The sequence below is a fragment of the Catharus ustulatus genome, chromosome 13 (assembly GCF_009819885.2).
Source record: "Catharus ustulatus isolate bCatUst1 chromosome 13, bCatUst1.pri.v2, whole genome shotgun sequence".
In the NCBI taxonomy this organism is placed as follows: domain Eukaryota; kingdom Metazoa; phylum Chordata; class Aves; order Passeriformes; family Turdidae; genus Catharus; species Catharus ustulatus.
This window is the reverse complement of record NC_046233.1, coordinates 16,861,288-16,989,240: the sequence shown is the minus strand read 5'-3', so window position 1 is coordinate 16,989,240 and position 127,953 is coordinate 16,861,288. Positions and strand designations below refer to the sequence as shown.

The 127,953-nt window shown below is 46.3% G+C and overlaps 4 protein-coding genes across 6 annotated transcripts; 2 read left to right on the top strand and 2 right to left on the bottom strand.

The window, feature by feature from the left end:
* Nucleotides 1-2,814: 2,814 nt before the first annotated feature.
* On the top strand, nucleotides 2,815-11,856 carry CISH (cytokine inducible SH2 containing protein). The gene is made up of 3 exons (XM_033071443.1): nucleotides 2,815-3,719; nucleotides 8,222-8,445; nucleotides 8,909-11,856. The coding sequence occupies exons 1-3, from the start codon at nucleotides 3,673-3,675 to the stop codon at nucleotides 9,409-9,411; spliced, it is 774 nt and encodes a 257-aa protein (XP_032927334.1). The 5' UTR covers nucleotides 2,815-3,672; the 3' UTR covers nucleotides 9,412-11,856.
* Nucleotides 11,857-55,816: 43,960 nt separating this feature from the next.
* On the bottom strand, nucleotides 55,817-86,752 carry HEMK1 (HemK methyltransferase family member 1). 2 transcript variants are annotated; one of them, XM_033071441.1, is made up of 11 exons: nucleotides 86,623-86,752; nucleotides 83,825-84,240; nucleotides 83,264-83,355; nucleotides 82,220-82,313; nucleotides 70,995-71,144; nucleotides 68,920-68,984; nucleotides 67,097-67,146; nucleotides 65,814-65,919; nucleotides 65,027-65,122; nucleotides 63,202-63,315; nucleotides 55,817-62,868 (listed from the first exon to the last, which is right to left on the bottom strand). In XM_033071441.1, exons 2-11 carry the CDS (start codon nucleotides 84,083-84,085, stop codon nucleotides 62,832-62,834), a joined length of 1,065 nt encoding a protein of 354 aa, XP_032927332.1. In that variant the 5' UTR covers nucleotides 84,086-84,240; nucleotides 86,623-86,752; the 3' UTR covers nucleotides 55,817-62,831. The 2 variants fall into 2 exon arrangements, with proteins under 2 accessions (XP_032927332.1, XP_032927333.1); XM_033071442.2 differs by lacking the exon at nucleotides 86,623-86,752 and adding an exon at nucleotides 86,336-86,578.
* Nucleotides 86,753-86,971: 219 nt separating this feature from the next.
* On the top strand, nucleotides 86,972-97,364 carry C13H3orf18 (chromosome 13 C3orf18 homolog). 2 transcript variants are annotated; one of them, XM_033071444.1, is made up of 5 exons: nucleotides 86,972-87,034; nucleotides 90,277-90,672; nucleotides 92,020-92,045; nucleotides 93,535-93,664; nucleotides 94,859-97,364. In XM_033071444.1, exons 2-5 carry the CDS (start codon nucleotides 90,439-90,441, stop codon nucleotides 94,937-94,939), a joined length of 471 nt encoding a protein of 156 aa, XP_032927335.1. In that variant the 5' UTR covers nucleotides 86,972-87,034; nucleotides 90,277-90,438; the 3' UTR covers nucleotides 94,940-97,364. The 2 variants fall into 2 exon arrangements, with proteins under 2 accessions (XP_032927335.1, XP_032927336.1); XM_033071445.1 differs by lacking the exon at nucleotides 86,972-87,034 and adding an exon at nucleotides 87,684-87,791.
* Nucleotides 97,365-100,846: 3,482 nt separating this feature from the next.
* Nucleotides 100,847-114,301, bottom strand: LOC117002284 (high mobility group protein HMGI-C-like). The gene is made up of 6 exons (XM_033071203.1): nucleotides 114,219-114,301; nucleotides 106,973-107,175; nucleotides 106,290-106,406; nucleotides 105,795-105,842; nucleotides 103,933-104,020; nucleotides 100,847-100,969 (listed from the first exon to the last, which is right to left on the bottom strand). Exons 2-6 carry the CDS (start codon nucleotides 107,060-107,062, stop codon nucleotides 100,905-100,907), a joined length of 408 nt encoding a protein of 135 aa, XP_032927094.1. The 5' UTR covers nucleotides 107,063-107,175; nucleotides 114,219-114,301; the 3' UTR covers nucleotides 100,847-100,904.
* Nucleotides 114,302-127,953: the final 13,652 nt, after the last annotated feature.

Below are 127,953 nucleotides of genomic sequence, written 5' to 3'. Positions count from 1 at the left end.
CTAACAGATGCCACACTGCCATCACCTTCTAGGTCACCATGTGCCACAAGCCTTGGGACAACAAATATGCTGAGTTCCTTATAATAATCCAGGGTATTTTTTCACAGCTTGAAATTAAACCCATTCTTTTCTCACACCCTACTTCTCATGGAGCCAGCTCAGCTGTCCCTGTATCCATGGTACAGCTCACCCACACCCTGGAGACTCCTCCATTGTTACTCACACGGTTGGGAAATCAAACCCACAACATTAAATGCACCACCTGTTGTTGATTGCAGGAACTGGTGTGTCCTACTCGAATAACGAGCTGGCCCCTCTGAACAAGGAACAGCTGCTTGTTGTTGGTAACGTTGGGTGACTCAGTGTGGTTCCTTCAACTACAGCTCAGGGTAAGGGCCAGGCAGTAACCAAAGGTGTGACTTTCAGTCTTTCTAGCTCCTGGTGAAGGTAAATCCAGTCCCCAGGCACACAGACCCCTCTCAAGAGTTACGATTCTGGATGGCACTTTTCATTTACACCAACTCTACAAGACCACAGGAATGTCCAAACGCCCAGCAGAAGCCGTGTAACACTTGCAAGAAGGAAGAGACACTGGTTTTCCCAAGCACACATTTAGCAGCAGATGGTGCTGTTGTGTCAGTGAACTTTCCTGAGGGACTGCCTCACTATTTCTGGATTTTCCTCCCTGACTACTGGGAGCTTTGAGCTTTCTTTGATAGCTTTAGTAACTAAAGCTTAGCAATCGATATACCTCAACAGTATTTCTTGCTATTGCCTCTTTAATGTCCTTATTAGTCAAGAGAGGTTTTGGAAAGTCGTTTATATGAATATAAACTGGGTTTAAACAACTAATTTGTGTGAATGGCAGCAATTTATATTGACTGTGAAGGGACATTGGCACATCGGGCCCACCGTGCTGTTCCCCTCTTGGGTCACTGCCCTGTGCCCGAGGAGTGCCAAGGAGCACAACGTTCGTGTCAGTGCTGAAGCACTGCTGAGCGCTCCTGGCTTCAAACCCATCACTGACTTTTTAGATAAATCAGCCCAGGCGTTAGCCTGAATATTTTCAAAAGAAGTTTCCAAAGAAATGCAAGCTCCTGTGGTTGATGCACATCCATCTCCACTTGGAGATGCCCATCGCTCCGGGTCCTGCAGCACCGTGGGCAGAGCGGCTGGGCTCCGGGGAGCGCGGCTGGGAACAGTGGGCAGAGCGAGACGGGCGCTGGGAGCAGCCGCTGCCCCACAGCGCAGCAGAGCTGCTTTGCGGGGATGCTTCCTCGCACAGTTCTGAGCGTGAATTGCCGGAGATACAAATGGCTGCTAGCTCCCCGCACAGAGCCTGCACAAAAAGCCTCCTCCAGGCGAGGATCGCTAGATGGAGCCCGATTCTAAGTAGAAAAGAGATGCAGACAGCTTCTCGTTGCCGGCGCCGGGCTGCAGCGCTCCCACCGGCACACCAAGCTGGGATCTCAGAAGAATTAAATACCTTCTGAATGTGCAGGCTCACCGTGGCTTGCCGGAGACAAGAGCTGCTCCCACCTCTGTAGTCTAGATCTGTTCAAACCCATCGTGCTGCTGCACCACGGACAGAAGGGATTTAGATGTGAAGGGTCGCAGGTACACAGGTGTACCCTGAGCCAGGGCTGCAAAGGAGCCTCCCAATGATTCTGAATGTTCTGCTTGCTGTTCACAGGAGAGGTGAGGATTGCAATTCCTCTGCCAGCCCCTCACCTCCCCTGGGAATTTACACGCATTCAGAGAAAGAGTGAGCTGAAGTAGGAGGCTCAGAAGCAAACTGGTCAAGGAGTGTCCACAGGCTGACATTCCCACTCCCCTGAGGCCCTCAGATGGATGGCTCAGGATACTCAATGGCCCTCAGCACCTCTCTCTTTGCATAGCTGGGTATTATTAGCAGGCTCGTTACTGCACTGCCCCTGATTCAGAACACAAAACGGATGGAAGTGAGCAGGAGGTTGAGCAGCTGCCAAATGAAACTGCAGGGAGTGAAAGGCTGAGTCAGGAGCCGAACACAGCCTGCCTGCTCTCAGGCTCATGTCCATGAGGTTAGAAGGGAACACCCTTCCAACCTCACCCTTATCAGCATCCTGCCTTCCCCTCTGCTCCCGGCCCCATCCGCTTCTGAATGTTCTGAATGGCAAAATGATTACTAATATTTTTAGGTATTCAACCTACTCCGGTGGGGGTGGCAGACAGACCACTCTCATTCTCTCCTATCTGTAATACGCAAAGAGGTGGCAACTCGTGGAAGGAAAGACAAAAGCAATAGAGCTTTTATTATAAAGGTTCGATAACCCAAAAAGAAACCAAAATATTTCTTCGTAGGTCGCCAGATTTTAACTCGACAATATTCTATAAACGCAGGACAAAACGGGGGTGGTGTAGCCTTTTCCAGGAGACTTTCCTGATTCCCAGGAGACCCCCAGGTAACCAAGAGAACCCTTTGAAGACAACCTGTGCAGCATGACAACCGCACAGTCGCTGCCCAGAGCAGCAGAGCCTGCAGCACACCCTCCTCCTGCTCCCCAGATTTCACTGGAAATTGCCCCAGTCCCTGTTTGCCCCTCCCCGCTGCACCGGTGCTCAAGCGACCCGGAGAGGCGCCGCCAGCTCGGGGAGGATGCCGAACCGCCAGGGAGGGGAGGCATAAAATGACACCAAAACTACAAATGCTTAAAAAGCAATGGAAGGAAAAGGAGGCAGCGGCGCGAGTAAAGGCGAGGGAGGCGCGGGCAGCGGCGCTGGGCGCTGCGGGCCCGCCCCGGGCCGGCCCCGCGCATGCGGCAGCGGCGCCCATTGGCAGCGCCCGGCGCGCCGGCCCCGCGTTCCTGGAAAGTTCTTGGAAATGGATCAGAGGCGTTTCCACGAACACGCGCGGCGGTGGCCCCACACGGCTCCCCCTCCCCTCCTCTCCTCTCCTGTCCCCTCCCTGCCTGCCCTGGCTGCCCGCCGGGAGGGCTCCGCTCCCCTCCCTCGCTCCCTCCCGGGCCATGGCAGCATGGACGCGGCCGTGCTGGACACAGCTATTTTTACCTTCTCTCTTTTTTTCCCCCCCCTCCCCTCGTGGCTGATATAGGAAGAGTGATGCGAACACAATACGATTCCAGGAATCCCTCACTTCCTGGAACAGATTAAAAGGGACACACAAAAGATTACTAAGGAGGTTTGTCTTTTTTTTTTTTTTTTTTTTCACGGAGCTTCATTTCTCCGGAGCCAGCGCTGAGACAGGTCGCTGCTCCGGCTCTTCCCGCACCACTCGGGGAGATCTTATTTATTGGTACCTATTTATTACTGTTTCAGAGTGCTCTGAAGGAAGATCACTTCCTCTTTAAATATATGTAATTTCCTATTTCTCTGGTTATTTTTAATTTTCTTTTGGCTGCTGTTTTCTGGAAAGCAGAACAAGAATATATTATTTTTCTCTAAAGCACTGAGAGTGCACTCATTTTCTTGGCCAAAGTTGCTGAAGTCTTTGTCGGACAGCTTGTCTTCTGCTTGGCTTTCCCTGTGTCTGAAACAACCTGCAGAAGGGGTTTGCTGGGACTCGCCAGCCTTCCCTCACCGTGAACCCCAGCTGGAGGCTGAACTCGCTGCTTCGGGGAAGCAAAGAAGGCAAGAAGAGGAGAAATCATTTCCCATCTTCTTGAAGACCTAATGCTTTTCCCTTGGTCCGGGAGTGACATGATCCTCTGTGTTCAGGGGTAAGATACTTTGTGCCTTCCGTGAAAAGCTGTGCTTTGTTAATTGTAATTAGGAAGGTTCTCTGGGACAGCTTTTCAGCTCGTGTGTATTGCCATGTGTGACTATAATGGAATGGGAATGACTTTGGCCGGCCGAATGCTGAGTTCTATGTGTCTGTCCTGTGTGTCTGTGTTTTAGATTCCAAGGCCAAAATCACAGAACCATAAAGTATTCCTGATTTCCATGCTTTCTACTGCTGAAAAACGACATGGTATTCAAAGTCTTTGTGAGAGTGAGAATAACTTGGAGTGTGTTGTTCAGTGTGGTGGATGCAGCACCAGTGTGGACACCGTAGGTGCTCTCTGAAGTCCTCTTGGAATCAAACTGCTTACAGGGAAAAGCTCCCCTGGAGTTTAGGTGCTTTGGTCTATTTCTAAGGAGATATATATGATATATTAATGTCAATTTTGTGAAAGTTTAAGTGTATGTACATATAGACAGCTTTCTGTAGAGTGAGAGCTACAAGGGATACACGGATAGTTCACATCTTCCTTCAGGAGAATAGGTGACATTCAAATGCCTTCTTGGAACTTCAGTGTCCCTGTGACCAGCTCGGTTCATCAGCAAAGGAATACCTGGTGTGCAGGAATCACCTGATATTTTTACACATGCTGCACACTTGGAAATTGTGAGCATTTGTTTCAGTCTGAGCCACCATGTCAGATTTTCCTACCGCTCCGGTGTATGGTAGATTTTCCTCAGAGTAAAATCTTCCTTTTCTGCTTGCAATGAGCGAGGCATGGGGATTTTTCTGCCATTTCCACCCCCAGAATCTGTTCCACAGGCAAGGAGAGCTCGTGCTTACCACCAATTTCCTACTACGCAAGGGGGTTTGTTTTCACTCTTATTTTCAGTCTGCAGCTTCAGTTCCTACAGCCATGGCAAAGGGAATTCAGTTTTCAGCTTGGTCTTTAGGAAACTCTTATTTGAAGCTTTTCTCCAGGGTCAACATACCAGAGCTACTGCTTCCCTTACCCACCAAGAACTTATTATGAGGTCAGATGTGTAGATATTTTGATTTTAATGCCTGTTTTGAAGACCATTTATTGCTCCATTTTCATTATCCTCTAGGATCTCATATATCCTGGACTCCTTACTCTCTGTCCTATTCAGACCAAGCTCCCACTGGAGTGTTGGGATGCAGCTGATGGAAGGGAAAGCAGCTCCACACTTTTTCTTGTAGTGTTTATACTGTGTTACCAAGTTTAGCTTATCAGCACAGTAACTACAAAGCCAACACTAAATGCTATCAGACATATCTGATTCTCCTGAACTTTCTTGCCATTCCAAGGCTTTCTGAAACGCTAACTGCCAAAGCACACGCAAGTTCATTTGCTGTTTCTTTGGAGAGTGCACCCAGACTCCCAGCTAGACATGCCAAATTTCATATGGTTGTTTGCTTCCTCCTCACAGCTGTTGTACGAACACTTTGCTCTATTCAGTCCTGATTCTCCATGTCTTTCCTCTGCTTTCTCTCTTACAAGAACTATTAGCAAATCCTTTCTTTGTCCCACCAAAGGGCTGACTTTTTCATGTCAGCAAACCTTTTTCAATCTGTCCTTATCCCAGCAGACTCCTCTTAGCCCTCCTGCAAATGTTCTTGCATTAAAAGCAGTAGTCTGCCATTACTTGCTGATTCCTGTGCTTGGAGCTGCTCTGTTCCCAGCAGCAGCTCTTCTTTCTTCAATCTACATACAAAGTTAAATAGGACTCCAGCACCTCCCAGTCTGTCAAAATTTCTAATCCTTCTCTCTTCCACCATGATCCTTTGAGCCTAGGGCTGCCCTGGGATGTTTTGTAGGGGCACAAGGCTGGTATAGAAGGCAAAGGTGTGAGCCCAGCCTTTCTCTGGCTGCAGTGGAAGGATCCCCACAGTGCCCGCACGGGGTCTGGGCTCCTCCAGCCTCATGTGGCACCAAGTGTAAGGCAGCAGAGCATGAGTACAGTGGGAAAACTCATCTCAAGCACATGGGCTCTGTAAAAGAAACCTACTGACAAATTCACACAGCTGATGTGATTTTTGGAGCACTGAACTGTGAACTGGTACAGCCCTTGAAAGTAACAACTTTCCTCCCACTTTATGGCAGACGTTTCCCTGTGTAGCTTTGCTATCTCTCCCTTCCTTCCTCACCTCTCAGCCAATTCCTAATTTCCTCTCTGAAGCTGGTATATAAAAAGAAAAAACAGTTCCATGCTACGAAAAGTTTTCTTTATATTCCAAACCTTTTTGGAAGGGTAGGCCAGAAAAATCATCCAGGAGAAAATAAGTTCAGAGAGATTTGGCACTTGGACTGCAGTATTGGAGTTCCAGGGAGTGAATGGTGCAGGACTGATTTTCCTTAGTATCAGTCACAGTCATTTTCAGTTCAGGGAACAGCTGGTATGAGAGACACTGCTCTGCCAGCAGGCCCCAGACACCCTCTTTGCACAGCACCACTTGGTAATTAGGTTCAGCACAGGCAAGGATCAGAATCACAGAATGTTCTGAGTTGAAAGGGACCCACAAGGATGATCGAGTCCAACTGAATGACGTGTGTGGAGATCAAATCCATGACCTTGGTGTTATCTGCACCATGCTGCAAGCAGCTCAGCTGGTTTATGGTCCCGCTTGTGCAAAAAGGGGGTAATGGAGAATTGGGAATCTCCTTTCCCCAAGGAGACAGGTAGCTAGGCATTTGTGAAGACCATGACATTAAGAGGGAGACATGCAAATATCTTGAAAAGTGGAGCCCTCAACACCTATAAATGTATCTCCAGGAGGATTTAAAAGAGAACTCAGAGCTTTCCCAACAATGATCTCCAGGTATAGAAATACATCCAGTTGTGCAAAAGCCCCTGAAAATGCAGCTCCTGTGACCAAGGGTCCCTGGTGAGGACAAGGGCCAGTAATCACTTTTATTCAGCCTGGCTTCCTACCCATTAATAGAAATTAAGAAACACAGATTAGATACCATCAAAGCCAAGTAGTTATCCTGCTTCTGAAATGTGATTTGACACATGGAGAAAGAAAGAATGTTCTTCCCTAAATACCAACAGAATAGCAGCAGGGGGTGTGCTATGTATTGCAAGGGCAAGGAGTCTGTAGATTTAAATTTACCAGTGGTTTTACAAAACCTACTCCAAATCTCCATGGTTTAATTAAAAATGCAGAGGTGTGGAACTGATCATGGTTCTCACAAGATGTGAAGGTGCTTTCAGGTTCTCTCTAATCTACTTTCCTCCCACATCCCTTCTTGTTCACTGTCCCCTACTAGAGTCTCAGCAGTCTGAGGTGGTGGAGTGCAGCTATGATCAGGTGCAGATCAGTTTATGAACATTTATTTATGTACCTGAAGTGTCCCTGTTCACAGAGAGCACAGGGAAGGAGGAAGATCCAAAGGGAAGCACTTATGACTTCAGAGTCTCCTTCTGCCTCTGATCAGTGATGTGGGGAGGTGACTGCACCTTGTGCCACCACTGTCAGCTCCAGTGGTGCTGTGGGTGTCACACTGAGGACTGAGTGTATTTCTCTCTGCCATTTTTTCTTAAAACTGTCTGAAAGAACATCTCAGGTGTGTTGGGGATGATGGGGGGATGTAACACAGGACATGCAGCAGCACAGGGGACACAGAGGCAAAGAGCCTACACACACTGGGACAGAAACTAATTTTTGCTCAGGAGCTTGCCTTGGAATGAAGACTTTCCTGGCCTCTGACATCCATCCTCCTCCTGGAGCTCTGCTTTGCTTTAAGAATCTCCATGCTGCAGAGGAGGAGCACCCATGACCTATGAGAACTCTAGGCTCTGTGAAAATGCATTTAGATGCTGAATAGCTACACCACTTTAGGCCACAGAGGAATACATGTTCTGGCAGCCTGGCCATGGCAGAGCCTCCTCCTGCAAGGATTGCAGCCACACTGACTGCTCCATCCAGCTGCTGAATGGCGGGGTGGGTATAGTGCACAGGCTTGGCTAAAACAAGAATTCCCACTGTTCTCCTACACCATCAGCTCACTCTGAGTTCTAACAGATTCATTTAGGATCAGGTCATCCTTGAACAGAAAGTGGGTAGGACAAAATCCAAGCTATTCCCAATTCTGCTTCTAATTATATTGTAGTAAATGACAATCCCACAGGCAGAAACAGAAATGCTCCAATAACTGTAATCATGTAAGTGAAGCTGCAATGTTGCTATAAACCTTACTGCCCCTGAAACTATGCATTAAAAGGCAACATCTAAAAACAGCAGGTTCAAATCATCCTAAATGGTAAGACTGACCACTTTTATAAGAGGCCAAATCTCTGTTTCTAAGGACTTGTCTTTAGCTGTGTTTCTTCCTCCTCCCTTGCCTCTCACAAACAGTGGTGCTGAGGACCTGTTTATAAAACATAACATGGTGTAGTACAACGTAGCCTGCACTGAACAGACCCTGCAGCTGATCTGGAGGCAAAGGGAAATAGCAGAGTGTGCTTTTTGTTTCAGACCTCATCCTTTGCTGGCAGAGGAAAAGCTCAGGAGACTGTCACTCAGGGGCATTGAGGAGTTGTCAGAGCCCATCATGCAGCCTCTCCCAGTTATGGCCTTCCAGGAGGAGTCTGCACCTGCCCTTGCAGCTCCAGTTCCAGACAGTAACCCACCTCAGACACGGGACCCTGAAGAAGACCTTCTCTGCATTGCAAAAACCTTCTCCTACCTGCGAGAATCTGGTAAGACTCAATTGCAAAGTCACAGGATCAAAGGGTGCAGGGACCCAACTCCACAATCTGAGCACCAGCAAGAATCTCCTGATCCCATTTCAGACAGGAGCCAGGTTCTGTCACAGCCATGGCTAGCTCTGGTGCACACCGCAAGTGTATCTGTAGTCTCTACAAACTTATATAATAAACTAATTTATTGCTTTATCTTTTGTACCTGAATTGGGAGAAGGAATTGCAAAAAGCAAATTGTACTTTCTCCTGTAAACTGCAGCTGTTGCAGCAGCCGCCAGCCTCATCCCAAGCCCCAGCACAGCAATGGCAAGCATAGGCAGGAAACCCTCAGAACTTGGTCTTAATTAATGAAGGTCTTGCCAACTCTGGCTCTGGTTGCTTCCCAGGCCCAGAATGTGTTTGTCTTCAAGGGCTGCCAGTCCTATAGTATGTTCTTTCCCTAACAACTTCCTTTCTCCAGGTTGGTACTGGGGTTCCATCACTGCCAGCGAGGCCAAGCAGCACCTGCAGAAGATGCCCGAGGGCACGTTCCTGGTGCGGGACAGCACCCACCCCAGCTACCTGTTCACCCTGTCCGTCAAGACCAACCGAGGGCCCACCAACGTGCGCATCGAGTACACTGACAGCAGGTTCCGCCTGGACTCCAACTACCTGTCCAAGCCCCGCATCCTGGCCTTCCCCGACGTGCTCAGTCTCATCCAGCACTACGTCACGTCCTGCAGCACGGAGAGCAAGAGCGAGGCTCCCTACCCGCCCCCGGCCCCCCTCCCTCCCCTGCAGAAGGAGATGGCAGCAGCTGCAGTGCACCTGAAGCTGATCCGGCCGCTGTGCCGCAAGGACAGCATTCCCAGCCTGCAGCACCTGTGCCGCCTGCGCATCAACAAGTGCACGGCTGACGTGGAGCAGCTGCCCCTGCCCCGGCGCATGGCGGAGTACCTGAAGCAATATCCTTTCCAGCTCTGAAGTGTGGCTGCTCTCTCTCAGGCACAAATGACAGAGACACAACCACGAGAACTTTGTGTCTCCGTCCTGCTAAAGGTGGGCCCGGCCAAGGCCTGATTGTCAGCAGAGACTGCATCCATCTTTCCTCTCCCTTGTCTTCACATCCATTCCAGCCCCAGGGAGGAGTGGGTTGTTTCAGTGAGCGGCGGGGCAGCAGCTGAGCTCTGACCCTCAGGCCGTGCTGGCAGTGGCTGTGAGAAGCGCTGTGGGCATGGCCACACTACTTGAATGTCAGAGCTGCTGTGACACCGGACACGTTAACGTTGTTATTTTTGCTATTTATTTCCATGGCAGTTTCTCTCCTCATGGTATTTTTAAAGCACCTTTTACTTTATTGGGGTTTTTTTGTTTCTTTTGTGGAATTAGAGATAGATAAAGGCTCCCAGCCAACTGGCAGCCGAAGCTCTGTGGGAATTTGGATTTGGATTCACAGGCAAACAGCTTCTGTTTGAGCCTGTCCCTGTGACAGGTTACAGGAGTCCACATCCAAGCTCTCCTAGGCTTCTGGGGTATGTGAGACTCAGATGGCTGTATCCAGACCCACCTCCACAGAGGTAAAGACTATTTGTTTTTTCTTCTTTAGCTACAGAGGGTATCAACCTCAGAGCACAGTGGGAACTCCCAGAGATGGGTGCTGCATCACACGTGGACAGGAGACTTCTTTGAGAGGAAGCTCTTCTTCCTTGAGAGCTCTAAGCAGAGATCTGGATAGTGAGGTTGGGCCAGGGAGCACTCATCCCATTTTTTTCCATCTTCTCCATCTCCAAAGGAAGTTTGTGACAAAACATTTCCAAACAAGTAATTAGAAACAAAATTTTCTCATATGCAGGCAGAAAGATTTAATTTCAGAGCACCCTGTGTTTGGCTTGTGTTTTCAAAGTGCTGTTCCCTGACCCTGCCCTTGCCTGAGACACAGGGCAAGAGCGGGGGCTCCTTGAGCAGGGGCTCAGACAGCTCTGCTGGGCTGTACCAGCGACACGCACAGCTTCAGGATATTTATTTATTTATTTCTGGGGTAACACTTAGAGGATCTCAGCCCCCAGAGCTGTCCTTGCTCCCTGCTCCCACGGTGCCAGACTGCAGCTTGCTCTGCTCCCGCCAGCATTAGTCACCGGCCACATGGCTTCTGCCAGCTCCAGGCTGGAGCACACACTGGAAACCACAACCAACATCTCTGTTTGCCAAGGTCCAGACCTCTCCTCCCCCCTGCTCTGACTTGCATGCTTGTTATCCAGAATTAGGCTTTTGCCTCTGGGGTTCCTTCTCACACCCCATCCCTTTCACCCCCTGCAGATGAGTCTCTTCCCCTGCTCTTTTACACACAGGAGGGACAGAGAGCAGATGAGATCTGCCCCAAACCAGCACAGACAAGTTCCCCCTTCCTGTTCATTTGCTGAATCTCATCATCTTCCCAGCAAATTATTATGTGGCTTATTTTGCCCCTAAGACCCTCTGAGTTGTTCTAGCATGAATGAAGGATTCCTTGTTCATCCCTCCCTGGGACTCTCTCTAAGGCTCTGTAAAGCAGAATGGACAAACCCCCAGCTGTAGCTGAGTGTTAGAAGAGAAGATGGAAAAAGATGGCATGGTGACCCAGGAGACAAGCTCAAAAAATGGATTTCTTCCACCCTATCTTAAAGCTGCCAAAAGGGACAAGATGGCCTGATGTGCTTAGTCAGTGTCCTTTTTTTTCTCTCCAGATTTATACAAGTTTGTGCTGTTGCAAGCTTTGTTTTTGATACTTTGATGATAGACAGTGTGCACGTGTGATGTCAGGTTTGCTTTTTTGGTATATCCTTCCCCCTTCCCCTCTATGGCAGCAACCATGGGAAGGTACTGAATGAGAATGAAAATACAGAAGGCAAAAAGGAAAACTTAAAAAAAAAAATATAAATGATAAACCACTGAAAAGGCTTCCTTTTATCTGAACACCTCTGTCTGCCTGAGGACACTGGGAACAAGGAAACCACGGCTCTCCAAGGAGCAGCAGTGATCTCAGGAAGCCCACACAGCTCAGCCACAGGCCTGCTAACTACAGCTTGGGAAAGATCAGTTGGAGAAATGCACAGCAGGAAAGGGCAGGTTGTTCAGCTCTCTGAAACTTGCCTCCTACTCAGTCTGTTCTCTGGTGGGGGTGATGGGGAGGGCAAGCTGTGGGTTTGACTCACTGCCCCAGGAGAGCCCAGGAGCTCCTGGCTGACCTAAACTAAAGGCTGTGAGCTCCCACGGGCAGGGACCAGCTCTGTTCTGTGTTTGTTCTGCATTTAGCACAATAGGGATCTCTAGGTGCTACTGCAATACAACAAATAAACAATACAGTTACTCCAAAAAGTCAGTTTCTTCTATCTTGAGACAGTTTGTTAAAAATCGTTTGACTCTGGATTTTAAATAAACATTTGAAATATACTTTAAAGCCACTCAATGTAAAAGTCTTTGGCAAAATCCAAATGGATGAATTAATACAGGGAAAACTCTTGACCATTTTTTTTCAAACAAGACAAAAAGCCTTTTAACAACAAAAAGGCCCTTCAGATACTGGGAGAATAAACACCAAAATCCTCAGTGTGGGCCTGGTTCCTACTGCACACAGATGAGCAGTGGCAGATCCCAAGTCCCAAACTAATAAGGACTGAAGGCACATTTTTTAATGATGTGGAAGAACACAGGAATGATTCTGGTACAAATACAATGCAAGGGAAAGAAGATAGAACATAAATGGGCAGACAGTGCTGTGGGTGGGAGATCCAGGGCAGATCCGTTTCCCCTCAGCAGAAGCCACTGGGCTGCAGTGTCCTGTGGCCTGGCCCTGCAGCCTTTGCCCTCACATCACCTGAGACACCAGGCAGCAGGTGGGGAACCACAGGGATGTGGATCTGCCCTATAGTGTCAGAGGGACACAGAGGACACCCCATGTGTCCAGCTTCTGAAACACACTGAGGCAATGCCACTACCGGGAGGTGACTCCACTGTGGTCCCTCCGTGCTCCTCTTCCAGAAGAGATGCCCAAGAGATGTCTCCCCATCCTGCCCAAAGCAAGCACAATGTGCTCCCAACCACAGGAAACTGGAAAATGCTCAGAAACCAACAACAAACTGAACTGTTCTTCTCCCATCCTTCTCCCTCTGTGAATCCACTGGCTTCTAAGTTCCAAATACTGCTTTAAAATATTCCCGAAGCACATGCTGTGCCTCCTATGGCATTCCCTAGCAAATATTGTTTCCACAATCTCATCAACAGGAGTCCATGGGTAGATTTCCACTGTACACCACACCAGGAAACATTAGCAATGCCATAAACAGATCCAGATGAAGTTGTTAAAAAAAAACCAATCACATCCCTCTTGGTTTAACAGGAAATATGGAAAGAGAATGACACAGGCTACAAACAAAACACAAAATAAGTGGAAACACGAAAACAAAATATGGAAAAGCTGCATCCATCTTTAAAAATAAACTTTACAAACTCTGGAAAAACCTGGAAAGAAAAATGCTGCATTTCTGACACATTATTGATTTCTTACCTGGGCTAAACTCTTTGTCTGAGTACACACAGGAAACCCTGCTGCTCCCTTTCCAGGCTGAAGGTGATGATTGGCATGAGCCAGGCTGGTCCAGAGCTGCAGTCACACAGTTTTACCTCATCATCTGCTACTTTAACAACTCCCACTCCTGCACCTCCAGCACATTTCATTAAAGAAAATAGGATCATGTTCTGAAAACTCCTGTGCCAAACCTCTGTGCAGCCTGAGCTGATTTTTACCCTTGAGTTCCACATCTCTGGAACCAGGAGCATTTGTGTCAATGCATACTGGCCTTTACCAGTACAGTAGTACAAGCTGCAACTTCTCTCCCACTTACACCTGCACGGTTTGTTGAGCCAGTGCACAACAATTTGGATTCTCTCTTGGTTTACAGTTTCTGTCTATAGATAGAAACATGGGTGTGGAGTCCTCACAGAGTCTGAAAAGCAGACTGATATAATTGGGAATAGAAATCCCAGTCCATGAGTGAAACCACATTCCCATGGCCCACTGCCACAGCAGAACTTCCCTGCAGTTTGTCAGGCACATATGGCACCATTTTCTGTCTTAAATCATCAGCCTTCTGAAAAAGCAACACATGCAAGGGTAAAATAACGAGTTCACATGCACATATCCCTATCCTTTCTAACTTACTGAAATCTTAGTCCTTTCCCCACATCCTCTCAGGTGCCCAACATTCCCTAATCCAAGGCAGGAGAACCAGCATCAGATTAAGTGAAACAGCAGAGTGTATTTACTTCTCTTAGGACAGACATGGTCAGGTGTTTCCAGTTACTGACCTATTACATGTCATTTCTAGTCCAAATTCCATTGTCAGTCTTACCTGCTATCTATGAAATAAAGAGAATTAAAACCAAAATTAACTGGACACTGTGTGGTGGGTCACCGTTTGGCTGTTCTGCCAAACATGTTCTCATGTTCAAATCTGTCAAAGCCAACATCACAGCCCTCTCCTACTGAGACCCTTGCAATCCTGATGGAATTACAGTATCCTCTTCCCCAGGCAAGAAATCATCATCAGCCCAAAGGTCTGGAGTGGAGGGTAAAGCAATATCCAGTGAAGATGTGCCATAACAATTTTGGATGCCAAGTAACATCCTCCAGCTGCCCCAGTTCCAGGCAGCATTGTCACAACATTCACGCCTGTTGTTCATGGGAGAAATGGGAGAAAAAACCCATCAGTCTGGGCAGCTCCTTACAAGAAAAAAAAAAACAACAAACAGTCAAAGATAAAAATAAGGTATTACTTAGAGATCTGCCCTGTCCTTGGGCAGAAATGCTCATCCTGTGTTCACAGCTAGCTTTGAGTTTGGGAGTCCAAGGGAAGGCAGTGGTGCCAGCATTGCCCAACGCTCGGCAGCGAGGAGGCCCTGGCACTGCCCTGGCTGTGATAACATGTGCAGACTCAGACATGTCTGCTCCCTGCCCACACCCAGGCCTGCCTCTCTGGGGTTTTTATAATGCCAGGTGCCAGAGAGCAGGGAACAGGAACACGTGGAGGCATGGCTTTATCTGCAGGCTAATGCTGCCTGGAATGAACCTCGTGTTGATCTCCATTTCCTGGGAAACTCAACCATCATGTGGCTCCTGCTGCTCACCGCACACACAAGGGCAGCAAGAGGCCTTGGGGGCAGGCACGACCCTGCAGCATCCATCAGACATCTGTCACCACCTCTGCTGCACTGTGAAAAACAAGCTCAGGGAAAAATGACAAAGCAATTGCCCTAGCAATAAAATTAGAGTATTTCAGTGTTCCATTATGGGGACTAAGGAGTCTACACAAACGCAGTCTTCCAAACTTTAGCAAGAACTAGCCATTTTTGATACTTGAAAAATAATGTGTTGTTCAGAAGAAAAGGTTACTGGTAGGCAACATGTCAACCAGAGAGAAGAAAAGTAATTTTACTGGTTTTGCTGTTAGCCTGGGCATTAAATTTCAAAAGAAAACTATGGAAATTAAAATACAATTTGGACTTAACATCATAACAATCTTAACAAAATAATTTCGAGTGGTTTTTTTGGATTTGGAAAGGGGAGGGAAAACAACAAAGATTCAGAACTCCAGCTTATATTCACTACAGATACGACAACAAAAGAGGAAGTTTTACTGCAAACCACTGCTGGCTTAGTCCTTCAATTCCCCTGTAACCAGTTGTGGCAGTGGTCAAGGCTGGAGACAGGCTGTTGGCCCATTGATCCCCTGTTGCAAAATCCTCATTTGATTAATTTAAATATAGGAAAGAACAGACCCAGAGGAAGCAGCCTGACCCAGCAGAGGAAAGGGTTCAGTCAGAACTGTTCCAGCCTGACATACCAACCTAGATTTGCAGAGAAGGGTTTCCTTTCATGAACAAGAACTACCTTCCTCCTTTTGATCCTCTTCCTCAGACCTCACTGTCAGGGTTTTCCCCTCAATGCCATTGCTTCCTAAATGCAGTGTAAATGCACTTTGCAGCAGCTCAGATTTGAGTTGCAAAAACCAAATACAATGCTGGCTTTTGTCAAAATAGCTATTTTAAGAGAACACTCTATCCAGCCAGGAAAGACATTTGTTTTAACTACCCCATGGTACTACAGTGACAATAAATCTTGAAATAATACTGGTTACTGCAGCATTAGATTGCCCAAACAGATCATCAGAGACTTGGTATTTCTCAAAAACCAGACATAAATATACCAAATGGAAGGACAAAGGAAGAGCTGGTCAATCAAAACTCAGTGGCAGAGCTCAGCCAGGACTGGAGTTCCTTGGACTCTGGCCTGGCCAGTAACTCCACCATGTGACTGCCTTGGTCTGGAAGAGACGCTGCAACTTTCCCAGCTGTGGCTCCTGGAGAAATGCTGCCCTTGCTGAAACAGCCCTGCCATGGAAACCTGTAAAACACAATGGGCTAAATCCCAACGAGTGGGATGGGAATGCTTTTACTTCAGGGCTGAATTTGGTCCACTTCATATTCCTAGTTTTACAGACAAAAATTTTATCCCCAGTGAAATTCTGACATGAATTTCTCTTCAAGGGAAATTGTAACACTGAAGTGCTGTTGATTGAAGACAAGAAAACCCTTCCCTCACACACTGTCTCCAGCATGCACAAACACAGCATGGAGGTTTTTCTTTCAAAAGCAGAGGGAAAGCCCATGGTGCAGTTTACAATTAAGTTCTGGCTTTCTTAAATTCACCTATAAATATTCCAGTCAGAACATGTGCAATGCCACTTTGGGACGTAAACATCAGCCTGGGGAAAACTGAGCAGCCAAGCCTTAATTGATCTCAGCAAGCTTGTTTCACCTTGGCTAGGACAGAGCTTTCTGTGATGGCAACTCCTAAAAACAACAGATCTGGGTTATATTTGGGACAGAGACAGCAAGACCCACTGCTCATCTCCTGGGATGCCCTTCCCTGCCAGCTGCCCCTCACTGCCTGTTCCTTGCAGGCTCACCCAGTGCAAAGGAGCAGAGATTTAATAGCTAATCACAGACTATAGAGTCTTTAATCTCAGAGCTGTTTCCTCCCTAGAACAGCAACATGGTTTGAAATCTAGCTTACAGAAGGCAGAGCTGTGTTTATACTTGTCAGAAGTTACCCAATTTGGCAAGGATTCTTCCCATCATGCAAGTGTCACCACAGTCATTGCCAAACGCTGTAGAGGCAGAGTTCAAAACACTACCTCCAAGCCTAGAAATATGATGAAGAAATATGTTGCCCAGTGCACATGCTATATGCTTGCACTTGTCTGAAAGTGCTCAGCACTAATAAAAGGTGTTGTTATAATTAAAACATAAATCTGAAATAGCCTAAAGCATTAGGCTAATGTTATTTACTATTTCCAGGGAACTCTTCGGAAAATCTCGCTAACTTTTCAAAAATACCTCCCTCTCTTTTAAGCCCTTGGTTTAGGAATACTTCTTACATTCTTTTAAGATTATTTGTAATTCACCTCTTCCAGTGCTGTTCTCTCCAGTCGTGTGCCATGGAAATCACCTTGGCCAAGAGGCACCAGGCAGCATTTTGGGAAGAACAGGGACAAAACAGCACTGAAGGCTGGGGATGGATCACAGGGGCAGAACAATCTGGGTGTGGGCCAACACGGAGACTCCCCATTACTCTTTTTTTCCCAAGAACACAGGAGAATGAAGGCTTCCCTGTGCAGGCAGAACCTTTTGCTGCTGCTGCAAGCCTTTGGAGCGGGGTTAGCGTGACCTGCCAGGCAGCTGACTCAGGACTATCCACAAACAGCAGCTCCAAGGCAGAGCTTGCAGCTGCTGTACTGCCCTCTGTGCCCTGGGACACTGCAAACCAGCTGGGAGGGCCAGTCTGCCCCAGAGCTTGCTTGGGTGCAGAAGGTGTGCACTGTGTTAAGTGGGGAATATCTGCACTCTCCCCTCCCAGTGGGGATGGCACAAACCAGACTGGTCCCCACTACTCCTTCAGTCATCTCTCTTCACCCACAGCAGCCTCCACCTGACACACTCATGCACCCCAGGCTGCACACAGCCTGCACACAGCCTGCTAGCTCGGCTCTGGGTTAAGGGAGGAATTTCCCGTGCCTTGGTAACCCAGGGCAGGGGGGAGGAGGCCTGGTCCACACCCACCCCAGTGCTGGGCCCCTCCTGTTCAGAAATGTCCCATGAAGAAGGCACCTGAAGGCAGGTTTGGCATCCCTTAGCTCTCTCCTGCCTGGCTGGGAGCACAGCCTGAAAGAGGAAACTTCACTACATAAGCCAGAACAAATCAGGCACGCAGCTGAAAACAAAATAACTTGTGCCAGTGTCAAGTGACAGTGTGACACTGACTGGTGCAGTAAGTGAAGATGTCACATGCTGGCTTCTGTTTCCTAACATAGAAGTGAATTGACATTAACAGAAAATATGCATTGATCATCATGCTGGTATCAGTGCTTATACAAACCATCATTCCAAAGGGATGGTTCAGCACAGCTACTGGAAATGGAAATATTTCTCCCATCTTGAATGAGAGAGGTGAGTTCAGAAAAGTCCACTCTATAACACAACCAGACAACCCCATCACATATTATCAATCCAGACCTACTTGACCAATAAACAATAAAAATACTTCATTGCCCTGCTTATGCTTCTCTACCCAGTTTCTAGGAGGCAACAAGCAGGGTTTTGCATGTTAATTTTGCAGTTCATTTTGTATTTGCCTTTTGGCCTATAATTACTCCAATAATCACCTCCTTAGTCTCAGCTCTTAGAGGAATTAGCTGATGGAAGAACAACACTCCTGTCAAAGAACTTCTTAAACCAAGGACAATCTTTGTCCTATGAGTCAAAAGAAACATTCTCTCCTTATGCTTAAGTGAAATAGGAAACTGTCAAAGAAGCTGTTTTTTCTCTCCTCCCATTTCCCACCAGCAGCATCGCTCTTCAGCCTATTACTTACATGAGTTAAAACCCAAAAGGCTTACAGGAAATACTGTATATCCTACAGTGATCCCTAGAACTAGCATCACTGATTCTTATGGGAACATGTTACTGGTGGTCCCACATAACCCTGGATGCTATGGAACAACCCAACAAACACCCTGTGACACAGCCATCTGAGGTAGCACTCCTCACAGGGTTTACCATGCTCAGCTCCAGGGATATAAATATAAATATAAATATAAATATAAATATAAATATAAATATAAATATAAATATAAATATAAATATAAATATAAATATAAATATAAATATAAATATAAATATAAATACTCCCAGTGCTTGGATCTTCCAAGGTGTTTGCTTTCCAAGACAGGTACTTCAAATGATGATGTCACAGAAACCAAAGTATAAAGGAATTATTTTTTTACCCTTTCCCTCAAGCCTTCCTGAGGCTGATATAATCAGTGCAGCAGTGCTTGTTTGGAGGTAGCTGATGACTAAAGTCTAAAAAGGAAGCACTTCAAGTTCTGTCAGGGAACACAGACTTTTCATGTCTCCTTTGCCTTGTAGAGACTCCTTTTTGATGCAAAGGGAAATAAGCCAAATAAGGTTTATATGTTATGCTGCCAGGCAAAGGAAAAGGGGAAAACCCAGGCCCTTTAGCCTCTCTGCCATCAGGTATTCATGCCAGCTAGAATTACTGCCAAAGAAAGAACCCAACTCATGACTGGGGAAGACACCCCCAGAACTCCACCTGTGTGAAGAATGCAGGAGAGCAAAGATGGTTCCCACAGACTCTCTTCAGCTGCACCTCCCAGCCCCAGTTTTAAACCTTGGGACCAGTACATATGCCAAGATGACCACGTTAAAAATCAACATGAAACGTGTTCTGAAGTCCTGCCCCATGGACATAAACCCCTTAACTTTACCCTTATCCTGAAAGAACCATGGCTGGGATACCTCCCAACAGCAACAAGGAGAAGGAAGGTGGTACAAGGACAGAAGAAAACCTGTAAATAAAGATATGACTAACACGAAATGTCAGACACTTGACAATCTGCACTGAAAAGTCTCTGGATTTTTAAATTTTTTGATTCTTTAGATCCATGAACCTCAGCATAGGTTATGAACTTACGAACTTAAATATGTTCATATTCAAGAAAAATAAGGAAAATTAGCAAATAGAGGAAGTTTCCTCTTTGGTTCCTCTTTTTATTTTGCAGAGATGTTGGGCCTTTGTGTGTCCTCCCCACGACCTCCAGTGGGGAGGCAGGAACTAAAAGGCTGAGGACACCAGGACTCTTTACATCTCCTGGTACTTGACAGAAGAGCCTCAATGGGTGGAGTTCTCATGCTATTCTTCACTTCTGCTCCCTGTGCTGGTGATCTTCTTCCACATCATCAGAAAATACCTGAGTGATACAACATTATCAGTGGTGACCAGCCTGACCTTGAGACACACAAAGGCAACCACAAGGCTCAGCAGCTGAGGATAAACAGGGATGCTAAAGGCACTTCAAACCCTACACAGTTACCAAGTAACAGCTCTGTTTTCAAAGGCCAGCTGTCCCTGCTGAAAGTAGGTCATTCCTTCTACATCAAAGCAGCCCTACCGCAGCCGTGTTCACTCAAACCAGTTATTCTGCCTGTACCAGGCAGCTCCTACTGCTATCTTACACTCCAAGCAATCCTGTGCACCTGGTCAAAAGCCCTCTGAGCACCCAAGAACAGAGTTGGAATCACTCCTTCACCCCCAGGATGACGTGAATGCTTCACGTTGGGTCGGTGGATTTACAGACAGTGGCATGGACAGAGGGGCTGCTCATGGGCAGCCTGGGGAGGACCCTGGCTGAGGGGCCAGGGGACCAAGCTGTGCTCAAGTCCCCCCCGTGCCTCCTGTGACCCAGGACCTCGTTGGCGCCCGGCTGGCAGCGCCGCAGCAGGAACGGCCTTTACGGACAGTGGGCAAAGCGCCCGGCGCCACAACAGGCAGGGCTCGACCCAGGCCTGAAGAGTCTCACCAGGGCAGCCTGCAAACACCCAGGGCAGCCTGCAAACAACACCCAGGGCAGCCTGCAAACAGCCCGGCAGCAATCGCACAGAAATGCTTATGGCAGCACGCAAAGGGGGTGGTTCTCCGCGCCACCGCCCCGCTGAGCTCAGCCCCACACCAGCAACCTCGACACAAAGCAAGTCAGGCCCAAAGTTACTCTGTGCAAAGGTGGCTCTTTCTTACCCTTGCAATGCTGCCTCAAATCTGAGCAAGAGCAATTTGTAAGGGACCCGAGCTCCCTTCTGCCCTGCACTGCCGGAGGAGACAAATGCATCGGAGGGGTAGGACCATCAAGGAAAGCACCTCCATGGTGGCTTCTCTTGTCCCCACAGCAACCAACACCACATTTCTGATCTTGGCTTTATACACTTGGCAAGAAAAGCTGTTCCTTGAGTTTTCACCATATAAAGTCTTCTCTTGGTCCTTTCCCTCCCAAACTGCAAAGTCTGGCTTGACCTCTGATCCCAGAGCTCGCACCCTGTGCTCTGCTGCTCTTGCACAAAGCCCAGCGCTGGGCTCAGCACTGCCCAACCCTTCCTCCCCACCGTGTGGAGGCAGCTCTGCCCACCAAGGAATTGCTGCTGCTCCCTGGGAGCTCACCCTGATGGAGCAAGGGCAGGGGAGTACCTGAACAGGTCTGACTCCTCACTAATGAGCTTTTCATGGAAAGTTGGATTCTGTTACTAATTACATCCAGTTACACCCTTCTCGTGACAAACATCTTTTCACCCTGTGTTTACTTGATAGAAGAGAGTTAAGAGGATTTGCCTGGAAAGGAACCAACTACAAACCAGCATTTCCTCATGCTGTCTTCATACAATGTGTCTGATTAGTTTCACTTCCCTGTGCTGTTAAATGTCAAGTCCTTTTGTTATGAGTACTAGACTTATTTATCTATATATATGAAAATTTATACACACAGATATATACACAAGCACTACCCTTATTTTTTTTTGAGTCTCCAATGCTGATCAAAGAAGCTCGGAAAAATAAAATTTTCATTGTACTTAACCCCCTCTGCTTGGAAAAGTACTTCTTGCCTTTTCTATATGATGCACTAATACTTTGTAATGTATGAAGAATTCCTTCCATATTGTGGAAAATGTGGTGCAGCTCCCAGCTAAGTCACCCAAGTGCATGGAAAAGGGCAGGTCACAACCACTCTGTGCAGCAGTGGCTGCAGACAGCCCAACAAAAGGCTTTGATGTGGGAATGGAGGAGCCAGTGGGGGAAACTTAAGATCCTGGGGCAGAAAGCAAAAGCAGAGTCCTTTCTGATTTTCTCTAGGTGAGAAGCAGGGTTATATTTGCTGCTGTTTGAGCATGATCCATGCATCAAGAGGGACATCAATAGCAGCAACTCTTTCTTCTGCTTAAACTTTGAACCTGTGCAGGCAAGAAAACTTTAAATCTTAGTGCCAGTGGCACCTGAAGTCTGAGGTGAGGCTCACCCCACACTACAGGAGTGGGAATCAACCCTGAGTGGTCATTTCTCAGAGCAATAGTCTGTGCTGCTGAGAGCTCAGCAGACCCTGCAGGAGGTGGCAAAGAGCACCCCAGATGCCCTGTGTTCTGGTCTCAGTTTCACACACAAGGTAGTTAAGTCATTTCAGTGAGTTACATAAAATCGACCTCTTGGAAGACACCAAGAACACAGAGTTTGTACAAGCACTTCAAATCCAGGCTCTGCCTTAGTTCACTCTGACTTCTGACAAAGACAAGCTCCTGAGCTCAGGGCACCTGAAGCCATAGGCTCCAAAGCAGCCTTCAGGAATGCTCTCACACCAAGCAGCATTTTCCTCCATGGCAGGTTCAGTCTGAGAGCACTAAGGCAGCAGCCCCTTCCCTGCTCACACCCTGCACCCACAGGACACTGCACCCAAAGCAAGCTGGCATGGGAAGAACCCTCCAGACCTTTCCACTGCTGTCTTATTTCCAGATTGTGCCACAGCCAATTTTTTCATTTAATGTGACCTCCCTTAGGCCCCTGCCATAAGGACTGAGGTGGTATTTTTCCCTCTATCCCTGGCTTCCCCCAAGCATGAGGCAACAGGTATTTAGTCCAAATAAAAGAAGATACCAGTGATTCTGTAAATATCAAAAGATCTGTGGGATGACTGATCCAAAAAGATCAGTCCAAGCCCTATCACCAGCCCAACCCAGAAGTGCAAATGAGGAAAAAGGTTAAATCACCGCTACGAAATTTGCAATTCATGTTTGTCCCTTTAAAAGCAGAGAGGCAGGAACAGTACAAATAAAATAGTGAAAGGTGAAGGAAAACATCATACAAAAAGGAATATGATGTAGAATTACAAATCTCTAGTGTAAGGAAGGAGTGGAAAAATTTATCTACTGAGCCTTTGGGTCTCTGGAGATGAGCAGCATGCTGACAGCACCCACAGGTGCCCGAGGGCACAGAAACACCAAAGGGTGGCCTGATGTCTTTACTGAGCAGGATGCTGCATTAACACCCCACTGATGTGACTGAAGCTGTGTGCAACACTGGCACTCCCTCCCTTTCCCTATCAGGCTGCAGAAAGGAAAAATAAATGAGCTCTTGAAAGCCATCGAGGCTCAGGCAGCCCTTCCCCCATCAGGTTTCTGTGGAAAGCCCATTGCTCCCTGGGGTCATTTCCATTGCGCTTCAGCTCTTCCAGGAACTGAGCCATGCTGACTGCAGTCCCTCCTCTGCCACACACCCAATCAGTGCACTGAGGGAGAGATTTCTAAGGAAAATAATTGAACAGCTTTATCACAAAGAAAAAAAATAAAAAGGAAAAAACTCCACCCAACTGAAATCTACTGCTTTGCTCTAAGAGCAAATTCTATGAAACACAGAAAACATAGAAAGGAAGATAGATTAGCTAGAAATATTGCCTAGGGAAGCACACAAAGCTGAAAATGAACTTTCCCTGGAAGGAACCACACCTGGCCTGCACCTTACACTGACAAGGCGGGGGTCTCAGTTTGGGAAGCAGTGCCCAGAAAGGAGGTAAGATGGAAGCCTCACACACACTTTTAATGAGAGCTGTGGGGCAAAAATCCACTCAGAATTCACCCTGTGACTGAAATTGCTGATCACTGTGCAAACCCATCTCTGGTGATCACACAGTGAAGTGGGGGAGGTAAGGCCAAGGACACCGAGCACATGGCCTGTATTTGTGCAGCTCCAGTGGTGTGTGTGTGCTCTCCTGTTCAGGGCTGCTGAGCAGGTGGCTCTGAGTTGTGGCACTGCAGCACCTCCTGCCAAACTGGAACAGGCAAACACCCCCCACTGCAGCCTGGCAGCTCCAGGGGCTCAAGTGTTTCCGGCTGTGGGGTCAGGGAGGGCTGTGCCAGCGGGGCATCGGCCCCTGCACTGCCCTTTACTGTTATCACAGATGGTTTGTACAGCCTTTGGGCTGCTTAAACATCCCCTTGGGACTAAGAAGCATCGATAAAGACAACTACTAATGCCTTATTCCAGGAAATCGTGCTGTTTCTAAACGTTTCATCTGCCTCTGCTCCCTCCAGCCTTCTCCCAGACAGTCTGGTGCAACAGGAGAATAAACTAACAAACAAGAAGGCAAACAAAGAGGGAGAGATACACAGTCTCAGGAGGGAATTAAGACACTGGCACTACAACATGTTGCAGCCATATGGTGCTGTGAATACCTTTGGAAGCTTTCTATCCACTGCTGAGCAAGAAATCTGCACAGGCCTTCCCCAAACCCCACCCAGGAGCCAGTTCACAGGGAAAACCCTCTTCCAAGGACAGCACTCATTTCAGGTTGGACAGATGTCTCCCCTGGATAATGAGGTAGGCAGGGAGTGTCATGCCTTCTGCACCTTCTTTAGGACACCACAAAGAGACCAGGACAGTCTTTAAACATTACCTTGTAGCTATTCCCACTTGTGTCCAGCTGCTCCACATTCCTTGCTGTGCCAGCCCCAGCTGTCAGCAGCAGTTCCATGGAGCCCAGCAAGTGGGATTTTCCATTGCTAATCCTGCCATGACAATGTGGCACAGAGAACACCCCAGAGGAGGAAGGGTAAGAGCTGCCTTACTCTAGGAGCCAAAACAGCCCATGGCACAACCCAGTTAGCCAAAGAGCCATGGGCAGACAGTCCAGTCTGCAGGGGACACAGCCATGCTCAGTGCCACAACCCCAGGCATTGCCCATAACTCACAAGGAAACTTGCTCAGGCAGGAACTGCCTCTGCATTTAATATCTGAAAGAAAGGGGGTTTTCTTACAGGGCAAAGTAAGTATTACAGTAATAAATTGTATGTATAAACATAAATAATATGTTTAGGGAGGGGAAGCTTTGCTTTAGGACTCCAGTTTCCCATAGGAAAAGTAAGCTGAACATCTTCCTTATCCTTCAGATTAGGTAACAAATTCATTAAAAAAGAACTCCTTGACAGCTCCTTTGAGGAATCATTGCACAGCTTGTTTGAAAGCGAGCAGCCAGAAAAGTTGAGACTTGTTTCACCCTTTGCAGACGCACGTAACAAACGAGTTACGAGCAAACTTCAAAGCAAACCTTTGCTAGAAGCAAAGCCAATAGAAAATGCAACAATGCATGGATCAAAAATCCCTCAAGACTTCACAAACAAACAAGATAATTGCTCAGCTTCTCTGCCACTGATCTACAACAACAGCAAGAAGTTTCTGTCATCAAAGCACCCCTCTTTCGTGGCAGTCAGCAACAGCTGAAACGCAGGGTCTATCCACATAAGCAGCAGCTGATAACTGAGAGAACAATGACATGGAGCACCTACATCAGTTGCAGCGAGGGAAAAGGAGAGAAGAAAGAAAATCTCTTCTTTTTTTCCCCCCCCATCTCCATATAGAATTTTCTGGATTCCCCTCAGCTTCATCCTGTCTCTTTGCTGCAGCAAATCAACAAGTCACAAAGCCAAGGAGTCCTGTGTATTTTAAACACATGCCTGTGCCCAAAAGGAGAATAATTGGTGAGCAAGGGAAAAACATGAAAGAAAAAACTAATTCTGCTGTCTTCTGCTGTTTTAGCTACATTAGGCTCAGTGGAGATGCTCTGAAAGACCTGGGAATCACTCCCTTAGAGCAGAGCATCTACAAACAAAGCAAATATAATTGATCTCCCAGCTCCTCCAGGACTTTGCACAGAAAGGTAACAAAAAGGGAACTGAACCTGCATGGGGCAAAAGGAAGACTCCAGCTGAAGAGTCCAGAGGCAATCTTTTCTTCAACAGCTTTATTCACTAGTACCTACATCAACTACACACCAGCAAAACTTGGTGAGACCAGGAAGAAGCTGTGCCAAGGCATCACCCGCTCCCCAGCACCCACCTTTGTGGTATAAAAGCACAACAGGGAGAGGGGTTGAGGGAGGGAGGACTGGAGGGGCTGAGTTCAGGATTTCAGGTGTGTCCAGGTGAGTAAGAAGTGAGAGAACCCCATGCAGACCATGGGCAGGAAGGATGCTCTGAGTGCAGCTGGCAGAGCTGCTCCTGCCTGTGGCACCTGCAGACCCCAGAATGTGGTGAACACCCCACTCTGTCCTCCTGCCACGTGCCCACCTCCCTGCAGAGCACGTGAAGTTCTTAGAAAGACATGATCCTAGCACTGCAACTCTTTTGTTCTCTTTCTAGGAAAGAGCTAAGCCTTTTGATCTCCTACCAAAAACTGAAAAGCAAATTAAATGTTAATAAAACCTTAATAAAGAGCTACTCTTCTGCATTTTAATTAGTTGTTCATAGAAACCAAACACATATAATAGACTAAGAAAATGAAAGGCAATAAGGAAGTTGCCATGGCTTTGATGAAACAGCTACTCCAGCAGCATAATCCTGTGAATGCATTAAGGTCTTTTACATGAAGAGCAAGAACAGCTGCCTCTCCCACAAACATGAGCATATGCTTCTTCCCAAACCCAGGGCATATGTGAGCTGAAAAGACTTTGTTGGCTATCATTTTATGGAATTTTCTCCACAGTGGAAAAACACAGAGGAAATAACAGAGAATGAAGAAAAGACTCAAAAGCAGAATCAGAAAATCTGATCAAACATCAGAAGCAGAATCCAAATAAATAAATGGGGAGAAAGAGGTTTGGGGGCTAACTGGTACCTGAGAAAGGCATTAAATGAGAAAGTAAAGAAACAATCTGCACTAAAGTGTAGGGGAAAACTGATGGCATTAAACAAACAGAGGACAACACACTTACTGGCTGGAGCACAATGTCACAGAGCTCTGGCTGTCCGCCCAAGTCAAAAAAGAGCAGCAAAATTCAGGGGCAGAGTTGTAACAGAGCTCACAGGTCTTCAAAGAGTAGGACTATACTGGAAACTGTGCAAAATGATAACATCCCAATGAAATTCACAGCACTGATGAAGTCAAGGCCCAGGGGACTCATCTGTTCTGGCCAGAAAATGTGAGTCCTTTCCTCCTGTCTTGGAGCAACTCGAGGTAGGTTAGCCCACCTCTCCAGGACAGAGACCCCTTCACATGTGCCCTACCCAAAAACTGAGCAGGCAGGCAGTGTCTGCAGCATTGCTACACTGCCTGAGAAAAGTGCCTTGGAAACCAATATCCAACTTACCAACTTCCTCAATTCCCTGCTAATTTGAAGTCAACCCAGAGCAACTCAGTAACTGCATGTAAAACATGTGTTTAAAGCCAAGTGCTGTGAGAAATTCACTCCTCCCAGGCTGCCAGCAGCATGTGAAATAATTTTAACTTCTAAGTGGGCAGTAGGAATAACATTAATTTGTCAGTGTCATGCTGAGTATTTTCCTTAGAAGCACTGCAGGTCTTGAGAGAATAGTTGCCATCATCTCCTGCTTTGGAAGGAGGGAACAGGCAGCAGAGGCTGAAGCCGGGACAGGCCAAGGACTGAAGGATGCCAAGGCACTGGGAAGCAGAGAGTGTGGGACAGCAGCACCAGGCAGTGCTACTCCATCTGTCTTGCTTCACTTATTCAGGGTTATGTGGTTGTGGGACGTTTCAGGGTCCCAAAATCTCTGTCTGAGCTCCTGGCACCCTCTCAGATTCCTACCATGGAGATGATGACTGATGGCAGGAAATTTTGACCTTTTAACTCCATATCCCTTTTCTAAATTCCTGTGGTCACTACTGCTGTCTCTTATGTAGCAAATTCCTTCTCTCGATCCCTCAAGAAGCCAAACAACATTCTGTAGTAAAGAGCTGAGTGGGGCATAAATCTCCAGCCCCTCCAGTCTCTGGTAACCTTCCCAGTCCCGTGGCCTAACGCCAAAGTTTTTCCCCCGGCCCCGGGGGAGCCTCAGGTCACTGGAGGAGCTCTTTTGCCATGCTTGGAATGGCAGCGAGAATTCCCTGAAGCGTCCCGCAGGGCCCGGGGCCGCGGTTCCCGGAACCGGCGCTGCCGCCCGGGCCGAGCTGTTCCTAGAACCGCCGGGGCTGCGTCCCCCGGGAAGGGGCACGGCGGCCAGGGCACAGCACAGCACCACACAGAGCCTCCAGCTCTCCAGACAGCCCCTTCTCCTTCTGTCAGAGCCACGAGGATTGCCGTGACCTGCATTTGGCGGTGCTGCAGTGCGGGTGAGCCCAGCTGCGGGCACGGCTGCAGCAGCAGCTCCCACCTCACCCAGCTCCCCTGCCCGGCGCTGCCTTCCCCGCCACATCCCTGCTTTGCTGGCAGCAATTTCAGCCCCTGCAATTGAAAACGACTCTGCCAAAGGCAACAGCCACGCCTAGGTATCACACTGAAAATCCTTTCTAGCGTCAGCACACATTATACCAGGAAACTTCAGCGATAATAAATAGCACCAAGATGGAAATCTGCCATACAACAGGGAGGTCTGAACTAAGCTGAGCCTAACACAGGCAATCGGGGCTGGGCATAATCTCCAGTACCAACTGGAGTTGTGCACAATGACTGCACACCAGGGCAGTCCTGGGCTCTCATTTTATAGAGCACCTTTTCTACCTCAGGCTTTTTCAGGAGCCACCTTGGCTCCTAACTCTGCTCCACTCATCTGCGTACACAGACGAGCACACACCTAGCTATAAAATTTATTTCTAGACAAATAGATGTTTATAGCATGAACCAGACCTAGCTGGGACCAAGTTCTTAGCTAATTCCATGCAATTTTTCTGGTTCAAGAAAACTCTGCCAAGCCGATGGAGAAGGAACCTGGCCACAAGTCTGGGTTTTCCCAGCACAGCGTTTAGCTGCAGACAGATTTAGGGTTTACAGAAGGAAACCTCTCTGAGCACCTGGCTGACAAGTAACAGCCAGAAAATCCCAGAACATGGTGGATGAAAATCAGGAGCTGAAGGAAAGTAAATAAACTAAATGGATTTCCCTGCTGTTGACAGCACATACTTTTCCTTCAATAATCTGCACTGCCATGAAAGGTGATGATATTGTTCCATTTACTGTGTTTTTCCTGGCCTGTCCCCAAGGCCACAATACTGTGTGTTTATTTCGTTTTTCATAACGTCAAAGAAGCGTATTTGGGTAAAACAGAAGGTTCACTATGGACTTTCACCTTTGGGATTTAAACCAAGTGTGACAACTGCAATGAAAAATATTTACAGCTGTCTACACATATTGGGGAGGGGGGGGCTTTTGGAAGAAAGAGGGCTTTCAATCCCACATCCCTCTCAACAGCTTCCTTAAATATTATTTATTACACACACAAGAGGAAAAAGAAGAAAATGTCAAGATTTAACTGTACAATGATCCCAGAACACAGTACTCATCTTTCAAGCCATGAATCACAGACAAGTGAGGCGCTGGTCTGTGTGGAAGAATTCCAGCAATAAGCACTGTTGTTAGAGAGGAGGCACCTGGGGCCTCTGTGCTCACGTCAGTTTAAATGGGTGAGCTGAAACTGCAATAAGCAAGTGATGTGCAATACTGCCTTTTCCATGGCATCCAAAGAAACACTGGCTTTGCTTATCAGTTTATTTTCCTTGGAAACCTCAACAGGCCGGAACTTCACACAGAGCACACCTTGAGATGTGGTTTGTAAAATCAGGCCACTGAGAACACACAGTGCTCAAAAGGCACTCTGGCCTGCTCTTCACAGCCCCATGGTCTATGTGGTGGACAGACCTTTTCCTGCTTGTAGTGGCCAAGGAAACAGCCAGAAATCAAGAGGAATGTAAGCCTCACACCAGCCCACTACTTGGTCTCACTTCTCCAGAAGGAACAACTGCAAAGGAAACCATCCCTTGCTACATAAGTGGAGAACAAAAAGCAAAAACCCACATTCCTTGACACCTTGTGACAAGGTTTGAAAGACCTTGTCTGCTAGAGAAGGCAGGAATGGAGAATGGAGAATGTAAACTCTCAACACCTTGAGAGATCAGAACATGCCAAATAGGGAAGGCCAGGAGTTCTTGCTGAAAAACCCACCCACAATGACTCTGGACAAACCTGCACTGGCTTTGACCCAGCAGCACAATGTCTACAGTGAACCCATGGGAATGCAGAGCCTGACTTCCCTCAGATCCCAGCCTCTTTGTGGCACAGAAAGAAAAGAGGACAAGACATAAAATACACAAACATCACAAGAGGCACCTGTCTTAAGCAGTGGTTTTAAAGCCTGTTAAGCTGTCTTAACCAGTGGTTTTTAAGCTGCAGGCCTTGGGACAGGGGGGCTTCCACGGATTACTGCTGCCATCCACAAAAAGATGACTAACCAGAGGATGCCTACTGTCAGGAGAACTTTCTGGTGGCAAGTCTTGACTTACTCATGTTGAATGTGTTGACAACCAGTCCCTTAGTGATGAGTGGCAAACAGTTTCCCTGAGTCTTTGAATGCCTTGGGTGGGAGCTGACAGGTGATGCTTCTCTTCCTCCACCCATACACTGAGTTATATTCACTCCTTCTTAATTTAGCTCCTCTTAAATTCCAAGCAGCTTCCTCAAGTAGTCATCTCTAAAACTGAGACTAAACTACAGCAGGTCCAGGATTGTAACCACAAACAGGTTACAGATTCATCCCAGATGTGTGATAAGGTTAACCATGTCTGTACCAATGTCACGTAAAGCAGAACCCCCTTTTTGAATGGCAGAATGAGATGAGCTGGGCAACAGCTTTAAGGAAAATTCTTTGGAGGTGGGAGCTGGGCCTCATCAGCTCTACTATGAGGATCCTAGGCAAAACCCAAGTATTAGGTATTAATGTATGGCATATGTGGGATAAACATGTAATAGACAGTTACATAGAAAATATCTTCAATCTATTTAAGTTACAGCTGCTGTAACTCAAACTGCTGTTAAGTTACAGACAATACAGAAAATAGTCTCACTCAGGCACAGCACACGAGGTGATTTTACTGATATGAGAGGAGAAAGATGCAGGAAGTGCTCCAAAACATAAATCCACCATCCTTTCTTCTTTCTATTTACAAACCCAGCCATTATTTTTCCTTACTCTTCACTCCAATTCTGCTAGCCAAAACAGTGAAATTTTGAATCCCAGAAAAACAATCCCTTATGCAATTCCACCCTTCAAGCAATGTAAAACTGCACAAATTGAGTACATAACCCTGCCTTTACATATTAGCTTCTTAATACAGTGTGTACCATCACTGCTGCCAATTTGCACACATAATGTTCTCAAGCCTGATAAATCATTGCTCTTATTTCTTTTTCCACAACTTTGTGCTGCTGCTTTGTCTTGCCTTTGACAGAACATCAGAGCTTCCACCTTTTCTCAGAAAATAAATGAATCAGCTGAACAAGATATTCCTTCTTTACTTCTTCATTCTGGATGTATTCTTTCTGAAGCCATCAAGGCACAACTATAAATAATATTCACCCCTCAAGATGGTGACTGAAGTTGCTCATCACTGCTACAGCATCAGACACCTGCCTTTTACCCTAGGTCCCATGGGATGGGAGTATAAGAAGCATCTAGGAGAGAAGAGCTGTTCTCCACAGCCCTATTCACTCCTTTTGGATTCTCAGAGTTTAAGCATGATACCAACTCTAAGTCTGCCCAAACAGCCATAGGCCATTTCTGAGAGAACTCCTTCAGCCTGCACTCAGGTAACTGCTGGATTTTCCCAGCAAACCATTGGTGTCCCAGGCTTGCCTCACAGGACTTTAATTCTATACACATCCCCAGCAGGTCTTTCTGCCCAGACAGCATAAAATGTAGAGTCATTCCCCACAGAGCTGGTTTCCAAACAGGGTTTGGATTGCCAGGATTTGACCTTATCAATACTTGGAAATTCTCCACTGTTCACCCCCCAACTACACCTATCACAGCTGGGCAGCCATGAGATTTATCACACCAGTTTATCACCTCTCCTGTAATGAACTGCAGTTCCTTGCTGGGGTTGCTGGAACCAAGACTTGGGCAAAAAACCTTGAAAGCTTGATCCAAGCAAATTGCATCAATGCTCAGTGATGGCAGTGTGCCAGTGCTAATTACTTCAGTGCCAATCAGTTTATCAGGAGCACCCAGCCAGTGTGCTCATCTCTCCAGTCCTCTCCTGTGTCTCCAAGTGCTCCACCTTTCCTTCCTCCCCTGCTGAAACATCTGGGTGGCACCCAGAGAAACACCTTCTCTTCTCACAGGGCAGTTTATAGAGACAACAAGGGCTCTAAGATCCAGGCTGTAATTAAATGCAGTGGGGAACAGAATGAGAAACCACAGCATAAACGTTAAGATGCTTTAGGTCCAGACTGGAGCATCTTCTCTGTTGCTTAACACAGAAACATGGAGCTAGTGCATGTATGGAAGGGCAGGAGGCAGCTGGAACAGTGCAGCATGGGAGAGATGCATTCATTCTCCTCCCTTTCCTAGGAAGGCTAAGGAAACTAAATCAGGTCCAAGAACTCTTTCTTCTCCATTAACACTTATCCATCACCACCTTTTTTGCAAGACAGTACCTCCCATCCTCCCTGCTGTGGTCACTTCAGCCAGGCTTTTCCAGGAAATAGGGGAAGAGCAGAATCCCTCATCTGCCAACCACCCAATCAGACAGCAAGATTGCAAGAGGAAACACTGTTTAAAAAAGAAACTCTTTACTGTTTCTTGGGATCTGGCTTCTGTGTAGAATGACACACAAATAAACTCTTACAACATACACAGTGAGAAATTCAGATTAGGGAAGTACAGAGAGAAGCAGAGACAGCTCTGACTCAAGCTTGAAAACTTGCAGATCCTCAACAGGCATGTGCTAGGAACTAGAAGGGAAAAACAACCTCTGTTAAATGTTCCTACTGGAGGAGCTGCTGAAACCTTGGTTTAAACTGTTGGGGATTTTTTGACACAGACAATCTCCATGCCTGAATTTGAGGTGGGAGGAGGAAGTAAATGTCCACCAACACAGCAAAGCAAGTCAGATCACACCAGGGACAATCCTGAGTAACTGATCCTGAATGGAAAAAATGAACTCATCTTCTAAAGGGGTGACTTTAATTAAAAAAAATCTCAAAACCAGACAGAGCTCTAAACTCTAACGCTATTAATGTCTTGTCTTATTTTCAATACTTCTCATCCATATGATATGTGTACATAAAGAGAGGGGCAATGCACTTTTGTGAGCTTAAATCTTGGAAGGGTTAAACAAGAGCTGGTGATAAAGTCTCTAATTCTATAGTCTGGGTACTGCCTTGGGCAGCAGAGGGAATGCTTCTTTACAGGCTGATCCCTGCAGCCAACCCAAAGAACAAGTGATCAGGGATTACAGCTCACAGGACTCTGGCAAACTTGATTCAATTTATTCAGTAAAGCTTTCCAAAGCTGGTCATAAAATTCCCTTTCATCTCCCCCTGGATCCTATGCAGGGAAATTCAGCTACACCTGAGAATGCCTTTGCCATCCTGTCCAGAGGCTGGGACTCAGCTCCTAAACTTTCAGAGGCACAGTGGTCCCAAGGGCACAGGGGGCTAACACACACTGACCTGAGCAGCAGGGAAAGATGAATAAAACAGAAAATATGAAACAGTTTACTATAGGTTTGATCCATGAGTCAACACTTTGTACAGTCTGCCCAGGAAAGGCTGGCAACCTGAAACTGATGTAAAAATAGAGCCTTTTTTAATAATTTCAGAAACAACCAAACCCCTATACCAAATCCAGTGAACTTCAGGTTGTCACCACAGTGTGTTGCAACATTTTAGAACTTCCCAGAACAAAGGCTCTGTCCCAACGACACAGCCATTTGCACACACACACAGCCACTGCTGTCACACAGTGAATCCTGCACACACACAGCCACTGCTGTCACACAGTGAATCCTGCACACACACACACACAGCCACTGCTGTCACACAGTGAATCCTGCACACACACAGACACAGCCACTGCTGTCACACAGTCAGTCCCTGACACAGAGACAGCAAAAAGAGAGCAAACTGCATGTACAGGTATTTATTGAATTGTACCAGCAAAAGCTTAAGTAAGAGATATTTGCTGCCATGAGCTCAGCAAAGTAAAGAAATAAAATAAATATGCAGTATTGACGTATCCCTCTTCAGGGAGACGGTTTGGAGAACAGGGAGTCTGCTGATTCAATTTTTCCTGGGCTCTTATGACTCTGTGGTACAGACAGGTGAAGTGAAACCTGAGTAGGGTAACTCTAGCCAGAGAGTGAGATAGAAATAAACAATATTATTCCTGGAAAGAAGGGATAGTAGCTGTCCCTCTGCCAAGGTGCACTCCAGTCCAGAGCCTATTAGCTGCAGATTCTTTTCTGGACTCCACCTCCCAGTGTCAGGGCAACAGTCCCAGGTCTTGACGTCAAAGCTGCCTTTTGTTTGCTGCACAGACTTTCCCCTTGTGCAGGTTTAGCAGACTGAGGCACTGGAGCAGACAGGCAGAGAGCTCCACTCTGACCATATCTGCAAACTGAACACAAGCCTCCAAGGAAAGCACCCTCCCCACATCACTAATGTCAACCATTCCAGTGGAAAAAAAAATAAAAATAGTTCAGTATGCCAAATTTATTTTACGTCTGAGCTGCCTTTTTGCTAACCTTTCTTTCAATTTGTGCCCTGGGTTTTATCAGCTGTGGTTTGATTTTGCATTATTTAGACTGCAAGTGCTGCCAATCAAGGACTCTCAGTGTAAGTATAAGACAAGGCTGTGAAACTACTTCCTTACCTATCAGATATAGAAGGAGACAATCTTTACAGACATGTGGGATCAACTCCCAGTGCTCCAGAGAATGCCCAGGGATGTCAGAGGGGGAACAAAGAATGAGACCAGGTTTTATTACAAAATCCTTCCACCTCTCCCAGCTTAGGCCAGCTAGAGCCAAATTGGTTGTTTTCCAAAGCTAGAAGAGAAGTCTGTCCTCCTTTCTCCTGCAGGGTGAAAACTATGCCTTGTCCTTGCCATCCACCTAACTCCCTGCCCCCAAACACAAACCACCCAGTGGGAGCACAGGGGAACAGGGACCTGCAGTAGAACTTGCTGTGTCAGGTCAGGCTTTTCCCTGTAAGATACACCTATAGCAGTCACTGTAGGATTACACCATTCCTAATACAAATTTGACACTCTATTAGAACCTATAGTTTTTTTCAAAAGGTCAATAAACAGGAGACCAAAAAAAAAAAAAAAAAAGAGAAGTCACCACATAATGCACATAGAAATAAATGGGCAAATAAACATCTGCTACAGATTTCCAAGAGCCACCTCACATGCTCACAGTTAAGATCTGACCATGTGTGTAATCCCTCCTTTTGACAGCAATTTGACATTGGTTGGGACATTGCACAACACAGCTCTTCTATTCCCCTGCCACTGAGCATCACCAGACCATCTCCCTCCACCTAAAGCAGAGGCCAAAGCTCCTAATTCTGTTCCCCAAACACAGATGGCTCAGAGGCTCTCCTTGTTCCCATTCTGAAAGCTGGGAAACCTTTGGTATGTCTCAATCTTGCGAGACACTCCAGCTGGTACTTTGCGATTCTTGCAGGAGTGCTGTTGCTGGCTTTGTACACCTGTAATTGAGTGAAAAACATGACTATTATCTCTGGCTCAGGCACGGGGCCAGCACTGCTGAGATGCAGCATTCCTGGGCTATTAGTAGCTAACAAGATGAGCAGCATTTTCTCCTGCTAATGAATACAAAAACAAAACAAAACCCAACCAACAGAAAAACAAAAACAAACTCTCTGTCTGATCTCTGCTGTCAGAACAACACAAAATTCTATGCCCAACCCAGGCCCAAGTGTTTCACCCCTTGTAGAGGGTTGTTTTGGGAGGCAGAATGCAAGTTCCTGGTGTTTCAATGGAGTCTGGTTGTCCATGTTCTCCTTCTGACCTGCACAGAAAGCCAAACTTCCCAAAGAACTAACCCACATCCAGTTTCCTGGGACAAGCTATTCACTTACTGGTGTGAGTAAATCTTCATTCAACAAGACACATCCTGGGTAGGAGGAGGGAGTCCTCACACAGTCACACTTCCCTCCCCTGTCTCTCCCCTCTCTTGCCAAGCACACAAATAAACACAGGAATCCACTGTCACATTTATCCTCTCTTCAGCTCCTTCCAGTGTTTTCAGACAAGTCATCAGACACAGAATGGAAAGGTCTGCTCATTCCCACTTGCCCTCTACCAGCAGGGAAACACAAGCTGGAGGTCAGGAGGGTGATTTCCTACTACTGACACACAGGCAGTATTAGGGACACATGTCACAAGTCCAGCAGCAGCTACAGCCTGATCCAGAGCTCTGCAGGGCAGTGCTACACCAAACCAGGCTCTGACTTTCTATCAGCATGTCCTGGAAACTGCCAGCCAGGTCACAGTGGAGATAAGCAGGACTTCTTAACCTCATATGGATCCTTTGCCTTATCATAAAGGCTTGACAAAATTGAGCCCTGGGGATGACTGGCAACCTGAACTTATTCATGTCTCAAAGAATGCTCTAGAACTAGGCTGTGATGCAGAGAGAGAATATTTCCAGGTACTGAAGAGGCAGCTATTTCAGTAACTCAGCAATCCCCTCCCACTCCACTGAAGTAGGTGAGCAAGTGCACAAGGCTTATTCCAAGTGCTCTCAATGCAGGAGTCAGCTCTCAAGAACACAATAGAACAAATGCTCATAGCTGGAGTGTCAGGGTGGAACAGCTGCATGGGACTGGTTACTGGCCTTCAGGCTGCTTATCCCTCACAGAGTTGTATTTTCCAAGCTCTCCCTGGCACTAACAAGGTCTGAGAATATGCTACAAAAAAAAAAAAAAGGAATAATACCCTAGAGTGTCTCATTACAAGAAAGACTTAGACATCCAGAGGTTTGAAGAAAAACAGCAGCTATGCAGAGAGAATCCCCTGGTGCTGGAGACTGAGAGCAGCTCCTACCCCTTCTCTCCATTCCACACTCAGATGATGCAAGGACAAACTGCCAGTCACAGAAGGATGGTCACTGGGGCACTGAGTTTGTAGACACATGATGGGGTGTTGCCAAATGAAATAACAGAAAGCAGCCATGTAACTGAAAGTGCTCAGCTACATCCCAGCTGTGTCAGGCAGCCAAACAAAACCCTTTCCACCTCCTGAGCAGTGGGTGGCTCTCCACACCCTGTCTGCTGAGCACAACTGCCTTCCCAGCCCAGCTCAGAACAGACATGGAGCTCAGGGCAGGCACTGCTATGGCTCAGAGGCAATGGCTGCCTTGACTTCCCTTTCTCTGTCACTTTTCTTTTTTTCTTGTGATATTGGTGAAATGACCTAAGGAAACAGAAGCCCTGGGAGGAAGTGAGTCAGGAAACCTGTACCATGTTTCAGGGGAAGTGTGACTCAGAGTGCTAGGAGCAGAGCTCGCCTCTCCCTGGTGCCCTGGAGGAGGTGATAAGATTGTGTAATCCCCAAGATAACTTTCTGCACATCCTAATTCTACTGATCCTCCCAGGGGAGGGGTGCTTCTGCCGAGTACTGTACATTAGCTGATTTCTTAGAATAAACTGTGACAGCTCCCTGTGAGCTCATCATGTGGGAGGGGGTACTGGGCCTGTGCTCTTGAAAGAACCAGGAGCAACAGAAACACCAAATTTATTTTAAGAGCACAGCAAGGACCTGGCAAACCTTGTTTGGTCTGTTTGTTCTTCTTCAACACATGGTGTGAGGACAAGAGTACTTGACAGCCACAGAGGAACCAGTTATAAAGTGGAGGGAAGGATAAGAAAGACAGAATTTAAGAAAAGGACAAATGTGGTGGACACAAGAAGGGAGGAGGCAGACTGCTGCTCATGACTGGGGAGGGGACAGTCAGGAGCACAAGATACTGAAGGAAAGAAGCCAAGAGTGCAGGCCAAGCAAAGGAAAAGAGAAGGGCAGGAAGGATGAAGATAAGATCACAGGGAGAGTCCCTTAGGAGTGATGAGGAAAGTGCAGCCGTAACAAAATGCCACTGGGATGGAGACAGCAAAAAAACTTCACACAGAGGGAAAGAGGCCTCTGTCCCTTCTGAGTTCTCAGTATACACCAGAGGCAGAGCTCGTGTTTCTTGGTCTCTGCTCATCTCTAAGTGCCATTCCTGAAAAACAGCTGAAGCCTTGAAGCCAGAGGATGCAACAAGATACAAAGCATTGCCCTTTTCCAGCCACACAGGATTCTCTTTTCTCAGCAGTCCCAAGCTGTGCCACTACCTGTGCCACCAGGTGCAAAGGGTCTAGGACACCTGTAGGCTTCTGGAAATTTCTGCTGTACAAGTAAAGCTGCCAGGCACCTTTGGAAGCTTGGTGGCAGCTGAACTCTCAAACTCCAACCCTCTGCTTTCTGGAGACCCTCAAAATTGTTTGGCAAACAAGCTGCTGAATATGAATGAAGAGAGAAGGAAGCAGGAGCCAGTATTGATCAAACCATCCATTTCAGAGACTTGTACCCCCAGGTGAGGGGCAGCAAAGCTGCTGGCTGAGACTCAGAAGACCTAGAGCTTATTTCCCTTTGTGTCTGGACCTGAGACAAACCAGTCAGCTATCCTGAGACAAACCACCTGTGTACCCTGGGCTTCCAGGCCCCTTTTCCCCCTTCATTTGCCTCACTGGTATCAAATGCAAGCTTCCTGGGAGATGGCTTCCTGTAACATTAGATGCATCCCAGATTGCAAACTGCTGAATGGGGCTGTAATGGAAATGATAATGAGCACTTTAGCTTTCAAGCCTCTTTCTAGGACAATTGTCACAGCTCATATGACCAAATATCCCAGGGCTAACAAGCTTGGGAAGAACTGTGGACAGGATCTGTGTGCAGGGGAGCAACTGACCCTGCAACTTCTGGTTACAAAAGAGAAATATTTCTATCATAAAATGGAAATCAAAGAAAATTCTCATTCTTCACCCATGAAAATTCCAGGTTGCTGGAAAACAAATTTGTTGGAAAATTGTGAGTGTTATCATGGGCTCACTCCTTATTTCACTGTGATCAGCCTGTTACTCAGAAACAGGATAACTGTATTTTATTGTTGTGGATGGTATCTGCAAGACCACAGTGCAAGGACCAACCCCATCAGTATCATGCCTGCTAAGTATGTGTTAGTTATTCTGCATCCTGCAAACACTCACCCACCTTGTGAGCACAGCACAGGGATGGAACTGTGTCCAGACAAGCAGATACACACAGATTGCTGTTCAAATGATGTTTTGTGGGCCTGACTCAGCTGCTGACACCTCCTTACCACACAGGATGCCTGCAGTCTTTTGCAGCAGCTCTGGTTTTCCCTTTGAATCTGTGCTAGAAGGAAAATATCAGGTGGAAGTTATTTTTCTAGTTAGTGTTTTTCAAGATGCTGCTTGGCCTAGATCAGTTCCAAGAACTGAGGCAGTCAAACAAAGAAACCCTTATAGGCTGATAGCAGCATGAGCATTGCTGCTCTAGCAACTTCCCACGCTGTAAGAAGAAAGAGCACAAACAAAAATGAGACCACACACAAGAGAAGGGCTGAGCTCTGCACTCAGGGAACTGCCAGTGACAGCATCTCCAACCCCTCTGCACACCCACACTCCAGCACTGTGCCCCTGCTTCCCTGGAATACACACTCCAGGAGAATGCTGCTGGTCCAGCTGCTGCCCAAAGCACAGCAGTTATGTGAGCAGGCTGCTGATGGGCTTGGTCACTCAGATCACACCCCACAGTCCCTTCCCTGCCTCACAGGACTGTGGGATGCTGGCTCTGAAGCCTGAAATTCAACTGAGTAACAGTGAAATCCCTTTAGGGGACAAGATGGGGCAAAGCAAAGTCCTGTGGGATCCAAGTGCTTCAGCCCTTCTTCCTTCACTTCTCCATGACAGGAAAAATAATAAAAAAATATTATTCACTTCCATGAACTCTGCACAGGCACAAAAATCATCTCAAGAAGCTGTCTCATTAAATGCAGCTATCAGAAATGGTGGTTTGGACACCCCAGGTTACCTCCACATCTTCTCTCCTTTGGGTGCCCTGTGCCAGATGCCCATGCTGGCACTCATGACAAATTTGTTTTCTTTCCCAGGTTACTGCAAAGAGGAGCTGAAATTAGGGCCCAGCTCTCATCAGAGCTCCACTGAGAAAGTAAAGTATCAGCAATGACCTGTGTCAGTTGAGAAGTCAATTTTAAGCACAGGGAAAGAAATGGATTTGTTTTTATCCCTTGAATAAAGAAAGCCAAAAACATTGAAAGAGAAAAACCTTTGGACTACTTCTATTAATTGCATCCATGGAAATGACACTAGACATGCCTATATCTGCCTGTTCTGGTCACTTTAAGCTGTTTCCTGATCTCATCAGACTCAGCTAAATTTGGCACTGGGGCTATGGCTGTGACATTCACAGCTGGGGAATAACAAGCTTTGCATCAGTCTAAGTAAAGAAGCAAATGAACCAGTGCATTTCCAGTGGTCTGGTAACAGATTGTTCTGGAGATCTCTGCCTGGGGACCCCATAGGCACTAATAAACTCTCAGGATGCCCAGCTGAACCACAATATCAGTGTATCCTACACTACTCAGGGAAACTGAGGCACTGGAGAGCCCATCACACAACAAGAAACAGATCCCAAATTACAGGATCATAAACCATAAACTCTGTAACCCTCATAAAAGCAATTTCATTTTACTGACTGGAATTTACCTGATTTACACAGTTGGTATATGGCTCTAAAAGCAAAAAATCAAACATTCTGTGCATCAGTGCACAGCACCAAGCTGGAGTTGCCCTCTCAAGGTTTTTCTTAACTAGGGCAGTTCTGGGGAAGTCTGTGGCTGAGCTCTCTGCTCTGCAAAGGCACTTCCCTCACTGAGCACAGACACTGGTACAGCCTGGCTGAACAATTGCTCTGCTTCAACTCTGATGGGCCAAAACAAAAAAACCAAAACAATAAAAGGGGTCCCAGCACAAAGCTACATCAGGGATGCATTTGCTGACGGTGTGACACTGCATTTCAGATGGGTTCCAGACACATGGCCCCTTTCTGAAAGGACACATTTTATAGCCTGTCTTGGTGCAGAGAGGGTTAATCCTGGCTAGTGAACAAGCAGGATCAAGATCAGCTCATCTTTTCCACTGAAGCAGAGCTACAGAAAATGCTGTTTCTTGATGCTTGTTGTGTCAGTGACTTCCAGGAACAGTGAGCTAAACTCAGCTGCTCTTCCCAGCACCAGCTGAGGGGGCGGCAGGGGATGGAACATAGCCTGTTCTTGGAAGGCAGGAAAAAATAAGGCTCTGGCAGAGCTAAGCAAACTCTCCTCTCTCCTCCCTCCTCTCCCCAGAAGATTCTTTTCAGCATCTATTAATGCTTCACAGTACAGCAGGGCTGGTTTTCTTTTATCAACCAGCAAACATAAGAGCAATGCAAGAAGGCAATTCTCAAGCAGAGAGAGGTTAAGTTAATCAAATAAATAACCAATAACCATGAGGTCTCACATGCCCCATGATCTTGCTCAGTTTAGTGCATAACCTATTGTGCCTTTTAACATTTTCCTGTGAGATAAACACAGAAAGTTATAGAGACATCCAGCTCATAGAAACTATTTTTGGCCGCTTTATCTTCAATCATTACGAATTCCAAGGGATGATTGGATATTTGGACTTCTCCCAGCCTGGCTGACTGTGAAGGGAGCAGACAGTAAGCTCATTGCTATTCTTCTGGGGAAACAAACATCTTTTAGAAATGACAAGTATCTGGCTTGTAGGTACAGCACTCTGAATGAGACTCAGTGAAATGGAGCAGTCACCAGCTGTGAGGAATGTGAGAACAGCCTTGAGGCACAGAATAAAGAAAAACAGGAACCAGAATGAGTTTGTTTCAGGGTGCCCCACAAGCTGCCCTAGAAATATAAGGCAGCAGCACAGAGTTATGAAGAGATGGAGAAATTCTGCTGCAAAGTTTGCAGTTTGGCACAGCTGGGTGAGAATTCACAGAGCTTTTATAAAATTCAACATGACCTGGCTGGAAAACACAAGAAATCCTGTGCCAGCTGTGCTGGGAGATGTGTCACCCATGTGCCTGTGTGTGCCTCAGCTGGGCACTCAGCAGTCCTGTGCCCTGAGGGTTCCCCCGGGGGTGGCAATGAATGTCCCTGCAGTGGCACTGCCACCCTGGGACACGGCCTGGCCCGGTGCCACTGGGGCTGCCCAGGAGCTGCTCCCCGCGATACAGGAGCTGCTCAGCTCACAGATAAGGCTCTGTCTCCACTGCAATCAGTCTCTCACCTACTGCAGGCACTCCATGCTCTGCTTTTGTGTCTGCTGGGTGTTTCTTTCAGCTGCTGGATGGGAAGTTCCCATCTGCTCGGTTACATGGGATGCTGAGGTACCTGCTGTGCATGCCAAGGCCACACTGCCAGGGCTGGGAGACAAGCAGCCTTCATTGCTGTCTTACATGGATTTTAGGGATATTAAAATCCCACCCAGGGAATAGTACAGAAAGCAATGTATAGTGAGCAGCAAAAATCATGAGACCAGGTTACAGGCTGCTGAACATTTTCCTCTCTCCGATTTTCAGGTTCTCAAGCACCAGTTAGAGATTGAAGCACCCTGCTGTCCCTCCAGGACTTCTGAACTCCACAGCATGACACACCATTTATCTCTGCTGCCTTCAATTAGGAGCAGGAAGCAGAGAATTGGGCACTGGGCTCATTTTTAGCTGTGCCAAACTGATGACCCAGCTCCTTGCCTATAAATCAATGTAGATGTGCTCATTTATGCTCTGTGAGAAATTGGTTCATTAGCTAGAATTAAACAGAGGCCCAAACCACACCATTTAAACTTGAACAGTGCTCTTGAACACCCTGTTCTGCCCTGGATCTGGGATTTGCTTGGTATCTTCCTGCATTTAGCATACAGTAACGTAATTGAAGCAATAAAATTAGACCCACAAATAGACTGGTTTCTCAGTACTTAATCAAGGACTTTTTCCTAGAACTGCAGAGGGCTGAAATTAAAAGAAAGGAATGTGTGGTAATCAGCCCCGTGGAGGCAGGAGGAAACCACCATGAGTTTAAACTCCAAACACGCACTCTGGCCAGCTGAATGTACCCTTGTTTAAATTAAATGTGGCTTTACAGTGACCCAGGCCAGGGTCACACTGCATGAACCACTTGAGAATGCACAGCTCACATACAGGGAATTAGTGAGCAGATAAAAATCATGGTCTGTGAGTCACTGAACAGTAAGAATGTCTTTGGAGCCCCCATCTATAACGGATGAAGCAAACAGCAGCTCCAAGGTACCTCTGCAATAACAGGTACCTCTGCAGCAACGCTAATCTGTCAGTCCTGTCAGTTTGTGAACAGCAACAGGTAAAGAAAGAAGTGACTGAAAAGACAAACCCAGTGTGCAAACTGCAAAATGCATAAACCAGGCAGCAGCTACACTGCAGTTGGAAAAATGGCAGGAGCCTGCAGCACAGCACTTGTTCAGATTCACTAGTAACAGGTCTTAGAAGATAAACTGAAAAACCTCATTTTCTGGCTTTTTCTTCTGGACAATACAATTTTTACTGGGTGAGGGTTAAATAGAACTACGTTAAAAAAAGAATTCTTTTCTGTTACCAGTTTTCATGTGATTATTATTAAAAATATCCTCTTCACATTCTAACCTAACAACTGCTAACAGAATTAGAGAAAGAAAATATTCTGTAAGCAGAAACACAGTCAGACATTTAAGAAGTGCTGAAATGCTTTAGAAACTGCAAAGTTTGTGGCTGACAAACTGAGCTTGGTTTTGATGGATTTCTGCAATATCAGCACCCCAAGCCTCCCAGTGCCACTTAGGACATGCAAAGACTGATGCAGAGCTAACACCTGAGGAGGTATTCTAACATGTATTTCCGAGCTGTACCACTCAGCTTTGGCAATACCCTTGAAGAGGTCACTTGTACCTCCCCATCTCTTCTGCTCACAGACTGCAACTGCTCTGCAAACAGATGGAACAGCCTGTCACGCTCACAGAATGCCCCTAAAAACATCCTCCAAGCAGCTTGTGCCAAACTTTTAGGACTGAAGCTACTTCCCAGATGTAGAAGCTATTGATTCCTGGAAAAATTTTTCTGCATAACATGGGATGTCTGCTAGATCAGACAGATTTGGAGAGATTAAGAGTTTCCCTGAACTGGTTTCATTTACTGTATTCCCACCCCCAGAAGATAAGGACAAGCAGGGCCCCAAGCTCACTTTCCTCCCTCAGTCTGCACAGAAAAAGCAGCTCTGGGCTCTAAGATTGCATCTAAAAATCAGCTACAGAAAGCTCCAGATACTGAGAATTGATTATGTAAAGCTGCATCAGGAAAAGCATTCCTTGTGTGGGAAAGACCTTTTCCAATGCAGGTCTACAGAACATTACTGAATAATTAAGCTTCCATAAATACTAATAATTCCATTTGTAATTCAATTTCTAGCTCCTACCATTCATCCAATAATTAATATTGCTTTTACATCAGCATTAGAGATACCAGCCTGATAAGAGGAACAAAAGATTAGGCTGAGAAACTCATTTGTAATGAATGGAGATGAGTAATACCAGGTGCAAAGTGCAAGAGTACAGAAACTGAATGCCCCTATCTCAGAGCTAACTGAACACACAAAGGCCTCTCTATCTGATATTCACAGGTACTGGCATTTCCTAGAAAACTGAGAAGAAATAATTTACCCTTAAATAATGAAACACTCACTGGAGATGTCAGTACCTCTGAAAAATACACATTAAATAACAATTCAGGGAAAAGCACTCCAGCGTTTTAAGAAAAACCAAATTACCTTCCCAGCAAGGCAGCTCTAGGAACATCAAGTGGAACTACCACCTCTGCCATTGTGGTGAATCCACCCAAGCACAGGCATAGGAGAAGCTGCAAGACAAAGCTGATGGGGAGCTGGGGGACTGTGCATACATTGATATATTAAAAATACAATAAATATCTGTTACCATCCAGCTGAAAGCAGAATGAGCATGTGAACAATGCAATGTCTCACCCTCAGCCTTGCCTTCTTGGCAAGGGAGACAAGCAGGCAAAGGCTGCTCCTTTGATGAGGTTTCCTTCTCCTGCTCCACCCTTTTGCCTTGGCTTGGAAGCAGCACCCACGCATGTCTGTCTTGTATCTCTGAGCCTCTTTGGGCTGCATTTCACCCTTTTATGCTCCAGTTTGTTATGCAGGAGCAGGCTGGGCTGCCAGATCTCATCCAGGCCTCCAGTCCATAGCAGGGAAGCCCCTGGGAGTGCCCAGTGGAGACACAGCCAGCACACAGAACCTTCCTGGAGTTCATCTTGCAGATCCTGTCGTGGAGCAGGTAAAAGGTGGGAAAAGTCCCTCAGTTCACTGCTCCACAGAGCATCCCAGCCCTGCCAGCCCATAGCAACCCCAAAAGCTCACCTGCAGGCAGACCCTTCCTGCCAAGGGAAGCTCCAAGCTGTACAGACTCCATGCCCCCTTCCTGGACCATCAGAGGAGGAATTACTGTTTTCAGCATCACCACTCAGAACATTTCCACAGGAAACTAATTCCTATGTAAGCAGGAGCTTTACTCACTGGTGGACAGAATATCTGGGAATGAACAACATGGGACCACACCCACTGCCAAAAATCCACATTGCTTTGGGGAATGGTGGCCTGGAACCTCAGCCAGCCCACCTCTCTCTCAAAGCAGCAGCACTTTGGGGTTTTTCTTGACCCACAGTCTTCTAAAATTTCATTTATTTGATTCTATGACTCCAAATAACCTGTTCCTAAAGAAGCTGACTTGTCATTCTGTCATGAGAGGCTGTAAATCCAGCAACTACACAAAGGGATAATCTCCCTCAGGGCTTCTCCCTAAGCCCACAGAGAAGGAGGGAGACAGGGAAGAAACCCTTCACTCTGAACTCCCCACATGATTGATTTGTTTGACTAATCCAGTTTTCCCTTTGGCACATAGAAACCCAGCATCCTGGATTTCCCCACTATTAAGAACTGCCATCACCTATCTTCTCAACACCTCTTCTGGGGCTCTTGCCTGCACGTTATCTGAACATGTACTTTCTAAAATGCTTATTACTAGTTATTATTTTATAATACTTTTCTTTTCCTGGTGACTAATAATTGAGAAATTAATTCATTGTCCTCCTGTGAGTCTAGTGTATTATTCTGCTGTCATCCAAACACAGATCAGAAATACTTACTAAATGCTTCAACTTATTTTCATCATCATTAACAATTGCAGCATTTCCATTTCAAAGAGACCTTATACAATTCCTTTTTCTGTTTCAAGCAGAATGTTTAAATTCTTTAGCGTCCTTGAAGATAGCAGCCAAGCATAATTTTACATCTTCCTTTTCATTTCTAATTTTCTGCACTTAATTTCTAATTTATATTAACTGTACTCAGCTCACCCTCCCCTTCCACATTGCTTTCACTTTTTTGTTCCTAATGCTGTCTTCACCACTGAACAATGATCAGCTTTTATGAAGATAACTCTTTCCTGAGGGCAAATCACACTTTTTTGTACTGCTTTTAAAGAGTACCTAATTCTAATATTGTTTTCTTACACAACACTTGCCAAGTTTAACTCAAGAAGTCTTTTAATTTTGCTTAAGTTATATGTTAAGGTATTGGCTGAGAGAGTCTTCATTTTATTCAGGCTCATCTTTAACAAGGTCACAGTCATGCAGCCACTACCAGCTTCCAATTCAGCTCTGAAATCCTTTGCTCCCAGATGTGCTGGGTCTGTTACAACACTATTTAATGGTTTCTTGGAAGTCCACACAGCCCATCAATCCTTCCACTCTGAGAAGTTGCACCAGCTGATTTGTGTAACCAAGCACCACACGTTTATCTTCTCAAGATGCACATTCCTGGACTCCTGAGTCCACCTGTCACCAAGTCAATGTGGCACAAGGGACTAACATGTCCCTTCACCCCCAGCACCACGTGAGGACACTGCTGCTCTACTTGGCATGCAGAGCATCCTCCCACTGGTGCTGGACTTAGACCTTAGAGTGTGCTCCAAAAATGGGTATGAAGGAAGGGAATTCAAATTTTATGGCTGAAAAATTGTAGAGAGGCATGAAGTAAGAGCCTGAATTCTGCACAGTGCTGATCCTGACACAGGCTGGCAGCTGGGGATTGAGACCCCACTGCCTCAGGGGGACTAAGGAAAGGACAAAAGGAAAAACATGGGAAGAGATCACCAGTGAAATGAGTAGAAACATCTTCTTGGGTCTCTTTTGGCACAAAACCCTTCTAGGTGGAGGCAAGAGGAAAAAAAAAACAAGAATGGAAAAGGACCACATGAACAACAGCATTTCCTGAAAAGCTTTTAATTCCTAGGACCATGGGTATCTCATGGCACCCAACAAGAAATTATTGCTCTCAGTCTCTCATGAAGTGTTTGGTCAAACTGTTCCCTGCTGGCACCTTCACTGACTCTTCCTATGCAAAGACAAAGACAAATCTCCTCAGGGTGGCCAAAACCAACTGCACAAGAAACCTCCAGCAGTGGCAGGCCCATCAAAGATTAGAAAAGCACACAATGGGAGGAGGCACATGGCACTAAAGCCACAGCTTCTTAGAGGTATGAAACAGCCCCTTTGCAGCTCTGCCCTGGACTCCAGGACTGATGACAGCTGTCACCAATACCTGTGGTGGCTGTTCCTGCTGTCTGTGCACTAGAGCAGCACAAATCTAGGAACCCCTGGCACAGTTACAGCCACAGGCAGAATTCCTCTGTGCTACCACTTAAGGCAGGAGGAGTTCTGAGAAACTGCTGCCACATGTTCCCTCTGTGACTCAGTGCTTAACCAGCAGCTATTACTTCGTGCTGGTTTCATTTTCAGAGTGATTGCAGTGTAGGGTCCCACAATCAGTGCCTTGCAGAAGAAAGACCAGAGCTGGGTAACTGTGGTAATACTCATGTCTGTGAAGAACAGACTGGCTACAAACGAACAGGAACAGTGGTACTCAGGGATGAGGCACTCAGGAAGGCTTCTGTCCTTTGGGTCTCACTTAGCCCCTCTTATCTGAGAAAAATCTGTCCTAAAGCCTTCAAAAGCAATCCCCCTCACCTCTGAGGCTCTGGTGACAGCCTGGCTTTAGCAAGCAGCCACCACTGAGGTCAGTGAGCTGTGTGACATCTCACCCATGCCATGTCCTTACTTGCAGTGCTGTCACTGTAAGGGGTGAAGGGCCACTTCCAGCAGAAAAACCACAAGGCACTTTCCCTTCCCCTCACTGGCCATGCCTGGTAGGGGAGCACACAGAGATCTCCAGCAATGACTCTCTGCTGACAGTGATCAGGGAATCCTGTGCTGATGGCCAGAGTAAAAAGGTGTCTTTGTGGGTAAGTTTTTCCAGATCAGCACCCTGACCCTCCATCTAGGAGGAAGGCACTGAAATTCCATGGTCTGTAAGGCTCCCTTCCATGCACAGGGACCTTGGAGGAGGAGGAGTGAGAATGCCTGGCAAAAAGGGAAACATCTTTGAGGAAACCAAGCAGCTTCCATCCCTCTTCCTTATTCTCTTCTGACAACCCTTATGTTTCAGACACACAGGTAAGGCTAGATTTGTTTCCTTTCACTACACATGGAACTGAGAGACAAAAAACTGTACTGTGTTGGTACAGGTATCTTGGGAAGTCACAGCTTTCACCTATGCTTAGGTTAATGGGGGAAAGGAGCACTAGGAAAGGGAATATATTCACTTTTCAGAGAACTCTACAATTAACTGCAGCACTGAAAATTAACATTAAGCACAATTCTTCACTTCTTTCCCTGCTCACACAGAAACAAACAGTACTAATGAGAATAAATATTTGGTATGAATCAACACAAAGTCAATACAGCACCATTTCACTGCAAACTGCTGCAACCTCATCCTCACTCTGTGCTGAACAGCACTGATCATGCCAAGTGTCTCTCCACCACTCTGTCAGAGAGGAAAAGTCAAACAGATGAAAAATTAATCAGTACCTGCTTTGAGGCACCTTTACTGTGCCAGAGAGATGTGAAGCAGCACTTCTGCAAACCAGACCTGTGCCCAGGCTGCTCCAAGCACCCTCTGCAGGAGACTAACTCCTGATTTACACCCAGCACCTGAGTAACACCTGCACCACCAGCAGGCACTTCAGAGCCCTCACCAGCCAGGAAAAGGCCACTGGCCACAGCTGTCCCCACTCACCACATCAGTCACTAAATTCTTCACACAGAGGTCAGCCATCCCCAACAGGGGCCAAGCTCAGCGCAGAACACTGGCAGAACTCAAAAACAAATTAACCAAACCCCAAATAATCTGCTAATTGTTTCTGTTTTTACTTAAAAGAGAATGGAAAAAACCACATTAAACTCTTTGATGCTCCACAAACTATGACACTGTGTGCTACATCATAAATGCAGCTCTTGGATCTCTCTCATTCAGGTAAAGGCACTGAAAAGCCCAGGAGCATGATGTGAGCTGTTAGCTTCAAGTGAGATGCCTGGCAGCAGAGCCAGGGGTGTGGAGACAACACCCACATGAGCTGGTATGATCAGAGCAAGGGATCCTCCAAACCATTTGGCAGAGATGTTATCAGAGCTGGGAAGGCACCAGGCAGGGCCTGAGTCACCTCCCATCAAGCCCTGGCAGCAATATCAGGATTGGAGGTGGAAAATTACAGGTGTGCTGCACACCAAGGCTGTGTAAAGGTCACTCTGAGCAGTTGTACTGCAGATGCTTTATCAGGTGAACTGTGAAGGTGTAAAGCCCTCAGAAAATGGGTAAAGAAAGAAGCTCTACACCTTCATAGTAACAGGCTAGAAGCACCTCACACAAATATCACTGTGATCTTCCATGACACTTGCAGCTGGACTGAACTTCTACCAGATGATGGCCTGTCTGTGTGATATCCTTTACTCTGAGGCAGAAAATGCCTGCAGGGACTGCCCAGCACTGCTTCTCCTGGTCAGCAGCAGCACAGAGGAGTCAGAACAAAAGGCACAACACTGAGGCTAGAGTAGTTCCTGATTTGTACAGCTCTTATCAGTGTATTACATCATGTTAGTTCACTTCCTCGAGGGGATTTCCTCTGCAGGGTCTGGCACCATTGCCTTGAACACAGATTGCAGCATCATACAAACATCCCTTTCTTCTTGTCCTTCCTGATTGTTCAGCTGCATTTAAATCCCACCTCTGCACAATGCTGACTGCTGCCTGGACTTACTTGCAGTCAGATGTACAAAAGAAGCGTCAGTATCCACAATCTTAGACAGACAAGGAGAGATTAAAACCTCCCTCCTCCTTAGGAGCAGGGCCATACTTCCCAGCTGGGCACTGAGCCCTGTATTACCAAGACTGTAGAAACCCAGGTGTAGCCAGGAAAAGGAAAGATGGGGGTAATCCCCACTGCCTGCTGCCTTCTTCTGATTTCCTTAGTCAATCTTCTAATGCCATCTGCTCCTTCCTTTGACCTGCTGCATCCTCACACTGAGACTGCAAGCAGTGACTGAACTGAGCATGGGAGAGCCTCCACATTCAAAATGACCAAGATTCATCCCTCAGATATTTCTACAATGAAGTGGTACAAAATCCAATGACATGGCACTGGTTCTAAGTGACATTTCAAGAACAGGCTCTTATCACTTGAATCTGAACCAAGCCACAGGGTTGTGCCAAGTTCCCTCCTGCCACACTCCCCATCTGCCATATGGAAGGGTGTTTATAAATCCCCAGGGCTGGCTTGTCTTTCAGAGAAAGTGGCAAGGTCCAGTCCATTGGGTGTTGGAATTCTGCACTGCACAAATAGCATGAGGCTCCTCATGCCCTAAGGATAATGGCAGAGCTCATTTTCACCTCTCCTTCAGAGCAGGAAGAAACCATCTCAGCACAAGTGACCAGCTGCACTGGCACAAAGAACAAGCCCAGCTGCCAAGCTGAGTGTGGAGACAGGAACAGCTGTGGGAGCACAGGACAGGAGATGGGGTCTCCTTTGCACCAGAGCTGCACTCATGTCCTGACACACAAATGGGGGACATAACTTCTAGGATAAAGGCCTTTCATTATGCTGTGCAGGGACTTCATCCCTTTAATGAAAACATCTTGACAATCACGAGTAGGAGCCTTCAGATTATAAGAGAACAGTAGCTGTGTTTTTCAATCTACCTTGTGCAACACACTCCAGACTCAGTTTGTTTTGACTGAAGAAACTGTTCTGAGTCCCTTCAATGGGATTTATGAACACACCTTTGGGCATTCATGTACTCCACCCTGCATTACTTACTGTCCAACTGAGGCTGACACAACCAGAACGGGGCAGGTTCAAGGAAAACCTCATGGCAATGACCCTCACCCCTGGCACCATTGGAAATAATGAAACTCAGCTTGAGGGAGGAGCTGAGCTCGTCCTTCTGATAGGATAAGCAGGATCTGTGGTAAAAGGATCCCTTAATTGGGAAAAACACCTTGAAATTTCTTTTGACCCAGTTATGGGTACAGACCAGCACCACCATTCACCTTCCTTCTCTCACTGGAGAAATCTGCCTGGGCTGCTCCACGGCTGCCTCTCCATCCAGATGAAGGTGGGGTCTGACAAACACTGTTGGCTTTCACAAGCTCCCAGGTCTGTAGGGCAGCCCTGTGGTTGTGTAAACCAGGCTAAACAGGACTTTGTGGCTCAGTCCTACAGGCAGCAGGGAGATGTGGCAGTGACACAACATAGAGAGACATGGAAAACATTTTCCAAACATCTTCCATTATTCTGAGGGCACTGGAGTGTCCATAGCTGAGGGATTCTCAATATGATTTAGAGAAATACACAAACTCTTGAGGATCCACCATTCTAAGCTCAAACACCTGCAAATTACATTGCTAATTTTTCAGGCCTCTTTCAGTCCTCTCTCACATACACTACAGTTGATTACACCCTCTGGTCTGGTTTGGAGTGAACAGTAGCAAAAAGGGAAGGCAAATGAGATTTAAGCCCTTTGTTTCTGTTCTGTTGTTTGCCAGAACTAATATAATAAAAATAACTCCTCAATGGGCAAAAGTTCCTTACATTAACTAAGATAATTACAAAGAAAAGGCATGAAACCAGTACAACACAAGCACCTTTCTTGGTTTCATTTAAGATGTGAGGGAAAGAAGAGAAAAAATGGAGCAGCAGAGGAAGAAAGAAAACATGGAAAGAAATACAGAAATATCCCCTATACAGATAATTCCCTGTGTCAAATTGACAGGAAGTACAAAAGAATTTGGGGGAAGTCTCAGAAGGAGATAGATTAATCTTATTTATGATTTCTGGAGGCTTTCAACTTCTTAATGAGGAGCATTTGTTGTATTCCCCTCTTCTCTTTGCCAAGAGAGAAGACTCTATGTAGGCAGCTTCTCCAAATGCCTCTGTGTTGCTAAGGCAAACATCCTACGACAGCTTCAAACAGAGATATTCTTGTCATAGCTGAACAGGCATTGTTTGGACAACTGAGGAGAAAACTTCTGTCTCTATAGAATAATAAGTTTCTAACTCTATTTTTCAATTACTGCAGAAAAAGAAAAGTGAAAGAAAATCCCTTCTCCCTGTGGACTACAGATGTAGGACTCACAGAATCCAACCACTAGATACAGTCAGAACTGGATGTCTGCAGAGCTCAGCTACTCTGAAACTCCCCTCTCCTGCAGCTGATTTGTACCTTGGCTATTGATTCCTGATTACAGCTGCTTCACCTGCTCCTGCAAGTCACCCTCCTGTCTGGGCTGCTGGGTCAGGCTAAGACATCTGCATGCATGAAATGAAATGAGACTGTGTCAGAGAGGACATACCTGCTACTGCAGGCTCCTCAGGCTCCTTTACAAAGCTCCCTTGGTTTCCATTTCTCCTTTTGAGACACTGCTCCAGAATCTCACTCCATGCTTGAAAATCTAATTTCCAGACTAAGTTTATTAATAGCAAATTTGTACCACTTTGTCCTTGTGCCAGCATTGATCTTTATTACAAAGGACTTTTCTTCCCCTCTAGTGTTTACTTGGCAATGAAGTGTTTACAAAGAGACATCCCATTCTTTCTCAGGCTTTGTTTTGTAGGCCAAACAAATTCCTCTCTTTTGGTTTTCCCTCATCTGCCAGGTTTTCTGTCCCTTGTTCCTCTCCCAGCCCTGCTCTGCACCTGCCCATTTTTCAGACCAACCCCCATGCAGAGTTCTTGGCGCATTCCTACAGCTCTGTTTAAACTTCCTGTTTGCAGCAGGGCTGTCCCCCTGAAACCATCCTACAGCCATGTGAGCCCTGACTCTCCTTCACCATACATTCCTTCTAAATCTGGAGCTTCTCTGGCTCAGACAGTGGTGACAGAAGGACAGAGTCTCCATTAGACCCTAAAATCTCAGACCTGTCCCACTCAGAAGTTCACAGCCCTTACCTGGACTCTGCAAGTTCTAAAATGCAGCCAAACACATAGATCCACTGAACCCTCTCTGCTGCCATGAACAGTGGGAACATCCTTCTCCTAACAAGGCTCAGTTTCCCTCAGGCTTCCCTGCTAATGAAACATCTGTTCCCTACCCATGGGCAAACTCCCTGCTGCCTGCATTTCACTGGGTTTCCCTGCAGCTTTTAACATCATGTGTATAGCTGTGCTTTCTCCCACATCCCAGCCTTTGCCTTCTTGCCTTTCCAAGATCCACTTTCTGTATAAACCCAGGCTGGCAACAGTGGCATATGAAACACTTAAGAACAAGCAAAGGCATTCTCACACATGCTTAAAGAATCCATTTGGACATAGCTATACCCAGACCTTAGCCTAGGAAATAAATTCTTCTATAGCCCAGATCTGCTCCTCCACTGTGGATGCTACTTCCAAACTGAACATATTTGTTTATTATAAACAAGCTGTTTCTGCAGTATCAGTTAATTTTCTTTTAACTACACAGTGTAATAACTGCATGAATTTAATTTAAGACTGGTACACCCTGCACCTGTGCTGGGATCCACACAGGAATTTGGTTCCTCAAACCATGGGTTCCCAGCAGTGTCTGCAGTGACAAAGGCTGCAAGGTAAGCACAGGAACACCTTCCTCCAGAAGAGCAGCCAGGACCCACCCACCAGCCATCCCATTTCAATGTAAAGCAGGACAGGAAAGGAAACTCTGGCTCCATTAATTTTGTGGCCTCCCAGCCATGCAAGCCATCTTCCCTGCTCAGGACATCCTGGGGGTTTTTGGAACTTATTTGTGCTGAATGTTTGGGCAGCACTTTGGAGAAGGGAGACAGGCATGGTGACCTTTGGCATTTCCTGCAGGTGGAGGAGACTCCATGAAGTCCAGCAAGGAGAGCAGGGTGTCCTGTCCCCTGTGAGGGGCAGGAGGGACAGCAGCTGAGCAGCACATTCCTGCCTCAAGAAGGGGAGTACCTGAATTCCCTGACACCTGACATGAAGTGCCACAAGCACTGCAGAGACAGGCAAAGGCAGCTGGTGCAGTGAGGGGATTTTCAGGACTCTGACTGTGGAGTCTTGGCTTTAAGTGAGAACATCCAAAACTTCTCTACTGACAGCACTCAGGAGTGCAATGCAGAGGCCTTTCCTGGGACAGGACAGCAGAAAAACCCAGCAAAACACTTCTTGGGAAGAACTTCTTCTAAGAAAAGACCTTTTCTTTGTTTTTGAAAGAACATTGATAAAAGTTGCTGCCAAAGCTCATTGGAACAGCCTTGCTTCTGGCAGCTCAGAAGCTCCATTCCATAGCTTCCAAATTTTACCTTAAGAGGTCTTTATCCCACATGCATCATTATTACCTTGTCCTGACATGAGAAAAACAGTGAGGTATTTTATTACTTTTCAGATCATTAAGATGAACAGCTCTTTACTCCATAATAAAATGTTACCCAGCATTCTAGATTAAGCCAGTGCTGGGAGTTGTAATGGCAGTGTCAGATTCTCATTACATTACAAACAAGGCAGTTCTTGTTCTAGGGAATGAGATGTTTCAATCATATTAAGCAGCTGCTGTTTTTATTGATTAAAAAAAAAGTGACTAACTACCACATTTTTAATATAATACACATACCTGCTACTGGGCTTTACTTAGCAAATCAACAGGAAGCATAAGCAGTCCAACAACTTATTATGGATATAACTCAAAACAAGAATTCATAAATCCCAGAGCAAAACACTTCTAAAACTCAAAATCTGGGACGCAGTGTCCTCATAGGAATTTTTAAACATTATTTCATTCAGATTACAGGGAAAAGAAAAAAAAAGCCAAACAATCTTTACAGCGTCATAACTTCCCAGGAAACAGCAATTCTGAGTTAGATTGATGTGCCTTAATTCCAAGAAGCCTGAGCAGGATTTTCTGCTGGGAACAAAGTCCAAGAGGCTCTGGATGGAGGGAATTCTGCAGGGATCCACAGCACACAGAGGGAGGTTACAGCAGGGCAGGCACAGCTGGCCCCAGGCTGAGCAGAGCCTTGCTGGAGCAGTGAGGCACTGCCAGACTGGAGAAGGAAGGAGAACAGGGGTTCCCTGCACCCCTCTGCCCAGGGGCTGCAGAGAGCAGCAGGTCACACCTGCACAGGGAGAAGGGTCATGCTCTGTGTGGGACAGAGATCCCATCCAGATGGGAATGCTCACAGCCCAACTGGCTGTGCCCACAACTTCCAGAGGGCTCAGGAAAAGGCCCAGCACCAGAGATGATGGGGGCCCCCCCTCCTTGCCAGACTGCAGAGGAAGGTGCCAGCAAGCACCAACCCCTGCAAAGATGGGGTTCCCAGCAGTTGGTTTGTGATCAGGAATCCAACAGACCACGGGACATTCATCTGGAAACCTCCATCTTTTAATTTTTGTGTTCATGACTACCCTGACTGTAACCCTGTTTCTCCTTAGCAAGAAAACTACATAATTACTAAATTAAATATTTAATTTAATACTTGACTAATGTTATTGAATTCCCCAGCTTTCACAAGTTACAAAGACCACCTCTCTAAAGACAAGATTTTCCTTCTCATAGTACTTATGGGGTTTTTCTTCTCCACACAGGCAACAGTGGAAGGAAAAGCCAAAATAAATGATTAAGTAACTACCTCCATAATATTGGCTTTATTGCTGGTCAATAGGACACACAATCAAGCCCTGAAGTGGAACAGACAATATATTTGCTGGAGTTTATTGCACAACTCAGGACTTGCATCACGTGTGTGTGCGCTGCTGAGGTGGAAAAAGTTGAACTTCTGAACAAAGGGCTCCTATCAGCTGACACAAACAAGACAAAAAACCCACTGATCTGGAAGCACAAAATCTACTTTCAGCCTGAGTGCCTGCTGCCATCCACATTAAATGAAGTAGTCTTGTTTAAATGAAGTATGAGCTCAATCTGCTCTTCTCAAGCAGGGAGAGCACATGCCAGCACCAGGACTCTACCCAGCAAACCCCACCAGCTGCCAAATCACTGAAGGACAATGCAAGACCCAACTGCATTTTAGAGGGGGATTTTTCTGTCACAAGGTTACTCCAAATTATCTAACATCAAGAAGTTTATCTATGCAAGCCAACAACATTAGCTGGGGGAGAGTTACACAACAAGATACTGGCGGAGGAGTAGGGAAGGGAAAACTTCGAAATGGAGCAACCTGTGAGGAGTTTCTAAGCACTGTGGCAATACAAACACCACAAACTGCAAAGGCTCACAGAAGGATTCCAGAGGGGCAGCAAGCTCCAAGTCAAAAGGTATGGTGAGAAGGTCACTGCTGGTAAGTGGCACAGCAATCAATACAGGAGAGGAAAAAAGATTAACAGCTTAACAGCCTCCAGTCCCTGGAAAGACTTAAATCAATGACTGGATGCTGGTTTCACAGAATACAAATACCACACAGCACCAGGTGTGCCAACTGGAATGACAGGATGACTCCACTGAGGTCAACACAGTTTTAACAGCTTGCTCTGGGTTTATATCTGGAACATCAAAGCACTACGCAAATCTAAGTAATTAATCATCAGCCCAATGCCAGGCCAGGAATTTTATAATAATTCAAGCCTTTTCCAACAACCCAAGCAACTGTGCTCACATTCCAGACAGTCTCACATGAGTATTCCAGTAAGAACAGAGAGGAAGGCAGAAGCCACTCTCCCAGCAGCACTAGCTGCCAAGGGAAGGACTCCATGGTCACAGGCACTGTGCTACCAAGCTGAGGGACACATCCACTGTGAGCATGCTGCTGTGTATGCACAAAACATGGGAGTCAAGCTGACCACCAAGAAAGGAAGAAGCAGCAGGTGGGGAGCTAGAACTATAGGCAGCAGCTGACATAAAGTGGGAATCAAAAATCTCCAGCTGCTGAGGACATGCCTCAAGAAGCTGAGTTCTGCCTCCCCTATACTCACATCCAACCAGGCAAAGTTTATAGAAACTGTGTTTATATAAACTCAGACCAGTGGCATCTTTGTGACACACTGAGAGTGCTCTGCTCTTGATCAACGTGGTCCACCAGGAATCCATCCACACTGCAGAAGTGCAGGCATTGATAGAAATGCTCATTTTGGCTCCTGTATACAACTTGCACCCTATAGAGACTCAGTCCCACACTTCTGATTTCAGAGTGGCAAAGCAGGAATGTGGCAGCACAGCTCTTCCCTCCTAAAACCTCAGCTTCATTTTAACACACCCTTTCCCAAGAATCTTTTCTTCCCTAGATGATTGTCATGTAATGGTTACTTCACCTCTCCCTCCAAACAACCTGCTGTTCATGTGCCTCCAGGTCCTGCAGCATTTAGCAATGGCTGTGCCAGTAACACACTGTGAAAATTACCCTCCTGTCACATCCCAACACCATGGCTCTGAAAATCAAACATTTCTCTGGTAACACTCTCCATCAAGGAATAACAATCACTGCCTTCTGCTCTTGAGGACCATCCTTCCAAGGATCAGCTCAGATGGACACCATTTAAAACACCAGTAAAGGGAGGAACAAGTACAGCTACAGCTGGGTTTGCCAGAACTGCCACTAAGAGCATTTGAGGTCTTGCTGTGACTCTGCCATGGCTCTTTTGCTGTGCCTGTTTCTCACCACATCTGTTGCCACTGGATATTTGGACAGCAAACTCTTCTTTGCCACGTTGCAAATTTCAGCTCAGGACCTAAGAATCACTGCCATGGACAGGATGATCTCAGAATATCCCAACTGCCACAAAACAAAGGATGAAGTGTCAAACTACTTAGGTAGACCTTTGAAGCAATCTGAACCCAGAGCAAACATCGAATGGGGCCAAGGCCCCCTCCACCCCACGCAGCAGTTTGCTCACATGCAGTGGTTCTAAGGCCTTCCACCCTGGAATAACTTTGCTCATGGCTATCTCTGTAATGCTGACAGGGCAGCTGCCACTGAAATCACATTGATGCCCACTCTGCCCAAAATGCTGAGATGAGCACACAAAACACTCAAGGGTGACCATTCAGGTGTGCTGGTGAAGAGAGCAGATGAAGCACATCTCTAGAGCTAGAAGTTGCCACTTCAACACAGCTACAGTTCTGACATCAACTACACCAAGGAGACAAACCACAGAGATCACAATATGTGGCAGCACTTATCTGCACCTGGCTGGAGCACAGCACATTTGATATTTGTGCACTGTCAGAGCAGCACTGGCTGCTGTGCACAGGATGCACCTTCCCACCCTCTGCAGCAGCCCCTGTCATGCTCTCATGGTGCTCACAGAGGCACTCGCTGCAGAGAAGCAAACTGCTGGTGCTCTGCTCACTCCCACATCCTCTGGGCTTGCACTAGAAAGCAGCAAAGCCAATCTGGTTTGTCACACTGCAGCAGGGTGCTGAGTCCTGTCACCAAGCAGATGAGAAGAATTTCATAAAAGTGCCCCTGTGCTCACCAGAGACTGGATAGACCATATTGAGATTTGCCAGCAGTTACCAAGGAAAAGACACAGAGAAGGACTGTGACATGACCCTCCACAGAAAATCTGAAACTTTTGACACTGAACTCAAAGCATCTCAAAATATCTATGGAAGAGGAAACCTAGCCTAGAAACCGGATTAAACCTCTCTTGGTACCTCATTATCTTCTTCAGTGTGAGAAAGAAGCCTTATTTGTTCCTCAGGATTGTATTTTATTAAAATTTAAATAAAGGTTTTGGTAACTTTTCCAAAAAGAAAAAAAAAAAGGTTAATGCAAGTTTTGGCTTGGTGCTCACTTGACTGCTGTGACAGGGTGAGTTCAAGCAGCTTTATTATCCCACTCACCAGAGACACAAGTATCACCTCTAACAAGCCATTTTTGTCCCAGAAATGAAGACTGTGAGGAAATATGGGAACAGACTACCACATGGAAGGTGCTCTAAGGAGAGAGGACATTTGTTCTCCACCTCAGGAGACCTCAGAAGTGCTCAGCTTTAGTCACAGCAGAGCTGCCATGAGAAAAGAAAACTTTCTAGCAGGTAGAACCACAAAGCACCAGAACAGACTGCATGCTAAAGTCCTACCAGCAATGGGAGCCTCTGGGTCAGGCTGGGCAAACATTTGTCAGTAATGATGTAAGGCAAGTTGATGCTTACTTGGATGGGGAAATTGGGCTAGATGACTGTCAAATTCTCTTCCAAGACATTTTGATCTATGGCCCTACATTAAGAAGCTGAGTGCTGGCCAGTAATCCACACACACAGAGTCACGTGGGACCCCAGAGATCCCTGTGTCACCCTAATGCAGTCCCTCTGTGTCTGTCAGCCCCTCCCATGGAAAGCAGTCTCAGCCCTAAAGAGCACAGGCTCGGCAGAGAACACTGAGGATAAATACCTGTCTCTTTAAGACAAAGTCCCTTTCACCCCCTGTCTCAGGTGAGACTGAAAGCCTGGTCAGTGCTTGCACTTCAGGGTGCTCACACGGACATTACACCAGAACAAGAACGGGATCTATCTCTGACCTCCAGCCCTAAGGGGAGCTTTGGGCCTCCATTCCCAGCAGGAGGTACAACCTCACTCCTGTGTCACAGCTGAGTCCCCTTCCAGCCTCCTGATATGAGCCTACTGTTTAAGTTCCATTTTCCCAGCACAAGAATTGAGTTAAAGCCCCATCTGCAGCTGCAGCCCTTTGCTGACCCCAGTTCTCCCCTCCCTGGGCCTGCACCTTGCCCAAGGCAGGAAGGCTGAGGCAGGAGTGTCTCCAGCATGGACACAGCTAAACTGGGACCGCAGCTCCACCTGCAGGGCTCTGCCAAAGCAGCTCCTCCTCGGGGAAGGGCAGCGTCACCCCAGCAGCTGCCACATACCCAGTAACCCCCAAAGCACAGATGTGAGCACAAACACAGCCATGCTCCTCAGGGTCCTGAAAGCAAACAATGCCCCTCTGATAGCATCACCTCAGGAATCAAATCACCCTTCTGACAGAGTTCCCAAGACCCAGGAAATTCCCAGGAAATTCAATGTATGTCAGACACTGGGTTATGCAGAATGCCTAGTGAGGCCTCAGCCTTTGCTGCTCTAGGGAGCAGCTCTGCCCCTGCAGAGCTCACATGCCTGGAGCTCTGCCACTGTCAACTCGACCTCCTGCCCCCAGGCAACACAGGCACAGCCCAGGGCTCCAGCCAGGCTCCTTAAAACCCCCAAAGAGCTTTGCCATGTTTCTGTACCAAGAGGAGCCCAGGCCAGTTTGTGTAAAGCACCGAGGAACACACTGTACTGCAGCAGCACATTCCCTCGGATACGAGTCCGGCAGGAACATCAGCCTCCTGGGAGGAACAGCAATTTCTCCTTTTATGAAAAGTTCAGCAGCATCATGTGATTTTTCCAAGATATATCACCACTATGCAATGCAAACACACAGAAATGTAAGTGTTTTAGTGATAAATATAGGAATTTAACACTTGTCCTACTGGATTAGACCAATAGTCTGTCTCGCAGGGGATTTGTCCTGCTCAGGGCTTGGACAAGGGATTCACTGATGCTTCCAAGAAAAAGCACACTGCCTTCTGCAGTCCAGCCACTGGCACTCTTAGAGGGCCACCTAACCCCAGCCTTCTGCAGGGAACTAGCCCACCACCCCCTCAAGAATGCAGCATGATGCTGCCTAACATTCCCATCAGCCATGGACTCTCGAGCTCTGAAGGCCTCCTGCAGAGCAGGCTGTGTATAATGCTCTGTTTCATAAACAAACACTGCTAACACCCAAAAAGAAATCTGAGAACTCATTTCTTTAAATTCAATTTTTAAACAGAGTTTCACAAACTGAAAAAAATATCCCTCAATTACTATTAAGAAAAATCCACAACCACACAAAATGCCATCCCTTTGACTGTACTTTGTACTCATGGCTCTACAAGGCCAGAAATCAGCTGTACTGAAATGCTATTTCCAAACCTGTGCTCAAATGCACTTTACCTGTTTTTGTTCTTTCCTTCCCTAGATTTTCTCTACTGTGTTTAAGCAGGACAGGTACTTGCAGGCCTGAGAAAGACTCACAAACTCAAGAAGAGTGTACAGGACATGGTAAACTACAGGGGTGGATAAATGTAGGGTGAGATGTACAATGGGTGAATGGCAAGTGTGTGAACACAGCTGAGTAGGGAAAGGTTCCAGCTGGAACACAAGTGTTGGTTCATCAGAGAGAGCACAGGTGTCTGTGGAAAAGCAGGGCTGATGTTCAGGAGTTAAGGGGATGGAGGAAAGACTCATTTGAGGAGTGAGAGTGTGGGAGAGGCAGAGGCAAAGGGAGCAGATGTATCAGTGCTCACGTAGCACCCTCTGAACCTGTTACAGCCTTGCAACAGACTCATTTTGCTGCTGCATGTCCTGCCTGATGCCTCTGGCTGTGCATCCCCAGGTCAGCCTGCACAGAGCCTGACAGCTCCTTCCTGGCACCCACCCACATCAGTGTCTGGACACTCCCACCCCTCCTGAGTGCTCACCTCCACTTGCCCAGCAACTGCTTCCATCAGGACTGGTAGAGCAGACCCTTTCCTTGGCTTGCTTTCCTTCCTTCCCTGGCTAGCTGTGGTCCAGAAAGGAACCTGCACCACTGGAAACAGCAGCAGTAGCAAGCAGCAGCTTGAATTTAATCCTGCCATTATTTACACTGACATGATGTTGACTGTCCACTTCAGGGACTTCTCTCAGTGCTGTTTCAGGCTGCCCCAGTCTGAGTCACCCTTCCCAAAGAGACAGACCTCAGCTATTCCCATGCCTGTCAAGAGCATGCTGTCAAACTCAGCTTGTCAAATTTTCTGCAGGTCATTTCACCTCCTGCTTTTCAACTTCTCCATCTGCAAAACTGGAGCAGTGACTCTGGCCTTTTCTGTACTGTTGCAATTAAATGCCTCATGTGGAATTTAGGCATTTCTATTACTATCAGAGCAATGTGTGGGTGCCAGATGTTCACTGGGGCCTGTCAGCATCTCTGAATAGTCGCAGTGAAATTTTTTTAAGGACCCTGATCTGAAGGACTGTCTTTATTATAATGCTTTGACTGTTTCTGGCAGCATCCACCAAGTGTCAAGGGCTGTAAATTCAGGTGCTGCAATATGTGCACTGATCCTTCCGGGACAATCACTCAGCAGAAGTGGGAAACAAAGAGTGATTTGCTATTAAAGCATCAGGATCCTGGAACACAACTGCATTTGAAATGTGCACAGCAGTTATGTCCTGTTATACCTGCAAATCTGTGTGCCAGCATAAACCATGGTTTGGGTTTATCATCCCATCTGGTCACATTCTATATAAATGTATCTCAAGGCCAATTTAAAAAATATAATTAAATTCTTTCTAGGCCAAATGGGTGATTTGGCACATTAAGAAGTTGTATTTTTAATCTGGAGCTGTGAACTCTTCTGTCCTGAGATGATTGAGTCACTTTAGCAGAGCAGACTAAAATGTTTCATGCAGTTCCCTGAAGAAGGTGAAACACTTGCACATGCTCAGCTGAACTCCATCTCTGGATGAGGTGTGAGTCAGGAAGGGAGGGGTCTGTCACTGCATGGACAGTCCAACACGAGATTCCTTTCACAAGGCAGAAGGAGTTTTCAACAAGCTGTTCAGCTGGGCTCAAGAGCAAAAAGCATCCTGCAAGGTGAGCTATGTCTGCCACAGTTGTCAGCTGCTTTGTTTCTGGATATGCAGAAACCTAGGCCTGTGGAAAAAAGAAAGACCAGAGCTTTAAGTGTCACTAGGGACAATGTGCCTCTACCTCCTATAAAAGCAGCAATTTTCCAATGGCAATAACCCCACCAGAGCCAGTCATGCCATCAGAAATGCTCATCTGTGTCAGAATTTCTGACTCAAACACTTGCCAGGCTGTCTCAGGATATCAGAAGGCTGAGATACTACCAGGGAGCCCCCATTTTGTCAAGGACTGGCTTCAGCTGTGATGCTGCTCTGGGCTCACTCAATACATAAAGGTGTAGGGACATATTCCACAAAGAACACAAACCCTCTAAAAATGCAAAGGCAAACAAAGACTTACTTGCCACAAAAGTCCTTGTGAATGGCACGGAGGGTGAGCAGCAGGTCTGGGTGTACCTGCAGCCAGTGCTCCACCATACTTGGATGCCTGGGATCCACTTCCAGAAACACGTTCCTGAAAAGACACATTTGGGAGTAGAATTGGGGAGATGCACATTTAGATTACTAAACTGATAAAAATTAAGATCTTTCTTTCTGTATGACTCTGGCCAGTGCAGGAAATTAAAAGGTCAGTAAAAACAATCAAGGCAAACAACCCTAAACCAGATCATAGCTGTACATGTAAGATGCAGATCCCAGCTGCCTCCTTCAGGGGAGAGAGCGTTGATCCTGGGGGGAATTCTCATGGCACTCTGTGTGAGCAGTTAAAGCCTTGTATGGAGATATTATGAGCCCTTCTGAAGCCTATCCAGAGATACCACCAGCAGTGTGTTTCTGAAACCCCTGAAGATTTAAGGGCAGAAGGCAGTTTTTATGCTGCAGGAACACTGAGCACTGGCCTGGCAGTCTGAAGTCCCTCTGTGTATAAGCAGCAAGAGACATGGAGTACAAGTCAGAACACAACATTCTTCCACAGTAAATGTCTCCATAAATCAGTTATGAAAACAACACCAGCATTCAGGCCTACACAGAACTGATCAAATAACCTCAGTTAGGGCAGCAGGACCAGGCCTGGATACTGCAGGGCTATTTCCATCTCTGCCAGGCTTTATGACACTGGCTCATTCCCCATGGTCCCTCCTATGACAAAGCAGAACCACCCCAGCTCACAGGCACAAGGAGTGATGGAGCTGGTTATGGCCTGGGACACAGCAAGAGACATGTTTAGCAGGCAAAGGACACAGGCCAAACCCCATCAAATGCTCTCCTGAGAACTCTTAAAACATCCCACACTGAATACTCCTTACAAATTCACCCAGCTAACTACAAGCTGGATGTGGATCTCATTTCTGACCTTAAAAAACTTCCACTCCTCAATAGGGGCTCCACCTTATTAAACAAGCAAAAAGAGGAGGAAAACAAATAATCTTAACAAGCAACCCCACAGGACCAGTCTAATGCTGGGAAATTCTGACGAGCATCTTCTCCTCTTGTGGTCATGCAAAGCATGAGAAATGAATTCTACACTCTGCCTCTCAATATTCCCATTCTTCTTCTCAAAACAGCAGAATTTCAGCGATCTCTCTTATGGTGGCCAAATGTTAGGAATATTCAACAAGACATGTGAATGCCCTGGCACATGAACAGTACACTCAGACTTTTGGGTATCAGCACGTTGATCTTCAAAATGGATCCCACATGACACAGAATACAAACAATCAGTCTTAGAATATTAATCATGGAGAAATTTAACATTTAAGAAACTATCCCTGACTGATCTTTCTCCTGGGATATTCAGCATTGTATACTGGTACAACAAAAAAGTTTCCCCTAATGAAAGGGTGGGAGGGAAGTGGAGATCGACATCCACCCTCAGAGCTCTACACTGCTTCTGCTTCCATCAGTTACCTTAGAAAGCTCCCCTGCTTTCTGCACTCTCTTTTATGCTCTTTTTGTTGCTGCTTTGACCTTCAAAGGCTCTCACTTCACTAATGACCAGGAAGCACCACTAACAGCCACAGAAAGGGCTCATACCACTTTATTAACCAATTTCAACTGATTTTGCTTACACACATGACATTTTAAAAACTGCTATCATTAACTGGGGCAATGAGGGGACAATTTGGTAACTGTTCTCCCTCTGCTTTGTTTTTATACAGGGAAATACAGAATTTACAGAAGTGGATGTGTAAAAGACATTAAATTCAAAAGAGGGTAGTGCTTACCCAGAAACCTTCAGAAGAGAAGAAGCCAAAGCCAGAATTGTTTTGATGACTTTCATGCCATCATCTCCCCCATCCAGGGCATCAAGGTCCTCATAGCTGGAGTGTGGGAAGAAAAAGACATTTGACAGCAATTCCTGTGGCCCTTGAGAATGCACCACCCCACCAAGAAAGGTGACACACCTGAACTGCAGTGCTCCCAGAGCAGGTGACAGCACTCACCCCTTTTTATGGGAAATATGGGGAGGGAAAAGGCAGCTGCCACTGGGATGAGAAACCCCACAGTTAGCACAAGCAGAAAACATCCCCTGAAGTATTTCTGAAAATTAGGAGCCAACTGTAGCTGGGATCTCAGAGTTCCAACACATAGGTCTGTTCTCTCTAAACTGGCCAGAGAGCAAGGGTGTTGTGCAGCAAGGGCTTGACTGATCCATGCCAAACAGCAGCTCAGGCTGTGGCTAACCCAGCAGAGCCAGCTGGGATGCAGAAAGTTCAGCTGTGGGGGCAGGACTTCCTCCTCACATGCATGACAATCAGTTTTTGATTGGGAACTTGCTCATTTCAAACTCTGTGCTTGCTCCATTTTAATAACTCTTTAAAACACTTCTATGCTGCTTCATGCCTGTAAGCAGTATCAAAGCAAGCCTGTATTATTATATCCCAAATAAACACACCTGTATTTTGCATGTGTATATTACATTTGCATGTTTTGGGTGCAATTGTGTGTAATATAAGGAAGCAGACAGAAAACCTTGCTTCAAGGAACAGGAGAGGAAAAATCTTTGATTACCAGAGGATTTCTGCATCCAAAGAAGCCATGTCTTCATGGAAAATATATGGGGGGTTACTGACTATGACATCTATGGGGCCCCAGAGCAGCAGCTGTTTGGCAGAGCCTAGAAAAGAAAAAGAAGTCACAAGCAGCTCTCAAACACAGCATCTTCCCTATAAGCTAAGTGTCAAGACCCTCCCCAGGAAACTGTCTCCAGGTGCATGTAAATGTGTTTGGCTCTGTTCTGTAATAGTAAAATTTTATCTCCTTTCTTTCTGCAATAGTGTGCCTTGATCTCTGTCCCAGGAGTGCAAGAGTGATACAAAAGAAAGCACAGGCAATGTATCATTTTTTCATATCAAGAAACCCCTCTGCTTAACAAAACATGTTAAAAAGCACAGGAGCTCTGTGCCCACTTGGATATAAAGCAACAACCAGAATTCAGAGAGCCCACAAAGGCCTAAGTGAGAGCTCAGACTGGCTGTCCAGATGAACATCCTTCCTCTTACAGAGTGCAGCAGGACCTCCAACGAGCTGTAGAGCCAGGGCCTCTCAGCAAAAGCAACGATGGGCTGCTCTTCTGCAGAGCAGGAGCAGCTCCCCTACACTCCTGCTGCTGTCTGACACAGGCCAGCCCTGACTCAGACCTCATGGGACCACCTGAGTGTGGCACTGCCCTCAGGCAGCCTCTTGGCACAGGGCTTTCAGCTCCAAGAGGTAGCAGAGAGGCCAAAATGAGTGTCAGAAGCACTATCAACCTAACTAGACAGGCCCCACCAAATGTTAGTTTTAACTGGTTTCAGCTGGCTCTGGGGAAGAAAAGCATCCTTTCCTGGTTCAAATAACCTAATTTCAAATGAATAAGGTGGGGCATTTAATCTAAACTAAACATATGGGCTCCCTCTGACATCAATGGAGAGACAGGCATGTACATGTTTATCCAATGCCTCCATGCCAGCATGGAATGAATTACACTCTTTATGTATTTGCCTCTCCCCAGCAACAGCAAAGAGCACCTGGACTCCCAGCTCATACATAACCTTGGGACACCCAAACCCAGGAACAATTCACTTTCTGATATAATCAGAGACTTCTGTCAGCTGATCATCTGCCCTGGAAACCTCTGCAGGGAAAAGCTTCACTGGCTCACTTCTTACTGATCTTTTTTCTCCATTAACTTCAACACTCTTCTGCTGCCTGCATCCCAGAGTGATCCCTTGACTGTCCCTCATGCCTCCCTCCACCCATCAAAGACAAAAAGGGAAAAAGAAAAAGAGGATTATAACAGTGAAAAGAGTTACAGTGTGAAACATCTTGGTGGATGATGTGAATCCTTTCTTGGAGCTGCAGCCTGTAAAATTCCAAATGCAACAACAGAAAGATTAGGAGGTGTATTTGTGTTCATGAACAGTACATTCTACAAACAGATCATTAAATATTGCACCTCTTATCTGATACATGTATATTCACAACTGCCAAGAGCTTCCCAGCATATTCTCTCCTCCCACCACAGTGGCCAAGTTTTACATCCAAGTTTTACTCCCTTTGCTGAGGGCCTGTGGTCCTGCCCCATCAGGACACACAAGCATCAGGAAAGGGAGGGATTCCTGCACTGTGTGCCCTGTGCCCAGAAGGATCTGGCACTGGGATTGATCCAGTAAAACTAATCTAAGCATCTAGAGAACACAGCTGGGATAAGGGAGCTCTGGAAAGCAGGCAGGATCTAAGCTGGGTTCAGTCAAGCAGTAACACAGCTTATCCTGCTGGCTTCTCTCCCAAGAGCTACAGGGCACCATGCCAGGGACAAGATCACAGAGACACAATGAAAATACCCATGGAGAAATATGAAACTCTCTGACATGGTGTTTATATTCCCTCATCCACTCTTGAGCCAACAAGCAATGTTAATAAGCAAGACAATTTTCCCCAGAGGCCAGAATTATAGTTTATCAAGGAGACAAAGATCTGGCCAGCTTTTATTATATCTATGAAAAATTGCAACAGAATTTGATTTGACACTGACACATGAGGAGGAAACCTCTGCTCCCCATTCCCTCTAACTGGGCTAGGAGGCAAAGGGTAACAGTGAGGTGACCAATTTGGGAAGGGCTTGATCCTACTCAGCTCTTCAGACTCACACACAAGCTGGGACTTGCCCAGTGCAGCCAGCACCAGAATTAGTCCCCCAAGTGCCGGCAGAAGCTTGGGAAAAGAGGGGTATGTGGGCCTTTGGACAGAAATCCCAGTTAATGAGTTCCTCTTGAGACTCACAGCTGTACTGTGACTCCATGAGAAACAGCAGCAGGAATTCTTTCTGAGATGGCTCTAATTAATGCCCAGGGCCCAGCAGTTACTGAGGACATAAATGCAATCTGGAGCTCATTCAACAAAGCCTACAGAGACTCAGAGCTGGGATTCCAGCTCTGGGCTTCCCTGCGGTAGTGACAGTCGAGAACAACCTCACAGAAGTACCAGCTGAGGAAATGGAGCCACTAGGAAGGACAAGGACAACCTGACAGACATCTCTGATTTCAGCACAAGGTGTTTGAGCCAGCAGCTCTGAACATCCACCCTGCCACAGCACAGGTGTCTGAACTGCACAGGATCCAGCAGCACCATTCCCACCAAAGCAAGACTGCAGGGAGGATGCTGAGGGACACCATGCAGCACAGAGGAAAAGTGCTACTCTAGAGGAGCAAGGACAGAAACAAGCCCAACAATAATGACTGAGGGAGCTAGGGAGAGAAGGGCTTAGGATATACTTGTCCTTAACCTCCTAAGTGACATAAACACTCCTACTTCAGTCCTGAGCTTTATGAGTTCACAGATAGGGGTAAGAGTAGTTACCAAAAATGACTTTGAAAACCCTTGACAAACAGCATATGAGTACCACTGCTTTATTTAGGCTGTTGTCTTTGCAAAGCACATTCACAAGCCAAAGAAATACACTCTGGTAAAAATAAGCTGCTTTTTTCTGAACTGTTACACACTTAAGGAACTCAACAACTAAGCATTTTCTGGTCTCCAGTGGTGATAAACATGAACCACACGTACAAGTATTGAGGACTCTTGGTGTTTCTCAAGCAACAATTTACAAAAAAATGAGTAATATGTGTTCTTGTACCTATGTGCATTCTCCCTGGTGAGATCCACAGCAGCCTCCTCTTTATCCATGGCTATGACTCTGCTCTGGAACAGAAAACAACAACAAACCCCACCAAGCAGGTGTTATAACATCAACATTCCTGAGCAGACACGCTCTGCCAAACATGCAAGATCAAAACTGACAAGAGACTGCTCACTCTTGGCTCCTGAAAGGAACAGCTCCTGAGGAATGCAGGCAGGGCATAGCTGGGATCACGAGTGGTGTGTGCAAGGCACCGAGGTGACTGAAGGCTCCCTGCAGCACAGCCAGCAGCCCACCAGAGCAGACAACAGAGCCACAGTGACTCACCTCACCTGATCCCTCCCTGCTCCAGGCAGGGTGAGACTCGACCCTGCCTAGCCTGGGCTAAGCACAGACTGCAGGAAGGTCATGTTGTTGGATTTATCCTCCCTAGCACAGACAGGATCTCTCCTGACACCAACACAACCACGTGGACACAGATTCTGGCATTTTCCATCTGTTATGCAGACACCTTTCACCCAGTTGCTCCACTACAGTCCTTATGCTGCATTCACTGCCTGTATTGACTGCATGCACTTGACTGTGTGTCAAGTATTGGAGAGCTCTCCAGCATAATGGTAAGAGACAGGGCTCCACAAAGAGAGATTTGTTTAACCTTCAGTTCCACCCTGGGAAAACCACAGGCAAAGGCCTAACTTGTTTTTGCCTTGCTCAATGTTTTTTCAAGCACAGATGTTGGTGAGGATTGACACAGAGGACACATGCTTGAAGAAACTGAAACTGCTTTGCATTTGGAGATGATGGTGTGATTTGCCATCACTTCTAAGGGGATTAATTTCATGGTCCCAGGCCAGCACCCACACACATGAAGCTCACCCTTAAGGTGAAGGACACAGCTGAGACCGTAAATGAAAAGTTGCTGCTGTTTTCTCAGCACCTTAGTGCCAAATTCTGCCTCAAACACTAAGTAGATTATACACAGTATAATTCCACTTAGCTGTCAGTGTGGCTACCACTAATTCTAATCAGTCAAGGCTCCTTATTTCCCTGAGCACAGCAGTTTGGGCTGGGAAAGGACTGTTTATGAGTTACAGAGACAGACTGACACAGCTCTTTAAGCTAACAAGCAAGGAGAAAAGCATAAAGCTCTTCTAGCTCAGGAAATCAGAGCAATTGTACTCTGAAGTCATGAAGCTCATATATTAACCTTCTCAGGACACTGGGAGGAGGATCACCCCTTCCATTAAAGGCATCAACCTCTAACTCTTACACAGCAGGGCTTATACTTCTACAAGAAGAGGGACTGGCCACAGCAATTCTCATTCCTGAGAAGGAACTGGCTGGTCTGCAGCTCTGAGGAGAGTGGATTATTTTTCCCTTGACCACATGCAACGAGATCTTGGATTCATTTCTCATTTTCTTGACCAAGAGTATCTCCATAAACATGTTACACACCACAAGAATCAGGGGCAAGAAGGGCTTTGGTGACCCAGATCTCAGTTCCCTTCCTGCTCTTGTAACTCTGTTCAGAAGCTGTGGGTTGTTACTAGGGAACAAAAGACTACAAAAACATGGTTTGGCAGTTGAGGCAGTGAGATTTGTCTGTATTATTGATCCCAAGTACAGACACTGCTATGGTAATCCCGTTCCTGTATCATTTAGCCTTCAGTTTCCTAGAGACAACGCTTTTGGTTCACAGCAAGGTGGTTTTTAAAGATGACTGCCCCATAAATTGAACTAATAGAGTGTGCTCCCAGTCCCTCCTGTCCTCAGCCCAGGTTAGCTTCTTAAACCAACACCCACCAGTGCTTCAAACTAAGGAGATTATTAATGAGCTGCAGCAGCTCAAGAATGAGCACATTCACTGCTTTCATTCTCCGCTATTCCTGCAGACAGATGGGGAGAGGGAGCAATCCCCAAATATCCCTCCACTACCTACTAGGAACTCACAGAGCCTGTCAGAGACCAAAGTTCCATCAGAGAAGTTTGGGACATCTCAATGAAGATGAGCAGAGTGAGATTGTCCTCTACCAGAGGCATCTATTGCACCAGGAGTACTGAAGGGAGCTCACCTGTGGCAGTTTACGGAGCAGACTCAGAGCAATTGCTCCAGAGCCACAGCCAACTTCCAGGATCACAGGATGAGGAACAGGAACTGGGAAACAGAGGGCTGAATTCCCACATTTCTGAAATTCTTCCTCCACAACTAAAGAGACAAGATCCTAAGAAAAGAAACAAAATTACTAAGGGAGCTGTTTTGACTCACACCTTTATGATCTGAGGACTGAAGTTTAAATTTCTTGGTTCTGTACCCAGTGAAATGTATTTTTGGTGCTATTTTTAACAACACAGATGGTATTAATGGAACTGACATGCCAGAGGTCACTTCAGCTCCATCTGCCCCACAGGGTGCTTTGATTAGTAACCAAATCCTCAGGATACAGTCTCCCACAGATCCTCTGAAATCTTCTAGCACTGTTGGGAAAAACAATAACCAGACAGCTGGAGCACATTATCTTCTGCAACACTATTTACACCAAAATATTGGCTTTCAGAATTTGTAAGCTTCAAAGCTCAAGATTTCTACACAGTCTCAGCGTGGTAGGTGACCAGGAGGCAGTTGCACAGCTCCTAATACCATCTAAACCAGTAATCCAACCTGCAGATGAAAAGTCAAGGAAACAAATTACTAAATGATCTAAATGAGCAGCTCCCTGCATGGATTCCTACTACATATTGTTGCTATAAAGTCACATGGAAAATATTTTCATCCATGCCCCTGGATCTGTATGCAGTTCTGCCATTTCTGCCTCTACCCTCATGTCACACTCTTTAAAATTCCTTTGCCATGCTATATAAAATCCAACACAGAAGGAGAGATTTCAAAGATTTCTAAGATTTGCAAAAATGAGATATAAGAGAAAGCACACATGTGCCTCCCTCTGACTGCAGCATGAACTTCTTTTGTTATTCACTGGAGAAAACTGTAAGATGGAAACCTTATGAACACCTTGAGTGCATCAGCAGCTCAGCAGGTGCTCTCTGCTCCCTCCTCTCTTTGTGCTTTTAGGGCCCAACAGCACACACAGGCATTCCTGCCCTAGGTGTGGCTAGGGCTCTCCACTTGAGAGGGCTGCTCTTGGATCTCTCCTGTAAATCCAGAAAGTTTAACAAATTTTACAAAAAATAACTGGCATAAGTTGGAATATTTAAAAGGAACAAGTCCTGGAAGACAGGTCAGCTTCTGATTTATGTTACAATGGCTTTTGTCAGGAACCTGAACTGGACAGGCTTGTGCATAAGGGCAGAAGCCTTTCCTTGCATCTCTCACTCTAACTGGGGTGCAGCATAAGAGGTGCCTTGTGCAAAGCTGCAGTATTTCTGAAGAGATCCTTCATTGCAGGCCACTCCCATGTGCACTAAGTGGGAAGGGAGATGCAGACAGGTATAAAATGAAGCATTCAGGTAGATGAGCTTCAATGAACCATCCCTGGAGCAGGCAAATTTGGGGACTGTTATCAAAATATAGTCAGCCAGGGATGAGGAGCCACATCACAAATGCCCTGCCCTGGTCACCATGTCATGACTGGCACTGCCCTCATAAGGAGTTTGGCTAACAGCCTCCAAAATCACAGATTCCTCACTGCTGCTCTGGGATTCCTTTCCTAGACAATTATGGATGAAAACTGTCTCACAGGCTCCCAACCTAGAGGAAACTATTACAGGATTCAGGCAGTAAAAGGGAAAAAGAAACACCTTATCTACCCACTTCTGTGAGGAGTGGCTTTGGCCATTCAAACAGCTCCAGAGGAATCAGCCTGAGAACACTCGGGCACTGCAGACAGCCAGGGAATGCAGCCACAGCTGCTCTGGCCAAGCAGGTGAGGTGCTGAGGATTCCAAGACCACAGAAAAGGCACACAAAAATTTCTGCTTGGCTATTAAATCACTTCTTTAAATACCAGCCATTTCTGGACACTTACAAACATTTCCTGGAAATCTCTGCAGTAACTCAGAACCATCTGTTCCCAGAGAAGCACAAGCTACTGATTGCAAACGTCCAAATGTGACTTCCATACACTAGAACTATTCTAACCATTTATTAACTTCTTTAAGGTTTATCATTAGTAATTTCAAGCTTGATGGGTTTTAATGGAATGCCTACTTTACACATTCCACCATGAAAGCATTTCAGTGCGCTTGCCAAAACTCCTATTTAAAAATGACTGATTTCAGGTTTTACCACATAAAATATAAATAAAATGGGATGTTGATATTACTTAGGCTTTGCATCCTGCTTTCTGACTGCCTTACCTCATTGTCTTGGTTATTTCATTACAATTCTTACCGAGGCAAAGGCTGGTTTTCTCATAATATACATTTACTATAAAGTACAAAAGCGAAAGACATAAAAAATAATGGGACAACCTAAAGGAATGACATAATTTTCCAGACATAAGTACCTCACTACAATAAAAGGCTGAATAATTATTTTCCACCTGATTGACAAGCAATGAAGAGGATGTATTCTAACTGGCAAGCAATCAGGAAAATCCAGCAACCATGATACAGAGTATGCCCAGTCATGCCACTCCCACTGCCACTAGGTTTCAGGAAAGATTAAATTATCAAAAATTGTTTTGAAATGGTATTAGTGGGATTCTGCTCAGTATTTTTCATTTTCTAGCAAATGATCCAGCCAAAATCTGTGCTTTTCCAATTACACCATCACCTCCAAAATATCACCACTGGAAATTGAAGAATTACAGCACTTTGCAGAACACAACAGAGTCCCTTTCAAATCTCATCTTGGGAGATGAAGTATTTCTGGCTGAGTATTACAGTGTTCATACAAAGACTACAAAATACCCTGCAAGTCAGACATTCCCAGACTTTGTACCAGAATCCAACTGGAACCACAGCTGGGGAAAAGCAACAGAGGCCAATGATGCTAAAAAGAGGTGCCTGGGACTGGCACAGAGAAACTGAGACTGGGACAACAGCACTGGCCAAAAGCTGGTCTTTACTGGGTAGGGTACTCCTTGTCTTCTCAGACTGAACAGATTCAGAGCACAAACTCCTGCTAATATAATGCCAACATTACCAAAAGCCATTTTAACCATCAGTTTGATCATCAGCTTTGAAGGCTGAGATATGAAATTACAAACATTCCACTGGGAAATAAAGGAAAGCACTTTGTGACCCAATTCCGTATTTGCCCACAGCATGCAAATCACTGGGTAGAATGAACTCTCAATTGTGGAGTTATTAACATTCAAATTATTGCTTACAGTATGAGTCATTTTTGTCAGTTCCAATGCAATCTACAACAAAAAAATTATGCTAACCAGTGCTACAGGTACTGGCAGAACTACTTTCATCCTGGAGCCTGCTGTACATACCAGGTATCAGTGTGATAATTGTGCCAGAATGGGGAAATTGAACATTTGGAAGAATTTCTCTTCTCTAGTCTGAGCAAGAAGCTCCTTCCTGCAGCAAAAGTCAATTTTGGAAAGAGTGAAGGGACTGAATGGCAAAGAGACAACCAGAAAGAATCTAAAATTGCCCACTTCTGCAAGCAATGGCAGCAAGATGGAAGGGAAGGAAGGACCCCTACACGGTTTGGGCAGCCCCATGATGGACCTGTTGACAACTGCATGCAGGGACAGACTGCACATTTCATTCCATAGATAGGTGAGCAGAGATGTTCAAACAGCCAGCAGGTAAAAACAGAAGTCACATGGATAAGTGGGTTCAGTAGCCCCTGCTTTTACTTGAAACAAATCTTACGTAGAAGTTTCACCTCAACATGAGGAATAACTTCTTTGCATTGATGGTGACAGAGCACTGGAACAGCTGCCTAGGGAAGGCATGAAGTCTCCCCCCTGGAGATATTCCAACCCCACCTGGACACATTCCTGTGTCACCTGCTCCAGGTGACCCTGCCTTGGCATGGGGGCTGGACTGGATTTTCTGCAGAGGTCCCTTCCAACCCCAGCAGTTCTGTCATCCTGTGATTACCTTGTGCTTACATGTAAAGGGGACACAAATATTTGCTTCTCATGCTATTTAACTTCCAGCACTCAAGAGGCTCTCAGCTTTTGTCTCTTAGCCAAACCACTCACAGGCTGTTCTCACCTTGTGATTCCAGGAAATCTTGCCTCACTGGCAGATTCACCTTAAGTTCACACTGTCATTTATTTGGGCTTCCCACCCCCCCGCCCCCGTCTTCTCTTTGAGTGCAGCAAATGCAAAACTCTGTGAACATCTCCAGCTTCCCCTGAGCCTCTGCCTCACCCTCCCACCCACAAGTGCGGTTGCCCAAGGCCCCCCAGCACCCCCTCTGTTCTCACAGGCTCTTGGTGTCACCTCTGCCCTGTGGCCAGGGCTCTGGTTCACTGCGTTTCTTGGAACTGCAGCTGCACACAGCAGTGCGAGGCCAGGAGCAGCCAGCACCCAAACCACAGAGGCTGCACAGCTGCAGCCCAGGCAGAACCAGCACAGCTCAGCTGGGTTCCAGCACCGAGACAGTCGAGAAGAGGCAGCAGAGATCCCTGGGCTCAAGGGTGTCTGCAGAGCTGTGCAAGGGACAGACCTGAGGGCATCCTTTGCTACAGCCTACACCCGGGAGGGACCCATCATTTGTTTCTGCCATCAAAAAGGACACACAAAATAAAATGAGGAAGTGAGGAACGGGAAAGGCAAGGGTGGAAGTCACAAACTCCTACTGCATTCCCTACAAGCACCATTTTTCCACACCTCAGGGGAAAGCAAGGAAGACAAGGTTCCAGGAGTAAGAGCCAGGGTGGCAGGAGGCTTTAAATTCCCAGGTCAGTCAACTGGAGAAGGAAAGCATAAAAACCCAGAAAAATCCTGGTAACCTTCTCTCTGCTGTCACACACTTCCTGGGAATGTTTCACTTATTTGGAAAGTGCTTTCCAAAAACTTACATTCTCAGAATCCAGGACTTTCCATAGAACCTGATCTGATATTAACCCAATCACCTCTCCTGTCCTGTTTGCCCACTTGGCTGCCTATCAGCACATGACAAACACCAGGAAGCCAAGCTGGAAACCCAACTCCATGGCAATGGCCCTACAAGATCCTTGCCACATATCCCACTTCCAAAACCAAGCCACCAAACCAGCACACTGCTCCATGGGCAGGCAGGAGTTTTGTCCTGGGCTCTTCTGCTTAACATCATAGTACGAAAGAGAAAAATCACAGAATATTCTGAGCTGGAAGGGACCCACACAGATCATTGAGTCCAGGTCTTAAGCAAATGGTCCATGTGGGGGGATCAAACCCATGGAGCTCCCACTATAAATGTATGGGAATCAAGCACCTGAGTAACTCCAGAAGAGCCACTGATCCTGAAAGAAAAGGTGGCTTTAGCAATGTCAAAGCACAGCTAACACTGAGGAAGGGGTTGGGCTTTGCTCACACAGCAGCAGCTCCTGATGTCAGGGCACATGCCACGTGCTGCTTCATCTGTTGGAGCAGAGGCTGTGACAGCTCCAGAAATACTCATATGTGCTTGTGCCCAAGAGAAATCACCACAGCTGTCACATCTAAATTTAGCCATGTCTGAGGGGCAAGAGTGGATCCAAGTCACAGTACACTGGCCATACCTCAGGTGGCCAGCACAGAGCTCTAACCAGGCACACCTCTCCAGAAGAAAGGTATTTTCTCTCTCTGCAGATACAGGTATTGACCACTGCCAGACACAGCATCTGGACAGATCCACTAGTCTAGTTTGCTAATCCCTAGCTCTAGTTACTTGGATGTTTGGAAAGAGTTTGGGGGGAGGAAATGGATTTTCCCCCCATGTGGGAATCTCCTTGAGTTCCATCTGTCACAGCTATTTTAGAGCTTGTTTTTCTCCAGTTCTAGTCCTACATCCTGCTTTCACTGCTGATGAGCTACAGGACTCAGCAGAAATGCATGGAAACAGGAGGCTCTTTCAATTACAATAGTGAGATTAAAACCCCCCCAAAATACAGGCATTAACAACAGAGAAATCTGTGAGATTATATTAGAAAAGTCAATATAAATTAACCTGGGGGACAGGTTTGTGCATGACTTTAAAGAACAGCCGCTGCTTTCCCTGCCTTCAGCACAAATTTTAGCTTTAAATTTCCATTTTTCAGTCTGTCCTGAAAAACCAACTTGGAAGTAATTCTCTGCACTAGCAGAGTCTTGTTTTCTTGCATAGGAAGCCAGCAGAAACTAGCACCACAGTCCATCTTGGCCAGTCAGCCAGGAACAACCCTGTTTCTTCCATCATCTCCTTTTGAACAAGAATAAATCTGTCCGGGGAAAACATTCTGTCCTGATTTTCAAGTGGCCAGCAATAGACTCTTGCTACACTGTTTCAGAATTTAATTACACTCTCTACTGAGATCTGCATGTTTTCTTCTGCATTTATCGTGCTTATTATACACTTGTCTGTGAAACCAGAGAGACTTCAGTTTTCAAATTTCTGCTGTTCTATGCCAGATAATTTACCCCTAAGCTTGTCTTTGATGAGCTAGTCTTCAACAAGGTAGACTTTTTCAACCTATTAATCCACATACTGTTTTTTCTCCAAATCTAATTTTCCACTTCTTCCTCAAGTAGTCAGTACCATAACTGGACATAATAGTTCTGCAGTTATTCTACTGCTGCAATGCTCATTATTTAATGGTGCTACATGCACATGACACACCCCTGTCCCACATGGAAGGATCCTCCTGGTCAGCCAATATCCCTAAGGTACTGGAGATCCCAAATATTTCTCAAAGACCCTCTGGCAGCACAAGTGCCTCAGCCACAAGGCACAGGCCGCTCTATTTGTCTCTATATGATCCCATTAAACACTTGTGCCTAGCTCAAAGGGCAATTCCAATTGCTCTGCAGCAACAAAAGGCTCCCCTTATGATTTCCATTCCCCAGCCTCTGTGCCACAGCCCACCTGCAGAAAACATTGTTCTCCAACACACTGATGAAGTATTGCCTGTCATATGGGCAAAATCTGATCTGTGAGGCACAACAACAATGCTCCATCTTTAGCACATTTGCTTACAGCTCTGTTTTGACAGATAGCAGATAATTTTTGATTTATTAAATAATGCTCTACTGCATTTATTTACTGCATTTATGTTTAACATGCCTTCTACAAGTCTACACATATTTCAAGAAAGGACCTTAGGCCACGTCAAGACAGGGCACTGCTACCCTTCTCACTTCCCAAACTGGGAAGCCCTTTACACAGAAAGGGGAAGTAGCCTTCCCTTGAAGAGACAACTGCTCAGAGGCAAAACTATGACAAAAAGCCAATCTCCTGATTCTTTATTAATGGCTGTATTCACTGGACATTGTGACCTTTAGACATTTCCAAGAAGTATCCATCTGTGGTGAAGAAATTAGAGAAATGGAAGGGCACTTCTGCATCAAAGGATTCCTTTCAGCATTGTTTGGAAACAGAAGAGGTCACTGCTTTGACATAAAACACTGGAGAGAGAAAGGGCCCACCCTGCAATCTGTTTATTTGCATGCACAGATCAGAAAGGGAAAATTCTCCCTTCTCTGTGTGCTGGACCTTCTTGAAAGGTTAATGATTATGTTTATCTAGAAATTAAATGAAATTAAACTTTATGAAGTGTTTCTCTGAGCCAATATTTGACTCAAGTGCTTTCACAGAACACCCCACACAATGAATGCCATTCCACAGGCAGGTGCAAGTAAACAGCACTGACTTCACGTTTCAAGCATGTTATCAGGAAAGAAACAATCTATTTTGGGAAACAAGCAAAAGAGCTTAAAAGTCACAGATGGAAAAAGAATAGACAGAGACAGAACTAAAAATTACAAATGCTGCAGTGAATGATTTAAGTGCTACACAGTAAAAACTAAAGGTTTTCCTTTATGCTTAAATGAGCAGGCAGCACCGGAAGCAAAGAATACACTTTTCCCACCTACAAGATTTGCTGTCACATGATGCCAGGGAGGTTAGACACAGACAGACTCCAAAGAGGATTAAACAAATCAGTGGGGGTCAGATCCATTTGCTGTTATGAAGCAGGATGGCCCCAAATCCAGCTTTGGCTAAGAACAGCTCTTAACTGCTGACTGTCAAGAGAAGAAGGGACCCTTCCACACCCATCTTTTCTCTTGTCATTTTGCTCCCATCATCTGCTATAGGAGCCCGGATCAATATCTGTGAGGCACAAAGATGGCCATTTTTGTTTCACTGAACAATTAAGCCTTCCGAGAAGCACCAGAAATCCTGGGATACGGGATGGGAAATCGAAGCAGCAGGAACTTGGCGAGCCTGGAGCGCCCTCTGCGGGGACCAGGCGGGTGTGCCAAGGCAAAACTGACCCCAAGGAACCCATGGGGAGGATCAGAGAGCCTGCAGTCACCCGGACAAAATGGAATGACATATCCATGGCTGGCTCAATTCTCCTCCTCTTCGTCCTGTTTCTCCCAAAGCAAGGCCTTCTAAAATTTTATAAGTTCAACAAAATATTTGCTTTGGGAAAAGATCTTTCTTCTCCATTAATAGTGAGGGAGTACTGTTGAGACAGGAACGCCTTGACATCACAATAATCACCTAACAAAGATAATTCACTGTGCACACCCCAAACTTTGGTCCAGACACTCCTCACTGCAGAAGCCTGGCTCTGGTGCCCCAGGAGGGAAGCTGGGAGGATGCTGAGTTCCAAAGGCCCTCACAAACCCACTCAGTACTCACAGCAGCCATTCCAAAGCTTTCCTCCCAGCAGGCCAGAGCTTGAACAGGAGCTGCTCTTTGCCTACTTCTGGCTGCCTGTCCCCTCCCCAGCTGGATTCCCATGGAACAGAAGAACAAATCCACATGTGCTGCAAAAATATTCCCAGAGGGAGAGAACAGGAGAGGGCTCAGTTACCAGAGAGAACTAAATAGATGACATGGGGCAAATTTCACACAGGAAGAAGCAGACAAGGAAGCTTCTCTCTCTGCATGTGTCTCTGTCCCCAGGCCTGAAACAATAATCATGGTTTGGTTCATGCTGTGTTTAATTTCATGCCATTACCCAAAGCGCTGAGAGCAAGAGTTGTAACCTTTCTGTTGCAACCAGAAAACAACATATGTGTCATAAACATGGCTCCCCTTCTTCTCAGACTCCAGTCAACATATAGGAGCACCTGCAGAAGCTACTTACAGAAAATTAGGAAGAACATTTTGAAGCTGCCTGTGTATTTGCACTAATGAGTCAGTTTAGGGAGTCACATTTTCTCAGTCAAAAACAAGACATGTGGCTTGTGTGTGCAGTCACAGATAAACTTGAACCTGGGATAACAATTAACTGCTTCCTAATGAACAATGATTATTTACAGAAATTATCTGGTGAAAAGTTTCAGCACCACTGGTTTTAAGAACACTGCATACAAATTCTAAACAAAAAGAAAGCAAAAGGTGCAATGAACTTTAACATCTCTGAAAGTAGGTATTTCCATGGTAGTTTTCAAGTCCAGTGAAAGCTGCAAAAAATTACTCTGATGAAACAAAACAAAGCCCAACCTAAACACATCACACAAAGTCAGAGATGACCAATCTTTCCTTCCAGCAGAAGGAAATGATCTGGACACCACTCTGTGCACAGGTTACACACAGGACACAGCTCCTGGAAGCAGCACCACTCTACAGCCATGTCCTGCCACATGCTGCTGAGTAGCTGGATTTTGTCCCCATGGCTCTCCTGTCACAGGAATCTCCCCAGCATATCACAAGCAAACTCTCCACTGCCCACAGAGCTCCACTCCTGAATCATTATCATAAACTTCTGGTCTTCTGTAATAAATATGCTTGTACCTTCATAGGAAGTTAAGTAACACAACAAATAAAGTTTTGCCAGAGATAAGGTTTGGGTTAAGCTGTTTACACTCCATTTTTGCACAGGGTATGTTAAGTGGTCTCAAACAGCAGGGCACTCCAGTTTGGGCCAGCAGAGATGCTTTTACCAAAATCAGGCATGTGGGCTCAATTAACAACATTCTCAAATACTGGCTAGCCCAGCTTCCACTCCACACAATAGGTTTTTGTTTTGAGTCTGGCACTGCATGGGGACAACCAGAGCACAGCTCCAGAGGAAGCCTCACCAGCAGATATTTTGACTTGCAGAACATTCAAGTTCTCCCTGATTCCAATGCTCCCACTACATCCATGAACTAATTGGGATTTGAAGGTTGGAAATACTCTCTTGAATCACCCAGAGCAGAAGTACTGTTGACAATAACAAAGCCAACCATTGCTGGCTCCAACTGGCAAAATTATTCTTTGGAGTTCCATTGCCAAATTCAACCACCATGGAATGATCAAACCCAGACCAGGCAGAGAGCTCTCAACCTCTCTGGGCACAAGTGTCAGCACTATGATTTAGGGCTCAGCAGATTCTCCATGACGTGCTGCTGATGCCCCACACCAAACCAAGACTCTGGTTCTAAATATTCCTCCTCTCTCTGACTTGAGAAGACGTGTATGTTGTAGCTGTGCTGATTCCCACTAAATGCTCTGGAACCCCCACATGGATTTCAGTAGCACCCTTTTCCTCAAAGGGCACAATAGAAACATAGGTTGTCTTCGTCCTTACATTTTTGTTTAACTTTGGCACATTATAACAGGCAAACAACTGAAGAAATTACTACTAGACTAAACAGGTTTCAGCTTCTGGGACTCATAAATGGACAAAGTAAGAAGACTTCATTTCCCAAAGTTAACACAGGATCCAAAAGAAAACAAATACTCAGAAGGTAAAAAACCCCAAACTGATCCAAAACAAAAAACAAAAAACTCACCTCACAAATCCTAAGCCCTCCTGAGGACGAGTAAACAAAGCTTCCTTGCTAGGATGGCCCATGTGCTGAAAGTGAAAGCTAGGCTACCTCTGCTGGCAACCTCTGGACAATGTTTAGATTCCTGTATGCACTAAGCCACTGGGATATAGCAGCAGATATTTTGAACTTCTCAGGAGTCCTTACTATAGCAGAACTAAGGAAAGCAAAGCCACATCCTTCCACCAATGGCAATTGATTTCCGTGTAATTAAGGGATACATCAGCTTGCAACATCCCTTCTTCTGGTGCAGGAGGCAAAGGTTACCAACATCAGTTCCACATCACAAGCTTTGAATCACCCCTGTTCTAAAAGAAGTGATCTGATCTCCTCATCCCTGCAGCCTCACAACATTCAGGACGCCATCCCAACAATACCCTGATTGTATTGTGTCACGTAACACACATCCAAGCCCGCCCCCAGCACATTCCCCACATTCATACCTCTGTTTCAGGCCGTGGAATAAATACTGGGGGTCTCATCTTCAGGGTCAGGTCCTGGAAGTCCCACTCTCCAAGCACGTACTGCACTGGCATCCTGCAGCAGGCAAAAGGAGAGTGAACACTTTGGGACTGCTCTGGGTGACCAGAGGCGCTCTCGTGCCACGCTTAGCTCATTGCTAACCACAACCCCTGCCCAGGGCCAGCAACTGCATGAGCTGTGTGCGTGTGGGAGCAGGGGCAGCTCCCTTCCCACAGCCCAGCTTGTTATCAAGCACTGGAATTGGGAGCTACAGGTCAGTCAGCCTCACCTTGACACCAGGGAAAGTGATGGAACAGACTCCTTGAGGCCAAGCGCAGGAAGGTGATTGGGACTGGTCAGCATGGATTTACAATGGGGAAATCATTCCTGAGTGAGCTGATAGCGACCCATGACACAATGACCAGCTCATGCATCAGAAACACCTCTTGACTTTGCCTAGGGCTCTGACACTGTCTCCCAGGACATCCTCACATACAAGCTGATGCAGTACAGACTGGATAAATGAGGTGGGCTCAAAACTGACTGAACTGTCAGGCTTGGAAGGCTTATTTCAGTAGCACAAGGCTCAGCTGAAGGCTGATTCCCAGTGAAGTACCCCAGGATCAATATCCTGTAACACCTTAATGGTCTGGGTGAAGGGACAGAGCACCCTTGGCATGCCTGCAGTGACAGAGAATTAATTGGGAAGATGGGTTTTCAGAGAGACCTCTGGAGAAATGGGCTGGCAGGAATCTCATAAAATTCAGCAAAGAATAATATGAAATCATATAAACTGGGGAGGAATGACCTCATGCACCAGGACAGATTGGTGCCTGACCAACTGGACAGTGGCCTTGCAGGTGGACAAGTTGTGCCTCTTCATGTGAATCACCATGAGAGATGAGAGACCACCACAGCACAGTTACTTGACATCTGAGCTGCCTTCCCCCTGCTGCCATTCTCCTGGTTGCTTCTAGGCTGAAGGAAAGCCCTCCAAAGGAACAGGTACAGGAGGATGCTCCTACCTTTGTAGCCGCTTGTGGCTCAGCTGCTGGATTTGCTCCTGCTGCAGCACTGTAAGTGGAGTGTGGAGGCTTTTGGAATCCAGGCTCTGAAACTGAAGACAAAGTCATTTTAAGACCTGCCCACCTGTGCCACTGGAGGGTCCTCTGCCACCCTGCCAAGGGCACTCTCCAGGGTGACACAGGATGCTGACAAACACAATTGCCTGTGACTGCTGGAAACCAGCTGGAGAACAATCAGAAGAACCTATCTGCATGTTTAGAAACAAACCTTTACAACTGTTCTTCTCTACTTTTTGAGGTTCATAATAACAATTAAAATTAAGAATCACTTCATCAGGCAAGTCAGGGTGGATGTTTATATTACACTTCAGTGTCTGCTAAAGAGAGCTTCTAAGAGACCCCTGAGTGTTCTACTGGCAATAATAAATTACGCCTCACCCACAATGCCATCTAAGGGAGGATAAGTCTACTACCTCTAAATGAGATAAAAAGGTAAGAGATGCAATCAAAATGAAAAAGTGAGAAGCACACATAGACCTTGTTCTTTTCCTATTACTTAACTGTTTTTGCTCCCAGGACAAATGACACAATGTATTGACTGGATTCTTGTGCTTCAGGAATCCCATTTGTCTCAAACACCTTCTGCCAATAGTTGACCATATCAGTGGCAGTCACGAGCCCAGGTCCTGCACTGCAACTCTGCCTCAGAAACAAATGCTTTGGACTGAGGACAGCACCTTTACTCAGAGTCCCTCGCTCTGGCACACACTGAGGAGGGAGGCTCAACAACCTCCTGAGCAGTGGATGGGTGAGGCATCTCATTGTGGCGAAGTTTCTGGCTTCCACATGCGTTCCTTGTTGCCACCTACTGATCTGTCAGCGCTGAGATTCACCTGGTGCTACCACAAGTCCCTGGCTAAGCACCAGCTGAGCAGTCAGTGAGTTCTCCACAGGACAGTACTTGCAGCTCTTCTAGGCTAGAAAACAAGGCAAGAGAAGAGTGTGAATTCCTCAGGCTACTAAATAACAGGTTCCCCTGTGACAGAAAGCAGACTGTTTGCCCTAATCCAAGCCCACAAGTACAAAACCAATTACTCACACTGTACCATAACAAAGGACTACCCCAAAAGAGACTCATGTGACAGCTAAGCAACCAGAACCCACTTCTTTCCAGAGCAGCCAATCTGCAGAGGCCAGTCCATACCCATGGCAGGGCAGAAGTGAGCTGCTTATACACAGGCACAGCTCTCCTTGGGCCCAGAAAGCCACTGACACACCAACCTTCAGCTCCAGCCCCTGGCTCTCATCTCCACCCCACAGGTGGCTCACCCTGGTGTCCCTGCAGGAAGGCCATCAGTCTCTACGAGGTTATTTCTTTTATTCCTCTCTCTGTTCATAAACCACACGTTAGAGGTTGGCAGGGATGCTCACAGAAGACCTGGACTTCATGGATCAAGGGTCTTTCACACTGTCACCATGCCCAGAGGGCAAACAAGAGGCCACAGAGCCAGAGCTGAACTGCTAAGAGCAGGGGAAGGAGAAAACCTCACAACGTACTAGAGGGAAGACAAACACTCGAAAGATGGAAAGGGCAGAAAGAGCAAAGCATGCTAAAGGGAAGTCGGTCTCTTAAAGGAGAGAAGAGGCAGAGCCAGACAGAGAGGGAATGAAAACAAACAAGATGACTGCAGGAGACAAAGGAAATGAAACCTTACAAAACAGCTGCTGCGTATCACACTTGGAACTGTGCGAGACAAACAGAACAACAACATCTTCCTGCTGTGATCCATGAGAAATGAAGGCCCCTCTCCTTTCTGACTCACAGTCCCTGGAGCAGCTCTGGGTTTTCCCTGAGCACTCATTGCCATTCCTCTATTGATGGCTGCTTTTCAACACTGTCTCAGAGAGGCCACAACCTCCTCTACTCAAATTTCTCAAAAAAAAAAAAAAAAAAAATCACCAAACAAACAATTAAATACCTCCCCTGAGCAACCGGCAGCTGCCCCCTAGGAATGCTGCTGCAGGGAGAGATGGGGAGACCAACTCAGCCCCAGACTGGCAGACACTGGCATCACAGCCCTGCTCCTGCTGCACAGGAAAACCCTGCAACAGTCAGGCCTCCACTGCCCTCCTTTGTAAAATCAAACACAGCCCAGGGAAGCAGCAGAAGGAATACCCTGCAGCAAAGATCTCCAGATTGTCTTACCAGCTACCTCCTGGCAAAGGGAGGGATGCTCTATGAGCCCAAGAATCCCCTTTTTACCATCTGCATTACTCTCAGCAGACAAACAGCCCCCATGAAAATTTGCCTTTATGTAAAATCTATCAGCTACAGTACTTAATTGGGAAGCTTCCTACTCCAAGTCCCTGTTTACTGCTACAAGAGAAACACTAAAAGAATAAAACATTAATGACCATTAGCATTCTAAGGGAAGCAGAGAAGACTTTAATTGGCCCATGGTTGAAATAATTTGCACAGTCACAGAATTAGGGGTTAGAAGGGACCTTTGGAGATCATCCAGCCCAACTTCCCAACCAAGGTGACACAGGAACATGGCCAGGTGGGTATAGCATCCCTCCAGAGAGGGAGACTCCATGAGACCCCTGAGCAGCCTATTCCAGTGCCCTGCCACTGTCAGTGTAAAGTTCACCTCTTCCTAATGTTGAGGTGAAACTTCATGTGTTTTATTTACGGTCATTATTCCTCATCCTGTTGCTGAGCATCACCCTCTTGACAACCTCTATTGAGATATTTATACGCACTAATGAAATCCTCTCTCAGTTCTCTGCACTAAACAGGCCCAAGTCCTGCAGTCTCTCCTCATAAGACACACACTCCAGATCCTTCTTCATCTTTGTTGCCCTCTGCTGGACCGTCTCCAGTGGCTCCTTGTCTCTCTTAATAAAGAGTCCAGCTACTGATGTGATATCCCTGCATGCTACGTCTCGGTACAAATACCTGTCTGCACACAGGTAGGAAGCAGATTTCCTTTCCCCTCTGCAGTCTCGCGGTTTGGTCCCTGCAGCCTCACACGTGCACAGGTGGCTGTGGAAAGGCCCTGCCACACTCACAGGCCTGATCGGGGCTGGAGCTCGCACTGTCCCAGTCCCGTCCCAGCTGCTGTCAGTGTCCGGCTGAGCCAGGGCCGCACAGCCCCGGCCGCACCGGGGAGGGCAGCCAGGAGCTGCCGACCCGTGAACGAGCCGTACGAGCAGCGCCGGGACCGGAGACGGCTCCTCTCGCAGCCTCAGCTTTCCCATGCACCACCATGAGCACGGCCGGGGGCTCCCTTCTCCTGAGGGGGCGAGAACGGGCCCGGGGCTGCTCTGAGGCGAGCGCGCGCACAGCGACGCCTCACCTCATGGCTCCCGGCGCGGCCGGGGCACAGGCACCTCCCTCGGGGGCCGGGAGCCCAGCCGGCTCCCAGTGGGGCTGGGGGCACTGCCGGCCGCCTCGGCGACCAGGGCCGTGGGCAGCCGCCTCCCGTCCCGCGGCAGGGCCGCGAAGGAGCAGCCGCGCACGCAGCCCCTCCTGAGCGCATCCCCGGCCCGCCGCAGCCGCGCGCATGAGTGACAGCCGAGCCGACCAATCGCGAAGGGAGCCCCGCGAGCGCTGGCCAATGGCCTGGGGCGGCGTGCGGGGGGGCGGGGCCAGCGGCGGTGCGCGCGGAGCCGAGCGGCCCGGCCCGGCCCCCGCGGCCCCGGGCGCGGCCCCCGGCGGCCGCTGCGCCCGCGCCCCGGGGGGACCGCACGCCTCGGCGGGAGCGCGCAGTAAGTGCGGCCTGGCCGCCCCGGCGCGGGGGGCGCTTCTGGGGAGGGGTGGGCCGGGCCGGGCCGCGGGGGTGTCCGGCTGCGCCGTCCCGTCCCTCCCGCGGGTGCTGCGGGGCTCCGCGGCCTCTCGGCCGTGTCCCGGGTGGGCCCGGCGGCAGCGCCGAGCGGGGAGCCGGCTGTGAGCCAGCGGTGCCGCCTGGGCAGCAGGAAGGGCCCCGAACCCCGTTATTCGCCTGGAAACTTCTCCTCGGGATGGGGAAGGAGGCCCGCAGGGATGGAGCCCGGGCAGGGTGGGTGGCACGGCCCGCAGGGCATCGGGCGGGCACTGTTACTGCAGTGTGTGTCCGAGCGGGGTCCGAGGGCGGTGACATTGCCGGGGGGGTCGCTGTGCCTGGGATGGCACCGTGCCCCTCTCGGACAGCGGACGGTGACAGCCGGGGAGCTCCGGGGCAGCGGCCACACGCTCGGGGCTTCCCCGGAGCCTGGGCAGCGCTGGAGAAGAGTGGGGGGAAGCCAAAAGTTCACCCACCGGGAAACCACATCCCGTTGCCAGCAGCAACACAGTGCCGCTTGCAGTGCTGAGTTACTAGAGATACTTCATCTTGAACTAATGCAGAAACTGTACTTGTTATTATTCTTCACCCAGAGACCCTCTGACCCATCTTCATCCCTGTGACACAAATCTCTGTTCCTGTCACACCCAAAATGAAACAGCAGCACAGAGAGATTAAAACCAAGACTTCAGAAAAGGCTCAACGTGGGGCCCAAAACAATTTTCTGCATCTCAGAAATGAGCAGCACCTATCAGAGATCAGTTTGGAAATGCTGGCTTGGGAGAGAAACAAACGTGTTCTCCTTATTGGCAGAGCCCAGCACAGAGCAGCCCTGGCTGTGTGAGGAGCTCTCATGGTGCAGGCAGTGGAACAATGCCAGCTGGCAGCAGCTGAGGATCTGGTTCCTCTTCTGTTCTATTTGTGCATGGACTATGCTGGAACCTGCAGCTGTCCCCGGCCTTACAGCTGCCATCAGAGGCTTGGAGTGTGCCCAGCTCAAACTTCCAGCACCAGGGTGACAACTGGGAAAGGAAGGTGGTGGGGAAAGATGATCTACCCCAGCTCTGCCCTGTAAGTGTGAGCCCTGGGCCACCCTTGCACTCAGCATCCCTATCTGACTGCAGTCTGGACCTGGGAGAGCTGGGGAGCAGAAACAGCCCTAAGTGAACTTGGAAGTGGTTGTCTAAGCCAGGTCAGGAACCTTTCACACAGGACTGCTTTTGGAGCTAGGTCTGTGGGCCTGGAAATCCTTCAGCATGAAAGGACAACAAGAGCAAGAAAAAGAGGTCCCATTCTCCCTCAACCAGATTTCCAGCTGGCTCATTTTAACTCAGCCTTTTTTGGTTTTTCAGAACTGACACCACATTCAGTTGAAGGCCTGACTCATTTTGTTTCCAAAATTTAGGAGCTGTTCAAGATCTAGAGCCATACTGTGCAAAGCCCTTGAGCCTGTTTCACTCCTTTCACTTAGGTTCTTTTTCCACTTTTTATTTCCTTGGTAGGGACTTTTTTAAAAATGGGTATTATCATTATGGAAAGTCTCCCTGAATAGCACAAATTGATGGATTATGCCTGAGCAGCTGCTCGATCTGCTCAATAATTCCTTCCCTTTCCCTGCTGGGCTGGTGCTGCTGCTGTTGTGACCCTGATTTCAAATTTCCCATCTTTGTGCCCAAGTGTCCACTACACCTGAGCTCTGCTGGGGTCAGTAATGGCTGGAGAAGTCCAGGTGCCCTGTGGTGTAAGCAGAGTGCAGGGCTTAATGGTCAGTGAAGGGCACAGTCCCCTTCAGCTAAAATGAACTTGTGATCCAGCACAATGTTAGGAGAGACCAGAGCAGAACTGTTATTATTCACATTTCTCTGGAAACTCCAGGGAGTTTGACAGCTCCCACAGTCTCCCAGGCACTTCAGAATTTCCCTTTGCTTCACAAAGTTGTTTCCAGGGGGCTGAGGCAGACCCTGCATATGTGGCAAGGCATTTACCTGCTCGGGGAGCTGCAGGACAGGTCGAGGTGACTGCTCCAGCTGCTGACTGACCACAGCAGAGCCTGCTGCTTCTTGGCTGGGGTGGTTTCTCTGTTCCAGCTGTTAGTGGCAGATGTTGATCATGCTGCTTCCTGCAGTTGTGGACAGCAGGAGGGCACCAAAGTTGTGGGAACTGCACAGTAACCCTGCCTGGAATGGAACAGAGTGGAGCAGAACAATGGCTCGTTCCTCTTTGCAGGCACATCTTTTTCTGTTCAGAGCTCACTAACCCCTCTGTCCCAGCTGCATTCCAGCCCAGAGATGTAATGTCTGCTAAACTTCAGTGAAGCTACCAGAGAACTGCCACAGAATTTCTCAGGTCAGCTCAGCTCCAGAGGTAGCTGCGTTTTCAGGGAAGCCTAAAGTTACATACAGTGCTTTTATAAACCAAGTGTGCAAATACTTCCCATGGGCTCATCCCATGGTGTTTTGCAACTCTTGATCATTTGCACAATAGAAATATGAACCAATTAAAGCCTTTCATGTTCTCAGCATGAACAGATCTATCAAATTTCACAACTAGAAACCAAAATCGGACTAATTTTAAAATTAATATTGATAATTGCCAGTGCGTGACTAAGCTTGAGTGGGTGGTTTCATGAGGGATTGAGAAATACTCTGTGTCTTCAGATTGAGCACTGATGAAACCCACCCTTTTCCAGAGCACATGGGATGAGCAGCAGTGGGCCAGTGGATAGTGCAGGGACTCAGCACAAGAGGGAACTCCTACTGTGGATGCAATAAAAAGCATCCTGAGATATGGATGCCTCACAGCTGAGTGTCATTTTATTGGGTATGTTCCCACTGATAAGGGGATCAATGCAACTTTCCAAAAATGGAGGAGACAGAAGCAGGAAAATGCTGTATGCTGGAGCAGATGGAGACCACCTGGTTCAGCCTGGGGCACACTGGAGACAGGGGTTCTGAGGTTGTCCCCACACAGATCTCCAAGTGACTGCAAGGAGGCAGAGCTGGAGTAGTGAGGGGAGAGTTATCCCTAACTCTGAATCAGGCATGACTGGGGGTGCTCTCAGTATGCTCAAAAAACGTTTTTCTTATTTTGAGCAGGCATTCAAGAACTGCTGGTGAATTGAGGAACTGTGGGGAAGGTTGTGCCTGTCTCCAAGAGCCTCACAGTTCATTTGTTCTCATTCTCTCCTAGGCTGAGTCCAGTGTGGTTTCTACCCCAAAGAAAACCCATCAGTGCTGATGCTGCAGGAGAGGTCTCTGGTGAAGGCCCTCGACTGGAAGGGCAGCTTTGCACTTCTGTAGCTGATGGGAGAGGACAACAGCTTGGTAACAGGACCTACCAAGAGCTGGCAGGATGAGCTCCAGCTCACCCCCTGTGCATGACTTGCATCACAGCACCCCCACTATGGCCAAGCCAGAGCCAGGGACAGCTCTGGATGTGACTGTACCACAAACACCCACCATAAGCCCTGAGACTACCAGTTTCAACAGCACCAAAATCCCAGATATGGCCAGCACTGGACCTGGCATGAGCACCATGCTGCTTTCCTTTGGGATCATTACTGTGATTGGGTTGGCTGTAGCAATGGTAAGAGAGCCCAGCTAAACATTCCTGTCTCTTGAGGGTGGAGGGTGGCTAGAAGTTCTAGGACTGATTTGCACTGAATAATTTATTTACATTCTATTAAAATCTTACCCAAAACTGCTGGGAACTGATAGTTCCTGAGGTTCCTTTCTTTTTAAGGCCTTTATCAAGTGCACCAGTATGTCTGCAGTCTCCCTGAGGTCTGGTCCAAATGGGATGCTCAGCAGGCCTAGGAGCAGCCATATGTGGTATCACTATTTGTTTTTAATAGCATTACAAAATTCAATTAAAAGGGAAAAAAAAGCAGATTCTGTTCTGACTTGTTACCTGGAACAGCTGCATTGATTTAAACCTTCTCTTGGGCCCCACAAGAATGTTTATCCATATTAACTTTTCAAGCAGACTGTTGAAACCATATTAGTCTCCCCTGTGGACATGGGGTAATTCTTTTTGAATTAAAGTGGCCTGAATCCATCTCAGCAAGACTCACCCTGGACTACATTTCCAAGGTTCTGCATGCTGGGTATCAGTCCTTGAGGGTTTGGTGTGTTTGGCACTAACCTTGCCATTAATGCTGTGGGCAGAAGCTTTCAGAAACCCTGGTTCTGGGCCCACCATGGGCAGTACGAGGGCTGCAGCTCTCCTTTCATGTAACCAGATCGTTTCCCTGCCAACAGACAACAGAAGGTAGCAGCAAGCTGCCATTCCTTGTATGAGGAAGGGCTTCAGTAATACAGCCATCAGAGGAGCCTACTGCAAAATTTCATTGCAGGCCCCAGGAGGAGTTTTACAAAAGCCCCTAAGAAAACCTGGAAACGGTCAAACGTTCCCAAGAGCAGCATCCAGCATCCGTAGTTCCCAGAACAAGGCTGAGGAGGCCCAGAGCCTCCCTTTCTTCCCAGCACAGGCTGACAGAGGCAAGTCCCTGAGCATGCCCTCCCTCTTTGCTTCTTCCCTTTGTTCTGGGGAGGGGGTAGCAGCACTTCTGCTCTGTAGGAAACCTACCCATGAAAACCACAAAGGGAAGCTTTTTCATCCACTCTTAAATTGCAACATATGTCCTGAAGCCACAGAAATGTGCTGAGCTACACCTGATAATACACCTAATACTCTTACTCCTACTAACACACCTAACAACAGGCCACTGAGCACTTAGTGTCAGACATGTGCTGCCAAGCTCACTGTGATGCATATGAAGTGTCATTTTTGTTGTCACTTCTCCCTTCCCTCACTTTGGTGCACAGGGACAACAACCTTCTCTACTTCTTTCCTGTGTGCCCAAAATTTCTCTTCTCAGCTATTCCCCATCCTACTGGGACTGCTGTAATGATGCTTCTTTTTCTCCTTCAGGTTCTGTATATCAGGAAGAGGAAGAGGTAAGATCTGTTACTGGCTGAAGGGAATTCAGTGCTTAAAAATGCAGAGTGAGCTCAAGAGACAGTGTAAGCAGTAGCTGTGTGAGAGCATAGTGTGACCCAGGCTGGGACACTGCCCTCCTGGGACTGGGCATCCCTCTGACACCACAGTGCAAAGCTCCACAGCTCTGGAAGGAGAATAAGACTGAGCAGAAGGAAGTCAGGGATCCTGCAAACTTATCACACTTCACCTATGAGATGCATCAAAACAGAGGAGAGGGTTATGGATATATAAAGAAGCTGGAAAGTCCATCATGAAAGGTGTGGATCTCAGGTTTCAGCCATTCCCAGATTCCTGTGTTTTCTGGCAGCCCAGGCAGTGACAGCAACTGGCAGCAGCACAGAGATGCTTCAGCCCAGGAGTTAATGTCTTAATTTTCTTGCTAAGCTCCTGGCTGAAAATAGAGATGAGAGGAGCACGGGAGGAGAATCATATATTGATTCTTCCATCTCACAGCAGGGACTTGGGTGAAGATCCATAACCTGTGGTACCTCCTCCCTCCCTGACTCCTTGGCACAGGCCTAGCCAGGCCCCAAACTTCCACAAAGTGCTGCTGCCCACTGTAAAATTTCTCAGCCCAGCCCCAAAGCCCAGGTCTGGGTGCTGCTGCAGGAGCAGCCAGTGCTTGGCCTGTGGAAGTAGCACTGCTGGAGGTAATGGTTGTGCTGGTAAGCCCATAAAGCAAGGGAATAATGTGTCATCCTAACACTTGCCAAAATAGATATTTGTGGTGACACTGCCAGTAACTGCATGTGTGTTTCCTTCTACTCCAAAACTCAGCTATAGCCAAAGGCAGGACTCAGTGTTTTCCCAGGAGCCACCCCATCCATTATCCATCTCTGAGGAGACCCTTTGAGTAATAATTCATAGCTCTGTCTCTTGGAGCAATGATACAAGAGTAGGAACAGTGTCCACAGGCATCAGCCCCCTGTGAGAATCTCTTTCCTATTTTCTATTTATTGTTTATTATTTTCTGTTTAATTTTCTGTACTTCAGCCCCAGAGTTAAAGTACTCTCAGGCCACTGGTGCTTGAAGTGAACTGCTGCTGGCAGACTGTGACATGGCAGGATGGGCTGGTGTGGGCAGAGGGACAGGGGGAAAAGTCACAAAATGCCAAGCCAGTATGCTCCACTGTTTCTTTTGTCCCTCCACATAAAGCCTAATCTTTTAAGGTCTGCAGAAACTTAAATCCTGATTCCTGTGTGTGTAAATGTCTGCCAACATAGATTAGTGATGGCAATTAATCTTTGTAAATGCACTCTGGGTGTTTTCCATGCCTGCCAGCTGTGTGTAGTAGGTTGTTGGCCTCATCCAGCAAGAGCCACAGGAGCAGAATCCTTGTTCAGCAGGAGAAGCAGCCTGCAGAAAGAAGCCTCAGCAGTGGGGTGGGGAAGCAGCCTAAGCCCTGTCCTTCTCAACCAAGCCTTTCCCTCCCCTCCCACGGGCAGGTTGGAGAAGCTACGGCACCAGCTCATGCCCATGTACAACTTCGATCCCACCGAGGAACAGGATGAGCTGGAGCAGGAGCTGCTGGAACATGGGCGAGATGCAGCATCTTCCCAGGCATCACAGAGCAAGGTAGGCACAACCCCATGAGTGTCACTGCAGCCACTGCTGCCTGCACTGCTTTCTTACAGGGCCAAGGGGATTCTGTAGGGCTGCTGGGTAGGAAGCCATGTAAGGCCTCAGGACTTCCCCATCTCTGCCAGCCCTGGAGACTTGAGCATTTTGGAGTGCTTAGGGTGGACTGAGGAGTCAGGCAGGTCTTTGACAGGAGGGTCTCTCCTGCCCAGTGTAACAAGAGGTAGAAGAAATTAAAGAAGGACTTCTCACCATTGTTTGGGTCCAGCTTCACAGGGTTGGTTGGAACAGGTGTCTCTTACCCAGTGACACAGCCTGTCCTTGGAGCAGACATACCTTTCCTTTTATGCATTCCTCTCCAGCTGCTCTGTGTTGTCTATGTCATCCCCTGCTTTTCCCATCCAGGAGCAGTTCTCCCAAATAGTTCTCAGTTTCCACACACTTTATACCTTCAGAAAATCTGTAGCAAGCTTGGTGTGGGCAGAAAAGACAAAAGGAAATAATAAATACAACTGTAATTATAAAATACTTACAGTGAGACATTCTCAACCTGCTAAAGAGCACAAAGGAGACATGTTGGAAAATGAAAGATAACCAACATATGGAATATACTGGTTTGGAAAAGCAGGAAATGTGGTGTATAAAAGCAAATGATCTTGTCCTCCAAGTAGCATATACTAGGACAACATCACATTGCTTTATTAATCCACATAGAGGGCTTACCTGGAGGTAGTAAAGAGGGGAAATTTTAATGCCAGAGTCAATCTCAGCACAGTAAAACCAGAATCATTCTCTCCAGGGACTGACCAGCAGGGTACCTCAGACCCCTCTTGCTTGGGTAGAATTGAAGAATTTGAAGATTCAGTGCAAAAAGAGTGTAAAACAACAGCTCAAGTTCTGGCAATGGCACATTTCCAGGCTGCCTTGATAGCTCAAGCCTTTTCATGCTGCCTTGTATATATAAATAGTGAGACCCAGTAATCCAATGATGTGGGGATTTTAAACTGGCGTGGATGTGCTGACTTATTCTCCAGCTTGTTGTATTTTCCTGTCACAGCCTTGTTAATGCCTTGTTAGCCAGGCAGCTCCCCTGGAAGGGGTGAATGCAGTTCCAAGTGTGCAGCCTGTGCCCAAGCAGAGCCCTGAGCCAAGGCAGCAGTGCTGGCTCTCAGCTGTGCTGCTCCCCTGCAGGTGCTGCTGCCGAGCCAGGGAGCCCTGCAGAGACCCAGCCGCCTCGTGTTCACCGACGTGGCCAACGCCATCAATGCATGACAGGACCTGCCCTGCTCCAGGATCCTGCTCAGAACAAGGATGAAGCCAACAAAGCAGTGACTTCCCTCAAGCATGGCTGATCCACTGAGCCCAGCTGGTCACCTGTTGGTTTGTGTTACAAACAGGCACGGGAAGTGCCAGCACTCTGGGAAGTAAACCCTTTGTAAGGGCAGTGGTGATTTTCTGGTGTCTGTGTTACCATTGTAAGGTCCTGAGCTCCAGTTTCTGGGCTGGCACTGCCTGACACCACCTACCATGCTTTGTGCTTAGGGACAGTTTTGTGTAGATTAACCTGTAAGGGCACAGAGCTGTCTCTCTGGGTGAGGGAAGGAGAGAGGTGCACATTTCAGAGACCTTCTCCACTGGGTTTCTGTGCCCAGGCCCCAAAGAAAGTGATGGAGTCTCTGTGCAGTGACCACAGCTCTGCCCAGGGACTGGTGGCAAAGCCTCTTTGAGCCAGGAGAGCTGCCTGCCCCAGCTGGGGGGTGACCTAGGGCACAGCAGGGAGAGCACAACCACAGGATTATCCCCTCCCAGGCCTGTGGCTGCTGATAAATGTGCACCAGGGTGATGTTAAAGCACAGGGAGTTCACTGGCTGTGAAACACTGACCATTTGTCCGATACCAAGTGAGGAAGTGGCTGAATATCCCAAATTAGAGCTGCTGTATAGACAGAGGGGATTTCACACCTGCTAGAGGCAGGGACTGTCACTGTCTAACTACATGAGCTCTGCTGCTGAGCTAGGAGTAACAGTGCTTGGGCCACAAAGAGGAGTTGAGCAGAACTAGGGTTCCAATACCATTTATTCCCTCCTGCTTTGGCTCAGGGAAGTTTTTACAGTACAGAGTGTTATCCAGGAAAAGATTAAGCTTAGAAATACTTCCTTTTAAAATAGGAAAAACATGTATTGGCTCAACAACAGCCCAGTGTCTGCCCCCAGAGATGACTAACAGCTCGTTTGTACTTCCTTACCTGCCAGGACCTGCAGTCAGAGCCTTCTCTTCCTCCTGCTGAAGGGAACACAGAGCTTTGCGTTAGCCTCTGCTCGAGTTACCTGCTAGGAACAGGTAGGTGGGACTAGACAGGTAAGCCAGGGGTTTCCCTGTAGCCCTAAAGCCTCTCTCTGCCTGTGCATCCTTCAGGGCTGCAGAAGGAAGAGTGTGCAAAGGGGTCTCTGGCCACCTTGGCATGGGGCAGTGCAATGGGGGCCTGTTGGCTGCAAGCTTTTTGGTGGGCACTGGCCTGGAGTGCTGCAGTGCCCAGCCATGCCCTGATCACCTCCTGATCTTTGTGTGGCTACAGGCATTTGTCAATCAGATTTTATTCCATACACAGCACCAGTTAAAAGGGAATCAGGGCAAGGCAAAATTTGAATGCAGAGCTAAAGCTTTATATAAGGAGTTGTTTCAGAGTGGCAATGGAGGTAGCACATACTTTGTTGCAAGTTTGGACCTGCCAGTTAGTTTTTGTTCTCCCAAATTTTTTTTTCCTTCTTCTGTGTGATTGTTTTCCCCATACTCATTAAATGCACATTCTTTCCTGGGCCCGTGCCCCCGCAGGGCACAGCTCCTTCCCACCCTTCCCTTTTCCACTGACAGAGCTTCCCTCAGGGCAGCTTTGCAGAGCTAAATTATTTTCATTTTTCAGTATCCAGCTGATTCCTGGGAGTATTAGGGATTGGAGTGTGGAAAACAGCCCAGTCTCATAGGCAGGAGATCTGGCAGGAGGCACTCCCAGGCAGCTGCTGTGTGACCCTAGGGATGCTGCTGGAAGGAAGGTGCATAGGTACAAATACTCAGTGCAATGCAGATTAGAGCCTTAGATTTTGGAGTCTGTCTGTGGGTATTTCCCAGCAATCAGCTGAGAGACAAACACCTCCCAACACAAACACACACACACTTCTGCAAGTGCTCACTGAGAACAGCCACACATCTGATTTCTCCCTTCACTGCCTGTCCCCTGTCCCTGCACTGCAGCAGCACAGGGATGCACAGGGCAGTAGGGGTGTCCAGCTGTCTTACATTACTGGATTTTCCCCAGAACTCTTAGGAGGTGTTGTTTTAAACTCCACAAAAGCAAGTGTGAGCTGAGCTGGTCCTTCAATGTGTGAGGCCAGTGTGTGCCCTTCTCCCAGCTCCATGTGCTGCAGCACAACAAACACAGCTACAGAGGAATTCTCCTGAGACATTGTCCCTGTGGTGGTAGGCTTTGTCCTGTGATGACTGCCCTTAGAGTAAAGAAGACTGTAAGACTAAAAGAATATTATGGGTAATTGCTGGGCTCAGACTGGAGTATTCTTTTAGTTCCCTAGCACCTCCTCTAAGTTCTTGGATGTATAATTTAGCAGAAGCATTATGATGTAATTTAATTCAAGTGTTTCTGTGTTTTAAAGCATTGAAATATAATTAAACTATTTACATGAAAGTCTAGTGTGATTGTCTTTTTCTCCTGTCATTTGCATTTTCCCACAGAAACTGCTGAAGTGTATCCCCAGTATCTGCTGGTAATGTGTGCAGTGAATTACTCTGCTCTTTCAAAAACTGGATTAAATATGAAAAACTTGCACAGGGGCTCTGTGGTGGTCAAAGTTTAACATTCTACAGCAGAGAAACTCAGATCTCCTCAGAAAGGCCATCTGGAGAAGTCAGGAGGACAGGAACTTCCAGCTCCCAGTCCTGGGCATACAGAGTACAAAAAGAAATCCCAATTTATTCTTAAACTGAATTCCTGCACAAACCAGGGGTTCATCAGCTCACCTGCAACTCTGCCCACACCAAGGGGAACAGAACATGATGACATTGATGATGTATTTCAGATTTGCTGCTGTCTCCTCTGGCCCACAGCCCCAAAATTTGGGACTAGTTAGGAAAGCTGTCAGATGAACTGAAGAGGCAATGCACAGATAATTAATTGTATGAAAAGCTAAGTAGCTGTATAGCCCAGAGAACAATGTGGGGGAGAACCAGACTCGACTGTGGAGACTTCTGAGTGTACATGTGAAACAGAACTGGCCTGTGTTCCAATCCAGCCTCCAAGACACACAAATGGATGGAATTAGGAACCCACATTTGGGTTAAGAAGCCTGTCTGGTTTTCTCCATGTGCGAGTCCTCATGCTCATTTCTTGTTTTCATATCAATCTGGGGCTGCTCCTGAATGACCAAATTTCTGTTTATAATCCCCAGAACTCTAGGTCAAGACAAACTCACCTTGTCCAGCAATGTGTATATGTGTGCTGAGGGTGTTGCACAAGGAGGAGGCAAAGCAGGAGCCTGAGGGGCTTTTGTTTAACACCTTTATTTAAAACAAACTTCAAGGCTAATTTGAAAGTTGCCAACACTCTCTATGCCTTCATCAAAACCATTTATGGGGAAACTTCCAAACTTTGCTGAACAACAAACCTCGCTCACCTCCTGTGGTTTAACCAACTGTAATGACCTCTTATTTTTGGCCAAGTCAGACCAAAACTGCCTGAGATTAAAAACTTTGACATGCACTTGCTTAGAGGTAGCTTTGTCTACACAGAAAACAAAATTAATCATGGGAAATAACAAAAATGTTTACAATTTCAAAAAAGACAATCCCAGTGATCCAGTGTGAGATCCTAGCTCCCTGAAGATGTCTGGAATTCTGCCCACCTTTCACAGGCATTGACTTCCATTCTAATTCCCTGCTAATAAACATGGAAGCTGAAGTTAGGGATTGGGGTTTCAACTACACACAGAAGAGCTCCTAAGAGTGGAATTCTGTTTGTTCTCCTGTGCACTTGCATTTTTTATGGAAACAAGTCCTTTACTGTGGTTTTTCAGCAGAATGTTAAGAGGTAACAAAGACTAAATTTTTTCATTTTTTAAGAGCAGTACTTGCATGCACTTCCCAGAGGAATACTGCTGACCTAAAGCAGATGGATTTACTATCTAGCCAAGGCAGTTTGCACCCCAATTCCATGCCACCAGCTGAGAAAGGACTAACTGATGTCACAGGAAAAGCCTGAGTCTCTTACAGATGTAATCCTTAATCCATTTAGAAGCTGAAGTTCCAGTCTTACCCTGCAATAGCTCTTGCTCTCAGGTAGCAGGGGTTAATTAAACAGGCAGTAGAGCCTTGAACACAGAGTACTGAACCTGCCAATTCAACTGAAAATCAGGCCCAGAAGCTGGTAAAATATTTTGGTCTGCTACTGGAGTGGTCTTTGAAAGCAGATATAAACTGCAGCTGAACTTGTGTATGCACTGGAGAGCAGCAGAACTCAGGGGAGCACCATCTGCACCTTCTCATGTAACCATCAACAGTAAAGATTCACTTGTGTCATGTCCCATCTGCAGTTATCCCCACAGCAGGAGCTGGGGGTCAAACTCCTTGTATCTGGCAGCACAGCTCACCCTATAGCACAGGATTTAGGTCAGTCCCTGTGACCTAATCCATTTAGTCCTTGATTTCTCAGCTATTTGGTAGTGGAGGCATAAAGATTATCTGTGATGCAGTTTTCTGCTGTGACCACCAAGCTTCATACACAAGAGAGTATCCTTAGGGCAAAGCAGACACCACACAGAATTAAGACTGAGAGTCATCACTACTAAGCAGAACTAATGGGATAAGGACTCATACTAAACTGTGTGGATAGGACAAAATTACCAAAAAGGGAAAAAAAAAACCCACCACACTTTTCCCCCTCATTATCACTCCAATCAGCCCTTCTTAATTCTGCATACATTTTCTTGTGTTAAATAAATACTTGCCAAGGGAACAGAACTCTGATGAAAAGATAATAAATGAGTTCAATATATACAGCCATTTCATGGGTTTCTACTATGCACCACCATAAATTTAAAGCCAATTATGTTCTGTTTAAATATTTAACACTGTATAGCTAGCCAATTTTACATCCTGTCAGAAATAATTGAAATACCCACTTTGTCCCTTTAATAGGCAGGCAGAACATCCAGGAGATGGAAAACACCACTGGGATTTCACTATTTGCAACTGGATATTGAAAGTACCTCAATTCCTCAGAATTTAACAAGTTCAGCTCAAAGACCAAAAGCACAAATCTGAAAACAGTGTGAAACAGAGCAGCCAGCAACAATCTCAAACCAACAGGCTACTGATGCCTCCCAAAACAAAACTATCAACAGCTTTTATTTGCATAGTTGAGACACTAGAGGACCCCATAGATGCATGTTAGGGACTGAATTTAAACTAATTTAAATTGAATTCTAAGGCTCTGCAGGGAAGCAGCTTTTGTAAAACTTTTTTTACAGATACTTTGAAGGGATGAAATCCAGTGGCTGTGACTAAGCTTGTAAGCACTGTGTACTTGGAGCTGCTAGCAAACACAGGGGGAGAGCCACCAGGCCAGACAAAGTTATAGGAGAAGGCCCTGAGCTGATGACAAAGATGAAAATTTCAGAATCAATCCCTAAGACATCAGGGTGCAAACTTTCCCCTAAAGCATGCAGGTTACTGGCCACTGGAACAGCAGCACAGAGCAAACTGGAAATAGTCAAGAAAAGACTCAAGGGCTATCCCCTGTGGGCAACACAGTAAAAAACTTAACTCATGGCACTGCTCCACCAATCTGCTAGATGGGATAAGGCAGACAAGCTCAGCCATTAGCTGTGCAAATAGATGTCCTTTCCTGTATCTGTATAGCTGAGTCAACTTCTGTTGAAGTACTGCTCTCTGTGGCAGGGCAAGGCACCAGGTTATCCAAGTATTTTAAAGAGAAATTATTATCAAAGATATACTACAAAATGTAAAAGGCATCTCTCCAACAAGGCATTTGCCATTTCTTCCCCTAAATCCTTGTTTGGATGTTTGGGGTAAGCAAGTCCACAGGCAACAGGCTAAAATGATCACAAATGAAGAATCTGAAACACAACATTAAAAGTCCCATTTGCTTTCCAGTCCTCTGGCTTCAGTAAGACATGAACAGGTAGGACACTACTGAGCTGCAGCAGGGATGTTACTCAAGAGCTTTCCTAAGACCAGTGGTTTTGCTGAACCTGGAACCATCTTTTCCAGTGGTGCCTAAAGGAAAGATCACAGGAGAGAAAGGGTTAGAGCTTTGGGTTCAGGAGTCCTGCTGCCCAACACTACTTACAGAGCCCATACAAGGTTGAGAGGTGACAAGGCTCCACTCCCCAACAACCAAAAGTCTTCACAGCAACATTCCCATTGCTCTTGCACCAGCTAAATGGAGCTCCTGACACAAATGGCTTCCCAGGCAGCATGAGGCTACTGAGGGCCCAGAAGTGACAGTCTGTTTGGAATTGTCTGGTTTCTGCTCTGCAAACACTTATCAACCACCTCTGCTGACAGTTATTACTTATTTCCTCAAATCCTCAGGAGACACCCCTTACCCAAAGCACCCTCCCAATATCAAATACCACAGAAGTTGGTGCATAGAACATCTGGAAATGGTGTGAGTGGAGAATGTTTCTGGCTACACAGGCTTGATGTGATCTGTGCCTCATCCCTGGCTTTCAGTGGAGCTGAGGTGACCATCAGGGTAGCAGAGGAAACCAAGTGAGACAGTTTGTATGAAAAAGAATGCAGGGATAGCAAGAGACAAAAAGGAACAAGATCCCAAAGCTGTTTCCAGGCTTTGCACTGGCTCCTGGAAATTTTACCATAAAGCAATCTCTCTCCCTCTCACATCTACAGTTCATTAGCCAAGAACAGTTAATCAGACAAACCACATCTGTCACTGTGGCTTAGGAGCCTATGAAATAAGATCCATCAGTCCTTTAGTAATGGTATTCACAGAAAAAAAATGAAATGCTTTCTGACTCAGAAAAACAGAAGTGTTAATGCTGAAGCTGTGATTGGCAGCATCTACAGGTATAGCAACACAACAGAGCCTAATCCATTAACAAACTCCTGCCTGCTCTTGGATAACCAGGAATCCCCCATAACCACTGCCTTGGGAAAACCAGAGCTAGATCCTCAGGCAAAGGCTATGGGAAAAAAACCAGCTGGCTTTAAAGCAGCTCTGTCCCACTGGAGGCTTGCAAATCCTGTTTCTTTCTAATTCAGCTCTTCTTATATCTTCATTTTCTCCACAACAGACAGTCAGCCAGTGTTAACTTCAGCAATTCATCTGAATGCTGCAGTCACGAAGCCCAGGGCAGAGCTCTTTCCCAGAGTTGTGCAGTGTATAACCTGCAGGATGGGCAAGCACATGTACCCTCTCACCCCCTCCCTGCTGCAGCACCTCAAAAACCTTCACCTGGAAAGAAAATACCGAAGTTCTCAATGACCAAAACTCTGGCTATGTCCATAGTAGAAAATCATTATGAGATCAGACTCCTGCTAACAAGTCTCAGAGCAGTAGCCTCCTGCACGAGTAGCACAAAAACTTGCAGGCATATAATAGCCCAGTTAAACCCAGACTCACAGAATGGGTTAATCCAGAAGCTACCTGTGCAAGCTGCTGCAGCTGCACTGTGCTTGCAAACAAGCCCCAGGATCTACAGTTGCCAGTGAGGCAGAACAGCATGCTTCCCCTTTCCCTTTCCAGTCAGAAGTTTCAAAGCAGGATTAGCACTCCATCTCAAGCTCCTGAGCTTAAGAACTTTTCCAGAGGATTGGCTGGTTTCATACTGTACATACTTCTCCCCACTGGTTTCCTGGCTGTTTTTCATTCCCACAGCAGTGCAGGCGTTCCCCAGGAGCAGAAGTCCCCTGTCTGTGCCCGGCACGGGCGAGCACAGCGGTTGGGGCTGCACTATCACGGCTGGGGCTGCACTATCACATTCTGCACGGCGTCTCCAGCGACCGCAGCATCCGCTTATCCTGTCACATCTGCTGTGACCTCACTGCAACGGCAGGGAAACAGATCCCTCCTGCCTCCGCCCCGGGCCCCACTCACACTGAGAGGAAGAAAGTCCCCTCGGTGGCTGTGGTTTGGGTGATGTGTAACTGTACCAGAGGCGGCGGTGGCTGGGCCGGAGGTGAGCTCATCCCCTGCGAGCCCGCGGCCCTGCCGATGGCAGCGCACAGCGCCGTGGCAGGAAGTGATACAGGAGCAGGAGCCCCAGAGGAAACTGAATTGAGCAACTGAGGTTAGCTCCTCTGGCATTTCATCATGGGGCATTTCCAGGGACTTTCTAAGAAGCAGGGCTGGACTGCCCAGAGTCACTTCACACACCAATGGCAGGAGGGAGCAGCTGTGCTGCCACATGGCAAAGCAGGCAACATCTGCCTCCCCCGGGCTCCTGGCCCCTTCTCCCTCCAGGGAACACATTTCATTAAGAGTTTCCTGTAAGGCTCACTGATGGTAGGATATAGATGCACACAAGTTTTCCTGGAATCTACCCTCAGAAGCAGTCCTGAACAGCATAGACTCAGATTTGTATTTTCACAAGGTTCAGCAAAGGTTGGGGCTCTGGTATCCGTGTCTTCCTACAACAGTGGTAACAGTTATCTGGCATCTCATCTCAGAAGCTGAGATAAATGGGAGCCTTCTACAGGAACTGGTCAGTGCCATCACTGTCTGTGTTGCTAAGGCACCTCTGCCAGTACCAGCCATTGCCACAGAGTACAAGCCAGGAATAAAAGAGGAAGATCATCCTGGATGCATTCTGGATTAATCCAGAGTACTAAAATGTCCCAAACACCAAGGGATCTTCTATTCATAAACTTTTCCAAGTAAGTCTATTGCTAATGTCTTGCCTATTTTCACTTTTTACACACCAGGCAGACAACTTCACTGAGCTGTACCTGTATCAGTGACCAGAATCTCAGATATGACTCCTTGGAAAGACAGACATAGATTTTCCTCCCCTCTTTTTATTCTACCTCCACTTCTGTTGAAGCAGTCACAACTGAATTAGATGGAAGCAATGTGCCTGGAAGCCTTGCAAATTCTCCTGTTTATAAAATTCACCCCAAAGACTGCAGCCAGTGGTAGAACTTTGTGGGTACATGCATGGTTTGCCAGAGTGTGGCTCCACTGTTCAGTCTTGTGCAATTATTATCTAATTTCAAACCTTGTGCAGCTGGTGCTGAGTTCAAGTTCCAGTCACTGCTTTCCAGACTATTTCCTCCCTCAGACTCTCCTTGGACCACTGCTTGAGGCTACAAAGAAAAACAACAAAAATAAACAAGCCCCCATGCAAAATCAGGTATCGAAAGACAAAACTGCAAATATGCAAAATACATTGAATTTAAACAAGACTATACAGCCCTGACAGTACATCCATTTGCCACCAACTCCTACATCCAGCCACAGGCAAGATCACACACCAGGGCATGTAGTGTCCACACACATTTACAAGTCTCTGAATAGTTATCAGAGTCTCTAATAAACCATCTCATTACCAGACATGAGAAACCGCCCAACACTTTGAAAAAGCCTGTCCATTATGCAGCTGTGGAGATTTTTATCAAGAATATTTACTATATTTCACGTTATTTCCCTGTCTTGACCAGTTAAATATTTTGTCTATTGACAGTTAAAACCAAAATGATTGCTCTTTTCCTTCTGCTTTGGTTTTACTCCCCAAAAATTCTTGAGCTGTTTAATTCTGAAGTGAAACATCAGAATACTTCACCAATCAAAGTAAGAATGACACATTTTGAAATGTTAAGAGTTCTAACTCCTCCTGTTTATCTTAGAGATTTGTCAGTCCACAAATGACATCAGCAGAATTCACTGGGTAAGGCTGTGTTCTTTAAGACATGGCCACTTCTGCCTCTGATGATTTTCCATAGAGCTAGAGGATCCCAGTTTGCACAGCTGGTTGCTTTAAGCACTGGTAACACAGACTTCCCCAATGAGTGTATTTAAATAACATAATATAAATGGGCTTAGGGAAAGCAATGGGCTTTGAGCAAGAGCAGTGTGCTGAACTAGAGTTACTATCTCTCCTGGATTGCAGAGAAGGAGCAGATTTTGGATTGCGAGAAGGAACAGATCTATGCACCAGTTACCTTGTCTGGGACATTCTACATAGGGCTTGCAAACAGTTTTCCACTATCCAGGAACTACCTGCATGGCAAGATCACTAACACATTAGAAAAGACTTCTGATCTCTCTTTAGATCATATACTGGCACTTCCTTTCCTTCCACGCCTTCTGCACGGCCCTCCCAGGCTGCTCTGTCCCCTCTGGTTCTGCTGAGCCAGAGGTGTTCCTTCCCCTCCTGAGCACTCCTGTGCCACCACAGCTGTACAACAAACCTATGGATTCCTGCAGCAAGTGCACAGTTTGGGTTTGGATCTAGCAATTTTTGTGATGCACACTAAATAATGGTTCGGGGTTTTTTTAATCACCCCTAATGACAGATAACATACTATTAACAGTTCACAAGACTGAATATTGTATTGATTAAAAGCTTTTGTCTTGTTTTTACACCTGAAATGTTTTATTCTTAACTACTGATTCTTACTAATCCTTTGTTTGCTGCATAAAAGAGTCTCCTGCCAGCAGGACTCAAAAGTTCCTCCATTAATCAAATTTCTCTGTTAGTTTAATTTTAAGTTTCTTTTTTTGAGACAAACTGACACGCTAAGCAATTGCTTCAGTCTTTCAAGTCTTCTGGGAAGACAACCCCTCTCTTTGAGGAAAGATAGAATCTCTGGTCTGACATTCCAAGCCTGAGAAAGTGCTATACTGTCAAAGTTTGGTATGTCTTAATTTAAGTACAGCATCTCCCCCTGTCTCTCAATTCTTCAGTAGCTGAACCTTGGAGGCCATCAGGAATGCAGCCAGAGTTTCCCTAATTATTTTCAGGCTATCAAGGCTAAAATAATGTTGTGGCAGACACAGAATGTGAGAAGGGCAACACAGCTGAAAGTTCCCCTGGATCTGTGACTGGAGAAGAGGGAAAGAACCAAACACCATACTCACCCATTTGCGGGGCCTCCCTCTTTGCCTTTTCCCAGCAGAAGGTTTTGCCTTTATTGAAAACAAAGGGGGGAAAATATTGTCAGCTCTCAGATTTGCTGGGCATCGTGACCAAACCACTGAACAAGGCCAAGGTGATCCTTGTGTAAAGGTCTCATCTCACATGCAGCAGATAAAGCAAAAGCTGGGGATAGAAAACAGTTGAGGAGGAAACACCTGCCTGACTGCACTGGTTGTGATTATTTGGCAGTGGTGAAGGAGAAACACTGGAAGGAAACTGCTGAACAAGCAGTGGCAACACAGGAAGGCTGGGAGATGAGTAAGGACTAAAACCACAGTAACTGATCTGTCCAACAGTGGCAATTAAAGCTGAGTTGAATTAGAGGCAACTTTCACTAAGTTTCTCTTAGTTCACTTTGAACTAAGAGAAACATCCCTGCTTGTCTCTCTGGCAGTGCTTCTCTCCCCTGTAAATGGGTGTAAGCCCTTTCCTCTCACCGTTCCCCCAGTCAGACCAGATGCTTTCTTGTTTCCTTTTGGCCTTCCTCGTGGTTTCTTCACTGGCTGTGGCTCCACAGCATCCTGTGGGATAACAGCTGTATTTCCACCATCCTCCTGGGATAAAAGGAGAAAACCATCTAAGCAGGATGATCTCTGAAACAATTTACATTCTCTCATTCTGGTTGGTCTTGGACTGTCTTACCCCACTACAAGCACCCAGACCCCTAAATAGCTGGTTGTCTCCGCTTTTCCAGTTGTGAAGTGCATTAGAAGATAATCAGCAATATTCCTACAACTTTGTCTTTTGGGCTGGGGAAATTAGTAAATTCCAAGAACTCTGGCCAGGGGGGATCTTGCCTGTTCTATCCAATTACTGGTGCAGAAACAGAGGGTGACAACATGTGAAAGTCTCCAGACTAGAACAGAAACCTGGTCAGCCCCTCTCACGTGTCCAGGCTGAATGTCACTGCCTGTCTCATCAGAGGTACCTCTGAGGCCAGGAGCTGAGATTTCCCAGAGTGCAGATCTTGCTGCTATCCTGGGTAGCCCCAGCACTTATCAGAGAACACCTCTCCCTTCTTTGTCCTTGTTAGCAAGCAGCTTCCCAGGGCTGCCTGCGGATTCCATTGGGCTACTGCCATGGCATCCTCAGGCAGCCTCCTGGGATGATGTTCCCTCACCTGTGGCTGCTTCTTTGGTCTCCCCCTCTTTTTCTTCAGGCCCTCAGTCAGTGTAGATGAGTTGGGGTTCTGTGGCCTCTCGTTGCTCATGTTGGCACTCTCCACTGTTTGCAGATTATAATCCAGCAGATTATTTTTCCTGGACTGGGAAAGAAAACTTGTCTCCTCTTTCTTGCTTTATCTTGTTATGGATTCTCCTCTACCTGCAAGGCAGGTAAGAAATGGTAAGAAACAATCAGGCATGGCAGCTTGCTATTGTTTTCATCAGCTGCAAGAATTCAGAACCCAGCAGACATTTGGGAGCCTAACTGTGCTCTATAAATACTCTAGAACCATTCTTTTACCTGGCCTATTCCTCAGCTTTCTGAGGCTTTTAGCCAAAGGAGCTGAACTGCTCCTGACATGGTTTATGCTGGTACCTGCATCTACCTTGCCCTGTTTAATCTGAACCAAAAAAGACAATGTCTGCAGCTCTCTGAACTCTACTCTTTGGAGGTTTCCTCTGCCCAAGGAGGAAGGAGGTGGGAGATAAAGTGGTGGTGGTGATTTATAAATGCATCAATCAAGAGTAAAGCTTTCTTTGGAGCTCCTATACTGTCAAATACCAAAGCTAATCCTGAGACCAAAATCTACAGCCAAAAGAGCCTTACATGAGGATGCTTGAGAGGGCAAGTCCCAAGGTACAAACTCCAAGAAGTCTGGCTCTGGAGCTGCCCCTCAAGAGTTTGTTCTTAGTCACTGCCTGAACAGGTAGTGTCTGCAGAGGTGGCCTGATCCCATTCAGTGCACTCAGCCCTTGGTCCTACATGAGGCTCACTGTTTTCTACAGGACAACACAAGCTCCTAGACCTGGATTTTGGTCAGATCTTGAGCACTAGCTTGTCTGTTGGAAGTTTGTCAGCCTCCTGCCTGGCCCCAAGCTCTGCTTAGTGCTTGCTGTGGTTGGAATGAGCCCTGATCCAAATTGTTTGCCCCAATAAATAACCATTATCACAAGCTGTTGAGAGTACAGACTAAACCAGTGACCTTCCCTGCTCCTGCTTGAGGGCTTCTCCTCTGGCTTGCCTGCCAGAGAAGGTGGAGTTCTGAATGCAAGCCTGGACACCCTCACATCCCAAAGCAGGAAGAAGGGAGAGCTTGACCAGAATCTCAACAGAAACCTAAATTCCAAGCATGTTAAGAGAAGGTGGGGGTCACTGAAGTTTTGCTTGTGTGCAAGTCAAAACTTAACCAGAGATCTGAGCTCAGTCCACATGCAGCACCTCCACACTTTGGCTTTCCTGTCCTTCTGGCACACAAGGGAGGGCTCAAGAAGATGGGAGGGGATGAGGAGGCTGAGCTTGGTTGTTCAGAGGCCAGTAGTGCTGGCTGAATCCTCTTGTCAGTAGTTCTTATCACAAAGTACACAGCTGAGAACAGTGCAGTTAGGAAAGCAGCATCATTTATTGCTTAGGAAAGCAGCAGCATCTAGATCAATCGGGCATTTCTACCTTCTCTGCAAAACCATCACCTGAGAATTTTTGTTTTGCAACTCTTCACTTTACCTGCTTTGCCTCTTTTCCACCTGCTAAATGAAAGATAACAGTAAGCTTAAAGAGCTCTTTACCCCAGCAGCCTTAAGCACTGCTGAGTCCCCAGGGCCCTTCAGCAGGCTGTACCTGAGGCAACAAAGCCAGTACTAAGTAAGGGCACAGCTGTAGAAGAGTGACTTTTTTGTTTAAAATAATGCTGGAGGGTAGCAGCTGGGCTAGTTCCAGTTCATGCAAGAGCAGCCCTACAAAGAGAACTTCCTGGATATCCCTTTGTTGCACATTGTTGGGTCCCAGCTCACAGGTGCTGCTGCACATAGCTTTTCTATCAAACTCTGATCAGAGGCTGATGGAAAGACCACAGGTCAGGTCTCAGAGTTCATGCTGCATCTGGAAGAGAGGTAGTTAGGGAAAAAAAAATTTTTTCCTCTTGCAAGCTAGGCACAGTCACCACCAAGTCCCTGAGAGACAAGCATAAAACACTTGCAGTCTCTTTCAGAGAAGAGCTGTGCTTTTATAGACATGGTTTTGTAGTCTGATCAGATGTTCAAACTGCAGAGATGAGAGGACCTTAACCAAGGATGGCAACAAATATTCTGCCCTCTGGTCAGCTACAGTTCCTTGGGCCTGGATTTTCTGGTCAGAATTGGGGCTCAAACAGGTTGGTGCCAGCATCTGGAGTTGGCTGAGGCAGGAGGGAGGGGGCACTAGGATTTGGGACTGTCCTAGGAAGAAAGAAGTCCTAGAGCCTCTTCCCGAAGGCAGGTCTAAGCCACGCCCAGCTCATGTCACACATCTGCTCCTAGATCAGCCCAGTGTGCTGCAAAGCTGGCTTGAAGCTTCCAGAGCCTGAGCCTTCCCTCAGCTGCCAGTGGAAAGGGAACAACAGATATGGCCACAGGAATGGACAAGTATGAAAGCACTGTCCGAGCCAGATCCCCGAGCAGAGATCACAGCTGCTTATCGGGGGGAGGCTGTGCTCATAGGAGGATGGAGTTAAGCATTTTCATTCTATTTTTCAGTCTCACCTTGCATTCTCTGCTTGGTCACCACAGCCTGGACATACAGAATCTGACAGATGCAGCAAGAAAACTTCCAACCTGCACTCCATATCCTAGCACAATGTGCACATATGTAAGAGACACTGAGGCCATTGCTCTTACTGACACAACCTCTCTCAAGAGTTCACTGGAACTGACATCTGCATGGAATCCAAGTTTTGCATGTCATTATTCAGGCAGGAGCAACCACATTGCACAGAACTTCTTTCTTCCCAGATGCAAAGAAAGTCAGTTCTTGCACAATGATTTTTTTGCTAAACCTCACTAAACTAATACACTCTACAATGCCTTTAACATATCTTCTACAGGCAGGACTGCAGACAAATGCCAGAGTCTGCCAGGAGATAGCAATTTGTACACCTCTTCTACCCTCCTATCAGCCACCAAAGGCACATTCTTCTCAAAGCCTGGTGTGATAATAAAAACACTCAAGCAAAAGTATACAAGCATCAGGCCAAGATGCAGACAAAGCAAAAGCACCCACTGCAATTTTACTTCCAATTTCTCAACAACTTGTCACGTATACATCTAAACCCCCAAACCAAAACTGAGTCACAGTGTATACCAAAAACCAAGTAATCCTTCCAGGGTCACTGCATTCCCTGTTGGGATTGGACCAGCAGGGCTGCCCAGACTTACACTATGTCCACAAGGGCACAAGATCTGAAAAACCCATCCAAATGTTTGTGGGCCTCAGACCATCATGTCAGCCATATACACAGCTTTGCAAATGGTACAGGATGTAAATGCATGGTTTTGGCAGTGTTGAGACTTCTGTTTTGCAGAAACATCACCTAAAAGAAAGCCTCATGTTCCACATGCATTCCCAGGCACCTGGCAGAGGGCAGGGAACCCTCACAGTCATAGTACTAGACACCTGTTTAAGTCCTAAGTTGTACAAAGCCAGTTTTTCTCTCATCGTAAATTCCCAAGAATGAAAAGCTCTTCTTAGGAGCAATGTAGATGCAGCCTAAGAGTATTGACCAGTGTTCTTGAGGGACTTCTCCTTTTCCACAGACTATAGTGGAAGCCTTGGGGATCAGGCTGCTGACTTGGGCAGGTAAATTAAATGGCAGAACCCATCCCTGTTTGTCTCCTCAGGGAGGTTAGATTTTAGGCTCTGTCCTTGGGAGGAACACAATACAACACAGGGATGCTTGAGGCATCCCACTAAACCCCCAAACCACGTACGTGATTCACTGCCAGAAACTTCTCTGGCTGCCGTGCTCACTTACAAAACAAAAGCTTGCAAAGCCTTTCACAAAGCATAATAGGAATGTGATTATAAGAGACCCTGCATTATAGCTAACTCCATTGCTGTCTGTAATAACATGAACAAATATCTCCCGAGCACAGCTCCCATTTAGCAGCACAGTACCACTGTGCTGCTGTCATGTGTCACAGCAAACCCAGGGGAGCTTCACTGGCATCAAAGTGGTCACTCTTTATTCCCTCTAGTACAAGATGCAGGAAAAAATTTGGCCTAAGTCCTGCACCAAGCAGAGAAGGATGAAAGACTTTGTTAGTGAAGACATCTAAAGAAGAGGACTAAAGAGGCCAGGCAGGGAGAAAACTCTCACTCAATAACTGCAGCAATAACGATCTGTGCTTGCATGATGAGAAATTACTTTCACCTTCCGAGAACTCAAATGCTAACATCTTTAGATCTCGCAGTAGATCAAGATATACCACAGCTCGTTGTGGTTCCCCATGGACAGCTCTACCAGAAAAGCACTGGAACAGTTCCCTTAGGAAAGTACAGAAGCAGTAACTCTGGCAAATGTGCCTTTTCTGCCAGACTGTTCTGTAAAAAGAGGAACTTATGGGCTACTAAATTAAGTTTGTGACAACAGAAGGTAACTGCCCTCATCTCATAAATCATTCTCAAAATCATAACTAACCTCTCTAGGTGATTTCCCTGACCACTTTGACAAAGTCTAAAGCTTCTTTGATCTCATTCTTAAAAGTCTCCTAGTTTCTTGCCTGTAAGTAGGGGTTTTTTTAACAAGCAATTTATTGTCACTTGTTCTTGCATCAAGTCCTTCAGCAGTAACATTTCTCTCTCCTCCATTTTTAAACTCTACCAGATTACACATCTCCCTCACCTTGCATGACTGAATAAACCAGCACATTTGCTTCTTGGATGTGATTGTATCTCCTGATCATTTTGGTTGTCATCTGCACCCTTCCCAATCTGATCTCAACATTTTGATTATGATAAAGATCCTTACTCTCAAAACTATTTTCAGTGAGGATAGCTTGGCTAACTGAACTTCTCATGAATCAGAGAAACATGGCCTAAGAGACACTTCAGTGGGGAAAATTCAGTTCCTGTGTAACTTAAATAGCATTGGCTTCCAAAATGATTCAACTAGCAAGCTATTCCACCACCTCCAGTGTATCCTGACTGATAAAATACCCAGGTCAGGAGACAAACTATTTAAGTTTACAAAGGACAAAATACACAGGAACCATATGGGCTTCCACGCTTCACACTAGTTCTAGAGACTTGTTCAAGGTCTGAATGAACGTTTCCGTAGTTAGAGTTACATTTCCAACTTGGTTAGGGTGGCACAGAGAAGTCTATAATAAAGTGCTCTTGTGTGTCTTAGTTCTCCATCCAAAAATCAGTCCCTAGGCCCCTGACTGCTGAGCTACACTGGGGATGGGGCTGAGGGCGAAGAGCCTGAGTGAGGCAGGCAAGGGCCATCCTGCCTGGGCCTGTTCTCACACAGCCAGCAAAGGAGGCATGGCTGGGACAGGAGTTTATGGACTAAAGACCTATCTACCAAAAACAGCACCAGGTGGGTTTTTTTAACATTAGAGACATGCATAGCCACATGGGAAAAGGGCTGATGATTACTGAGTTCCAAGCAATGATGCAGACAAGAACAGGCTCTGTTTCCTCTTTCCCAACTCCTCAGTCCCCAGCAGCAGCACAACATCAAGGCACTGCAAGAGCACTCTGGAATGAGCCTTGTTTGATGCACTGCCTGCCAGCTTCCTTGTCCTGATTCCTAAGCTAGTTATTGCTCCAAGAGGCACCTTTTCCACACTAATCCATACCACAACTAATCACAGAAATGCCACCATGGTTCTGCTGTAGTTAGACTAAAGCATTCTCAGTTTTTCCTCAGAAGAGTGAGGCTTTGCACTTGCCTGTGCAAGGAGTCAAGTCACATATGCAGTCCTGGCTGTGCTGAGGTCCTGTTCATATCCACATGCACAGGACTTTCCCTGAAGGTTGCCACATAATTCCACAGTGAAGTGTTCAACCTCAGCATCATCAGCTACCAAGCCCTATCAAAGCCCCAGGCTTCTTTTTGTCAGAGCAGGCAAACCAAGGAGAAAGTTAACCACCCCAGGAGGCCAGAGAAAAGCACTGTGGGGATACCAAGATGAGAAAGGAAGAGAGATCTGGAATCTCTTCCCAACTCTGAACTTGACAAGTCATGTCATCTTTCTACACTTCACACTTTCTCTCCATATGATCATGGAATAGAGCTGAAGTATTAACACTTCCCTCAACCTGGGGTGCAGGGATTGAGGATTAAGTAATTCCTTTTTGTAGAATGACACTAAGACCCCCCAGCAGCAGAGAACAGAGCAAGGCATCATTAGATGAATGCACCAGCAGCCTCCCCCCATGTTGTGTTCAGGAGCACAAAGGAGAGGCAGTGCCAATTGAAGAAGTACAGCTCAGGATTAGCCACATCCTGCTGAGCAGCAGAACACACCCTCAGCCTCTTTCCCCAGGAAGCTGAAGGGTCGTGGGACCAGTTTGGCGGGACCAGTTTGGCCCAAAGCTGTCAGGTACTGAGTTACCAGTGCTGGGAACACAGCACACAGCACTGGAGTGGGAGTTGGGTTCCCCAGAGCCACACAGCACTTCCCACCCACTCCCAAAGCCCAGCAGGCAGGGGACACAGCTCAGCTCACTGTCTCCATCCAAGGAAACCCTTGTACCAACCCAGGAGTCCAAGTCTTGAGGCCTGGGGTCTGAAACACCTTTCATTTACGCTCAGACATTTCTAGCGGTTCTCCCAAAATCAATTATCAAAAATATCAGATCAGTGAGACTCCTTTGTGGATTGGAGACTCCCTAGCATTACACATTATGAGCCTGTTAGAGTTCTTTAGCAAACATTTGGGTCTTTGGACAAATTGCATCAGGGAGAATTCTTTCTTAAAGTCTTTGTCCAGACACTTTCACAAAAAAGCAAGCACTCCAAACACTGCAGGAGTTGCAGCAGCGGATAAAAACCCAACAACATTTACAGGAAAATAACAGGAAAAGCAGAAATCAGTGTTTACTAAGAATTTTAAAAACACAGTTATTTAATTTGAGATAGCATCAAGCCGTTTTCCTCTATAGAATATCTTGTACAGCTCAACTACAGACATCTGCAAAACACTGTCCACTTGTGTGAAGCCACAAAATGGCCCTCTGCACTTCCTGGGGAGGGCTGGCATTGGGGCACCCGGCACAGGGACGTACAAGGCACCAAGTTCTGTACCTCAGACTGCTTGAAAGTAGATTTTCTCAATTAGCAGCCTGCAGTTCATTAATCCCCACACCTCATAAGCCCCAGAGCCTTGCAGATGGGCTCTGTATATGCATTTCAGATGACACGGTAAGAAAGGAACAAGATTTACCTGCTGAGAAGTTGGGCAGCACTGCTTGACTTGGCCCCAGCAGAGCTAGCAGTGAAGGCAGGACAGCAAGAGAAATGAAGCAGTTGGGAGCCCCTGTAGTGGTGAGAGGCAGCTCTCCCAGTCTCTGCACTCACTCGTTGCAGGATCCTCACACCAAGCCCAGAGCCGTGGCTCGCACTCCCAGTTCGCGATATGGAAACGGCGCGAGCGCTGCCGGAGATCTCCTTCTGATGGCAGCCCTGAGCAGCAACTGCACGAGAAACCCACTTTCACCAGCCAGCTTCTACCTACTGGCCTGATTGCTGAAAATAAAGCCAGTTTCCAAATGTGAAACCAGTGATCTGAATAAAGGGGACAGATCATTCACGTACTTCCCTCTTTACAAATGCTAGAGAGAACCACACTGACCCTGTTACGAAAGAAACAAAACCAAACCGACAAGTCCAAATGGGCAGCCCCAGAAAGGCTTGTGATGATAAAGTGGTTATTAATCTGAGGGCAAAATGTGTTCAGGGCATTTACTTTAAGCCACAAATAAAAATAGGAAGCTGAGCTCAGATACTGCATGGCTCTACCTCAGGTATTTTATATTAATTCTGTGAACTACCACCAGATCTCCCAAAAGTCCGCACAAGTATTTTGCTAAGGAAAACACAGACTTTTCACGGCTTGACATTCAAGACACCTATACTGGGTTTTTTTGGGCACATCACCATTAGCAAAACCATAGACTTAAAATACCAATCTGTACCTGCACAAAACCCATTACAGTATCTTAGAAACAAAATCTGTGGCTTTTCTTTATGTCAAGCAGTAAACTGCTTACAGTGACAGTACCACTGAATAAACTGAAGACAAGTTGTTTTCCTCAGAGTCATCCATACAAAAGGTTTGCATCACTTGAGCTCCTCAGTAACTTCTTTAAATCTAAATATGGCACCTAAATCAGTCTGTAACAATACTGACCATGACCTTACAAACAGACAATGATGTTCTGGTTAAAGTTATTCACAGGGGCTCTGGAATTGTGTCCAGTCCCTGGGGCTGTCAAGTGCTTCCCTGTGACCTCAGGAGCTCTTTTCTCTCTACTCTGTTTCCCACATATAAAATGGGGATAACAACCAGGTAACGTGTGGCTCCTTTAGACAGTATTTTCTTTGGGAAGAGATTAATTTCCCACCATGTAATTTAATGTCTTAGGCAAAGTGGCTCAAAATTTTGTTTGGAGCACCAAACCACTAATAAACCAAAATCAACATGAATTGCCAAGAGAGCCCTTTGGTCACCCCTGCAAGAATGTTCCAAATCCAAAAACCATTAAATAATGTATGAAATCAAGTACCTGAAAATTATTATCTGTTAATTTAAATGCATATATATAATTTATCAAATATCCTCCTGCATATGCACTACTGTTCCATATGAAAATATGCAAACTTCTCATTCTTTACTGACTTTAAGTTTTTTTTAAATGCCACTAGAGACAAAGCTGTAAGCATGCTGTATGAACATAGTGCAATCATAATGACTGAGTCAGAATTTGAATTGTTACACTTGGTACAAAATGAAGAAATCTGCATTTCATACAAATACCTCCCGGCAAGTCGGTATTAAACTTGATTCTACAACACTACACCAGAAATGGTTGACAGTCCTTAAGTGCTAAAGAACATTATTAATATTCTAGAAATTAAACTCCCAGTTAGGAAATGGCAGATACAAAATTGGAACATGGAGCCCTATTTAATCTTTATTGGGCACATATTGGAGAATAGTGTCTTTAATTTAATATCCACACTTCATCACTCCTTAAGTATTTAAGGCTAAGAGAAATTATTTGATCATTCAGTATATAAATGACTGACATTTCATCATTATTCTTGGACTGAGCCCAAAAATCTCACACTTTACAGAGCCATCAGTCCTGGAAAATGTGTTCCTGAAGACAATCACAGAATCACCTCCACATCAACTGAACCATGGCACAAAGTGCCCCATCCAGCTGTTCCTTCAACACTTCCAGGCATGGTGACTCCACCACCTCCCTGGGCAGCCCCTTCCAACGCCCAACAACCCCTTCTATGAAGAAATTCTTGATGATGTCAACCTCAACCTCCCCTGGCACAGCTTGAGGTCATTTCCTCTTATCCTACCATTGGTTATCTGGGAGAAGAGACTGACCCCTGTTGGGAAGAATAAGGATTTGACAGGAAGATCTCACAAATGTATGTATACCAGAAAGATCTTTGAACACAGAATCAGAAGAAGGAATAAAAATGATAGTAAGTTTTGATATAGAAAAAAAGAATTACTGAGCCAGTCTTACTGAGTAAGTAAGAAGGCAAAGAGCAAGTGAGTTGGAAGTGGCTTTTAGGACTCTGAGCAAACAAACAGATGTTTTTACCAAGCAAAAGGATTTTCACAGGCAAACAAGAAAACCAACATCACAAATAGAAAGAAAGATCTTAAAATTTTCCACTGCAAGAGAACTGAAAAACAACTTCTAGCTTAAACTGTAATATACTAACCTTGAGTGACTGGAAAATAGTAACATGGATATGGTAATGTTAGTAGTTATATAGGTTATGGGTAATAGTAAAGGTATTGATTGGTTGTTATGCAGCAAGATGCACAGCAGAGAAAGAAAAATAATGCTTTGTAACATGAATGGAACAGAGCTTCAGAACACAGAGCTTGCCTATAGCCAGCAGCCAGAGGCTCACCCACAAGCCACAACTGCTGTAACCTCATCTGTGCAATAAACAGCATCTGAAGAGCCCTCTGAAGTCTCCATCTCTGTCTGGCTCTTTACAACCCCAAACCAGCTCCTTTCAGGGAGGTGCAAGCATGAGTTCTCATGGGATGGGTACCATACCCTTGGACAGGTGTTCCAATGGCTAATCCCTCTAAACAGAAGGCCTAGTTTACACTCTGTGCTTTCAGATTGCAGGGGCTGGTTCCTATACTTTTCTCAGAAAAGCACCCAGTTTCCCCTGCTCAGTTATCAAGTCCACTCAAACTATTTTTCTGAAAAATTAAGCAGCTAGAGATCCTTAAATCTTACACTCTAAAGCATTAAAAAGGAAAAAAAAAAATCATTGTTGCACCCCTCTCCTCATCTCCAAGTATTAATCCCTTTAGGAAGAGAGGTACCAAAGCAGTGTGCCCACTTCAGCAGCAGCCTCAGCCCTGTTAAACCACTGCTGTTTAACAGCCACAGAACATAGAAGTCCTTCCAGAACACAAAACGATTTTTTTCATTTAATGAGCTGTCCTTTCCATCCAGTAGATACTGCTGTTTCTTTTCACTCTTTGGCCAGCTCTTCACTGCTCTGTGCAACTCTGTTCTGTCCCAGAGCACCCTGGAGAAGAGCAGGTCTGCTGCTATGCAGAGGAGCAGCTCCTGGTCAAGGGCTGAAGCCTGGTGTCAATCACACCTTCTGATGAAATATCCCTTTTGGAGGGAAATGAAGGAGGGACAAGCATGATCTAAACCAGACAGCAGAAAAGTAACAGCAGCCAAATCTAGAGTACAAGGATTCCTTAGACGGCATGGGGTCAAATTAGCATGATTTGAGTGACCTGCCAAGACATACATGTATCTGCAGCAAGACTTGCCCTGCACAAGGCTGAGGTTGTGCCTGTAAGACACTTGCTGGTTTCCTTTAGGAAGCATCCAGATTTTACCACAATGCAGTGCCTGTATCCCTATTCCTTATCTTCACTCCTGCAGAAACCAGAGCGGTCACCGTGGCACAGTGTGAGATATGTAGGCTAACACCAACTAGGGATTCATTTGTGTATAATCCCTTTCTGTTAGACAGGTGTGTATAAAAAGCTTCATTCACTGCTATTCTGATCTTGTCAGAAGCTCTCATGTGCACAAACCTCTATCTCCTAAGTGTAAGGAAAGCTGGATTCATAGTAATTGTTCTGTATGTGCTTATTATTCAGACTGTATTAATGAATATTTTAACTGGAGATTAGGCTGAGGTGTGATTTCCACAAGATAAGAAATAGATTTGCCATGCTCTATTTTATCATTGTAATGGAAGTGTGCCCCACAATACTATATACTTAATTCTTTCATTCAAACTCTCTGGATGACACAGGGTTACAAAATCTCACTTTGAGAAAGTTGTGGACTTGCTGGAAAACCTCCAAAAAATCAGAGGCTTAGAAAATATGGCCTGTGAGGAAAGATTGAGAATTGGGTTGTTAAACCTTGAGATAGGAGAGCAGAAATGACATAACTTTACACAGAGTAGTGCAGCATCTAGGAAACTAATAACATGTGGATAGGATAAAGAGTTAGTTTAAAAGCAGAAGTTAAACACTGAGTTAAGTCTAATGACTTCATGGTCAGGACAGCAAAGCACTGGAATAAGTGATGAGTTTGGGGAGCCTTTTCCCATGGAGAAACTACAAACAGGTCTCACACACACAGGTTGGCAGAGATGGTAACAATTTCCCGAGAAATGAAGTATCTGGCAACTCCTCTTTTCTGTGACATGAAGTTTCTAAGTTGTTGTTATGTATGTTTATACAGAATTATCAAGGAAAGGGCCAGAACAGGTGATTCCTGGGGAGCAGAATGAATTTTTATTTGTCCTCCATAGTTGCAAAATCTCCTGAACTGGTTGGGTATTACTTGAAGCTTTAGAATCCAGCTGGTTCTACAGAAATAAAGCTAAAGCTACAAAGCTAAAGAATATTTTACAATTTCAGACCCCAAATTCTGTCAATTGACTACCAGAAGTGATAGAATTTGATTCTTGCAATGGGAAGAAATAAATCTTGCCAAAGTAATGCCATGAACACTGTCAGCTGGTAAGAAGAGTGACCTTTTTCTACCTTTATAGCTGGAGACAGTTACTGTTCCTGACAACATGCAGACAAGGAAGGTGGGACAACTGAGAGTGTGAAGTGAAGAGGGAACAGCTTTGCTGCAGGCAAGAAAGGTGCAGCTAGAATTAGAAAGAGCTCACACTTTGGTCGATAAAGCCATGAAAAAACCTTGTGAAATATGGCCTGGGGATGGCCTTGAAGGACCTTTGTAACACAAAATGAACCTTCCACCAGCAGACAGCTGGGTGTGAAGGAGATCTAGATGGGACACTAAAAAACTGGTTGGTGTACATATGGAGGAAGATGTGTATTTCTGAGGGAGAGAATTCAGGCCCATGATTATCCCTTAGGTTGCCCTCCAAGGGAGGGGAAGGGCAGCACACACATAAATGGGGTGTGTGGGTATAGAAAGGTGCAGTGTAATGCATACCATGCTCCCTTCCCTGATTTATCAGCATGTATCCCATGTGCAGCTTCAATAAACCAGTACTTGAATCCTTACAAGTGTGAAAGGAACAGTGAAAAGAGGAAGCTCATACACTTCCAAATTCTACCAAATTTCTTATGATCAGGCTGAAGAGCTCATGAAGCCTGGCTGCTTTGGCAGGACATCTGCAAAGAGGCACTGAGCATATGGATGGCTCAGCTGCAGAGCCAGTGCCTGGTTTAGAGCACAGGGAAAGCCTGCAGGCTGTGCCCCTGGCAAGGTGGTTGCTGCTTACTGTTCTCTCTTTCCATTCAATCTTACAACAAACAACTTCAGAAGGAAGCCTTCCCTTACCTGGAGCAGAACCCAAAGCAAAGTGACCATAGAGTTAATATACTAAGCTAAAAAGTACTGAAAAACAAGAATTCATGTGTGAGACCGAGTAGTAAAGCCAAATGACCAAGTTATGAGGGTGTCAGAACAAGCAACTAAAACAACTTTAGTGTCAGTATAAGCACTGTGGGTACAGGATGCACACTGTAATAGAGGAATGTTCCCAGTACAGCCCTGGCACTGCTGGCACAGGTACAAGAAAGCACAGCCCTGAATTTGTGCTGTCTGCAGCTGAGACAATTTGTAAAGTCTTGTTTGGACAAAATTTCAGAACACAGCATATTATGTCTACATGTCCTATTCTTACCTCTTTAGTACCCTGTTCTTGAGGAAAGACATGACATTAACACAACTGGAAAAGAACAAGTTTTGCCTTACCTTTGTCAAAAGGCTGTTGGGGAGAAAAGAGAATGAAAAATAACAAACAAAATGTAAGGAGTGTTGCTCCCACTCCTTTTACCAGGCACAGCCCAAACCCTGAGAAGAAATCGAGCATCCTTCCACTAACTTCAAAGAGATGCTCTTTCCACCCCCCTCCCGGTGGCAAGCACGCCGTGCTCTGTGTCGCCACACAGCGGCACTCTGCCCACACATTTCCCAGAGGGAAACCTGCAGCTTTTTTCCCCATTACTAAGATACCCACGAGCTTTTGTGCTCACTGCTGAGCAGGCAGGGCTCTCAGAAACTACCAGTCACTGCAACACACAACGTGGAACCCGCAGAGATGGTCAAGCACCTGCTTTGACAGCACAAGCATTAGCTGATTACAAGCTGTTAGAAACCAAGCACTAGGAAAATCTGATTTGAAAACTGCTGGGAAATCTATTTTTAGGATCTTTTTTCCTTCCTTTTCTGCATGCTTCAATTGCACTTCAAAATTCTGGTAATACCATTTTGAGATCTCAGGTACTTCACACCACTTCTCTCCCCCGTAATTCCAGCAGCACCACTCTAAACTCTGGTTAGACTAATTATTCTCCATAACTTCCCTACAGGAAGTCCCAAGGACACACAAGCAGGTACATATCCACCAAAACATCTCTGTGCTAGACATACATGGATTTCGTAAAGGTGACAATAGTGTGCTGATAGGACTGTGCCAGAGAAACAGTACTGAGTAAGGGGGAGTGACAAAAGTAGAAAGTAGTAGGATAAGAGCTGTTTATACAGGCTTTCCTGCTAAGGGCTGATTTTTCTCCTTAAGTCCAGGGCCAAATGCAAGACTTAATCTTCATGATCTAAACATGACACACACCTTGCACAGAGACAAGATGCAGAGCTCATGTCTGCAATGATGCAGGTAAAGGAGAGGAAGCCTACAAGACAGGAAAGTCCTGTTCAGCCCCCCTGGTGACCTTTGGATGGGGCCATGTGCTAATGCAGGTGAGGGCTGGCCTGCTATGGTAGAACATTGTCCACCCCAACACTTCTCCAGGTTCTTTAAGCCACAGATTGATGGGGATTTGCAGATAAATTCAGTATATTTAGCATCTAGTAAGACTATGCAGGTGCTCTGCAGCGCACACTGAGCCCTGCCCCTTCTAACTCCCCATTCTCACTTCCCCCCTTCCCCAGCTCTTATGGAAGGCCCTGTGCTGTGGGGACAGAGATGACACAGGGCAGTCTGTGAGCAATGGTGCAAACACAGCAATCAAGCGTGCCACACCTCCAAAGCAAAGGGAAGAGAAGCCACCAGAAAGGTTCTTAGCAATTTCCAGCTATTTCCAGCCAGTCTCCACCTTTGCAGCTGCCAGTTGTGATGAGCCAGGCTGGCTGCCAGTTACCCAAGCAGAAGAATCCCAGATGCCTACAGAGATCAAAAAGATTATCATGCACGTATGGCATAAATACCAGTGAGTGATTCATCTGGGTGAGGAAACTCCCTCCACAGCCAACCCTCGATTTGGAGGCTGGGCCAGCATAATGAATGAATAAATTATCACACAACATTTTACCTAGGGGGACTTTCTCTTCCCTTTTCAGCAAAAAAGATCAGATAGGAAAGCAGTATTCCTCAGGAGAGATGATTCTGCTTTACATGAGAAAAATCACCCTTCAACAGAAGAGGTAAGAATATCCAAGAGGGCTCATGCAAAGGCTTTCTTGGCAAACCCCTTGTTCCTGTGCAGGGGAAGGCAGTCAACAGCTCTTCCACCTTTCCTATACTTCTCAGACATGCCTCCTCCAAGCTGAGGACAATTTCTCATTCAATCCTATACAGAAGTTGCTATTGGAATTTTTCCATGTCTAGTATACTCCTTGAATATGAAGAAAGCAGAACCACATGTTGTATTCAAGGTAAAAGCACATCAGGTTTTTTTTAAATTAAAAACAAAAAAGCCAACAAAAACAAGACTAAAACCAAACACCACCACTCTCTCCAGAACCATGCAACAGTGTTTTCCTGGTTTGGTTTTTTTTTCCTTAGCTCCTACTATATGATTCATCTTACTCTTAAGCTCAATCTGATGCTTTCACAAGGTTTTATGACATAACCCCAAGATCTTGGTCAACTCAAAGCCCATGATTTTAGATACACAACAATCCCTATTTCTCTGCATACCTCATTTCACATTGATTTACTTGACATTTCATCCATCATTTCACTGGCCAGCTGTTCAATCTCAGGATTTTTCAACAATACTTCACTGTTAACCATCATCTTTGCTGTCGTGAAAAGTTTTATTTTAACAGGCTAGTTTGAAGTCTCATTCTCCCTGTTTTCAATGGTCATTCCTGACTAGGTTCAGCATTAGAAATTCCAACACTGAACTGTGAAACCCCCTGGTAGCCTTCTCCCACCTTGCTTCTGATCTCTTGGCCAATTATTTGTACATCTCAGAACCTTCTCTCCTTTTCAGTGTCCGCACACCTTCCCAATAAGTTATCCTAAACTTTGTCAAAAGTCTTACTAGAAATCTAGTACCAGCTCTTTCACTCTTACCTACACTTTTCCAGGAACTTCAAGAGATCTGCAAGACAAACATCCTGCCTTGATATAAAACACATTGACTTTTCCCAAATTGATTGTGTTTCTCATTGTCAAACATGTTTTTATCTATTACAGTTTTTACTAGTTTACATACTACAGATGCCAGGCTCACAAGCTTTATTTCCTGGATTCTCCCAAACCTTTTTTTAAAGATTAATGTTATATTTACCCACTCTCCATGCTTCAGGCGCAAAGAAATTTTTAAAAGTAATGTTACACAGTGCCTTTGGCAACACAGCTATTTCATACTTGAGCTCCTCAGACCTCAGGTGAAGCCTTCCAGTGCTGGCAATCTGTTAGCATTCACAGCTGCTCAAATGTTGGATTCTGGATCCAAATCAGAAACCAAATCAGCCAGCATTTTACGTTCTGTGGTGAAGTGGGGGAGCAAGAAGGCGCTATCAACACCCTCAGAATGAAAGGAGGCTTAGTGAGACCTGGGTATAAAGCCCCACACAGATCCCCCTACACAAAGCCCTGTGTGGGAGGATGGACTCATTATAAATGAGGTACAGTGATCACTGCACTCAACACCCAGCAGCAGAACCTCATGGCACCTGCCCAGCTCTGATCTACAGCAGGCCTTGGTGCTCCCCCATCACAGAGCAGCAGCAGCCACAAAAGGGTTGTGTATTCAAGGAATTTAATTGTCCAGCCATTTGACCAAATGAAGCAGGGAGTAAGTGGGTGGTTATCTCAGAACAGACACATTATCACCCACCTCAACCCCTACAGCCTGATCGATATGATCAAAAGGGCCCAGGTGTGGTCCTTGCCAGCCATCACACCAAAGTGCTAAAACATATGGGCAAAGGTAACACTTTTGATGGAAGAAAAGGGAGAAGTCAAAAGTTGTGCTTAAGTCTTCATGTTATTAGGGGCTGAAAGAGGTGTTACTCCACTGAAAAAATGCAGATGGGAAGATGACTTCAACTTGTGTGCCAAGACAATTGGTGCCGAAGTCGTGATCAAGATAGAGCTTCACTTGCATTCCCCACCCCTGCAACACCCTCAGATACAGCCTTGATCAGGACAGACAGCAGCACAGTCCAGTAGTACAGGCACAGCCAGTTACCTTCAAGCAGACACTTAATAAAGGGGATAGAATAAGGTTAAAAAATAAAGTCTCACTGTACTGCACTCCTCTGCCATGAGTGGCACCCTCAGCTTTGCTGACCTCCCAGGAGCACACAGCTGCTTGGGGTCCAAGGCCTCACTTCACACCCCAAGACTTCCAGGATGAGTCTCCTGGGCTGCACAGAACAAGCAGGGGAAGGGCACAGATCAAGTGCAAGGCAACTGCAGAAGGATGCACAATAGGTTTTAACTCATACCTCAAAATAGATGTTGTACTTTGGTTATACTCATGATTGTTGCAAATTCAGGTGCCAAAAGATGGCTGTAGTTAGAATATTTACTTGTATTTCAGCTTGACTGAAAATGTAGTAAAACCTCCAGGTTGTATGAAGACAATTTCAGCAACACACCTTGGCCTTGAAAAGAAACACACTTGAAGAGCTGCAAATGAGATTGGACCCAGGTCCCTGTACTATGATTTACTTTGCCATCTGCCCAGGACATTCCCCCAGGTTGCTGCCTTTGCCCAAGTGCAGGTCTCCAGTGCTGGTGCCATGTCACCCCTGAGAGAAGGGACCTCTCATGCTGCAGGAGGCCCCTGCATCCAGCTACTCTACCTCCATGCCTCTGTAAGATCGCCCTGTCTCCCATCCCTGTCCTCATTCCTAATGTATTTTATGAATTCTCCACAAGCCTCCCCTTTTTCACACCAGAGGTTCTGGGAATTCAGCATTCTTCCAAAGGAATCTATTTGCCCCATCTCTCCAACAAATGCGTATCATGTGTATCCCCTCATTCCTTTGTCTAAGCACACTGTTTTCCCCCTGTTTCTTTGCCAGGGCTTTGATTTCCTCTCTTTCCAAGGACTTCACATGTCATGCATTTCATTGTTTTTAATCTCTGTGATGGGATCACAACTGCTGGGGAAGTCGTGCATCTTTTCCCCTCTTCTAATCTTAAACAAAATCAGTGGTTTTCTATCCAGAAATCAGTCCTGAATATTACAGCTGATAGATGCAGCAGCCACTGGCACCTTGTCACATGCAGATAATGCAGACAGGCAAGTTCTTACTCTTTCACCTTGCTTCTCTAATGGGCAGATCAAAAACACTAACTGTGTGACAGAAATGAAAATAAAGTATCTAGGTTCCTCAAGATGTATTCATTAACCAGGTGCTAGGTTTGCCAGGGATTTCAGTGGCTTGGGGTTTGAGATACAGGCTTTGAATTTTGATAACAGTGGTGCCACTTCAATTGAGGCAGAATTCAGATTCCACAGATATGAAAAGTGTTCATTAAGAAGAAAAGGGAAGGGAACTAAAAGAACAACCCTGCAGGAAAAAAAAAATAAAAAAAATCAATCTATTTTAAAGCATCAGCTCAGGCACAGCAGGAAATGAAGTCCTCAATCTGTTATCTGGCTGTGGACTCCACTACCCCAGGAAGAAAGGAGAGGCCAAGGCATGGAGCACAATGACCTCTGTATGCTTTAAGTGCCCATGGATTAGTCTGAAATAAAGTAGTTCTGATTTTGTAAAGTCTTGTGCTAGCAACAAGCTTGAATAAAAAAGTTTTGCAGACTGCTTGAAAGTTGAGGAAAACAGGCAAATGTGTTTGACAAACCAACCTGTTTTCCTTACAATTATCTCCAGTTTCTGGAGAGTTTGGTTTATTAGAAAGCTAGCAGCATCTGTCTCCTTGGAATCAAGTTCATCTCTTACTTCTGCAGTATTCACTTGGCTAACCTTGGCAGCTTTTAAAGCCTGATGTCTGCTATCCTACAGGCCACCAGGAGACAGGAAAGGTTCATTTAAAGGAGAGGTGATCAAACAGAGAGGGGCAGAAGAGAGCTGACAAGCACCAGCCACACATGTGGGAGCCCATCTAAAATTTCAAACCCTATTCTAAAGGAAATCAGGCTTGGGATTCATTTGCAAGGGAACAATTTGCTTTTCTAATCTGGCCCTCCATCCCTATAGCACACCTGTGACGTGATCTCCTCCTCCTCATCTGTCTCTCATTCCTGATCCAAGCCTTCCTCCTGCCCACACAATGCTGCACCATCCCACTTTCTCTCCTGGTTCCCACCTGTGCCAAGCAAGCCCAGGCAGAGGCACTTGCTGTGACTCCTCATTACTGCTCAGATTTTTCCATTGCCCTCTGCAGCCCTCATGGTTATTATACTCTCATCGCCTGGGCAAGTGAGCTCAATCTTCGCTTTTCTGATTTTCTATTGTCTGTTTATTAGATGGGCTCTTTGTGAACTCAGCAGTTCACACTCTCCTGTGGTGCCAAGTGTAAAATTAATATTGACTAAAAAATCTGGGCACTTCTTTCTGGCCAGAAAGGAGACATTTCAAATTAATGGCAATGTTATAGTGTTTCACACCCACTGCCATCCTTCTGAACCCTCCAACTCTTGCTGCTCTTTCTAACTGTAGGCATTAACTCTTAATGGGCCCTGTGTGCTCTGGGCAGATGGGTGCCTCCCTCAGCCAGCCCAGTGCCCACATCCAGGGCTCACTGGTCTCCTCTCAGGCAGCCAGCAGAAGTGATGGTGTATGAAACAGCTGCCTAGTCCTGCTCACTCCTTCAGAGACAAGCAAAGCCACTGCCCCTTCCTTTATGGAACACCCTAACAGCCTAAGGGGGTTTGACTGAGGGCTCTGCTGGCACCCAGGGACACAGCCCAAGCCCTACTATCCACCTTGATGCTGCTGAGCTCCCAGGCTGAGCTGCCACAAGTGTCTCAGAGCATGGAGATGGTTCTGCCTCCATGGCTTCAGTTCAGCTCTCTGGCAAAGAGGTGACTGCCAGTGACTGAGGGGACAATTAGTGACAAATCTGGGAGGCTATTTACCCTCACACAACAGTAGCTACCTGTTCCACAGCTGAGACCACAAGGACTTTTGCTAAGTATTATCAAATAGCCCCTGAAGAGATGATAACTTCTGCCAGCTCAGAAAGTTCTGAGAGGAGAAATTCCCTATCAGCCAAGCATGGGTCATGACTCATGGTGGGGAAACCTATGCCAGAAAGTTCAGTTCCTGTGTCTCCAGGCATTGCCCTGTTTCCATAAGGAACTGCCAGGATTTTCTAACTGGTGTATCCCCACAGGCAGTTCTGGCCAAGTAATAGATTTGGGGTTTGTTCTTGTGGATCAAAATCCCCCAAGGAGGTCAGTAAACGCAGTCCAGAGAGGACAAGAAGATTAGAGAGATGCTGAACATGCAGTTACAACTTCAGGCAAAAGGAACCTTGCTCTGATGTCCTTTGAACATCCTAACCCTTTATAGCCAAGGGCTCTTAAACATACAATGCAATTATACCAATGTAACACCATTACTATTATTACTTCTGTGCACCTGCATGGCAAGTCTAAGAGTTCAGACCATTGTGTTGCCAACATGAATCATTTGAGAGACACCGAACAACAAACAATTTATTTGTTCCTGTTTTTCTCACTTTCATTAACTGTCCCTACCCAGACCATGCCTGCTACAGAAGGCTCCAGTATCACTGCTCTTACTTCCAAAATGGAGATAATACAGAATAAACTGTTCTCCAGTGGAACCAAATTAACGACAGAGGTCTGATATGAATCTCTCCTGCTCACCTTAGACATGTTGTAGACTTCTGACCCTGTTACAAATGTAGGAATGGTGGAATATCATTACACATAGGAGAGAACCAAGGCACAGCAAAGTCACATCACATGCCACTGGATGGCCAGGAACTGAGCTCCCACCTCCAGCCATGACTGATAAAGCATTTCCTTTTTTAAACAGAAAGAACACATGGTCTCTAATGCTTCACCTGTGGATGCTTAAAATAATTGGATCTGGACAGATTAAAGACAAATGGCAATTACTCAGATGAATATAGCGTACTATATGGAGCTGTGAAAGCTGCCAAAAATACTTGATTTTCAGATTATACCAGCCATAAAAAAATACAGATGACAGAACACTGTCAGGAGAGGACAGCAAACACTTTCC

Coding starts and splice junctions, on each gene's coding strand:
- CISH (XM_033071443.1), top strand. CDS start 3,673: ATGCTTTTCCCTTGGTCCGGGAGTGACATGATCCTCTGTGTTCAGGG. Junction 3,720..8,221: donor ATGATCCTCTGTGTTCAGGG/GTAAGATACTTT, acceptor TTTTTGTTTCAG/ACCTCATCCTTTGCTGGCAG. Junction 8,446..8,908: donor CTCCTACCTGCGAGAATCTG/GTAAGACTCAAT, acceptor TCCTTTCTCCAG/GTTGGTACTGGGGTTCCATC.
- HEMK1 (XM_033071441.1), bottom strand. CDS start 84,085: ATGAGATGCCTCACCCATCCACTGCTCAGGAGGTTGTTGAGCCTCCCT. Junction 71,145..82,219: donor TTCCACGGCCTGAAACAGAG/GTATGAATGTGG, acceptor TTCTTTTCTTAG/GATCTTGTCTCTTTAGTTGT. Junction 63,316..65,026: donor TCTCTTCTGAAGGTTTCTGG/GTAAGCACTACC, acceptor GTGTCTTTTCAG/GAACGTGTTTCTGGAAGTGG.
- C13H3orf18 (XM_033071444.1), top strand. CDS start 90,439: ATGAGCTCCAGCTCACCCCCTGTGCATGACTTGCATCACAGCACCCCC. Junction 90,673..92,019: donor TTGGGTTGGCTGTAGCAATG/GTAAGAGAGCCC, acceptor TTTCTCCTTCAG/GTTCTGTATATCAGGAAGAG. Junction 93,665..94,858: donor CCCAGGCATCACAGAGCAAG/GTAGGCACAACC, acceptor GCTCCCCTGCAG/GTGCTGCTGCCGAGCCAGGG.
- LOC117002284 (XM_033071203.1), bottom strand. CDS start 107,062: ATGAGCAACGAGAGGCCACAGAACCCCAACTCATCTACACTGACTGAG. Junction 104,021..105,794: donor GAGGGAGGCCCCGCAAATGG/GTGAGTATGGTG, acceptor TTTTCTTTGTAG/CCTCAAGCAGTGGTCCAAGG. Junction 100,970..103,932: donor CTCAGCACCAGCTGCACAAG/GTTTGAAATTAG, acceptor TCTTTCCTTTAG/GCACCACTGGAAAAGATGGT.